The sequence below is a fragment of the Molothrus aeneus genome, chromosome 2 (assembly GCF_037042795.1).
Source record: "Molothrus aeneus isolate 106 chromosome 2, BPBGC_Maene_1.0, whole genome shotgun sequence".
Lineage (NCBI taxonomy): Eukaryota > Metazoa > Chordata > Aves > Passeriformes > Icteridae > Molothrus > Molothrus aeneus.
This window is the reverse complement of record NC_089647.1, coordinates 17829861-17974039: the sequence shown is the minus strand read 5'-3', so window position 1 is coordinate 17974039 and position 144179 is coordinate 17829861. Positions and strand designations below refer to the sequence as shown.

The window sequence follows — 144179 nt, the reverse complement described above, 5'->3', positions numbered from 1 at the left end:
TATGTTCTGTTCTCTCTCGACATGGTTAGCCACAGCACATAATAAATTTTAAACCAATTTTGTCTGTGAATGCACACAATCGATTTAAATAGCATTTACTTGCATTGGATTGTTTTAAGAGGACAGTAGCTCAGCAAGTAGGAAACTTTGTGAGCCTCCACTTGGTATCTGTTGAATGCTAGGTCAAACCAAGCTGAAACTGGTCTGGTTTTCTCATCCCAGCCTGAGTAAAATAGAACATTCAGCTATTTCAGAAGCAGATTTGGAACAAGTCTGATGTGTGAGTTGTAACCTGGAGGATGCTCCCCAGCAGCGCTTATGTACCAGATGTAGTAGGGACAGCGTGGGTTGTTTTCAGCTCTTATTTCTTCACCCAGTCACATGTGAGCTGGAAAGTGCTCTATGAGAGCCATCCATAAACACAAACAAAGCTCTCAAGTCTTTGGCAACCATTAGCATCAATATCACCTCTTCTGCAGACAGAGCTTGGACAAACTCCTATTTCTTTCTTAGTTTCTTAGTTTCTCCTATTTCTTCGTTTCACCTTTATCTGTGCTATCACTCTGCATTCTGTGTATTCTAGATCATGATAAATCCAACAGGCACAGATGAATTTACCTTTGGCTAGAAAACTATAATTTATTTATTCCTTCCCCTTTTCATTGTCCATGCTTCTCTTACCCCTGATATTCCTACCTCCCTTGCAAAAGAATAACAAAGAGATAACGATTAACCTTTCAGTGCCCTTGTGATCTTTAGGGGTTTGATTAACCATGGCCAGAGTGCACAGCCTGCAAGTCTCAGATGACACAGAATGCAAGGTTGTAACAGCAAGTACCAATCACACCTCTGAATGACTTTGAGTGACTTTGGATGTGGATAGGAAACCCCATTGCATTTAGGGTTAATACTCTCATTTAGCCTAATAAACACATTTGGCTCTAGCTACCCTATGTTATCTATTTATGGTGACTCTTTTAAGCTAATTTGCCACTAGTAAACCAGCAGAAGAAACTATGATCCTTCTTGACAGCTGGAGAATATACTTGTAATCTCTATTTCAGTGGCCACTGTGGGGAACAGCCTCATAGCTATGTCTTCTTCAATCCAGCTGGCTTCTGCTAAGCTGATGGTTGCTGTATTAAAAAACAAAATTTACTATTCTTAAATTTAGTTTTTATTGAATTTGATCATTCTATTTTTAAAGCTGCACTTCAGTTAATGGTCCAAACAGATCAATATTTATAACCGGAGTTGTGCAAATGAAATACATTAATAAGTAAAATATATACACTTGTACTTTTACATAAAACTTAATTAATCTGATGTGATTTGTAGACTTTTTAATTGAAATTATCAGCTAAGGAAAAGAAAGTCTTTTCCTCTCCTTGAAAGCAAGGAGAATTTCTGGTTATTTCCAAAGAATAGATAGCAGATTCTGATTTAGTAGTGCTTTATCATAAGTTAATTAAGCTCAATTTCTTCAAGTAATGCCTTCAATTTAATGAAGTGAAAGACCAGTACCATGCCTTTAGGAATTGGTGTCAGTAAAACTGGTCCTTCTGGTAAGGGTTGTCAAAGAGTCAGTTGAAGGTATAGTAACTTCCTCTCAAAAGTGAGATATTGTGCTGTATGTGAGAAAATAAGCCTAACCACTCAAAAGACTGAATGTAACTCGGGTCTGGAGTAAGTTAGGTCAACCCTGGCTCTGCATCCTTTGCATGGTGCTCTTCCAAGATATGTGCAAATTAATCTAGAATAAAATTGCCCTTGATATGTTTGTATAGTCACCCTCTCCATTGAGATATGTCAAGGTCCTCCACAGACATGCTAAAAGTGTCAGTATACTTTGCAGTCTAAAATAAATCCATATTTACCATATGCATTTATTTTTTTCATGTGTTTGTGGGGAGTTCTTACTCTTTCAGTTAGGCAGACAAGAATAAATTTCTGTCACCTTTCTATTCCTTCTTTATTTTGACTCCGGGAACAAATTTGTCTAATCTGTGGGGTACTTTATTAAGGCCAGGAATAACTGGATCCCAGATGCATCCCTTGCTGTCCCAGACGGTCAGACTTCTCTCTGTATCTTGGGAAAGAGAATTCAGGGACACACAGTGTCAGGTCATCAACCCTGGCTTTATACAGTCAAAAAATCTCCTATCAAATGTAGAGCTATACACACTTGTGAGGATGAGGATCTGGTCCCATAAATAGGATAAGAGTAAAATATCTCTATTGTATATAACCAGAAGTATGTAAGACCACAGCTCATTTGCTTTTGCATGTAGGGAAACAAACATGTCCTGTTTTTTTCTCCACCTGAGTTGTTAGGTCAAGAACATGACACTAGTAGCTGCCATGCTGTACCTGTCCTTATATACTAGGTGGTCAAATGGATATTCTAAATCACAAGTACAGGTCTCTTCATGAAGAGATTTAATTTCTTCCTAACTGTTTTAGGTGCTGGTTTGTCCATGTTAAGTTGGTTCCACACACAAATTAAAATTCATTTTCAGCAATAGTTGTCAGCAAGAGAATCCCTCCCTTTTCACCTGCCCTCAAAATCTGTTATTAAAAACAGCTGAACTGCTAATGAAGATGAAACAAATCTCTAAGACCACTTTTGAGAATATGTTTGTCAAGTAGAATTTTAGACAAGCTGTTTCATGAAGGAGTATGCAGGACTTGCTGCTGTAACAAAAAGTCAAAAGTACCCATGTTTGTCTCCTGTCTGTAGACTATCAGTTCCCCAAAAAGGAATATGGACAGCACCCCTTCCCTCCTTGTTTTCCTTTAGCAATAAAGCTCTGGCATTTTATTAACGAATTAAGTTTTAGATTTCCCATGTAGGAAAAAATCTGTTCTGAACTCACTCTCAAATTAATTTCTGAAAAAGCCATGTCTGTCATCCTGGTAGAAGGCTGGACAATGTAAGGCTTTTTGCAGTTTTGAATAGTGCAGCTGGCATTGTCAATTCAGTTTAGACAAATTTAAAATACCTGAGGATCTCTGGGGGAAGTTGTTTTGTGGTTCAGTAGGCTTGGCAGGGGTGGCAGTCCTGTCCAGGCTGCCAAATTCCTTTTGCTTAGTCAGGGGTAAGAGATGCCCATGTGTGAAGTGTAGCACTTGATTTAAACTAAAAGAGGGTAGGTGTAGATTAGATATTCAGAAAAAATTCTTTACTGTGAGGGTGGCGAGGCACTGGCAAAGGTTATCCAGAGAAACCTGGGATACCCTATCCCTGGGAATGTTCAAGGCCAGGTTGGCTGGCATTTTGAGCAACCTGTTCTAGTGAAACCTGTCCCTGTTCATTGCAGGGGAGGTGGAACTAGGTAATCTTCAGCCCAAATCATTCTATGATTTTTCCCATCAATGGCTAGATAAATAATAGTTACAGACCAAACTTGGCAAAGAACTTCTCCCCTTGCCAAGATTTGCTTCTAGGACCATCAGCCCTATGCATCCTTCTCTCTGCTTTGTCTCCATTTCTCAGTGAAATACAAAACCCAAAATGTCTGTTCTTGAAATCTTGCAATGTTCAAGATTTCATTTCCAGCTCTTATATTCACTTCAGGAAAGCTTCACTCTGCTGTCTCCACTTTTGATTCCTTATTTCCATTGTATTTAAATCCAGAGGAAAACTGGTTGCACATGTGGATTTCAGTGTGGCAAATGGAGAAGGGAGCAATGGCATTTGTGTGGTTGGTCCTTCATGACTGTAACTGCTTGTTCCTGGAAATGAGGAACAGGTGCAAGAAATCAAGAGGCATGCAAGGGCCAAAGTCTCCCTGTTCAGTGCAGATTTCAGTGGGAAGTTTGCAGAGAGCTGCAATGAGCTGTTCTCTGCCTGGCTGTCTGTCTTCTGGGATTCTTCATCTCCCCAGGGACATGGGAATCTGACCCTATGGCAAAATTTAGCTTCAGAAATTGAGCTTTTGTAGTTTTGCTTAAGTTTCCACCTTTTCTGTTTGCACAGTACCTGATCTTAATGCAACCCAGTGCTGTATTATCTTTCCCAGCCTACACTCTGACAGCTTTTAAAAGAGGTGTGAATTTTCTCTGTTATGTCTGTGGGATGTGTAATGCCCTACACCTAAAATTCAGCTTACTAGCTCCTGCTCATTTCAGCTAATGGAGAGAGCTAATAAGGTTCTTTTACTGTATGTTCCCAGAATATGTTACATAGCCTGTGTTAAAGTCTCTGCATAATTGTTTGATGCAGGTACTGGAAGAGTGGGAGTGAAAGAACAGGTTAGGAATTTCAGCTTATTTAATGAGCTGTTTCTACCTTTGCCTGACAAAGGAGGTAGAAGGAGAGCCTATATCACAACTCCTTCTTGAAGATCAAGCCACCTACCTTATTGGGGTTTGATTAGTCTGAAATGGACTAGTTTGAAATGGAACCAACGTTTCCATTTCTCGTTTCCAAAAATTGTTTTACCTATTTTTTCATGTGATTTTTGCACCACAATGGTGACAGAAAATAGATTGTACTAAAATCCTGAAGTTTACTCCATTTCAAAGTAAAATAAAGATAAGAGAAGTGACTAATTAGAGACACTTTCTAAAAATGTTTGTTGAAGATGCCATGGATGTCACTTTTGCACAGGATTGTCTCACAGAATTTAAGCCCAAAGGCTAAGAGACACCACCCACATTTCCCATACTGTAAGAACCTGAAGGTTTGTGTTGCCATATTAGACATTCTTGGTCTTCACTTGGACTCCTTGAGGTGTGCTAATAAGTAATATCACAAAACAATAAAAAATGAAATCATGGTTACTGCTGCCCAGAAGTACTGAGCATGTGTATACTCTTACTGCTACAACCAAAACAAATCCCAGCCAATGTTATGACTCTCTAATCTAGTTATACTTGGTGTTAATACTGGGAAAAACTCAAGACCCCACAGACTTTTTACCAATGAAGGAAGGCACAGTTTTCCTATTTTCATATCTCTTTTTTCTTCCTAAAGATACCCAACCCAAGAATCAATTGAGTTTTAGCTGACATAGGTTTCAATGTCACCACATATGTTGCAGTAGAGTTTTCTGAGATATGAAGATGTGTTCTTTCTTTTTATTTTGAACAGTTGTCCCTTTTATACAAGGAATTCTCAGATATCCTGACTGAGAAAAAGGGTTGGAGTATACTATCTACACCTACTAGGAATTTTTCACTTCCAGTCAGTGTTAAGAGCTGAAAAATTGTCTTCAGAGCTCACTTGATTCAGGTCCAGCTGACTGGTAGCCTAAGTAAATAAAGTAATTTCACTTCAAGAGATCTTAGAAGATCTAATTTCATCACAAATGTAAGGATTTCTGAGGGCAAGCAGAACTCATATTCTTTTTACATCACCTCTGATCATAATTGCTTTCCAGAAGAATGAGATTTTGTATTTCACTTCTAAGATTTTGTGTTACTTCTATCATGGTTTTGATGATTCAGAATGCAGAGCATGTCTTTGCCCTTGCCTCTTTTTGCTCAGAAATTCCCTTTGTAATCAGCTGCTTACTCTCATTGACTGAAATGGAAGGAAAACACTCCTTGACACAGAAAGGAGTAATGGGAAAGGTCAGGTGAATGAATAGATCTCTGGAGCAGAAGCTGGGTTGGAGGAACAGGATAAAGCAAGATACAAAGCCAGGACAAGGTGAGAATCCCAAGTGGATCTGGCATTGGCCTGTAGGCTGATGCTGCCCTGTTTCAATTTCCAGACAAGGCACAGTTATTTGGGAAAGAAATCCCACCAAATCCTGCTGCTGGTAGAGAGGCCTTTTGAGTCAAAGGTCTGAGAGATGGTTCTCTCATCCTAAAGGGAGGGACTCAAACCAGGAGCAATGTGCTTTCTGTTCATTCCTATAGTTCTTTCCCAACCCTAAAAAGCAAGTGAACATTTTCTAGCCAGGCTGAGCATCCTCAGGGTAACGAGCTGACTGACTCAGCCATGTATCAACTTGCAATGTGTATATCCTTGCAATACAACTCCAGAGACATTTGTTTCCTGTGTCGTAAAAGACCAAGGAAACATATCATTGTTATTACTATTACTTTTATTGTCTTGTATTTTAGGCTTCTATAGGGGGACTGTGAATTTTTTTTTTTTTTGACGAAGGAACTGGCAAAGAAGATTAAGTGATCTAATAATTTGTAATAATGAGTACTGCATTTGTGGGTACTGCAGGGTGTTATATTATGGCTTTTGGGACCATGCATGCATTTTATAGGGGAATAAATAAATAATAATTTGTGCCTTCAAAATGTAACAGTCTTCAGCAGGGAAGGACAGAGAAATGAAGGTTGATTCAGAAGGGAACTGCTGCTCCAATTTGCCATAATTTTGACAAGAAGAGATCTGTTGAGTGCTTACAGGAGAACAATGTGTAGTTAATACTCCAAGTTAAGTACTGGCTTGACTTTTTTTCCTCTTTATTCTTGGATCCAATTATGAGCAATCTGCAGAATAATGAGAAATTATTGCAAGTTTTCCAAATTTCAGACCTTTTTTAAAGTGATAAGAAGAAGCCCTACATTTTAATACATTTATATCTTTTTTCACTTTTCAAATCTATGTGAACTTCCCTATACAATTCACCTCTGAACTTACGCAGTAAAATCTGATTTATTACTACAAATTATGGCCTAGTGGATATTGATTTACACACACCAAATGATAATATATGCTAAGAGCAGTCCCATTGGGCATACTTGTACAGTAAAATGCAACTTAGATTTTCAAAGTCTGGACTTATAGCAATAAAATGGATTAATTTGAAAGGCTTTACGGAATTTAGGAATTATTAATATCCCCTATTTTGATGGAAACTAGGTTGAATTGTTCATAATGAAAATATTGTTGTAACTTTTGTTGGATATGAGAGCTTGCTATTTACTTTGGATGTTAAAAAAGATTGTGAGTATTCTACCTCCCTTTCTGAGAAGCAGTAATTCACAAGAATAGTCAGTGATACTGCTCACAAAGGGGAGCTGAATCCTCTTCTGGCCTTTAATAATGATAGGTCATATTGTGCCCCTGGCTGTAAAAGAGATCTTCTCACTTCAGGAGGTGCACTTCGGGAGCTACACTGCTGACCACTGGTGTGAAATTCAGCTTCCAGCTGGCATAGTTAGCTGTGTAAGAAGTGAGTGCAATTATAAAAATCTTCTTAGGGATTATTTGCTTTTCCTAGGCATGGAAGGCCCAACCTGTTACACAGGGAATTTCTGGACTTCCAGGATGAGTATCAGTCTTGATTCTTTGGTCCCAAACTTGCTCCTAAGGCAGAAAATTATAGCTTAATCTATGAAAATTATATTATCATGTTTCCAATTCACACTAACAAGACATTTGTCCCTCAGTGAAGTTAATAACACAGTTTGAGTAGCAAATGAGTACTCAGCTGCAGCAAGTTTTCTTCTCAGGAAAGAACCAAATTATATTCAGGTGTGGTAAAAATTTACAGTTGTAAGGTTTGGGTTGGAAGGGATCATCCAGTTTCAAACCCCCTGCCGTGGGCAGGGACACCTCCCACTAGACCAGGTTGCTCCAAGCCCTGTCCAGTCTGGCCTTGAACACTTCCAGGGATGAGGCATCCACAGCTTCTCCAGGCAACCTGTGCCAGTGCCCCACCACGGTAAAAAATGTCTTCTGGGGACAGAAGCTGATGTAAAACCGTCCCTGCAGAGGAAAAGGATCCTCTCCTGTCAAAGTCAAGACTGGAGAGGGTAAGGTGCTCTCAGAGTGTGCCTGTCCTACATTTCAGACCTGCAGAAAACCGCTGTAGCAGACATTGCATTACTTGGCTGGGGATCCATGCACTGCTGTCTGAGGGGTGCCTTTAGCAGTGTGGGTGCAACTTTTGATACTTCTCCTGATTCTGAATTTCAAGTGTATGGAAGGTGTGCCAGCAAAAGTTCTCATTAGCACTATGGAAAACCATTCCAGTTTTGAGAAAAACTATTAACAACTGAGCAGATACAAGGAGTGTCTGCCACTGGTGGCTTTGTGTGATTAATATTTACTTGCTTAACTGGTGCCTCGTTGCAGTATTTATCGGTATTTTCAAGAGTACATTGGCATATTGTGGTTAAAGATTAGTTCACTGCATGGTTGCACTTGCATGTGTCCTTCCCTTTTGAGAATTCCTTGTGGAATGTTAATTTTCCATTTCTAAAATGTTATGTCACATTTTAGGAGAGAAGTATTACATAGGAACTGGTTGATGCAGCCTCCAGGTGATGCATTTATCATTTTAAAGTGTAGAGAGCAAGGGCAATATTTGTTGAAAGTGCCAGATAAAAGCTATTGAACAAGAAAACAGCAGTGGCACTTCCAGGGGGGTAGATACACTAGAAATAAAAAGATTTTGTGGCATCTCATACAAAGAACTGAGGGTCCTAGCCATTAGCTAATGCCAGAGTCCATGACTCTTTCCAGGTGTGCAAAGCACAAGGGAGTCAATGGAAATGGATATCACAAAGCAAGAGACAAACGGCCAAACTCGACTCTTCTGTATACTCTGACTCAGAATAATTTCACTCACATCAGGGGAAATATTCCTGTCAGTATTATTAGTAGCAATATTTGACTCAAACTTTGGAAAGCAATGTAAGTCTTTGACATAGTAAACATTCAGTCTTCTGTTTGCCTTCTCCATGTTAATGTTTTAAAGTTTATGCTGTAGTAAATAATACAACAGTACATTTTTATTAAATTGAAGAGACACTTTTACATTCAGTTATTAGCTATTTAGACATTGGTAAATGGGCTGTTCTCAGAGCTGCTGATCTTTGGATATCCTTTTTCTTTCCAAATGCACATTTCAAACCACATACTATTTCCCTTCTTTAAATCTTGCTTTTTCAGCCTTTTTCACCCCCTCATTTTCTGTTTTTTCTTTTTTTTTAACTTAACAGAAGATTTTATTTGTATCTGCAGTTTTTCAGTTTGTTTGCTTTTGTTGGGCATGGTATGCATAGTTATTTTATTAATTTTCAGAAGCAGCATTTTTTATGATTCCTTATGATTCTTTCTCTCTTCCCTCAGAACACAGATCTGAATTAGTGGAAAGTAATATATAGGTAATTTTTTTTGGTGGTTTATGTGATCAGTAGAGAGCTAGCACAGAGCCTTCCAGAAACTCTTGGCAGGACCCTGAGATGATCATCACAGACGAGTGGCTGATTGCAGAGCTGAATAAATCTGTGATTACATTACAATACAAGGGCCAGTTTCTGCAACCCCTTATTCATGCAGGCAATCCTAATGGAGGCAAAGTTAAGAAGGAGAAAAAAGATGAAATCATCAGATTCCTTTCAAGCAGAAAAATCATCCTGTGGAGTGAAGGGGTTAATGCCTTGAAGGCTGCCTTTTCCCCCCATTTCCCATCAGCTGTATACAACATGAAATGAAGAGAATAAATTTAATAGTTGCTAATGGCTTAAGCAAAAGCAACCTCTGTAAAATAGGCCCCAAAAATACTGAAGGTATTGCTGACTCATTCTGCAATTCAGAGAATGTTTCTTCCAGTAATTTATTTAACTTTGAAAGGCAAGTGAAAAGTTTCTTAACCAGGAGTCACTGCTATAGATGGATATTTTAAGGCATATCAATCTGAAACATTTATTTGGGGGGGAAAAAAAGTATTCTGATGTTATGTTTTTGATGCTATAGAAAGTATAACTGCAATTAACACATTTCTATCATTACCTCTAGCCCAGCTTAAAACATGATGAGTTCAAAAGGTGGATGAATACATGTTTAAAATGTAGGCACAAGAAAATAGATTGGATTGGGCGGCATGCCTCCAACATTGCTTATTTCATTATTGAGAAAGGCATTTAAAAATCTACACTTACAGTTACACTGTGTTTTTTAATAAAGCCTATCCCTATGGAAAGCATTTAAACTTATGCTTATCTTGAAGACTCTGGTCAGGTGCACTGATATGAATAGAAAAGGTGCATCCAAACCCATCAAAATGAAAGCAAATATGGGCTGATGCAAAGTCCACTGATACCTGAAGGGATGTATTTAGAGCATTTCCCAAAAAGAGATCATTCATTAGTTCATTCCACAGCTCTCTAATATATTCCTAAACAAGGGAAGGGCAGTATTCAGGTGAAAAAATATACAGGGGATGCAGTCTATGCCCTACCTGACCTTAGATTTCTCACAGGGATTGGAAAAAGTTTTTGAAGCCCCTTCTATCAGGAGAAGTATCTGTCATTTCCCCTCAGCTTCTTGGTCCTATATTATGGACAATCTTGTTTCTCTCCAGGTTCTCTGCATTTCTGGAGACTGCCTCCAGGCAGCCTAACTGCTACCACCAACCAGCCCCACATGTGGGCTTAAGGGAGAAATTTCAGGGTTGTCTTTGGGGCCCGTAACAGGTACTGAATAATCAGGACTGTGTTTACACACTACTTTGCATTTCTGTTCAAATAAGTTCTTCAGAAGTTTTAGGCATTTCTGCAAAGCTACAGCAAAAGTGATGGAGGGAGGGTGAAGAAAGAGCAAGTTTGTTTAAAATTTCTAGCTTTTTAATGGATATAATCTGCACATACAAGTATGGAAAGGTTCCATTTCAGCTGTTAATGATTTTTATTATTTATCCAGCACACAGCGGAGTTTCCGAGTGCATTGAAGAGTATGGCTCAGTATTTCCATTGCTCTTTCATTTGAGAAGCAGGTGAGAAACAATTCCCACCAGAAATTGGTCCAAGGGTTCAAGAGGGATGAGTGTATTCAGGGATTTGTGTACTATATGTACCTAAGCCTGCATGTGTTCTCAGTATTGGTCCTGCAAACTCCTACTGAAAACAATATAAAGCTTCCAGTCTGCTTTTTGAAGAGGCTTTAAAGCAGACTTTTGAACATACACATCCTGAAGCAATAAAACAATATGAAATGCAGGGGTTCAGGGCTATGGATAGATAAAGGTTTTTTGGACCAGAGTACAAGGAGTTAAACAGCAGTGGCACACTTACAGTAGCTTCATGCTGGAATGTTGCAAATCCTGTTGTTTGTCTCAAGTTTTTGCACACAGAGAAGTTATGAGATGCAGTCTGATTCAAAGCTATGTGAGTTAGCTAAGGTCTGGCAGCCTCGGGACTGTGTTTACACACTACTTTGCATTTCTGTTCAAGTAAGTTCTCCTGAAGTTTTAGGCATCCTGCAAAGCTACAGCAAAACTGATGGTATATTTTCCATAGGCTTCCTCGCTCTGTAGAAGAACCAGCTATGCAGCCTGTCTAGTGTGAAGGAAATTCTGTCATGAATTAGAAAGGAAGAATGGGAAAATATCCCAGAAATAGTCTGTCCTTTGGGCTGGTGTAATTTTCTGTCACTGGCCAGTAATTTGGGGACATTCAAGCAAAAATAACTTAGTGCTGTGCTCGATAAAATGTAGTAATCTTGACCAAGGAAATTCATTCAAATATTAATAAAAATGGAAAACTGTGGAATCAAGGCATTTGCAGATGAGTAGGGAGGCTTCATTTTCCTTCCCACAATTTACTGTCTGTCATTGGTGAGGCTCAAATGACCATAAATGGATGCATGGATAAATTACTATTACCACAGCACCTGGCTCTATTTTTCCTGTGAGATGGTAGGAGGAAAATTAATACAGAAACAGCAACCAGGTGAAAGCCACGGTAACAACAGACATTCTTTGTGGTGTGCTGCATCCTAAGCTGATTTTTGCTAAATTACTTGTGTATCACTAGTGTATCACTGAGAGGCATTCATGCCTACTGCATGATTTTGTAAACTCCTGCAGCCTGAAGCACCACAAGGCACTCTGAACTCTGCCAGTAAAAGCAGATATATTCTCCATGTAGGGGCATTGCACAAGACCCCTTCCATCTCCCAAAAGACAGCCACCCTGAAAGCCCTCAAGACTTCTAGAGTTCCTGATGTTTCTTCTTGATTTCATCTTTGGGGGGGGGGGGGAAAGGATGTACAGTTGAATACTGCACTGGAAAGGGAGAGTTGTAAGGGGAAAATATGCTTCTAAATGTATGGAAGGATAAAAATTACCTCCTTTTTTTGTGAGCTCCATGCAACAAATTCAGTCCAGAAATTAGTTGTCCAAATTACCTCTTCCTTTTATCTAATGCAAAAACAGCAACATTCTTAACTAATGTTTCATTTTTGTTTGTAAATGCAATATCATATACTTAATTAGGCCAATAATTATTCACACGTTAGTGCGAACTTTTTGAAGTGTAATGGTAACTTGTTAAATGTGTAATTATTACTACTGATAATTAGTAACCTTTTTTTTTATGTGCATCGCTGGTCACAGAAAATATGTTTGCAGTACTGGATGGTGAAATTCAGGGGAATTTACATCTCACAAAACCTTAGCCTTCCTCAGCTAGAATTTTCCTTGTCTTGGATGCTCAGTTATAATCTACAGTTTGAATTTCTTGCTATCTTAATAACTTTCTGTTGTTTTTGAAACAGGAAAATTGCATCTTTTGTGTCATTATTATAAAAATTATTATAAACTCTCCTTTGATGCAACTAGTTACATGTGAAATCCCTTGCTTTTCTTGTCCTTGGAAGTTCAAATAGTAGGCATTTGATTCCACAGCTGAAATTCTTTATAAGGAGGTATATATTTAAAGATCCAAGTTTGATGCATATTTTCCCTTTTGCTCCAGAAATTTGAATGACAAAATACTAAAGAAAACTCGAAGATTGAATATTAATTCCTGCTAAACACTTTAGAAGTACTTCCTTAGCCTGACTTATTCATTTTATTACTGTACAAGACTGTGTTACACATAAATTTTAATGTGTGTGTGTCCATATATATAGGAAGGTACCCATCTACATATGCTCCCTATATATACAATTTATATGACCATTAAGTGCAGAACCATATGTTTTAGCAGACTATGGCTTCACTATTATTATGTTTCACTCAGAAGTGAAACATTTCAGAAGCTGAGGTGCATCATGCAATCATAGATGTGGTCTTTTAAAGACTATGGCAGTCTTTAACAAGGCAGTCATGCATTACTTCTCAAATAATACATCCACATGCAGCTTTATATTTTTAAAGATGTAGTATTTTGAACCTAGAAAATTCTCCAGATTCTCCCCCAGGAGTTTATCTTACATGAAGTCAGTAAATACATTCTTACTGATTACATGCAGAACTCCACTCCTTAAGCCTGTCCATCCTCTGTGTAAAGGAAACTTTTAATGTGGTACTTCAAATCCTGAATTGTCAAACTTTCCCTTCATTATTCCACAGGTATAGTAGTATTTACCTCAGTTTTATTTTGAACCATTTATTCCTTTTTTGAATAAAAATTACTTATGAAAAACTTTTACTGGGACTGCTGATCACTTCCTTTCTGATGTTACAGAAAACTCCTATATTTGCTCATCTTTACTCATAGAAAGGGGTCATGGTAAAAAAATTACTATCCAATTTATAGAGGAAGCTAAGTTTTTTATTATTTTTTTACATACATTTTCTAAGGACAATTTTGACTTTAATTTTTATAAAACACAGCAACAAGATTTTTCTACATAAAAATGTGTTTATTGGGTTGATTTACCTTAGTCCTTACTAGAAGTTATAATTGAACCGTTTCATATTCACAATTCTCTTTTCTGGGATTATCTTCACAGATATAATGTTATTCATATTGTATTTTCCTATAGTCTTCAATTTCACCTAAGAAGAACCTCTTGTATGCCAAAACCTGAGTATCCAGCTAGAGAGGTCCCAATATTTAAAGCTACCTAGATTCGATAAATAGTATGGACCCCTAGAAAAACACCAGTTATAAATTTTGGATAAATCTTCAAATTTGGATTGCTTATTTGAATGAAATGTAAAGGACCTTATAGGTGTCATCTAAATACAGTTGTTCCCTAACCAAATTGCAAAGAAGATGAAAGGAAATAAAACCAAGAGAATGATCAAGAAGAGCAATGAAGAGCTAAATAGTTCCCTGTTGCATTAGAGTGGCAATAACTTTTGTCGCTTTGATTTGCAGCTTTGTAAATTGGGAATATCATGGCCGTTTGTGATGTTTACACAGCACTTAACAGATAATTAAAATTGTCTACATGCTAAGTTTTTCAGCCATACGTGGTATTTTAATGGCAATACCCAGACATGCATCTCAAAGCAGCATAAGACCACAATTTTTTCTTACTTCATCTGGGCAAAGAAAGGATGGTTTTTTTTCAGTTTTCAATAACCCATTCTCTTTGCTCTGCTTTGAATGTATGAACTTGGAAGAGCTGTACCTGGAGCCATAATGGAATATTAAATACTGTATGTAACCACTGGCCTGTATTTCTGGGTTTTTTTTCTGGATATTTTATTTTGTTGTTTTTGGGGTTTTTTTTTCATAAGAGTGATATGCCAGCAAACAGATAGTAGAACTTCTTTTTAACTCTTTCAGTCTTGCCTGTTCTTTGTCTGGCTTGCTCCTCTGGATGGCATTGTGCTTTAGGAGATTACTGCCTGTGCAAACTTGGCTGGCAGCAGAGCACTCTATCACCACGCTGAGCCCAAGTTAATATAGGCTGCCTCTTAGTAAACCTTGCTAATTTGAGTTCAGCACTGTGCTAACTTTAATTAAATGGCTTCTAATTCAGAGCTGGTTCATACCTTGGCTCCTATCCCCATTCATGGGAAGAGTCAAATTTGTCTGCCCATGGTGATATGACAAATCCCCACAGTTATTACTGAATTCTTTACTGAGTTGGTTCAACTTGGCACTGTGACTATAGTGGCCTGGCTCACCAGATCAGTGGGAATGTTTATTTTCCATCAGATGTTTAGGAAGTCAGGGAAATGTACATTAAAATAGCTCATCCTTTATTCAGAAACATAAAAGAAAACATTGTATCTGTTCCACTTTTTACCTCCAGAAGTTACCAATACAACAAGACAAACTTTCTGATTAAATAATATAAACATAGGAGAAGAGCAGCCAATAGTGCCATAAAGTTAATAAGAATATATTTTTATTTGGACTGGAAATAAGGTAATTTTCCTAATTTTTTTTCCTTTCAATTATTATAATTTCTGTTTTGTAATAATGATGAAAGCAATTGATATCTGCCAAAAGCAAATGATATGCCAGCTTACCACAAATTGCTTGTCAAGTCTAGGCAAGTGTAAAAATGCTAAATGTAACATTAATTGATCATTTTAACATACCAGAAGTTCTAAATTGCTCCATACGATAAAAAATTCTCATTTTTGCCATGTTTAGAATATCCTTTTCTAGGGCAACCACTTTACCACTGTTCAATGACCATGCAATGGAAATTAATTTCAAATTCTTTCTCCATCATTGCAAATTATTTTAATTACTTCTGCAAAAGATAATTGGCACAATCATCAGAGGTTAGCAGTTAATTTGGAAATGTTTATTTTGCCAATTTATCCGTTCTTGAAATATCAATATGAAATTATTTTATTTTTTGTTACAAATATATATGAAAGAGTTGTAGTTTATGTGAGTGTTTTCTAGGAGAACCTGTGACCTCATGGTTCATGAGTTAATACATTTGTTCTGGCTATTAAATCTTAACTGAATATTAATGCAACATTTCAAATACTATAATCTGAAGGCTTTTGTAAAAACAATATTTTTTGTATTGTACCATGGGACTGTAGTTATAAAATGAGAAAGCACAATGTGTTCAAAATATTGAAGTTCTTGACCTCCTGCTGAGCATTTAATATCGAAATATACTTAGTTATAGACTTTGAAATTGATGCCCCTTTTCATTCTGGGTTGAATTTGCACCTTTGCTATAGTAATTTCACTTTGCATCTCTGCACATAATTATTTTGAGACTGATTCAACAGGGGAACAATAAAGACAGACTTCTGCCTGAACATCAGACAGTATTATTTTAATGAAACTTGAAAGTTTGAAGGACTAAAGCAATAAACACTGCAAAATGCCCAAACCAGGACTTCAGGCAGTCATTTTTTTTGGTTGTTTGTTACGCTTGCAGTATTTGGAGCTGTATTTCTGTAAAGTGAGGTATAAGTGTAAAACACAGCAAAGGTTTGGCCTCTGTGATCACTCCTGCAGCAGAGTAAGGAATCCTGTATTAAGCATCCATCACCTGCAGCCTCCAAGCACTTGGCTGCTGATAGGGACACCTGAATAAGGAAATGCAGCAAAGGTGTAAGAAAGACTTATATCTTCCTAATCCTAAACTCAGTATCAATTTCTCCTTATGTATTCGTTCTGCTGAGGACTCTTAATTAACTCCCAAGGCAAATGGACTCAAGAAGGTGACTGGCTCTTTTCACTGTGCCCTGAATCATCACTGTCATAAGCAGCTACAATCTTTTGCTCTGTGAATGTGAGTATATTTTTATTGTTCACGTCACTGCTGAAGTGCCCTCAAAACATTATTATATTGCATTGGGATAATGAGCATCTCAAGGAGACATTCACAAACTGAGCAGATCTTTAGCCCCTTGGAAAGTGTTGCAATTTGAGCACTTTGAGGACATGCCATTTTAACAACACTCTGAAATTTGGGAGGGTGGTGGTCTCCCAGAAGGCATTTCATTTGGTGGCTTTCTCATAGAGCAGTTTGCACAGACTGTGCCCACAGGACAGTCAGAATCCAAGTATAGTCCAGCTGAGAGATTTGTTGGCATCAGGCAAGTTCTTTCCATCAAGTCAAGAGCAGTGCATTTGTCATTCATGAAATTTTGGTCCCCTTGAAGCCAATAGGTCCTGCTGTCATCTTGCAGCGTGAAAGGTGTTTAAACTCTGAATCTGCAATAAGATGAGTGCTTGAATCAGAAAGAAATCTGTCAAATTTCACAAAAATTGGTAGTCCTATGGGATTAGTCTGGATTTTTTTTGGGAGGGAGGTTTTCCAAAATACTTAGAAAGTTACTCCCATTTCAGCTGAATCTAGCTACTGAATTTCTTCTTTGTATAACAGCAGATCTCTCCTAATGTCCTTATAATGGTTCTTTTAATACAAGAACAAGAAAAGTGTACACAGAGGTCCAGGTCCAGCTGCTTGGGCACTGTCAATCCATTGACCTCAAGATCTGCTGAAAATTCAAACCATGCACAGTCTTCAAACTTGATGTATAATTAAATTTAAAAATTAATAAAAAGTCTGCCAGTTCAAATCCTCATGCTGCAAACTGACATCAGTAAACTGACATGCCAGCACTGATGTTGCCAGGCTTTCATCAGTCACCAACCTGATCATCTCATGCGCTGGCCTACTGATGCCAGAAACACAAAATGCAATTCCAGAGAGTGAAGTTTTTCAGTGCAGTGAAACCAGAGCCTTTCCAATTCTCATCAGATCACTTTCTTAGGACACATCACCTTCTAAAATTTAACTTTGATTTTATGACTTGGCTCACTAAGGGGGCAGAGTGGCCAATGTGATGATGATGGATTTTTATACTTAGTCAGTATCACTTAAGCCTATTGTTAACTCTCTCTCTCCCATCCCTTTGGACATTCAGGTTTACTACAAATATTTCTCTGCAAAATATCTTCTTAAGATATTAACAGTTCTAATGATATTTCACAAAACATGTTTCTAATTTCTTTTTCTTTAGCTTCAGAAATGTTGTAATCAACTTTCTATGGAAAAATAATAGGGGCTACATTAGTTTCAGGTATATCCCAGTAACAACAGCTGTGACATGTTGTGAAAGAGGGACTGGGTTGTTCCATTCACTGCTGGCCTTCATTTGGCCTTCTGACTCATAAGGAGCTTTTGACATAGTTGTTTTCAAATTGCAGTCCTCTTCTTTTCCTTCTTTTCCTTCTTTTCCCAATGCAATTTCTGTACACTTGTCTATTGATTTGCTTCTCTTCAATACTTTTCTTTCTGCATGAATATAGAGGTTTATATTCCTGTCATATTTTCCCTGACTTTGCATTGCTGTCTTCACTGCCCTTCACTTTGTTGAACCCATTTACATCTCTGTAAGGAGTGAGAGAGAAATAGCACCCTTCAGTGCCCCACTTGCTCATCTCACTGCACAGGTGTAAAAGACAAGATATGAGATTATCAGGAATTAGGTCTGGCTCAAGCTACTCAGGCATTGAGTTATGCTTGCAGTTTGAGGTTTAGAAAACACAGAAACCATCAATTTTCATTTTAAGCAGTTGTGCAATGGTATGGAATAGCATAAAATCTTACCTTGATCCACAGTCACTACTCATTTCTGTGCTGTAAGAAACTCTGAGCAAACGTGAAATTAAATGCAAGCTTGTAAGCCCTGAATTGGGCAGTATATGGTCTTTGAGATACCAGGTTTTGCTGCAAACAATCCATGCTACTCTGTAAAGCAATTCAGTCTTCTATAGGCCCCCAGGCATAGGTTAGTACTGCTGGTATGAAAAAAGTCACCTCAGCTGGCCATTCTTCTCTCATTAGAAGGGCATTCACTTGCTCCCCTACCAGTTTTCGAGCTGTGCAATTAACAACTTGATAGAAAAGTGGGAGCCCTGTTCACTGTGATGGTTTAGAATCTGGGATCACCCAGCAACTGCCTGGAGAGCACCTGAGGTTTATGTGGACATGGAGGTTTGGAACCTGAGAGAGAAGAAAATGGACAGCTGAGGAAGGCAATCACCACAACTCTTGGCTGGTAAACCATCTTGCTTGTGCCACCAGATCCTCACATGTGTGTATATTCTGAGATCATTCATTATTTTGAATTCATGAGTTGTTCTGTCCATTTATCCAAGCTTTTATTCACAAATCCAGTGCATTTCAAAGTCTTGGTTTGATGCTGGTTTATTAATAAAGTTATTACACTGAATCACTTGAAAAATGTCGAGAACTTTGCACTCAGACTAAGCTTACACAGTGACTAAAATGGCATGCAAATGTTTTGTCCTGGTTTGAAATTTATCTGCTTTCTGTCTTTGGAGACACACTCAGACCTGGGTCCTATGGAGTTCATGACATCACACAATGGTTGTGGTTGGCAGGGGCCCCTGGAGCTCCCCTGCTTCCACCTCTCTGCTCAAGCAGAGTCATCCAGAGGCTGCTGCCCAGGACTGTGCTTCCCATCCAAGGAGGGAGACTATGCCACTCCTCTGGGTGCCAGTGCTCAGTCACCCTCACAGGAAAAAAGTATTCCCTGATGTTCAGAGAGAATGCCATGTGTCTCCATTTGTGCCCATCACCTCTTGTCCTGTCTCTGGGCACCACAGATAAGATCCTGGCTCTGTCCTTTTTGCACCCTCCCTTCAGGCATTTGTAGACATTGATGAGATTCTCCTGAGCCTTCTTTTTTTAGAGCTAGACAGTCCCAGTTCTCTCAACCTTTCCTCATAGCAGAGGTGCTCCAGTCCCTTAATCCTCTTTATGGCACTTTACTGGACTGTCTCCAACAGCTCCTAATTCGCAGTCACCTACAGATTTTTTGAGTAAAATTTAGCACTGTGGTTTTTTTTGTTTATTTATTTGTTTTAATAATTCTGGCTATTTCAGGAACACTTAAAGTGGAAAAGTAATGAAAAAATAAGAATATCTAATTTACCTCCAATTTCTTTTTTCCTGCTACATCTGCTTCCTGTGGTCTTGTTCTAAGTCATTTAAGAAATGAACAAAGGAACAACTTATCTGGGAGATTAATGAGTGTAAGGGACTTTGGTAATATGGTGGTAAGTACAATAGAAATGTTATAAATACCTAAAAAATCAGCACAGAGAAGTATGGGCAAAGCTCCAAATGGTTGTCACTGTTGTAAGATGGAAAATAAAACCCTTAATGGGCAAAACCTCTGCCTTTTATTGGTAAGAAGCACTAAAAGTAGCCATTCTTAGGAGCACTTGTGGTTGACTAGTGCTTGTTATGCTACAGGAGAGGAGTAGTAGTCCTGAGAAAGAGGTTTTTCTTTGTCATATCAGCAGTTTTAAGTAGAGCACACATACTTTATGCTTTCAGGCTTGGTTATATTAGAAGATGTACTGAGCACAGTGCAGAGGACTTTTTTAAAGTAACAGGTGTGCTAGGAATGAATAGTGTGACTAGTGAAATTTTGCTTCTTTCATTTGTAAAAAATTACAGCCACTTTTCACATTTGTAAGTTTCCAATCAAAATAGGTGCAAAGTCACCTTTTTTCCCAGAAGTCAGACAGGCCAGAGTGTATAATAGCAATTAAGTTTTGAGTGTGCATATGAGTAATTAATTAGAGCCATGGGGAAACATATGTTTTGGCTTCTTCCTGGAGCCAATTACCACATACCTGTGTTCTAAGGCAGAATGAGAAGCAGCCCCATGCTGAAATAGGAGTGTGTTGCAAAACAACATTGCAAAGAAGGAAGGAGGTATGTGCTGACCAAGCCAATGGGTACAGTGACAACAAAGGAAAAAAGTATCTAGGAAACTTCTGCACTGAAAAAAAGCTCAAGATGCCTTCAAGGGACAGCTTCAGATCATACGTGCATACCTTTTTAATTAATGCACAATGCTTAAACATATTCAGCCCATGGTGGAAACTATGTATATATACACACACACACACACACACACACACACACACGCACGCATTTTTGGAATGGAGATAAGTTTTGATGCTTCCATTTTTGCTTTGTTTGAGTTCATATTCCTGTATTTATAATGTCACTTTAATTCACTCCATGCTCACTCCTGAAATGTGCTTTACATAGTTGCCTTTGCATCCTCAAAACATCTCCTTCCTCCTGAGAAGGAATCTGAGGAAAACTGAGCAGATGTTTTATTCAGCATCAGTGTTATCATATGCAATGGGCTTTTGGCCAGGATGCTTTTAAAGAGTCAGTAAGGATGCAAGTCTGGGCTCACCAGCTGACCCAGGGGCTGGGGTTTACTCCCTTCTGCACTTCCCAAAGACAGCAGAGATTTCCCAATTCTTCCTCACTTTTAGAGGATGCAGAGGTCGTCCCTTTGCCAATCTTTATTCTGCTGGTATTTCTTTATCCTTGGAATATTGTCTCCTTGAAAGATGCTCCTTAAAAAAGAAGCAGAGTTGCAGAAGTCAGGTACAGCTATATGTCTTGGTTACATCTGCCATGTCAATTATTTTTTAAGCAGGATTAAGAGAATGTCAGGTCATTGAGAATGTGGACAGAGTTCAGCTGAAGTTTGGTAGCCAAATGCTGGCAGAAACTTCGTGCCATATTCATTGAATATTTGCACAAGCTGGGACTACGTCAGTAACAATGGCACAAATTTGTAAGTTAAATACAGGAATGCCTCCTAGCAAACGACAGAGAGAACTCTGTGATTTACTTCAAACTTAGATATAATCTTACCCAACTCCTGACAGGAAGACGTGGCAAGTGCAAAAATGTTTAAAATAAATAAATCCCTTCAGAATTCTTTATGCTTCCATTTCCACTTGCATGAAGACCTCTCACCAAAGACATTGCTGCTCTAGGATACTTCTTTCAGACCTAGCTAAACAGGATTTAAAAAAAGCTTTAACATGGCTTTATGGCAAGAATATTCATGAATACAAATCCATAGTTTGCTCACATCTAGCATAATCCAGGTACACATTTCTCCTGTGCATTCATTCATGGAAAATGTAACAAAGATGAAAATTCCATATAGAACCATGGTTTTTATATTTGACCATCTGTGCTTCTTGCTGCCAAGAAAATGTCCTTTGCCTTTGCTCCTATCATTTTACTGACACTCTTGGCAGGTGGGGCTTTTACGACCATTTTATTATTTTACCTACTTTTAGTCCTTGTCTCCCCTCTTCAGGCTGTCTTAGATGGAAGTATTTAAAGAATATGCTCCCCTATTTCCTGCTGCTTTCTTGCAACAGAGCATTCTGTTCACTCATTTTGTTTTTCACCATGACAGATGCTGTCCCCTCTGGCTTTTCTGCTTCCACCTTGTGGCTTGTTACGATTGCTGCTTTAAAAGTGAGCACTCCTCATTCCAGCCCCACTGCCTGTACATTAACTCTGGGAATCTGTTTATCCAGCAGGCAGCCTGCTGAAGCTGAGGATCTCCAGGGATCACCCTGCTGCATTAGCAGTCATCTTCGTGTTTGCTCATGGCAGCTGTGCTGGTTTCAGCCGGAATGTGGCTCTGCCCCGATCTCCCTGCCAAAAAGGGTGGAAACTTAGTTACAGCTGAAAGAGCAAACACAAAGAAGGAAAGGAGGACTGGCCATCAGTGTGGAATTGACCTTTACTTCTATTTCTGGGCTTGTTGGAGGTCTTCTTTTTTTGTGAGCACAACCGACCTGGATAACCCAGAGGAAGCCCAGCTCAGGCAATGATCCATTCTTCCCAGCAAAGTCACTCACAGTCTTTCTGGTGGAGACCTCTCTTCTCCAAAGGAGGGATCTCTGGACGTGTCCCAAGCAGCATGTCACTGTCTAACTCCCACACTGCCCTTCCAAGGACAGGCAAGGATGCCTGATGGCTTTGAGGGCTGGCTTTGCTGGTCCTCGGCCCGGGGTCAGCCCAGGTGTGGTGCTGGGCAGAGATGAGTCTGACCAAGCTGCACTGGATAGGTCAGTCCTCACCTGGAAATCTGGTCCTTAAGGTCAAGCTCTGAGCCATCTCCACCCCTTGGCTTTTCATGTGCTAAGTGCTGTTAATCATGTTCTTCAGCTTTCATTTTTACTTCCAAACTGTGTTGGCAGGGCATTGCCTTGTGCATTTTAAGATTAGCCTCAAGAAGGCATTAATATTACTACATGAAGGTGCTGAACATAATCAGGAAAGGCCTTGGCTTTCTTTCAAAGAACAAAAATTCAGTTTTGATCCAAACCTGCAGTTGGTACTTACAAAATCATCATGAAAAAAGTTGCCCAAGCTCTGATCCATATACATTCCTGTACTGTTTCTTGGTACATCTGTAATCAGAGGGACGTAACAAATGGGTAAACAATTTGTCACATCCATAATAAGCTGCACAAAAGAAAAATCAAGATCATGTTCCAAACCCATTTAACAAAAACTCATCAAATTATTTAGTGTAATTGTGGTCTCCTGGATTTTGATTTGTTGACAGACTATATTATTTAATGCACTCAGAAATGAAGAATTGGTATTCCAGTGGCACAATGTATCAGAGCAACATCAAAGACATTTATAGCTTGTGTACTGAGTTGCACATGAGTTTCAGGAAAATATTCTGTTTAAACACACTTAGTTGTGGGGTTTTTTTTTCTATTGAGCATTATCAGGGATAACAATATTTCATTGGAGGCAGATGACTATCCAGAAACATAATTAATCATGATTATTTATGCCATACCTAATTATCAGGAAATAGCCCCAGGGATACACTTCAGTTATATTTCAGAACCTTCAGAGTATAATTACTTTGCTTTGTATTAAATATTCTTTCCATACTCTCGAAGAAGTTTAGAATATATTTATTAAAAATAAGGTCAGAAGAATAGAAATAAATAATGTGCAAGCAAGTAATGAAAATATGTGCATTTGGGGAAGTTCTGAGTTATTACGAAGAAGTACAATAATTTAATTCTCTTCATAATTAGGTAAAAGAAATAGCTTTCTACTGTATTTTTTAATATGTGAGCACAGTAGCATAACAGCAAGGACTTTCAACCATAGACCTTTTAAAATTCTGTTAATGTGGTGCAAAGTGGATTAAAAGTTGAGAAAAAATACAATGCTACCTAAGGGTTTGGATGCGCAAAGACTTTTAATTTGTAAATTTTGAAACCTATTTTTCAGTGAAGACCTTTCATATACTAAGGAGTTTTATAGCTTCTGGTGTTGCTGCAAAAATATTTAGATGCATTTCTGTCTTATTATTTATAACCCATTGTGTGTAATTAAAACATTTAACAGGAGTTGTAAAATTAGGTAGGCAATGTACATGAGTGTGTATGTCTATAATTTACATTCCTGGTTGTTAACAATGTTGAATACCTTTAAAATGAAGAAAGGATAAGATTCAATATAAGACCTCAAAACATGCACACACTTGTGGACCTAAGCTATAATTTTATTGAAGGGCATACCACACAACAAAGTCATTCTTGTATAAATGAAAACCTGGACTTTTTTTTTACAAAAATAAGGTTTTTTTCCCTGTGTTTTATTTTTTTTTTATAAAAAAGTCAACAACATATTTTCAGCACCACTATAGCCAAAGGCTGTTTTTGGGAACATGGTTCTTGCGTAACAGATTTGCAGAACTATGCTGGAATGCATGTCATTATACTGTCTGGGTAAGTAGGCTGGGGAGGAGGGTTAGTTTTGGTGGGTTTTTTTTTTTGGTGGTGGTTTTTTTGGTTTTTTTTTTGTGGTTTTTTTTTTTTTTAGTTTTTTTTTTTTTACTTTTGTGCTTGTGTCATGGTTAGGAAATTATGTATGTCCAGGCAGTACATTTAGTAATTTTATTAGCTGGCAGAATATGAGCTCAGAGGAACTCATTCAGTGCAGCATTTTGGTGTGTGCTTGATGTTAACGTTGGAGCTCCTGACCACAATTCAGGTTGGTCACGGTGATGTTGGTGATTAAACCTGGCTCATACCAGCACCAAAAGCCTCAGCACAGCTCAGGCTCCCTCCAGTGAACTGTCCCAGGAGCTGCCATGGAGTGAGTGCTGATCTCTGGGGCCTGGCAGGAGTGCTTGAGGGTCTCTGCAGTTTCACTCCTCTGGCCTAATCTTACACAGGTCCCAGGACTTTGGGGCCAGGTTTCACTGAGGCTCCTGCTGATGCTTGTCTGTGATTCAGTGAACCACAAGTGAGGTGCCTTAGCAGCCACATCACTGCTGTACTTAATGGCCATAGCCTGGTTTTAATGCCCATGTGGTTTGTGACACAGTTTTAAAACCTTTTCAGGGTTTGTCTTTGCAAAAATCTAATTTCAGTGAATTTAGAGGATTATGCTCTTTGTTAAATTATTCAACCTGCTTAAATATTATGAAGAAAAATAAAAGTAGGTATTATTTTAAAATGCTAAGGAGGACTGCTTGATGTTAAAGTTGAAAGTCAGGAATATCCTTTTAACACTGGGCAGACAAATACAGAGATTCGCTAGAATTTAATGTAGAGACAGCTCTCAGATAAAGTCCATTGTAGTTTAATGGCAGCACAATGTTTATCTAAAGCAGTGATGAAAAACAATGTGTACACTTGAACTGCCACCCTATTCCTTCTGTGAATAATCTTATGGGAAACTGACTGTTATTTGGTGAAGTATTTCCTTAACAAATATCTGATTTTTTCCCATCTCTTATCCCAAATTTTTATTCTCTGTTTGCTTCCTAGCCTCAGATGGACTACTTGTTTTGTTGTTGTTTTTTTACCTATTATTTGAAACAGCATTAGCATAGAAGGCAAAGTGTTTTGGTAATTGAACATTCAGTTAATTAAACCAACTAACACTGAATGCCAGTGTTATGAATTGACCGCTTTCCCTTGGCATTTTCTCCCTGTAAATTTATCCATTTCCCTGAGATTTCTGAGCATTACTGTCGAAGTGTGCACTGCTTCTTGATGCTGATGAGCAGAAGCAACCTTCCTTTAATAAGGCACTAAGGTGGAAACAGTGATCTAGTGACTTTTTAGAGAATAGTAAAAGTTTCATTTTAATTTATTCCTCCCAGTATACCAGCCTCCAAAGGCAAACCCTAAGAAAAATGCAGCAAAACTTATTTATCTGATGTTGATTCAGTTTACACTGAGGTGAGCTCAGGTACTTGCCTGAGCAAATTCCCTGAAGCTGTGAGTGGTTAAGGTGAGAAGCTATCCATCTCCAAAAGGCTTAGGGGAGCTCAGCTGCCAGCAGCATGTGGGAAATGAAAAGGGAAAAGAAGAAAAGGAAAAAAAAAAAAAAAAGGAAGACGATTCTAGGAAAGAGAAAGTGTTTCTTCATATAATCTTAACATGTTATTTTTTCCAGATGGAGCCATCTCGTGTTTGTCTAAATACCTTCCCTACCATCACATGGCTGGTGTGATCCAAAGCTTCTGCATAAATTCCTGGGCTGGGCCAGACACCTCAGCTTTTGCCATATCTTCTTTCCCCAGTCTGAAAGATATTTCTTTCCTCAGCACCCTCCACTGATGTGAAGCATGTGCCATAGCTTCCAGAAAGCCTCAGTTCAGTTCTGGCTAGAGAGGAATGGAGGGCAAGATAGCTGTGAGGGAGAGACGTTTGCTAAGCTGAGAAAAGTGGACACTGGAGATCTGAATTTTCTCAAGTTTTGATCTGGCATGTTGGGAAAAAGGGGAGAGGTCAGGGCTGCTTTTCCCAAGGACACAATAGAAGAAGGGGATTATTGTTTTATGCATGATGCACACGAAACAATCCACAATCGAAGTTTCTTATGAGATAGACATAGAATGCTTTAGATAAATCTTTTCCTCAAAGAGAAATTCTCAATCTTGTTGTAGTGTTGCTGGTAAGAGCCTATGGCACATCCTCTAGTGTAAACAAATACACACTGCCTTCCACTGAAGATTTCAGAAGAAAACAGGCTTCCCCCCCGCCAGAAGCATTGTTTTCCTTTATGTGGAATTGTGAAAGCAGCTTCTGCATTATTAAAAGAAATTATTCCTTGACCATTTATTTTTTCTCACTTTCCATTTATTATTTTACACCTTCTCTATCTCCCAAGGTTTTTTTACTGCAGGAGGAAAGATTTGGCTTATGGTGTCCATCATGTCTAATTGATCTCTGTGGTTGTAGACCCTGGAGTGTGACTTCAATGAGAAATACACTCCAAGCATAAGTTGGGAAAATAATCTCCTTTCTTTCAAGAAACTGCAAGCTCAGTAGGGAAAGAACAACAGAATTCTGGCAATTATTCTGCTGTTTGTATACATATTGTTTCCTGGCATTTTATTTCAAATTTTTCTAGAGTGAAAGTCCATCTTTTAGCAACCAGTTCTCTCCTCCAGTCTTGCCAAGCCACAGCAGAATAGAAGAACTATTTTTAAATTGCCATCTAATGAAATTGTTTGAAAACCTATTAAAACACTACATATAAAATTTGGAGATAATTTAAAATTCTTTCTGGAACCTATTTGCAATTGCTGAGGCTCAGAAACAATCCAAGGGAAAACTGCTTTTATATGGTAACAAGTTGGCTATTTCTTACAGCCATTTTAGCCACTGTAGGTAATCTCATATTTGAATATTCAGTGCACAGTAGAGACATCAGTACAGGTATTCACTGCACATCCATCCCAAAGGAAGGAAATAGGGAAGCTTATAGAAATTAACACCTTTGTACCATTGTTCTGTTTTTCTGCCTTGTCTTAAGTTCAACCATGACCTTGGTTTATTTGCACTAGTGCATGGCAGCAATGACCTTGACCTCCAGACTCATCCCAGTTACCTCAGGTCATTTGGAACAGGAAGAACCTAAAGGTCACAGAGCTGTGCCCTTTAAAAAAGGCTAAGGTTTCTCTGTATGAATCCTCATTTAGCATGTAGATGTCCTCTGATCCTGTAGGATTTCTGTGTAATTTTAAAGACTTTTCTGTAAGGACTTAGTAATGGTGATAGACTTTCATGCTTGACCCTATTTCCACTTGCTTGCCAGGCACACCCCCAGTTATCTGGGCACTGCAGGCACCTCAGCTGTGAAGATAGAAGAGAAGAAGTAATCCCTACAAATGGCAGCTGAAAACTTCTTCAGGAAACTTGCAGATAACAGCACCATGAATATGAAGGTAATTAAGGATGTCCTCTACATCGATGCTACATGTGAGAATATGAAGACACCCATGAGTACCATGAATTTTCTCACCTGATAGCTGGCTTGACTACTTCGCTGAGGTATGGAAGAGTTTTTTTGTTTTCTTTGTAACAGGGGAGGCTCATTTTATGACATTAAAAATATGTGAAGATATTTTTTTCATTTCAATAACAAGAAACAAGCATACTGAAAAAACCTAGACATTTTTGTCTGAAATTTTTAATAAACCTTTCCCTTTAAAAAATATTTTAAAATGTTAATTTCCATTAAATATTAATTTGGAAATATTTTTCTGGTTTATGTAGAAGGAATAGAAGTCTTTTATAAAGTTCTCAAATTGGAATCTAAAAATCCTGGTTTGGGTAAAATGAAATATTGTATTAAGTGATTTTTTTGGGTTATTTTTGAACTGTTTGATTCACTACAAATTGTCATCAAACTGTCAAGAACACCAGCAGCAAGAACATCAAAGACAAAAAGCAGCAGAAGAAGTGTTATCTGCCAAAAACTGTTTAGACAGGAAGGTGTCTTTATTTCTAATGTGTCTAGGCTAGATTTTCACTTTCCTTTTTCTTACATTTTATTCACTCATTAATAGTTGCATATTTTGCAAAAGAACTCTAAATGCTGTTTTTTCTTTTTATTAGCATTAAATGCAGAACAAATCCAATCAATAATTCTGTCTGCTGTTAAATAGGTCTAGACTCTGGGTGTTGTTAACAAAATGAGCATTACAGATTAACAAGTATTTTGGTCACATTGCTTCTTAAATTCAGCTAAAATACAACAGCATTTTGTAGACTTATACAGGACTATTTTTTAAAAAGAAGAATATACATCATACATGGCTTTTGCTTTTTGTCTTCTGTCTTTTTAGTTTCATATCTTTGCAAGTGTCACACTCTTTATTTTCACATAGCCACTGCAATCATCCATTTTCTGTATTTATTCAGCATTAGATTTCTGTATTTATTAGCATTTAGATACAGGGGGTACTCAGGCAGTCACTGCAATAATTTTGAAGACCTTCATCAAAACCTATTGAAGTCAAGAGAACATCCTACATTGGCCTCAGCAAACATGTTGTTTAGAAAGAAGTTAGAGATGTCAATTGAGCATTTTGATAAAGTCTTTCAAGTGTAAATTCAGTAGCTGCATGTCCCCTTCTCTTCATGTCACTTCATTACATCTCACTGCAAAAGGTCCAAGCAACAGCGAGTAATACATTTCCTTTTATTAGGGAGCAGTGACGAGGAGCTGTGGCTTATGTTTGTTTTGTCCTGACTGTTACACTCAAAGTCACTGAAATACAGCATGGAAATTAAATATTGAAAAGCAAATACAATAACTGAATTTCTGCTCTTATTTACTGAAAAGTGAAACATTCTAGAGGCTGTGCTCCCTTTGGCTGGTGAGAAGCTCTGGTTAGATGTGAGTGAACATTAGAAATATCATTTGTTTTTAAGCTGAATCTTTATATCTGAGTAATTCTGAAATCTCAAGGGCAGGGAATTTTTCCAATCAAATATATGCATCAGAGAAAAATATTAATCCCACAAACAAGACATGAGATAGCACATCAGTCTGTTTGTACAGACTGACAGCACATCAGACTCCTTTATAACTCTGCAATAGTCTTTTCCTGACCCATAAATGTCACTCAAGAGCACAAAGTATTTTCCACTTCCTAAATCACAGAAACTTTACATCCCTATATCTGAAAGCTTTAATTTTATAATTCTATTACAATCTGCATGAAAGACCTGAAAATTCAAAATCCCCAGTGAAAAGGGGTACTTACACAAAGTTTGTTGTTAATAGGCATAGCACTATTCTTTTTTATAAAACTGAAGCACTGTGCAGGAATTTGGGCCCTTTTATTTTATCTTGTGTCACACTACTATAGCAAATGATGGTATGTAATTTCTTCTGAAATATGAACTTATTTTGAAACCCAGCCTCAAAGCATTTATTTCTGGAAAAAAATTAAACTCTCTAATTTTACTGTGTCAGGAAAAGATTTTTTTTTCCAAACTCAAAGCTCTTCTTCAGAATAAGTTTGAGACCATCATGTGTTCCCTCAGGTTAATTTCTAGTAGGTTTAGTATTTTGACTGCAAAAGTTTTGCACAGAAGTTGCCTCCATCCTGATCTGGATTTTAAATGCTGCCAGAGTGTAAGTAAGGAATAGTAATAAAGTAAAATAACTGTAAGCAGAAAAAGTAAGAAAGAAACAAGGCAAGTATGCATTTGCTTTAGTGTAGGCAGCAGCATGCCTCCACACATTCAATTCCCCCGTGGCCAGGTTCCATTTAGCACTTAGACTGCTTTCATACATATACATGTTTTTCCTGAGCTACCAAATATTTCCTCTTCTCCTTAAGGATGACTTTTAGGTGTAAATGAACATGAAGACAGTGCATGTGAAAGGTGTGACTTTGAGGGTTGCTGAGCCCTTTGAAACATTTATAAACTAGCTTAGATAAGTAGAGGTGAAAAAGCTACAACAGCAATGTGACACTGGGCAGCAGAGAAGGCTTTGAGGGCCTCCTCTCAAAAGGAAGAGTCAGCTAAAATTCCCTATTGAACTAGTGGGGAAAGAATGCTAACGAGAAAGAACAAACAAATCCTGCCTGGTTTGCCAATGTCCTGATTTATGTACTGCATCAGGACTCCCTTTTTGTTTCCCCTCATCTTTCCAGATCTATTGATGTAGATGAAGAAGAATTCTATAGAGGAAGTGAGCAGCTGGAATTAACCTTGTGCCCATGAATTAAGCAAAAAACCCCCCAAAACAAAAAACCCAAAAACAAAAACCCCAAAAACCAAAAAAACACCAAAACCCCCAAAAAACCAACCAGACAAAAACACCCCCAAAAAAAACAATCAGGAAAAAGATAAAAGAGAAAGATAGAATGCAAAAAAGACAAGTGAAACAACATATGAAGTCAATTGGTTGATTCAGGTCTTTATTAACCAGAAACCATAGTGATCATTTAGCTGTTGGTATTTGAAAAGAAACAAACTAGCTCTGTACAGATCAAAGCACCAAGGAAAAAAAAGCAGCAAGGAAAGCAAATTCTGGCATTATCCAGCCAGTTAAAAAGCCTGCCTTATCAGAACATCTACTCAAATCTTGAAACTAGCAGCATTACAAAAGTGGGAATAGGATTATTTTCACATTCAAAAAAGACATAGGTATTTCTGATTGCATGTGACTGCTCCTGCAGGCAGCTGGCAGGGAGCAGTCACCACCCAAAAATGTAGTGAGACATCAGCATGACCATGTGGTGCATCAGGCACAGCTGCCTCACGTGGTCCCACGATGTGCTCTGTCATTGTGCCAACTCCACAAGTACTTCTGAGCTGTAAATTGATTTAAAAACACTCATAATGACCTGCTTGCATCAGATCAATCAAAATTCATTACCGAGGCAATAAAGGTGTGTTAGAAACTGTCATGGATTTTCTTAATCACTCCCTTGGATTTCCAGGTCTTGGATTTCCTAGTAACTGTGTAAAGTGAGTGAGTGGAAGTGGGTCCAGAAAAACCACAAAAATATCACACACCGAATATTCAACAGGCTGCTTCTAGGTTACAGAACAGCTGGTTGAAAACAGACTTGGTGGTGCTGTGGCACATAAGAGTGAATATTTAAATGGTGTAGAAAGCCATGCTGAAAAGAGCAGGTCCCTCTGAGAGCATGCTGGTGCCAGGGAGTGCTGGTCTGACCTCAGCACATGGTGCCTGCACACGTAGCATTGACTGATATTGACACAGCAATGCATTTCCTTGCATTTTTCCTGCAGATGGTGATATAGATGCTTTCAGCCCTACCCAAGTCAGTAGAAAAGACCCCAAAACCAAATCTCCCCCACTTTGGTCAGTTTTTCCAGTTCTTCCTTTGAATCCAGTCTGGTCACCTCTCCTTGTTAGTGGCAATACCAGCAAGCTGCCCGGTTTTACTGAGGTCACAATGCTCACAGAATTAGGACAAGCTATGTTTTTCTTTTTTGGCCTAATACTGAGCTCCCTTCACTAGGCATAGCTGTTTTTAGATGTTAGAGTTAGTACAAGAAACCTGGAGGTGAGAAAAGGAGTCTAGAAATGCTGAGTGATTTTGGGGTGGCACTGAAAAATGTGAAGGAATATGGAAGAAAAGGATAAGATGTAGGGAAGAGTTACTGTAAGAGAGGGGTGTATAGGAACAAGTAGAGAAGTCTGTGTGTATTTGAGGAGTGTAGAGCTACATGTTTTTCTGAGAAAAACAGGAAAGATTATATGTGTTCAAAGGTCGGGGGTGCATGGTGAGAGCTGGGGAACGTTTCAATGGCCCAGGGTGGGAGGCTGAGAAAAGACAGCAGGGCAAAGCAGCAGAGGTAAAATCAGTTGCTGGCTCTTCTGTAGGGTCTTGGCTGTGGGAACTCAGCACATCGTTCCCGATGTCCAGAGATGCCAGGAGAACCCTTGGGGGGGTCTCGGAAATCCTGGAATGTTGCCAAGAGTGCTTGGTGGCTTGATTTTGATCCATCCACAGAAGTGACAGCAGTTTGAGGACATGAGAATCACTTTAGAGTGAAGGGTGTAAAAGGGACACATTTAGAGGGTGAAATATAGACTTTAAGGTTTTTGATACAGGGGGATTATGGAGACAAGATGGAGGGATCAGGGCGTGTCTCGTCCTTCTTCTTTCTTCTTCTTGTCTTCCATCTCCTGTGGTGATGTTGGCACTTGGAGATTGGTTTATGGTGAAGGTGCAGTTGCTAACATGGGTGAAAAGTATTGGAAAATAAAGGTAAATATCATGTACGTAGATTTTAGTATAAAAAGACAAGACCGCCTCGTGGGTGGTCAGAGTGCCCTTGGCTGCCTTGCAGGTCAGACCTCTGTTGGGCAGACAGAAAATTTTGTAGATAAGAAACAATAAACAATCTGAAGATTGAAAAGCTGAAGAGTCCAGACTCCTCCTTTGAAACGCGTGCCACCCAAGAACCACCCTACCCGTGTCCGGGCAGAGACAGACAGCCAGACCCGACACTTGGCATGGAACAAGACACATTGTTTGGTCTTCTTACTACTTTGCCTCTTCTGATGTCCTTATTTTGTGAAGTCTTTGGGCCAAGAAATATGCATCAAAGATTATGAGGCATTCAAAGGGCTTGAATGCAACAGCAACAGCAGCACAGGTAAGTCTTGTCTATGCAGAGCTCCTGTGGCATCAGGTCAGTGCCTGTCTCTGAGGAGGAGACAGAGGCCCATGGCCCTGGCTAACAGATCTGGAGCTTGTAGCCCAGGCAGCAGATGCTAAGATAATCAGAATGGAAATCTTCAGTTCTGAAGACCTCACCTGGCTATGGAATTCTATAATTAAAATAGGAGAGGATAGGGCATTTAATACCTTTTTCTATCTCTAGCCAGTAGGGAAAAGTACATGAGTCTGAGCATGACTAAATTTGGTGGAAAGGGATTTTGCAATTTTGAGTAGATTCTGGGACAAAGCAGTAATGCCTGGGAGAGAGTTTTACATGTTTAGTGAAGAAAAGGCTGCCAAGAAAGGACAGTGTGTCTGAGAGGAGGCAGGGATCAGCCTTTCTATGTCTATGAAAAGGTATCTTGTGAGAAATTTGGTAATTAAGGAGATAGGGTAAGAAAGAGAGTGAAGTGTGGTAGAAAGGGAGCAAGCACAGGGAACCACAAAACAGGAACATGAGAGCAGAAAAAGTTCTCTAAAAGGAGAGAAAAGTGTTGAAAAACACTGGGGAAAAAAAAAAAAGAGAAAGAAAAAAGGAAAGATAGGAAAAGAAAAAAAGAACAAATGGCAATTAATTCTGCATTGAATAGAAAAAAATGACCTTAAGGAGAAAATTAATTAGAAGGTATCTGCAAAGATAAAAGATGATGAGAAAAGAAAGAAGAGAATAGAATGAAGTAGCAAAGAGAAAGAGGGAGACAAAGTACATGTAAACGAAGATTTTAATTAGCACAAAGGATAAAGATATCTACAGGAAAAAAACATATGTATGAAATATTAGACACTCATTTATGTAGGTCCCTTCAGGCTCAGATTTTTATGCCTCTTTTTCACTGCTGACATTTTAAAGTTGAACACAGTTCTCTCTTGGTAGTTCTGACCATTTTATTCCCCTTGTGACTATATAATTACTGCAGTAACAGAGAATGATGTAATACACATCTTCCACATTTGTATTTATGGTTTTGCTCATTTTTTATCACTTTTTTCTACTGACACTGATTTCCTCATAAAACCATTTTTTTTGTATCTATACTGACAGTGTGTTTCTGGATGACAACTTTTCTTTTATCTGGGGAATGTATTTTGGTAGAACTGTTGGTACCCAGTCTCTGTGTCTTTGCACTGCAACTCTCAGCATCACTTACCACATGCACCTCTCAAGGAATGACATATCTTTCTAAGGAAACAGCAGTGGTGGAAACTTATTCAGACTACATTTGCCATGAGTTTCTTCATGGGCAATATGTTTTATGAATATTATTGCAGTTATTTTTCCACACAGATGACTCCTATGAATTAGCTTTTGTCAAACAGACACAGAGTCATAAGTTCCCATTTCTGTCCCTGACACTAGCACAATCTGTGAATTTGAACTCTTCATTAAAGAAATTGGATGATAAAATATATCTGTCTCAGAAAGATATTTAGTTAATGGTGGTAAAATATAATGAAAATCTGAAAGGCCTGAAAACTTTTTTTTTTCTTTTTTTGAAAAGCTTGACATGCTGTTTTGTATTGTAGCTTCCTTTGATTCCCTGCTCTTGTTAGGAAAGCTAATGTAATGAGGGAGGCAGAAAGGTGGATAATAATCCTGCCTTTAGCATCTGGATGGCACTGTAGATTTAAACATAGTTTTAAAAGGGTACCACAAGTTTGCTTTGTGGTTGTTATGCTTTTTCAGGCTTTGAATGAATTTGGTATGCACTATGAAAAAATTCTAAAGTAAACTCTGCATGGAAGGGGTGTAATGAAGGAACCATTTGTCCCCTCTCATTAAACCAAATGGGAAACTTGGGATCATAATTCTGTGAATTTTATATGTTGTAACTTAAGGAATGACCCCAGAATGGGCAGGTGCACTTGCACAGACTTTGGTCTAGCTGGAACAGGAGGAAATACAGTGGAGATGTGGTAGCACTAAATAGGTCCTGGAAACTTTGTCCAGCTCATAGCAAAGCTTGTGTCACTTTGTCTTCACTGCTTGGGCCCTGCACATAATTACATGTGGAGGAGAAGCTGTAACCAGCCATGAATAGAAGACAGGATTTCCAAATGGCCAGGGCATTTACAGTGGACTTCAGTTGTGAGAAGTGCTGAGCATGCATGCTCATGCAATTCCATGCTTTTAACTTGGGGCAGAAGGTTCTGCTCCCTTGGCAGAGTCACCCAAGATCATGGAAATACCTTGGCTGTAAAACATTCTGCCACCACCAGCAACCTTGTTATGTGATGTTGCTGGAGTTTTTTTTCATACAGGTTGAATATTTAAGCCATGCCCTCCAAACCAAGAGGAAGGAGACCCAGGACTGCAGTGAACTTGGACAAAGCTTGCAAGGAATTTTCTGTTCTGAATAGGAGGACCATGGAGTGGAGAGTAGAGATGTGAAGGAAAGTGAAAGCTCCAACCAGCCAGCTCATGGTTCAGGTTCTGAAGCATCGTCAGCCAAAAGAAAGGCCTGGGAATATAATCTTCTGTCAAAGATCTCCCACAACAACGTGGTTTCAGGCCTCCTTGCCAAACCACAGTAGATGATTGTCATGTTTGGAAGGGGATAATTTCTTTTCCTACTTGTAGTTTTGTTTTGTGTGGGACTGGTGAGGGAGTCAAATATATTAGAGGGGAAACATGAGTGTTCAGTCCTGCAGGATATGGATATTCTTTCTGTCTAGGGCTTAATTACTGACAGCAGTAAGTACTGTTAGATTTGCAAAGAAATATGGACTTGCTTATCATCACCACAGGTAAGATGACACATGAAAGCTACTTGAAGACTGAAGAAGCAATTCTGCATGTCACACAGACAAAATCCTTATACATATACATACACACATAATACCTTCCATTAGGCTAAAGTAAAAAAAAAGTACTGTTTTCCCATTCCTACTCTTCTAACTGTGCAATTATATTTCTGTATAAAGGGAACAGCAAGTAGAGTGAAAAATAAGTGTCGTTGGTTTTACATGTGCACAAACACATTTATTGTGTGTATGTGTATGTATACAAAGGGTTCTACTAAAATAAAGCCAGCCTGGCCAAACTGTTTGTCTTCTCTGGGAGATTTTGTATTAAGTCTTGTGTTCTTACTAGCCTCACAATGATCTCAGATAAGGAAACTGCACCTTTGTGAACAGAACAGAAGAAAATCTATTGTTCTGATGTTTATCTATTTGCATATTTGGAAAGAAGTGTGACCTCATTCTCCATTCGTTGCTCTGGTTTTTTCTTCAGTTATCTCTGAATATATTTTCTTTGACCATCTCTGATGGTCTAATCTTTGATGCAGATTACTTAATCTTAATGAGTGGAAACTCGGTAGTTATTATTAAAACTGTTTAGGCAATGTAAGGTTTCATTTTCTTGTGTAGGCTCCTCATATTCTTAATTGTAGTGATTTTATTCCCTTAAGTATCTGTGCTTCCATTATTAACTCCTATTAATAAATTGTATTAATAATGTACCACCCAGTCTGAGCTGAAACACTGCAAAACAAACCAAGACAGGGAGGAAACAGTCCTCATGTTTTGTTTTAAAAGGAACCAGAAGTATTTAATTTAAAAGTAAAGAAAGCCAAAGACAATATTGCACTGGATTCTCCATTTTGCTGACACCTTACTTTTCCTGTCCTACCAAGAAGCACTAAGCATGCTCTGAATATCAGCAGAGACCCTGCTTTGGAAGGCTGACACGCTTGTGGCATGAATTGAGCGTTAATGTCAGGCTGCCCTTGTGCAGAGCAATGCCAAACCTGGAATCCTGATGGTGGGATCTTCAGTTAAAAAAATTGTAATTCTGCCCTGAATTTCTCAAAGTTCACCAGTACCAACTCATAGAGCTGCAAAACATAAACAGCAATTGTATGATAAGGGTCTGCATCAAAGTGTCACTGCTGTGCTGCTGTAGACAAGCACTGCTGCAGCAAGAGGCATCACCGGGCTGGCATCCCCTCACTGCAGCTGAGGTAAAAATGTCTCTGCATGTAGGAAGCATGCTGTGGAGTCCTCATGCAGTGGGAGGAAAAGATGGGAGGGGAGAGTGGAAAGAAGCCTGGAAGCAGCTACAAACTCACTGCTGTCCAGCCATGACTTAAGCCTCCATCCAGATGTACATGACTGGACATGGAGGCAGAGCTTGCACCATGGGCAAGGAAAGAAGTGCTGGACTTTGTCCTGTGCAGACTGGGGCAGGAAAGAGGCATTGAAGTGTCTAGGTGACAGAGTGGTGGAAGGAAAGCTGTGCATAAACCTTCATCAAGTGTGGACCAAGTCTTTGCTTCACTAGGACGTAAATAATTCTGTAAATAATTGTTTCTAAAATTATTGTTATGGATATTTTTCCTATATTTGTTTCCTATATTAGTTTTCCAGTTCTAAATATGTAGGTGGACAATTTCAGCATGTTGTCTTTTTCGTAGGGCAAAATTTTTCCCCATGCTTCTTATGAGGGCTTGAGCCTGCATTTCAATTTTAAGTAGCATTTTCTCAACATTCCCTTTCAGCATTGCTGCTGGTGATGCTGGGCAGAGAGAAGCAGGGACTGATCCCATACTGAATTACTGTGGGGCAGCTGAGAGAGCCCTTGTTGAGCTCAAAGCTCTGCTGACTCCTCTTGCCAGGGAAGGGCCTCCCTGCCGTGTGTCAGGGAGCCTGGACATGTCCTGCAGGATGTGTTATCAGCACAGAGCCTCTGCTTCCACCGCTGGCAGAACACAGCGAGCACAGGGATGAGCAAATGCCAGAGTCTGTGCCTGGTGCAGAGATGATCCTCTTGGCTCTCCTACTAAATATTTCATTTGAACCTAGTTCAGGCCTCAGCCACACTGGCTCCAGAGCCCTGAACATAGCCTGCATGAATGAGATGACAAACTCAGCTCAGCTTAGATTGGCTCAGCTCATGCTTTCCAGATCAGCTCAGCTCATGCCTCCAAGAGAGCACTTGCCATACCAGCTCATTGGGAGTGAGGAATATGCAAGGGACAGCTTGCTAGCTTTAGTGGTGTCCCTAATAAGGCATTTCCTTCTTTTGTGTCAGCTGTTGCTTCTCCCTTAAGGTCTTTTCTCCCTCCCCTACAGCGTTTCTAGTTTGCTTCCTCTTGAGGCTTTAATAAGAAATGAGGTTGAGGGAGGCAGAAGTAAGAACAATTGTACAGAACGGATATCAGGAATCTAAATTCCTCTTGTGTAGAAAAGTACCTCTTAGCAAATATGGTCAAAACCATTTGATGGAAGTGGCTTCATGTTTGATAGTATCAGCTTGTTATAACTGGGACATTTTGCAGGAAATATTGATTATAATGATATTTCACTTTGGACAAAATGGAAAGTAATGAAGCCACCTTCTCACTTTCTGTAAGGCATAATTTCTCTAATGTTTTGAAATGACAAGCTGAACAGACTGGAACCCCTTGGCTCCATTTTGGAGGGTTTTCACTGCAAATTTTCCTTTTAAATGAAAAATTCTAACTGACAAATGTCAAAATAGAAAATAACATTTTAATTAAAAACATTTGTAGGGAAGATTCTGAAAATAAACATTCTGTTCTGATCTAATATGGAAAGATTCAAAATCCTGGACTGTCTGTGAGACAGAAATTCTGGCTCCTGCATAGCTCTGATAATATCCAGAGCTGAAGCAAAGCATTGATCCTGGATTCCTTGACCAGTAAAACTGCTTTTGTCTGTGTGTGTGTGTTTTCTGCAGATGGCTTCCATCCCTCTTTATTGTAGCAGTTCCTAATATCAGCCAAAAATATCTGCACAAAAGCCTCTGTTATGTCTCTGGGCTTGAATTCTGGCCAATGTTACATATATGGAGAATAGAAACCCAGTATCTTGAATGGCTATCTTTTGCATTGTACTGACAGAGCCCAAGCTGGATAAAATGCAGTGTGCAAACTGAAATTGAATGAGCCATAAAGTCTGAAATTATTCATTTGGGAAGTATGTTCTGAGCGTCACCGCCACCTTAGAGATCAGGGAAAAATAAATAAAAGCATTTTCTCTTTTGTTATTAGTTTGTATCTTTGCTTACTGAACTGTGTGCTGAGAAGCCAGAAAGGTCCAGCAAGGGGCAGAGAACATAAAATTTCCATTATGCTGTTGCTCTGTGGCAGCATTTGGTATAGGTGAAGTGCCTTCTAAAAGCAACCTCTGCACAGGGCATGCAAAATATGAAGCAGCTTGCAAACTACATGGCTTTGTCTTTCATTATTGTAGAAATAAAACTTCCTTTCAGACATTGCCACAAAAACAGTGGTTCCAGATGCAGTTTTGTATTACAGACTAGCAACAACAAAGATATGTATTTTTTAGAAGTGCCCTTTTCCATTCCAATAACCCTATTAAATTGTACAGCTATATGTGTTCCTTATTTTAGAATTAATATATCTGAGAAGAGGATTGCTTGTCTGAATCCTCTACAGTGCAAGGGAAGAAAAGGTGTGGATTTTTAGAGTAAGATGACAATTGGAGTATTTGGGCTTTTCTAAGCTACATGCATTTTTAAAAAATGTCTATCTAGTAGTCACCAATTACTTTCCATTGCCTGTTGTTCATAGGGCAGGAGAATATACAACTTGAGAAAACAAAGCTGAAACTATCTATTCATTATTCTACAGATTTTTTCTGCCTTTCCTTACAATATCAAGGGGTTTCCCATGCACATATCTCAATAACCTCTGCTCAGCCATGCAGGACTGTTCCTGGCAGGTGGGCTGCTCTCAGCAATAGGCCAGCCTGGTCAGCACACAGCTTCCTCAAATGGTTGGGTACCCCAGCAGCAGAGGATGTGGCTGTCCATCAGTGCTCCCCAGACCTCCAAAGCTGTCCTTGCAGTGCTTCTTGCTGGGATGTGGCTAAAGGGTAGACAGGGCTCAGGCATTGCACTGGTGGGCTAGTGATGATTACAGATTACAGCAAACCCTGTGGTATTTGGAGCATGTGCAAGCTCCAGTTGGGCGATTCTCATCGCTTTTACTCAGCTGAGCCCAAGGAATCCTGGATCGTGCAAAGGACTGCAGAGTTTAAAGTATTTTCATATCTCTGGATTATGTTTGGAGAGAATGGTCTCATGCTGAAAGCTTCAAACCAGCATGGAGGAGAGCAGTTTGGGCCTGGCAGCAGGAGGGGATTTGGCCTTAGAAACACAGATTTGGCCTTAGCCCCAGAGAGAGCCTTGCTCTCTGTCCAAATTGCAGTGCTGCCCTAGTGGGAGCCCACTTCCCCCCATCTGGGAGAGGCTGCAGGAAGGAATGGCACAAGACACGTTGTCAGACATAAGGTTTCCAGCACACTGTAGTGACAGGGAATTTTTCTCTGTCATGGGTTCAGGCAGCAGCCCCTGTTCCACCCACCTTTATCATTAATGAAACAATGGATGGCATATCTTGCCTGCTATTGTCTGGGTGGCAAATACACATCAGAAAGGGAATGAAAAAGCTTGACTGCTATAATTGTCTCCTATTAGCTTAAACATTTCTCCCTTTTTTCTGCACTTTGATCCAGACTAAAGATAAAGGAATGAGTAAAGATGTTATCTGGGGTTGGTTCACTTCCTTGTTTTGTGGCCTGTTTGTTGTTGAAATTTCTATTTTTTTAAATTGGAAATGCATATTTGTACTACCCAGTATCAATTGTAGTTTTAATGAAAACAAAATCCTTCAATGCTTTTACCGTCATTTTAATTTCTACCAGTCCCTAGGAAGCTCCCCTCAACAGGCTAAATGCTTAGATTTAAATGACATTTCCTTGTTCACAAAAGCAATGATTTCTTATGTGACTCATGTCACTGGGAAAAGTGACATAGTTCTTGGGAGGGATGGGATCATGTAGGTTAGGTTATATTAGTCTTGGGTTATCACATGAATCTTATTATTCTGTGTAAGTTCCTCATCTTTTTTTTATGATTCCATCATATGCCGTTGAAGACTTTGATGTGCATTCAGAAGCAGATTGAACTGTGGCAAGCAGTTTCCCTCTCTAGCTTCTGCCTTGCCCTTTTCAGGGAAACATCTGTCCCTGCAACATGGACTGTGGGGCTTCTCCTCAATCCGTGCATTTAACTGCCAGGTTTATTAAGGAAGATTTTAATCTGCTTTGATTCATGGCAACATCCAGCCCTGCACAATGTGATGGTCAAGAGGTGGCTCAAAAGCTACCCAGTCACCTCAGCCACAGGGACAGCAGCTTTCAGGAGGTGACAGAGTGGACAATGAGAAAGTAGAGATCCTTTCAGCAGCAGGATTTCAATCTGACAGTAAATGTGTGGCAGGATCCTTAAAACCTCCCAAGGAACAAAAGTTACAGGACAACAAAATATTCATATACTTGCTCTCCCATCAATGTAATGCTTCTTTCCCCCATGTGCCTGCAGAAGTCCTTGGTCTGATGACAAGGATGGTGTGGAAAGCTTAAGCCATTGTCCTAGGGTGACAGCCATCTTCAGCTCTTTCTTGAATTTTCCAATAACATTCCAGTATAAAATCCAAAGGAGGAACAGCAGCATTGTCTATCATATGCAGCTTCTGTGAAATTGTGTGACACTGAAGCATAGGAAGGAAAACAAAATCTTGAAAGCTGATAATCCCTGAACGTTGTTGGTTACAGAAAAGCCAGGTTAATCCCAAAATATTGCTGCTGTTTCTGGTCCTGACATACCATCTGCTCTTTATGCTAGACTTGACCGGGTATGAACTTTAAAGCCCTTCTTGGAGATTACACTTATTTGTGTCTTCAAACATTCTACCTTCTTGTACACACGTTTTTGCTTTTGGTTGTAGAAACCCATTTGCTTTAATGATGTGATAATTAGCAGCAGCAGACCCTAGGGGTTGGTTTTTGAATTCTTTCTGGAAGGGTTTTGGTGGTGCCTGTCGTTAGCTCTCAGGTGCAGCAGTGTGCTTTCCTGCTGGTTTGGCAGTGTGTTTGCCTTGTTCCCAAGTGGTAGACAGAACAAAGACCATTTTATTTTGGCAGCTATGAATAGGAATGGGTAAAAAGTCTTGCTGCAAACTGGCTAAAGTGCTTAGAGCAGCGGCCCCAAGAGCTGATGGGTAAATCCCCTGCAGTGGGCTGTCTTTTAACAGAAGTTGTACAAGGATAGTACAGTGCCATTTCAAACAAGAGCTAATATTAAGCCTAGCCAGACTGCAAGTAACCCAAAAATTACTCTGTTTCTATAGTAGGACACATTTTGAATGCAGCTGCCTGACCAAACTGAAATGGAAGTAAAAAAAAAAAAAAATTCTTTCGGCTTAAAGGAAGAAAAATTCCTTTCTGAGATCAGTATTGCACCTTGCTTTAGTAAGCATCCTATTTTTGAAATTTTCTATAGCAATAAAGCAATTTATTAATTTATAGCAAAACTCCTTCTAGCAACCCACAACTCAAATTTCCTTTCTCATTACAAGTGTTTATGACAAACACATCTCCCAGGATTTTTCTGTGTATGCAGACAGGAATACAGCTTCCCTAAGTAATGGGATTGCCTGTTTTATGCCACATACACATTTAACACATACATTTGTAATGCAATTATTGATGTAATGGATTAAATATGGAAACTACTAAACCCCAGAAGAAGCTAATTTTCATTCACTGATATGCTAGAAGGATTCATGCAAGCAAGGAGGAACTAGTGCAACAAATAGAAAATGTAAACTGTGACAGTATTCCTTGATTTATCAAAATTATTGGAATGAGTCTGCATCCCAAAAATAGACCAGGTCAAAGCTGTAGGAAACCACAATATTTTAAATAAACATAAATGCAAGTGTGTGCAGAAATTATGTTAAAAGAACAGTTTTAAGATTGCAGTCACTTTACCAAAAAATCAGGAAGTGTCAGAATTACAATGATTGTCAGGAGATAAATGTCCACTCGACTGCGTCTATGTATCATGGCATAGTTTTTAATGACACAGTTGCATATAGATTTTTTCCAAAGGACCATACCTCATTCATCATGCAGGATGGATGCTGCTCACTTAATCAGCAGTTATTCAGTCTCTTGTTTACTCCATATTACACAGATGAGAGGACTCAAGCCTTATTTGCTGCACACTATTCAAACCCTTCTCTAAAGACAGAATTTTCAGTTGCCTCCTGGGCTTTTCTATTGAGCTCATCCCTCATGTGGTATCTGAGCACTTTGCAATGAATGCATTTATTTATTCAAGACCCTTGTGAGAATGAGATATTATTAGCTCTATTTTACAGATTCACAGACAAAATTCTCTTTTTCAGTCTGAGGCACCTATGGCCAGATTTTCAGGTCCTATTGAGCTCAGCTGCAGCTGGAATACTCAGCATTTCAGGAAATCAAGCTCCAGAGTATGAAGTCAGATACCCAGAATATAAAACACAGACAATTTCTTTCTGCTTAGAGGAACTTTGCTTTTTGCTGTTCCTGATTTCTTGTCCAATCCTTTCCTTCCCCCTGACCCCTTCCCCTTTCCCTGACTGCTGCCCTCCGTCCTCTCAGGCACAATGAGAGGAACCAGGGTCAGGCATGGCCATGGAGATGACTGAATTCAGAAGGTGGACAGCAAGGAGGGGCTCGAAGGAAGGATTTAGAAACTTTGTCTGGGCGGGTAAGCAGTGTTAGAAAAGCAGTGCTCAGCTGGAGTTGATACTTGTGAGGGGTATCAAGGAAAACAATAGAAGCTTCTGTGCTACTTAGTGGTAAAAGGATGAACAAGAAAAACGTGGACCCATTGCTGAATGTGCAGGTGATTTAGTGAAAGGAGACAGCTATCAGGCTGGATATAAGAAAAAATGTTTTCCAGTGAGAACAGTCAGGGGATGGAGCTGGTTGTTGAGAGAGGCTGAGCAGGCTACATCCTTGGAAGTTCTGAAGGAGGTTAAATGGATACAGCCCTGATAAGCTTGATCTGACTTCTTGACTAACCCTGCTTTCAGCAGGACTTTGGACTAAGGAAATTCCTGGTGTCTTTCCCCCAGAATTACCCTGCAGTTTCATCACCACTCTGTTTCACAAGCATGTTTTTCCCAAAAAACAAGTAATCTAAGATTTTACTGTGTTCTTTTTAAAATTTGAACTAAGGTACTTTTTCAGAAACTTTACAGCAATAATCACACTTTAGTCCTGGGCTGGCTCATGTCCAGCAAGGCAGGTATTTGGCATTTACTTAAATTTTCCCTGCAGTTATGAACAGAGATATCCTTTTCCTTTTTTGCAATGGGTTACAATGAGGTGAAATTTGGGAATTTTATTTGTGGGAAGAGGAAAATTACATTCCTGACATGAAGACCACAGTTCCTTTAAAATAGGAGGATGAGGGTACTTTTCAAATTGAGGTTGGGTGAAGGTGCCACAAAACAAAAAAAAAAACAAAACTAGCCAACCAATCAACAACAACAACAACCCCACAAAAAAAAAAAAAACCAAACAAAAAACCAACAAAAACCAACAAACCCTAACAAACAAACCAAAAACAAAACCACCAAAAAACCCCCCAAAAACCCCCAAAAAACCAACCCAAAAATCAACAGGGGAAAAAATTGTTTTCCTCTAACCTCAGATAAAGACTAATCATATTAACCACAAATAAAAAAAAAACCACTAACCACCACCACCACCACTAGTGGAAGGAATACTTTCACTGCATAGTTGTAGCCTCACCAAGCTGTAAGGAATATAGGTATTAACTAGTGTTGAGAAGCATCTTAAAATATATTGTGATCTCCAAGTCACCTAGGACAAGGGGTTTTGTAAGAATCTTTCTGCACATTACTTTCCCATAATAAAGATACAGCAAGCAGGAAACACACTGCCAGAAAAGAATGACAAATCAAAACCTGCCTCAGCTGTGGTTCTCTTGAGTGCACAGCCTGAAGCATCTCCTTGTTCTCACAGAAATATTTCTGCATATTCTCTTTTTGTGTGCAGTACTGTGGATCAAATGAAAATAAGAAAACTCCTTAAGAATTTTTCCTTCTATAAATGGATTTCAGAAATTTCAAAGTGCATTGCCAATAAAGATGTAGTTTAAAGGTTTGAAAGTACAGAAGATGGCACAAGTGTAAAGTTGTGCCCTATCGATTCCTTGCTCATTTTGTCTCAACCAATAGAATGGTTTTAAGTTTCTGTGAGGGCAGAGGAGATCTTATTTCTGTGTGAGTGCAATTTACTTTAGTTATGTATAAATAAACATACACACACACACAAACACATGTGACTAAGCAGTTACACTAAACTAAGAGAAGGCACATTTACCTGAGGAACACATTAGAGCAGACAGATTTCCATCACTAACTAAGCCAATTTTAAACCCATGAAGGTTCTTCACCCTTCAGGAGATGCAGTGACATAAATATTGCTTCCTTAGTTGGTGCTGAAATCCATATTAGGCAGTTATTTCTCTTCCAGAGTGGAGGTCCCTGTACAACCAGTGTTGCTGCTGGGAAGCTGAAATCCTCCTGTAGTGCCAAAAGCCTTTACATCCCCTCTCCACTCCTCTCCTAACATTACCATTTTTTTAACATGAGCAGTACTCTCAAAATGGTTGTGCATGTGAGTCCAATGAGATCATTGGGATCTAGATGGGGCTGCTAAACTTCAGCTCCTCAGCAAACACCAAGGCATTCAAGTTGTGAGCAATATAATCTTCACCAACACCCTCAGGTTTTAACATTTACAGCTCTGGTCACCATGAGCAGTGATGATGCCCTTTCTAGCCCACAGGAAATAGGTTGGGAGGCCACTTTGTCCCTTTCTGAGATGAGCTTACAATTTCATGCTGGGCCATGCCCTGCAACATGACTGAAGTTCAGCCAGGAGATGAATGAATGAATGCCTAGATGTCACAGCAGGCTTAATCCCTGTAACTTTAATTTCCTTTACCTTTAGAGACTAGCAAAAGGAAGATGTAACTTTTTAATTTTTTTTAAAGGAATGAATCCTGTGGCTGTAGGGGATGGCCTTCATTGAAGTAACTTTTTATTTACTTTCAAAAAAAGAAAGCTTTAGGTTTATTGGAATCATTCAGTGAAAAAGCACAGAAAGAACAGGTCATCCTCTTATCTCTCATTTCCTCTGCTTCTTTTCTACCCCCTCATATGGTTTGAAGAAGACTTTTTGACATCTGGCCTTCAATTTGGGGCTGTTTTCGGCACTAATTTTTAGTTTCACTGGGAGCATTTGAACTCTTGAATAGCATTTCCCTTATCTTCACCACACCAAGTAGTTACTGCTACAAAAGGGGTGAGATAGAGAGAGTACTTCCCAGCTGAGGCAACTGCTGCTACTAACTTGCTTTTTGTCCTGAACACTGAGTCATGCATGAGGGTCAAAACAAGATTTATTTTTCTGAGTTAGAAGAAATAAATAAAAATTGAGAACAAACAGACAGTTGTCATTGACAGTCAGTTGGTACCTAGTGAATTATATTCTCTAGTTAGCAAGGATTCATATGTGCACTAAGTAACTTTTTTCCTAAGTACAATTGCTCTTGGAGACATCTATGATGGTACTATTTCTATAATTATAACCCTCTCTGTATCTTAGGTCTCTTCACTTCTTTCGTGATAATTTTGCATCTTCAGAGAAGGCCAAGGAAAAGATCTCTTTTTCACAAGAAGGAAGGATCACGTGCATCGTGAGCATCTCACTGACATGCGGCTCCTTAAACCTGTGGCCTCATAGTCAGTTTCTGATTTTGGGTGGGGCACATACAGTTTTTCAGTTTTGCTGATCACTTGGTATGGAAATTTTTCAGGGTTTTTGGTTGTCAAAGAACATTCATTTAAAAGATGAAAGCATTTAATGAACAATTATTTGTTACAATGCTGCTTGCTGTTTGTGGATCCCACTTGGCCCAAGGCAATCAAACCAGGGAGAGGGCTTGTGTGGGATGTTGCTGTGAAGATGAAGGTGCTGGAAAGTCATGTGGCTCTGTGCTCCTGGAGAGCTTATGTTGGGGAAGAGAAAGAAAAATGGCCAGGCTAAAAAGGTTTCTTCAAATGGGAGGTAGATAGCTGAGGAAAGGTTTATAGGTGGAGGCTGTGCAGCGAAGGGAAGAAAGATTCACAGTAGTTTTTCAGTGGTAATCTTTGTTCATTCAGAAGAAAAGATGAATAAGGGGCAGGATGGCAGTGAATGCTAGACAAAAGGTAAATCAGTTGTGGCTACTTACTGTAGTACAAACAGACAAGATAATAGATGTTGGAAACGTGTCTGTCAAAGCAAAGAAGCCATGGAGAAAGGCCAAGTACAAGTGAGAGTTACCTATTTTCTGAATTCAATATCCATAACAGGCATTCATGAACAAGCCTAGACTGTTATTTTTAAGGTCTGCAATACAGTTATTGCACATCACATTGATGCCAGGGCAGAGGTGACTGGGATTTGTAAAGGGACAAAAGTGGACCAGCTCAAGGTGACAACTCAATTGTCTAGATCCGTTCAAACATGCTACAAAGGCAAAGAGGATATGAGTGACATCTTTGTAATGTGGTAATCCAAGGCCCCTGTACCAGCTCTTGCAGGTACAGAGAGGCCCTTGGGCCTTTGCTTTGTGGGAAGCGTGTGCTACAAGGTGGGATGCTGTGGGAGATGGAAGCCACCCTGTACAGTCAGCAATGCCACAGGTCCCCACAAAAGGCTGTTCTTGGACAGAGAAGAAAAAAGGTCCTAACCATGCAACAGGGAGGGCAGAAATCTTGCTTGGGTTTGGGCTCTATCTCCATGCTCCCTCATGCATCAATACAGCTTTTGTGGGATGCATCCCACAGCTTCCACAAAGCCCTTGTCCAGTTTGCCAGCGACAGCTGGCAAAGGGCAGAGGGCTGTTGGGGAGTTACTGCTGCTGCAGACCCTTGATCTGAAGGGAAGTGAGTGAGATGCTGCCCAGAGGGCCTAAAAGGGACTAGCGGTTTATAGACATGACATTTCACTTTATGGGAAGCAAAAGGAAGGACATGATGTAATCACTTCTGGATATTATCTTAAAGGCTCCTGGACTCTAGTGGAATGTACAAAAACATAGACTGTCAGAAGTGAGGTAGTGGCATTTAAAGTATATAACTGCTGAATCTGGCTGGGGAGCAGACCAGCACTGGCACTTTTTTCTGAAAACCCTGATGCAAGCTTTAGGATGTTCCTGAAATGGACACTCAGAGAAATAAAGAGCTCAGAAATTATGCTGCTTGGGAGCTTTGATTGGAATAAATTACAATCAGGAACATTATCTTTCATAAAACAAGCTCTTTTTGGTTCAAACCCCTTCTGCTCCTTGTGAAGCATCAGAGAGCAGTAGAATTACTTTGGTGTAAAGTTATTTATTTCCAGACTTCTGGTAGGCTGCAGTGAATTATAGTTACTGAACCAGCTTTTATCTAAGGTTCCTGAAACTGAGCAATTAACTTTCTGACTTTTACACTGAAGCAATTCATGTAAACAGATTGTGGGTATGAAGTAAAATGTTTAGCAAGTCATAAACTGTGAATCAGTTGTTCATTTGTCCTTTTTTGTTTCTTTTATTTTCTGAGCAAAACACAAATTTTCTGTCTGTAGTGGGACTTTTTTGTTCCTAATGTATTGAAATGTGTGTATCTTTGGGGTGTAGAAGAATCCTCAGAAAGAGTCTCAACCCCTGGCAGTTTACCATAAGGGATGAGATGATGCCTCTAAGGAACAGACATTTGCAGAATTGTTACAGACAAGATTCCATTGGTTATGATGGATTATAAATTTATAAACAGGAAAATGTTACCTTGCATTTACCACAAATAAGAAAATGTGGCTGTGCACTTAATATGAGGTAGGTCAGGCGATATAAATTAATCTCCTTTCTTATCCTTCCTACTTCAGTGAGTAGCCAAGCCAAGAGGATAAGTAATGTATCTCCTTTGCATGATGATACCTCCAATCCTTTGTCCTTGCTTTGCAGAGCTCAACAGTATTGCCATATAAAGTGTCATCAATATCATAGAAGCTTGTCCCTTTTGAATAGATGGGACACCTTCAGAGTCCCTGAAGATACAGGCCTTGTTTAATTTAGACCTTGGCTCACAGCTGCCAGAGCTACCTCGATGGTAACTTCTAGAGAATAGTAATATGCCTATTGACTTCCTCTAAGACTGGTCCTTTCACCCTCCCCAGAAGATATTGCGCTATGAAGATTATGGAGCAGAACATGATAGAAAGGACTTCTCTGACTCCTTTGACTGCTTAATAATTAATTATATGACCTCTGTTTAGAAGAAAAGCCAAGCTAATTAATGCATACTTCAATAGATTGTATTGCCTATAGTACAACTATGATGTATGATTTAAATTTAGGAAATATGAAGATGGAGTGTGGATAAAATGTTCCATTGTGCACCATCACAAGGATTTTAAGAGCACTTCTTTGCAAATGTCTTCACTCATTCATTTTATGGGACTCTGCATCACTATGTAATCATGTATAATTGCTTGAAAAAACACTTAGACTTCTGGCCCCTTGGGGTGCAACTGAGTCAGAGAGAGACAAAAAAAGGTCAGTGTTTGATGCAAGGTCTGAAATTTTCTGCAGTAGTACAGCATGTTCCCTGGAAGTGGAAGTGTTTTTGCAATGCCTCCCGCAGGAGGGCTCATCCCAGTGGTTTACACCCTACGTACTTTTAATCCAAATTACGTAGCTTTAATCCAAACTTGAAACCTTTTCTGCCACCTATTGCTTTTGCATTATTTTTGTACTGTTATCTGAAAAAAAAGTGCTTCTGATCAATTAGAACTCAGAAATGTCTTTTGTCAAGTTTCTGAAAGCAATTAAAAAAAATCTTCACAATGTCAAAGGGAGTAAAGCAAATGTTCTTATTTCCATTTTCAATGTAGAGATGTGGAGGAAAAAGTGGAATTAGTTTTCTCTGGGTGCAGGGTTGTTACAGGACTGAGGATGGTCTGTTGTTGTTGAATCCTACTTTGGGTTGGACCAACAGCCATGCTCTTAAACTCTCTCGAGAGTTTATACAGTGTCTCCATGGGCAGGTTGGGCATTTTTTCCTTTAGGCACTCTTACATGCACAGAATGGACTCTCTGTGATGGTCAGGTGGAGCCTTTTGGCAATTAACTGAATGGTTAGTGTAGGAAGAGAAGATAGGGTCCTTTTTCTTTATGAACCTTTTCACAGGTGCAGACTATCTCATTAGTTAACTTTGTTATTTGACAGTTGTGAAAAGTGTCCTGAGGTCTGAATGACTGCAATTACTACTCACCTTGTTCTCTGTGCCTTGACTCAAATGCCTTTAGGTAATTTGCAAAATCCCGAGATAAAGGCTGATATGCAAACACCATTCCTGAGATAAATGGCAACAAATGTTCTGTATGACAGGCTTTATTTGTGAGGCACTCAGATAACACAGTGATTGGTGTCTGGTTAGACAGATGGGGTTTTATTATTTTTCTCTGATCCTTTAAAGTTGGATATTCTATTTTGAAAACTGAATTGACACACGGTCAGACTGCTCAAACCAGGGACTTGAGAGAGGTTGTACCATGTCAGTGTTACAAAGGTGGGCAAAATGCTCAAGAGTGATGAGGGCTAAACTGCATTAGTCTTGAGAAGTGCCAAATGACATACAAAGCCTAGACCATACGAAGTCTAGGCTCAATATGTCCTGTCTGGGTGAGTGAGTAGTTAGAGGTGTGTGTCTCTTGGCTGCAGGTCCCACCAGCCAGCAGTGATCAGGGCTCTGTGTCAGCTTTTGGGCTTTTGCCTTCATTAGGACCCCTGTGCCTGCAGCCCTGCTGAAGTGCTGACCATGGCCCTGAGACTGTGCACAGGAACCACCCTGGTAACTGCAGGCAGGGAAGAGCAAATCAACACTCACACCATCCAGCCTGACATCTGGCCAAGTTGTGCATCTGCAGTCCCAAATCAGAGCACTCCATGCAAATATGAAAACTGTTTCAAGGTCAACTCTTAGTTGTTCACAATCATACCATTCAAGTAAGAGGAGTGGTGAGAATTAGCTGTGTCTCAGATGTAACTGCCTTTTTTCTTCATCCAGCTTTGGAAGACATTTCTCAAGTAGTGTTTCTGTTGTGAATTTGGAGTGATATCCCAAAATGAGGAAGCCACCTCTTAAGTTATTCCTGGTTAATGCTTGGTTTTCTCTCTAGACTAACAGTAACCCCATATTTATCCCACTTTCCTTTCTCTGCTCCCACAGAAGAATCGTCTCTAACTTTGTAGTTGCAAATCCAAATCTGAAATCTATGACAGGATTCTTTCCCTACCAGACTGTGGTTGGCCCTGTAGTGAAGTTCCAAGTTGCATGATTTGAACAATAAAAAATTCTTTCATCCGTGAGTTTTAATGGCCTGAAGATATCCATGGTAGGCCCATGGTGATGAAAATGTTGCAGCCATCATCTGTTTTGGTTTTGGTACGACAGGCAGGGGTGTCGACCTAAATGTGTGTGGGGAAAAAATATGTTTTGCATGCTAAAATTAAAATAGGATACTAGGACTACGCTCTTCTCTTCTCTTCTCTTCTCTTCTCTTCTCTTCTCTTCTCTTCTCTTCTCTTCTCTTCTCTTCTCTTCTCTTCTCTTCTCTTCTCTTCTCTCCTCTCCTCTCCTCTCCTCCTCTCTCCTCCCCTCCCATCTCCCAAAAAAAGAAGAGTTGAACAGAGATACTTTTTCTATCTCAATGAGACAGCTCCCCCCGCCTTTTTTTTTCTATTAGCCTACAATAATTAATTTAAGCAGAGTGACACGGTTTTAGAGGTCACACCAATGAATTTCAGACAGCTGAGACATCTCTAATTTAGCTGGCCTGTCTACATGGGCCTACTGCACCATCAGTGGAAGCAGAGGTGCCTTTGCAGGGGCACCTGAAATATGAGTCACCTCCTGGAGGAGTTGTCTTTCTGGGTTAGTATGTTGAGGCTTATGAACACTCAGTGCTGGTGAGCACCCTAATTTCACCTGAACATGAGCATGTTTCTATATCTTTCATGCCAGTTATTTTTTCTTTTCTAATCCTCTTCTAACATTTTGATCAAATGAAAAAGCAAACTCTGATAGTTAAGCAATATTGATATACAATATTTCATTTTGCTGCATTTCTCTCTAGTTTTACTGGCAAAAATTATTTGATAAAACCCTGTGAAGAGTTTTTTGTTGCCTTGGAACTCTGTTTTCTAGCAAAGTTCCCAGTCTGCTGTCAAAATATTCAAGGTTAAAGCCAACTATAGAACAAAGCAGATAGCTTCTGTTTTTCCCATCATCTTGTTGGACAAACACAAATTCCAGTTTCTCAGGCTGTTAACTTGGCATCTTTTACTAGAGGGGAATTCAGAGAGCATATGAATGTCAGATAAACAGAGGAGTATCTTCCCCCTTTTAGGATGCTGACCACACCTTAGTCAATCTCCTGTGAGGGAAGAGAGCTGAGTGTACGAATGACAAAATGGCAAATGTGCAAACTCCCTCAAGGAGCACTTAAAAAGCTGCTTCATCACAGCAGTGTGACACGGACATGAACAGAGGATTGTTCTCTTACTTCAGATTCCAAGCAGCCATCAACTTTACTGCACATTTCTACCTATGTGAATTACAAATTAGTGACAAATACGTTTGAAAGCTAGTCATTACCGCAATCAGTCAATTATTCAAAAGATGTATCAGTGTGATTAGTTGCTCTCAGTTAATTACAGGAACAATAAGTAGCTAATAAAGCAATGCCATTATTCATATAATATGGATTTTCATTGTTTGGGAGATACTAATTTTATAAGTCCTTTGAATCTATATATTGAGAAAACACCAAAAAATGCTTTTAAAATAACTTTTTTCAGGTTACAGGCAGAGTTTTACTCTCTTGTAGTTCTTTCAGACAAACTTATGCTTCTGCCATCTTCTCAGCAGTGTTGAAAAATAATGAAATGATCTTCAAATGTAGTCTTAGTAGTGAATTGCGTTAAGAAGGTTGAGTGAAGGATGATTAGACCACTTGCTGCTTTTAATCACTTCACTCCCGTCCAAATCTAAACTGATGCCAAAAACTGGCAAAGAAAGATGGGTATGTCAAAGACATTGTATTTCATTCCTATAAAAACACAATTTGCTCTGAAATTACAGATGCAATACTGTAGGATATCATAATTCTCCTACCTAAAATTAGCGCCTGAGGGAGAATGCATAGTGAAGGCACTTTTTAAAACAAGATAGTGTCAGTTGGTTCCTTATATTTTGTATACTCTGTACTTCGTTCTCAGGACCTTCAGCCCAACTTGGTAGATCTTTATAGCTCAGTCATATTCCCAAGTTTGAAAAACTCTGAGAAAAGATGCAGATCCTCATGGGTCCAAAAAAGCCATTGTGACACCCCAAGAGGCATTTGCAAGTCCCACCCAGTGTCCCTGGCTTTCCTCCACAGGGTCAAGCTAAGGACAATAATCCAGCATTGGATGATGGAGCCACTAGAGGTGACCTTTTAGAAGACCTTCCCCTTCTCCCCAACTCTCCCAATATTTTAAAAACTGTATGATTATCTAAGGTTTTTTGGTTTTAATAGTTTCATTTTCATTTCACCTCTCTCTTTACTCTGAAAGTCTCTCTTGATTCCTGTTCCAGTTCTAGCTGCCCTGGGCAACATCTCCATTAACGTACCCTCCACTTATTTATTAAAAGAAAAAAAAATTGAAAAAGCCCAGGTAAATCTCAGTAGACTATGATCATCTTTAACTTGGCACAGTCTAGTGGTTAAAGCAATATAATAGAAGGCAGGAATATCTGCACTTGACAAAAATTTCCTCAGAAAATCATATAAGCTCTGTATGGCAGCTCCTTTATATGTAAGGTAAGATTTATACCTGACAAGGTGTTGTGAAACATCTATATATAGCATGCATTATTTTGCCCCTCTTCATTTCTTTATTATGGCTGCTGAATACTAATTACATGACTTAAACTCATGGTTTTGGTGAATCCCCTTTGCATGATTTCAGAACAAAAATCACCCTTCATTAACTGTTTTTCTTTCTCCATTGTACCCAATAAAAACATTAAAGGAACACAGAAGTCCTGTTGTGTTGAACTAGTGGTACCTAGTCCATTAATGCTTAATCATCAAAAACATAGTGGATATATAGTTTTCAGACTGATTTTAAAAAGGTCTTCTCCAAATAATGAGAAGAATACAATCCCTTGTACATTCAAACTGATGTTCTTCAATGCATAGATCAAACCACAGCATTGCACTGGATTCTTTGTAAAAATTTGTAAAAGTCTTCAAGTTTCATCTGCATGAAACCCTGCAGAAAAGTGAAAATTGTAGGGCTGATTTGAGCATTTTTGGTCATTTTGTCTGGATGGATGTGGCACTCTAGCAAAATTGCACTGCCTCTGATTTCACATTACTGCTGTTGTTTTTGTTCCTTCTATTTTCTTTTTTTTTATTTCATGAGGCAGGCATGGAAGGACACTGATGGGAGGTATTAGTCAAGGGAGGTGTTACTGCTGCTGTGAAGGTGAAATGTGTGTCACTGATGAAGAGAGGGACTGATAGATGTGAGTGGATACATCACCATCTCTGATACTGGGTAGATGCAGGGTAGAAGAATACAGTGTTGTAGATGATAAACTGTTGTAGACACAGCAACTACATCATTCCCCTTGTACACCAATACAAGGGAAAATGACTAAATTAATTCTTTTGGAAGCTGATGTACTCAGGATATGGACAAATTGGGGTAGTCAGAACCAAATTACACCCCTCTCGCCATTCCCTTTATACAGCACTTCAGGAATCACCACATTAATGAGACTCAACATCTTCCTCCTGGCTTTACAAAAGTCCTTTTTCAGGCCAAATTTATTATCTTCTCACACTTCTTCCTGCTGGCACACTCCTGAGGCAGAAGTACATCATTGAGTAAACACTAAACTCAGTCAGTGCAGTTGCTGCAAATGCTCATATTTGTCATGACAGTGATTCACTGGGATTTGAAATGATGGCATATTCTGAGCTCCCTGAGCATTTCTCTTCTACAGGCCCTGTGGCCTGACTGAGGCCAGTCTTACTCACTAATCTTACTTCTCTTTGCCCAGAAGGCTTTACACCTGTATGACTAAATGAAATATTAATTTCTTTTTCTGCAAAAGCATACCTTCTTATGCTGGAAAACAGAAGCAATGCAAAGTGTGATTGGATCAATTTGTTTCAATTACTTTGTGTAATCTTGGATTTAATGTCATTTAGAGAAACTTAAAAGAAATTCTGAATTATTTTTCCTTTCTCTTCCTTCCTACGCTCAGTTTCAACACTGGAAAGAACTAATTTTGTCTCTTTCACCAAACAATTGTGCAAAAATACTTAACCTATTTTAAACGCACTTACATTTATTTTATCAGGAGTTCCTCTTCTTCCAGATGCATTTACGAATACATACAAAACTCCATCCATTTAGTATGGACTAGACAAATACAACATAAACTTCATGTGTAAAAGATTCCCTAGAAATCAAATCCTTCTTGGATATTAGAATATCCACTCCAAGGAAGAGAAAAGAGAATAATGAGAGTGTGTGACATAAGAACCTGAATAAACAAAAACTCTGGCATGCTAAAAGACAGAAGAATGAGGAGAAAACAAGTCAAAGGCCTTGCTCTTGAAATCTCTCCTAACTGGCAAATCACTTCTATATCAACATGTCATTGCAGCACCATGTGGAGACAGATGCTCCCTAAAGCAGTCAGCCTCCAAACAATTCAGTATATTTCAGGCCAAAGCAAGTAACCTGGCTTCTGCTAGAAAACTACCCAAACTCCAGAACATTTCATGGTAAGCACATCATCTGCTTCCACTTCAAAGCACTATGAAACAGGCAGAAAAAGCTGGAATTTCTACCTTTTTTTCAGGCAAGAACTGTATAAAATGTGTGTAATTATTGAATCTTTTAGATTAAAAAAGACCTTTCAGATCATCAAGTACAATCATTAACCCGACACTGTCAAGTCCATCTCTAAACCATGTCCCTAGCACCACTTCTGCCCATCTTTAAAATATTTACAGGCATGGTAACTCCACCACTTTTGTAGGCAGCCTGTTCCAGTGCTTGGAAACCTTTCCTGCAAAGGATTTGTTCCTAATATCTAATCTAAAGCTTCCCCTGGTGTGACCTGTGTCTGCTTCCTCTTATGTTGTCACTTCTTACCTGGGAGAAAAGAGCAATCCCCCACCTGACTACAACCTCCTTTCTGGTACTTGTAGACAACAACAAGGTCTTCACTGAGCCTCCTTTTCTCCAGGCTAAACAGCCACAGCTCCCTTAGCTGCTCCTCATTAGATTTGTGCTCCAGACCCTTCACCAGCTCCATTGCCCTGGTCCTGCTGGTCACATTATTTTTTATACAGGTCAGGGTGCCTTCTGGCCTTCTTGCCACCTGAGCACACACTGGCTGACATTCAGCTGCTGTTGACCACTATGCCCAGGTCCTTCTCCTGTAGCCCTGCCTGGAGTTGTGACCCAACACAGCACTTGGCCTTGTTGCACCTCATACAATTGGCCTCAGCCCATGGATCCAGCCCTTCCAGATCCCTCTGCAGAGCCTTCCTGCCCTCCAGCACATCAACATTCCCACCTAGCTGGGTGTCATCTTCAAACTGAGAGAGGGTGCACTCAATCCCCTAGTCCAGATCATTGATAAAGATATTAAACAAGACTGGCCCCAATACTGATCCCTAGGGGATGCTTCTTGTGACTGTCTGGCAGCTGAAGGCAGCACATTCCCGCCCCTCTCTGAGCCCAGCCAGACAAATTTTTACCCAGAGAAGAGCATGCCCATCCAAGCCCTGAGCAGCCAGTTTCTCCAGGAGAATGGTGTGCGAGTTGGTGCCAAAAGCTTTGCTGGACCTCAAGTACACAACATCCACAGCCTTTCCCTTACCCATCAAGTGGGTCAGCGTGTCATTAAAGGAGATCAGATCAGTCAAGGAGCACCTGCCTTTCACACACCTGTGCTGGCTGGGCCTGATCCCCTGGTTGTCCCGTACATGTATGTGATGGCACTCAGGATGATCTGCTTCATGATCTTCCCCAGCACTGAGGTCATGTGGACAACCCTGTAGTTCCCCAGATTTTCCTTCCAGTTCTTCTTGTAGATGAATGCTACATTTTCTAACTTCTGGTGAACTGGGACTTCCCCAGTTAGCCAGGACTGCTGGGAAATGGCAGAAAGTGGCTTTTCAGCCAGTACCCTCAGTACTCTTGGGTGGATGCTGCCTGGTCTCAAAGATTTGTGCTTGCCTAAGTGGCATATTAAGTTGCTGACCGTTTCCTCTTGGATTAAGAAGTCTTCATTCTGCTCTCTTTCCCTCTCTTCCAGCTCACGGGGCCTGAGGAACAACTGTCTTTAATATTAAGACTGAAACAAAGGAGTCATGAAGCACCCCAGCCTGCTCCTCAGCTTTTGTCCCTATGTTTCCCATGCAGCCAATAATGGATGGTGATCATCCTTAGTTCTCCTTTTGTTGTTAATGTATTTATAGAAATTTTTAAAATTGTCTTCTACAACACTAGCCAGATTAAGTTCTACTTGGGGTTTGATCTCTCTCATTTTCTCCTGATATAATCTCATAACATCCTTGTAGTCCTCCCATATTCCCTGCCCTTTCTTTTAAAGTGAATGGGTCCCTTCTTTCAAGTGGAATTTTTTTCCTGAGTTCCAGACAAAACTTCCTGTTTAGCCAGCCTTCCCGTTTGGGACTTGGGGGCAGCCTGATCCTCTGCCTTTAAGATTTTCCTCTTGAAGAGTGTCCTGCCTTCCTGGACTCCTTCCCCCTTCAGGACTGCTTCCCAAGGGACTATGCACACTAGTTTTCTAAAGAGGCCAAAGGCTGACCTTCAGAAATCCAAGGTATTTGATAACTCCTCTCCTTACTTCTCCAAGAATCAAAATTGTGATTACTATGCCCAAGCACCAGCCCTTCCCCATTCACAGCAGGTCCAGTGGGATGCCCTCCCTAGTTGGCTTACTCACCACCTGTGTCAGCTGCATGTAGAACATTTTGCCTGCCTCTTCATCCTGGTTAGGTGGTCTATAACAGACTCCCAACTTGATTTCTGCCTTCTTGGCCTTCCCTCTGATTCCTGCACATAAACATTCAGCCCTATGGCCAACATGACTCATCTCTAACCAACCAAAACTCTGGGCTACCCTACCACCCCTCTTTCCTTGCCTATCACAAAATCACAGAATGGTTAAGGTTGGAAGGGGTCACTGAATATCATCTAGTCCAACCTCTCTGCTCAAGCAGGGTTCCCTAGAGCACACTACTCAGAAATATGTTCAGACAATTTTTGAGTATCTCCAGTGAGGGAGACTTCACAGCCTCTCTGGGCAACCTGTTCCAATGCACAGCCACCTGCACAGTGAAACAGCTCATCCTCATGTTCAGGTGGAACCTCCTGTGCTTCAGTTTCTGCCTTTTGCCTCTTGTCCCATTGCTTGGCACCACCAGATCCATCCTCCTGACACCCTGCCTTCAGATACTTAGAGACATTGATGAGGTCCTGCCTCAGTCTTCTCCAGACTAAACAATTGTCCCTCCTGAAGAGTTTATAGCCATCCATTGCAGCACTCCAGGCTTGGCCTCAAAGAAAATTACCATTTGATGGAGAGAGCAGAGCATGCTGTAAGCGCTCTTGATCCCTGCTGACTGTGATGTGCCAGATAGCAGAGGAGGAGTGCTCCTCCACATCATCATGGTGAGCACTTGCACAGCAAAGGACAGAATGGCTCCCTCAGCTGAGGGACTGGCATAACTCTAAGTTTGGTAAAACAAATGTGTACTTTTCAAACACAGGACATTTCCTAATTTGAAGCTGGTCTAGAAGAATTTCAGCAAGCTCTCTGAGTGTGAGACACTTTGGAGACAATTCAGTAGCATTCACATATCTCTCCAATCTATTTAATTTACTGCTGTCACCTAAATGCTTTAGCAATCCTGGAAATATTTCTTTATGCTGATATATTTTGGCAGCTGTAATAATTAATGTCTGTGGAATAAAAGGTGTGTGTATAAATTGCTGTATATTTTTGTGTAAGTGGCTGCACATGAATGCAACCACAGGCATTTGATAACCATAAAAAAAGTGTGAATGCTGAGTTCAGATCCAATATGCCTATTGATTAAAATGCCAATAACAGCTATGCATTGTAAAAATTAGGGACAGATTGCAAGATTATACATGGAGCACAAAAGGAGATGACTTGTTTAGATTATGTTATTATCTCTAGTGAAAGTAGTCCACATAATTGTTCTGTCAAGTAAGATTTTTACACTGCAAGTTAGAAAAGTGTGCGGGAGCCTGTTAACCCAACTTGTCTGACCTGTTCCTGTCAGAACTATCTTTAGTTGGAGCTTCAGAATGAACAAACCACATAAAGTCTGTACCCCCTTTCTAACATTATTATCCCCCCCGCTGGTTTAATTTATGTGTTTAATTTTGGTTTGCCGGTTTGCAATATGGCTAATTGCTTGAGAACTGTGCAACCTTACAAGTGAAATTTTGCTTTTATAATTTGTAGCACATCAAGTGTAATAATATTCATTTAATTTCTGAAAAGGTAATTATGCTAATCGAATTATTTGAATAAAAATTCACATAGTATGCAGGATAATGTCCTCTACCTCTTAATTTATACTAATGTAGGTCTGCAAGGAATTTTTAATAATATACCTCAACCCAGGGCCAGGAAGGGCTAGAAAGAAACAAAGGACTGACAGGTCTTAAATGGGACAAAAAGGCTGCAAAGACAGAAGTCTTTGCAGCAAAAGCTGTCAGAAATGATGCAGGTATTGAATTTGGATAGATGCTGCAAGATGCAGTAAGCAGCCCCTGGTCACATAGGGGGATGTGGTCTTGCTATGTTTAGCTAACAAAATTAAAGTAAGGGAGGAAAAACAAGACACTGCAGGTCAGCAACATGCAAGCAGGGCTTGCAAGGTGTAACCCTTGGTGCAGATAACCCAAAAAGTGTGGCACCTGAGAAGGGCCAGCACTGTGTGAGACTGACCATGCAGAAGCTGCCACCCAAAAGGATGTGGCACCCAGCTTCTTCCATCACCCTGGAGAGGCAGCTGGACGGAAAGCACAGTGGCAGGAGAGGAACAGCACCTCCCTTAGCCCCAGGGAAGTACAATCTGGTTTTAGAGCCATCCACTAGGCAACATTTAGGCATGATGGCTTGGAAATGGCTCATGGGGCACCACACATACTGCGCTCTGATGCCCAGACATCTTCCATGCTGGACAAAGTCTGTTTCAGCATTTGGATGGTGAACTCAGAAGCAGTGTTGGCCAATAAAGAAGGTTTTAGGGCTGAGAAGGGCCATTTTGAGGCGGGATTAGCCAGGGGTTCTGCTAAGATGTAGCCCAGAATAAGCCAACATCTCATCTGACCATCAGCCTGCAAGATGCACATTCAGGCCATTCCATGCCCCCAAGCCACAGCTGAAGCATCCTGAGAGATGCCTTAGGGCTTTTGCTGTTCAAGGATGGACATTAATTTAATTTTCCTGGAGTCATTAGGATTGTTGCTGCATTGGGTGACTGCTTGCAGTGGGGAAGTCATGGCTTCAGCTACAATCTCTTTGCATTCAGCCTTTAGGATCCCTATGCAAGTGAGGTGTTAATGCAGCATAGTTTGCCTTATTTTATTTTGGAGGAGATAAATTATCAGTGTGGCCAGATTTAAAAACATGTGATCCCCATCTCTTCCCAGAGTAAAATTGTGTCCCCTGGCTCTTGCACGTGTTGCTCAGTTGGAGGCTGGTGTCTGTCAACCTTAAACCACACTAAAGTCTCCTGCAGCAGTGTAGAGTTCTTGCTTTTAAAATTGTACTGCTGGGGGTTTCCAATGTTGATTACTGCATTTGTAGCAATTTCCGAGACTTGGAATGAGGAAACTGTTGCAGATCTCTGGAAATGGCTTAAACAGGGAAACATCATGTGTGAAAGTATCTAAAGGTGGTGACTTTCATACTAGGGTAATATGAAATACTGTGATTAATTCCCAGAGTGTCAGTTCATGTTTTCTCCCTGAATTATTACAGGAGGGTTTTCTTACATGCCATTACTATATTTACAGGTGATAAAAGAGCAGGATTGGCAGCCTAAAAGCTGAAGAAACTGTTTATCCGTGGAAAGGATGTTATTATGAGGGGCAAGTTTTGCACAACTCTGTGTTTCTTCCTTTTACCAGTGCTCTTGCCCTCCTCCTTCTATACTAAGTTAATCATTCACAGAATTGGTGATTTCAAGGTCACAAATAAGGAGACACTTTTTGCAGCTTCTCGTTTTTGCTGGAAAAGAGGGGGTACTGAGGTCAAGCCTATTCATTTCACAAATGCTGGCTGACATTAATATCTGAATGCTTTCTTGATTTCCTTTGTTGGGTACGGGAAATAGCTTTAAAATCTTGTATACCACAATGTGGTAGCTATTGCCTTTTAATGCTGATCCCTATAGGCCATCAATCCTAACTAGTGTGGCTACTTACTGAAATTGAGATGGTTTCACACTGATTTATAGGTAAAAGATTCCTTGTGTCATGACTAATTCTTCAAGTTGTATGGTTCTGCTTAATTTTTTAAATTTTTGAAATTCATTTGGCCATCAACCACCTCTGATATTTAGGTAGAACTCTTCACTGATTTGATTGTGGAGTACTTAAGAACATTACTGGATTATATGGCCACGTGTTTTTATGGAGTTGAGTTACTTAATGATGTCAGAACATTTGTTTATGAGATTTTTTTTTGGTTTTGTTTTCCTTTGATAGCTTTAAATACAAAGTGCCTTATAAGTGGGGAAGAACAAGTTTGTATGAAATAAAAATGACTGTGGATCTTCACTGAAAACACATAGTGAGGCTATTTTTACTTTCATTGCTGAGTTTTGCAGAATAAACAGATTACAATAAACAGAATACAGAGAGATGATAGCATTATTATTATTATTTATACAGCACCATAAATGTGCATTCTGCTTAACATACAAATAAAAGATATCTCAGGAGATCACTTCAAGTTCAACTCCAGCATAAAGCACAACTTTCTCCGGAACATTTCCTTTTTTTCACAGTTGTTAAGAACAAGTGTTTCAGACTGGAGTACATTAAACTGAGGAACTGAAATCCTTACCTAGGCTCAAAAAGAATGTGATTTGATCATATTGCTTAAGTGTATAGGCCAAACTCACCCTGTGATAAAAATCCTCCTGACTGCAGGGAAGGCCAGGGCTGACACAACATTCCCACCAAAGCTTCTGGAATCCAAGTATGCTCTGAACTTGTGAAAATTAGGAAGATTTTCAATGTTTTTAAAGGTGATGCCTTACTGTAGGGCATAACACCTCACAAAAATTATCGCAATATGTCAAACTCTGTATTAAGCACATTGCTCACAGAGATCAACCAAAACCTTAATAATTAAAAAAAAAATATTCTCTTATTTTTAAAGAGAATAAACACAGAAATTATTCAGGCCTAGAGAAGCTCTGTGAGAAAGGAAATGTTGGAGACTGAATAAATTTAGGAACCCCACTTGGAGCACTGATCCAGTGATAAGTTGTGTAAGCTCATCTCCCAAGGCGTTGAGAACATGTACATGCACTGCTGTTACCCATAGACATGAGCTGGGAGCCATAGGGGTGAAGGGAAAAGCTCACTCCAGAGGAACAAAATATTCCAAATGAACAGTTTTAAAGGAAAATCAGTGAAAATACTAACCAAGTAGCACAACAAATTAATTGAAAATGGAGCATTAAAAATACTCATTAAAATAAATGTCTATATAGTATAGTATTTACAGATTTCAAAGGGAGGAAAGAATGTTTGTTGGAAAACTTTGTAATTTGCAAGGCAATAAGAGACACTGGCAGGTGCCAGGCTCCTTGGGGATAAATCATGGCCATGCTTCACAAGTCAGGAAGGAATATAAGTTTCAGCGCATCTGCAGCTAGGATCTTTGGCAGGATGCAATGTTTTGTGTACCAAAGGGACAAATCTCCAGAACAAGTTCTTTCTTATAGAACTTAATTTTTAATGTAAAACTTCATTAATAAAATTGTGGCAGGAAGATTTATCTAACTTTAATGTCTTGAAAAACTGGGTAGTGCTTCTAAATAGCCTTTTTTTTGACATTTGTGGAAATTCACCCGATGAAAAAAAACCAACTTCATCTCTTTGAGTGAATGAATTGTGCTGCTGTTGGGGTGCTGAACATTTACTGCAGCAATAAGCAATGAGAAGTAGTGTCCCAGTAAGAATACCACCTTAATCATACAGCTTTTCATCATGACACAAAGATAAACCAATCCAAAGCCTTTCCCCTGAATACAGATATTCAGAGCAGGCTCCCAGAGCCATCTTCATCTGTTGTCCCTGTTTTCTCACACAGATGTCACAGGAATGCTGAGGCTGGGATTTTGCAGTTCCTCTAAACATGAGATAATGCTATTCTTTCTAATCATCACTGTCAAACAGCTAAGAATTCCTTAAGTGCTAGCTAAGCAGTGATGGAGAATAGACTTGGAAACATTCTAAATCTGTACTGGAGAACAGGACTACAACATTTTTCTCTGTGCAAGAGTTTGCTTTGAGCATATGCACTGTCCATATCCTGAACTCTTCATAAACTGCAGGAGTAAACAGAGAGTGCTGCATTACAGTGTTCAAAAAGTCCTCCAGATACTGTGCTTGTCTTTAAGTCATGAACAAAATTGATTTGTGAAGTCTGTATTGAATACTTTATCTTCAAGCAAGAACTGTAAGAACCTGTGGAAGCCTATTTTTTTAAGAAATGGAAGGAAAAAATGCAAAGTCCTTGCTTCTGACCAAGTAAGACCTGACACAATTTCAAGGATGTGTGAGTGGTAAAAAGACCTTCTAGCACTGCATTATACCCTCCAGTTGCAAAAGTTAGTAGGCTGGAAATGTTCATTGTTCCAAATCTGAATGGATGAAAGGGCCTTTGGTTCTCAAGGATTTGTCCATAACAATTCAGACCACGTTGAAGTTTGGGGATTTGTCCTTTTCCATTAGTTTGACCCAGGGGTAAGAAAACAACTCTACTGCAAAAAATTCTAGACTCCTGCAAATTTAGTAGAACTTTTGTAGTCGGTCATGTCTGGAGTGGGATTTTCTTGATTGTCTAAAGCAACTAGCACAGTCTGAAGAAAGTTCTGTAAAACCAAGAAGAAAATTTCTCTTCCAGATATTAGAAAACACAGAAGCCAATTCTGTTGAATTGAAGCCCATCTTTACAGTCCTTCCCAGTGTGATAATTGATTTCAAATAGCTTTTAAAAACAAGAGATGGCATCCAAAAGAAAGGCTCTCTGGTATATCTGGCTGGCATTTCTTATTACAATCCAGTTTCTGAGGAAACGTTTTTGGACATAGTCCTTTTTCTTACCTGAAAAATAAGATCAGGAAGATTATAAAGTAATTTGAATGAGGGAAATAGAAATTTGTCTGGATATTTTGTTTTAAAAGTCTCAATCACCAAATAGCCTCTAAATCAACAAATAACCCCTAAAGCTGTGAGAAAGCCTAACAAAAAATTTCTGTTTAAGAGCTAAAGGAAATTCTCTCTTGTCCAAAGGGGTTCAGCTAGTGTCTCAAGGTCTGTTCCAGGTGTTTTTAAATCTGCATGTTTTAAATCTGCTTTACCTTGATAATCCTTCCCAAGACTATCCAGGAAGAGGTTCGGGTGCTCTGAGAATTCAGAAATAAAAAGAACTCTCCAAAGTGATCTTAGTGCTAACTTCAGCTGCCTCTGGCCCTCATCCAGCAAAGCACTTAAATCTGTTATTCTCTTTGAAATTGGCTTGGCAATGTCAACAGGGCTTCTCACATATCTGCAGTTAAATACCAGCATAAATGATTATTTAGATCTAACCCCTCTCTATCAAGGCTTGAAGTACCCACAGTAGTCACTGTAAGAGAGGGCCCTGTTTCATATTTCTGTTGATCATGTTAACATGTTACTTTTCTCTTTCTACTCACTTGTTTGACTTGCCACACACTGCTCTGGTTCATGCTCCAAAGCTTCTTTGGCCCAAATTAATCCCCCTCAGTCTAAATATCCCCACTCAACCCCTTCAATCACCTCCTTGGTACCCACACATATTTACTGCAATTGCCTGTGTTCATTGCTGGGGAGTGCTGACCTTCAGTGGAGGCAGCAATGCTTTTACTAATTAAAGAACAACTCACCTTCTCTAGCTTTGCCCTTCGATTCCTCCTAGAAATCCTTTTCTCCTTAACAGAAAAACGTCTGGATGATGGAATAAAGCACAGCCGTCTGGTGACCCTTGGTTGTGTAGAAACCTAATAGCTGTCTTGCAAGCTGGAGATCCACCTTGGCTTTCTTTTCTCCTTAGAACTTTGGAAAAGCTAATTGGAAAGCAATCACAGCCCAGCACTTAGTAGACTTTCACATTTCAATAGCAAACTATTTTTTCTGTGTTCAAGAGGCACACTCTGGGCAATTTGCTCCCTTTCATAGAAGGTAGGTAGCTTGATCTTGGCTAGAGAAGAAGGCTACAGCATATCACTTTTATTACCTTCTTTATATCAGAATAAATGTTTTATAAAAGTTCAGAAAATAATTTCTTATGTCAGGGAGGAAGAAACTTAGTTCTAGTACTCAAAATGCTTTAATTAGTTTTCCCTGAGTCTGTTTTCTCTGTTATCCCACTACAGCTGAATCAGTTTTATTATCCTGAAGAAATAATTTGCTCTTATTAAGACCAAGTACTCTGTTCAATAATTTAATATGTTACATTCATCTTTAGCATTAAAAGGGCTGAGACAAAGTTCATTGAAATCAATGGAGAGTATGCTAGGGACACCAAATGGCTTTGGATCCTTTTAAGGGAGTTTTAGTCTGAAGAAGCATTTATATTGTGGTTATTATGTGCAGCATTTCTAGCTTGGATATTATTACAGGTGTAATTATGGTAGTCAAGGGCTCTGTGGGGCCAAATGGCAAGTATTTATGCAAGTCCTTTAGCAGGTGGAGCCTTTTTTAGACTGAGTTCTTTGCTGCCATGGTTACACTACTACGAATACCTGCCCTTGTTACCTTAAATTTAGTTTACTTATGGTTACACAAATTGAAGTCACTCCAGTATAGCCAAATTTACTCTCCCTAGAGGTTTCTTGTGTTATGGTGATTTCGTCCCTTAAATCAGAGATATATCTCTGTCTGGTTTTCCTTCATCACTGGCTGGATGACACTACTGCTTGTCAGCAGTCACCCATAACAGACAGTCTTCTCTAGCAGTATTGTCATTTTCACTTACAATCTATTTTCTCCTTTCATTACTCAAAAAGGTTTCAATACTCCTCCTTTTCTGATAGGTAATTTTTGTTCCTAACCACCTGTGTTTCCCTCATGGATCTGTTAATGGCAATAAATTAATCCCTAGATGCATTATAGCATGGTTGAGCACCATTGTATTGACAAGTGAGCCAGAAAAGCCCTTCTAGCTCAGTTCCTCAGAGACTGAATATAAAAAGCCATCCTAGAACATCCTACACTGATATTAGGCAGTATAAAAATTGTGGTATGTGCTGGAAATATTATTCTCCTCCAACTGATAGTGAAGCCTAATGATTATCAAAGGTATTTTGGAAGCGTCCAGTACACTTGTCAGTCTGAGAATCACAAGCAACTATTTTAATTTCAGGAGAAAAATGAAAATGCCACAATAAGCATCTTAAACATTTATTTAACAGGAGAGAAAGTCCCATATCATGTTCATTGATATTCAAGAAGGCAAAATCTGATGTCTGTAAGTAATCTTATGTACTCAACTACAGTCTGTTTTGTTATGGTCTTGTATGTCCAGTTGAAATTCCTTCTCCATAATCTACTGGGACATTATCGGCCAGATCCAAATCTGGGTCAGATCAAGATTAATGGTGGAACTCAATCTTAGAAGCCTTTTGTATTCTAAACGATCCTGTGGTTCTAAGAAGGGGCAACTTAAAATGTTTCTCTTTTTTTCTCTTTTGCCTTGTACACTATTTCAAAATGTAATGAAAATTCCTTAAGACAGGGAATTTTGTGTCCTAATTTTCCATTGCTTTAATTTTTATTTCTTTTTTTTAAGCTTGTGAGAAATTAGGCTAGAAATAAATAATTTTCTTTAAGTTTTTTCACAAGTATGAAATCCTTAAATTTTTAAGGAATGCTCTGAATCATGTGAGGGAAGCATAGAGTAATCTGGCTACAAGAACTGGTATCTTGAACCCTGTAATTAATTTTAAAGTCATGCTACTGGAGCCCTTCCACCGTCTGTGTTCTCGATGTGTGGACTTCACGAGAAGTAGTGCTACAACCTCTAAATGGAAGGAAAAATGAGGGGACAAATTGAGCAGTTATTAAGAACAGAGCTATTTTCCTGATGAAACATGACTTGTGCTGACAGTGGAGTTTTAAAGTACGCTACAGATTTAATAGTCATAAGTAATATTTCACTGGTGATAAGTGATGCTTGAGAAAGATAAATTTTGAAGAAAAGAAATTCTGCCTGAGTTTGTTCAGACATTTGTGTATCTTTTATTCTTGGATACCTTTACCACAACATCTATAAAGAACAAATGCCTAGACTCTGGGGGCAGCTGAGCTTAATTTCTAAGCCTAATGCATCTATGCCCAAATATATTGGAGTTTTGTTCCATAGTCCTTGTACCTTTTTTTTAACTTCAGAACAAAAGGAATGTAAGAATATATTGATATCCTACACAGATTAAGTGAATGACCCCGATACAACCAATTAATAATGTATATTCTCACTTGAAGGGTTAAAGAAGGCAGCTCTTGATTTATAACACTCAAAATACCTGATGGGGAGCATGAGCTCATAAGTCAGAGGAGCATAGGCAGACTTCATGTCTCACTGCCTATTCTTCTTTGGGAGGTTCTGAAATATGATTCAAAAAAGATCTTATCGTGAGTGTATGTAGGTGAAGATAGGACTTATTATGCATTAATTATAATCTACCACAAGCCCATCAGAAGGCTATTGCTGGGCCAAAGAAAAATGCCTCTTTAATGTAATCTTGATGGCATACGAATATGTATCATAGTTCCTGCTATGTATGTAAGAACAAGTGTATTACTGTATAACTGTATTAAAGTAGCTTTTGCAAAACTTCTCAGCTTTTCCACAGGGTTTTAAAAGCTAATATCAGTGTTGCTGTAATATAAAAGAAAGATTTTGTTCTTACACTTTTTAAATGTGAAGTGCACGTTTGATATTCTTCATACAATACTGGTTTTTAATGAGGTAAAATCTGTACAAAGTGTCTGTTTCTTGATTGATAGAAAAGCAAGAGAAGAAATTAGTATTGTGAGAGAATATTATTTGCTTCTCTTGGCACTATTTTTTGGTCTTCATAGCTGAATCCTTTATTATTTTCATCCTTTCTCTATTGAAATCTTAGGGCAGGGAATACTTGTGGAGCAGGATATACCTCCAAGCACACACAGGTGTACTGAAAAGCCTTATGTATGAGCTCCTGCAGTGATTCTTTAAATCCTTAAGCTAATCTATTATCCATCTTCTCTATATCCATGTGCTGTTCTTCTTTTTCTCTGTTTTTAAGTTGGACAATTCTATTTTCTGCTTCACCGAAATGAGAGTCAAAAGCCTTTGATTTATACCCCCAGTTCTCTCATTTACAGATAGCACCATTACAGGGATTTTTCACTAGCCATTCTGCTTTCAGGTAAGCTTAGAATTGCTCTGGATCTTGACAGCTGTGCAGCAGCAATAGGCTCAGGAGAGCTGCAAGAATGAGTCATGTGTTCTCCAGTGGCAAGTGGGGAAGAATTTGTATTCTCAAGATGTAAGAGGTGGTTTTCTCCTCTTTTACTTCAAAACAAGACTTATTCCTAGTTGTTCTAGCCAACTAAATTGATCAGCAAAGCCACTAGTTTTAGGTCAAGACAAAAACAAATATGTTTTGAAGTGCAAACAAATGTGTCACCTCCTTTCCAACAGGAGGACAGCCACACTTCTGTCAGTGTTTCTTGTAGGTTGCTTCTCTTTCCTTCATCTCCACGGCCTGCTGGAAGAACTTGCTGTTACCTGGGGTTCCCAGAAGAAAGTGGGTGCACTCCTTCATTCCTGTGCTCCTTGTCCATCCAACCTCTTTCCATATGCGGTCCCAGGGGTGTGGAGTGCAAGCTGTTCTCTAACAGCTGTACTTATGCTATAAATGTAATTGTAAAAATTTCTTATCCAAAGCCAAGAGCCCTTGGTGAGCCAGCCTTTATTAGCAGTGGGCAGCAGAGTGTTTGCAGAAAGGGACAAGTGTCAGGTCATGCATATGTGGAGAAAATCTCAGAGAGTTGCCCAAATGCTACTGAAAGTTGACAGGAACTAAGCACTCAACAGATCCTTTCTGCTCCAGCACACCTTGTCCTGAGATAGAGATGTACTACACATGCAGGACTCAGTGCTTCTAAGGTGTGGTTTGTTTCTGTTAAAAATGAAAGAAAGAAAGGAGAAAACTCAATGACACTGCTTTCTACTGAGTCTAATCAGATTCCTAGTTCATACCTTTTCCTAGCTAGACTCTTAAATATATTTAGAATATAAACTACAACAGAGAAAATCAAGGGGTTTTATTTCAATTCTCTGACAACCTCTGATTTAAATTCATTGCACTGATACATTTAAAAAAAATTAATGTTCCTGTATTTAAAAGGGTTAATAAATGTAGTAAAAGCATTTCTGCTTTACAGATAATGATAGCATTTAACAGCTCCACATGAGTGCCAATATTAATGCTATGCTGAGGTATATGGTGATAAGGAAAGCAAAGTTTTTACTGCTTAGATGTTTTTTACAACCAACACTCAGCCAAACTGGGAATAAGATGGCAATGCCACATTCCTTTATGTCCTGCTAGCTGCATGACACCTCTGTTTAATGCACCTACCTCCAGCACACTGAATATACACAGCTGCCAGCACTGATGTCAGGAAGGAAAGTGCAAGACCAGGCATAGGCATATCTTTAGGCTGGCAGTCAGAGAAAAAACTCTTTCTGGAATTTTTTTTAAGGACAATTTATTTTGTAGCATCTCTTTAGGGCAGCAGGAAGGGTCAGAAGTTAAATGTGAGAGCAATTTGTTGACAACATGGGGAAAATGCTGCTAGTGGACTTTGAAGTGGGAAATGTTTCTTAAAAGCAGACCAGATGGAAGTTGATCATTTTGATGCTTGCAGGACACCGAATAGACATATTGTCAATTACCTAAAAGACTGCACAATTTATCAAATATGAGTTGGACAAGAAGTGAAAGAGAAGTTGTCCATATAAGGGAGTTCAATGAACAAGTTAGCCCAGCTGAGTGAAAATCTCTAGCAAGAGATCTTACTTTAAGCATATTTTTGATCTCAGATAAAAGATTACACTACACAGTGGTGTTTTCTCTTGGTCTTGTTTTTAAGCTGGATTTCTCAACGAAATGTTGTTTAAACACTCAGATTGTCTACTTCTTTTCTGTTATCATGCCTTGCCTTTTAAATCAACTGGTGATTTTTGACAAAGGGTCAGAGGTCTCAGATATGCTCTCTCCCTACTCAACTACTGCATACAGACAGTTTGATAGAGAGCTCCCTGCTAATGTCTTCTTGTTGCAGTAGGAGCACAAACTATATCAGGCACCAGTGAGTCTGTACTGATACAGTGTGTCCTGAGAAACAAAGCCAGAGAAAGGCAGGTTTCATTCTTTGTGCTGCTGATGTTGTTTTATTTTTTCCACAATCTACTAAATTCAGTAGCCAGTTTATGCAAAAAGACTATCATATTTATAAAAGGCCATACATTAACAAACTAATTCATTATTGTTATTATTATTATTGTTAAAAGTATTTGAAAACTTATTATGGTACAGACTTACATACACATCTAAGCATCCAAGGAAGAAATGGGCTGATTAATTTTCTATATAAGTAAAACCCAGCAGTTTATTTGCCTAAAATACTGAACTACATGAGGCCATTGTACATGATACTATATGGGAAGTAAATGATAAGTGAGCTTGTAATGTTGGCCATGAACCATCAAAAAACTTGAGTCTATGTGGTTTTGACCAAAAAAAATCAAGGTAAGTATCTCAGAAAAGCCTAACAGATAATAAACAGAGCGAGGACTCCTTAAACATTAATGCATTTACACATGGAAGTGGGAAGAAATACATATGAGGGGAAAAAGGGGATAATTTTGTTGTGTCTGAGAGCCACACAATTAGAGATGCGTAAACCAGCAAGCTGAGATATTAGTGAAAGATATCAAACTTATCAATCTGACCTAGAGACAGTACAAACAAACTAGTTTAGGCAGCATTAGTGCTTAGCAAACTGACCTCTGTGTCTGTGTGTCTGTGAGTGAGTGTGATACACTCAAGAAGTGCCAGATTGGTGTTAACTGCAGGCCAGTTGTTTATAGCTTAGGAAATTCTTAGCATAAGACCAACAAGAAGCCTGTGGGATTATCCTTACAAGCACAATCCTTGGGGCATCACAAACATCTTTGCATAAAGCAAGACCAGCTGGCAGAAAGGAAGAATAATTTTCTCTAATATTTGAATTTATTAGCCATAAAGAGAGGCTGAGAAGAAATGTAAGGCATGACCGTGTACAACAGGAGGCAGAGGTCAAACAAATGCTGCATATCCTGAATTCCACAGGAAACACCCCTCCAGAGGACAGCAGTTACAATCTTCAGGGACTGTACTGATTAAAATGAAAGAAGAAAATACAAAGGCAGGAGCAGGAGCAGAAGCAGTAGCAGAGAAAGCCAACATATTCTGAGCTGGCTACTATCAATCAAGTTAGTACTTTGCCCCTTAATATCTGGAAATTCAGTTTTCCCTCAGCAGAGCTGACTATATGTACTTTCCCAGTCTACTGCAATGGAAAGTTCAATCACCTCCAGAGAGCAAGTTGCAATCCTAAACAAATTATATAATTAAGAAATAATTTTCAGAGAACTGCTCTAAGTTGTTTGAGACACAGCCCTACTGAAATTTTTGTGTCTAAGCAGCCTTAGGCTCTCAATGAGGTTTAAGGGATTATTTAAAAATATAGATATTAGAGACCATGTGAATATGCCAAATATTCCACAATATCTGTCCTAAGGCTACAAACCACCAGGCTATTCTATCTAGCAGAAAGTAATAAAAAAGCCATTAAACTCAGACCTCACTGAAGTCAAATGAAAGAGAGGAAAAACACAAACCCTCCAAATGTTGATGTGTTCAGTGATGTGTTTCAGTGAGTGAAATGACTGAATTTTGTACCCTGTACATTTGTATACTAAAGCACATGTCTAAAAAGAGAGGAAGCATAGGGAAAGAAGGAAAAAAGGGAGAGACCTGAGGGACAAAAAAAGAATAGCTTTGTCTGAGGATCTCAAAAGACACAGTGACAAGATCCAGATACACAGAGCTGAAGGAGCTCTTCAAAGTCACCGTGAGAAAACCACTTTCTACTCAAGACTATGCTGCCCACACATCCACAGTGCATTTTCTCACACACACAGCCCAGACCCTGCAAACTGAGTTAGATGTAGGGCGTGTGGGGTGGGGGCAGGTGTGGCAGACTGACAGCCTGAGCACACCAGTGATGAGCAGGAGTTCACCCACCTGCCACTGGCAATATCCTCTGCCCAGGAGGCACTTCACATGAAAGCAAATGAGGTGTTAGCTGACTCAAGCAGTGCAGAGGTCACTGCTGATGAAAGACTAGTGAGCAGGAATTCAGAGGAGCAGCTTGACAGGAATGCAATGGCATGACAGGAGCCAAAGGAGTCGAGCATGCTGCCCGCATCTATTCCTGAAAAACAGAACAGAGGAAGGTGAAGGGGCTCAGCTGCTTTGCATATAACCTAAAGAGAGAGGACTCAGTGAAGGAGGACTGAAGATATCAAAGGAAGGTTTTCCAAAAGTGATGACAGTGGCAATGTGCTTTCTGCTGAGCTTTGTCCCACCATTTGCTGAGGGCATGCAGTCCTAGGGCTGTGCCCTGCAGCTGTGGGCCCACACAGCACCTCGTGTGCTGGCATTAGGAGCTCCAAGTGTTTGCAACCACAGCTCATCACGTTATTGTGGGAAGGGAAACCGCTGCTGGAACACACGTGCTCTCTTGAAAGCAGGGAAAGCTGGTGAGAAAGAAGGGTAAGAACAGACTTTTGGGCACACTTTGAAACAAGGCAAAGCTTAGGTCTGCTCAAAACTTTTTTGTCACTTTACTGACAGAAAACAGGATTTTCAGCTAGTTTATATATTCATGAAAAGAACTGATTTCTATAAAAAAGCTTCATATTTTTAGGAAGGGGATTAGGAGAAGATGAAATTTTTCATGCAACTGAAAAGACTACAAACACTTCTTGATTGCACTTAATGTTGTCTCAGTGTAAAGAGCTGCCAAAATTTTCCCTATCACCTCCATGATTGAGTACAGAAATGAACCGCAAGCCAATGAAATCTATTTTAAACAAAGCCTTGTAGTCAGCAGTGCCAAAACACATCTTTATTTTTAAAATAATAAATAACATTGACAAAAATTGCAAAAATAGGAATGATTTTGATGTCATGGCCCAGTTCAGGGAAAATATGTGTCAAAATACCTGAATGACCTTTTGAAAATATTTTGTGCAAAAAAAAAAAACAAAGTTGAAATCATATCCTTAGTTAGTGTCAGTGTGTACAGATAAGAAACAAACCACTTGTTCTTAGGTCTGGAAATGAATGCAGGCAATAAATATCAGATCCATTATTTCTCCTTTAACAAGCAGTGCAATATTTCAGCCAAGAAATCTCCAGCCACTCTCAACTGTTGCTAGCAGCCAAATCTAATCTAAAGACTGAGGACATGGAAGAAAGTGGGATACAATTTCTGTCTTATCCTGAAGTCTATACCAAGAATAGCCTTCACTTGATCCAGAAGAACAGTTTATGGCTCCAGGACTTGAATACCTTCCCTGTTGCTCACTTACATGCTTTGCTTGCAGGAAATCAGGTTCCTGCTGCCAATTATGTTCATCATCATCACTCATCCACAGAGTCTTACTAATCTGAGAGACTTTTGTTAGTCTGAGTGTGCTACCCTGAGCTGGTATTTAACTTCATCCCTGCCAGGTCATGGTATATGGTCAAAGAGCACCCACAACTCTAGGGATGTGGAGGGGCAAAAAACTGATGGGTGAATGGGTCAGCTGGAGATGCTTCTTCCCTGCCCCACTATACTTTAGTCATGTCCGCCACAGTCAATGTCAAGGTCTTTTTTCTTGAATAGCACCTTTAATTTCCCAAAGGGTATCTAAAAATACCTAAATAGAGGATTGGTATGAACACTTCAGTTCTGAAATGGAGAGGTCTGTTTTCTATTTTATTTATCAGTTAGATACAAAGCAGTGGAGTGTAACTGCTGTTGCTGTGCTAAGTAGCTCTTACACTGCCCAGCACACACCCCTGTGCTAGAATGATGTTTACTGAGGGGTCAGAAGTAGCAGGCTTCTATAGAAAGACACTGCATTATGTGTGGTTGGAGGTCGGCTCTTGAGTCTCGGAGTTTGGCTCCTTTGAACTCCACTGTTGGGATCTCTTTTACTTTTAGACTTCTCTTTCTGATGGAAAAGTCCAACATCTTAAATCAAGGCTGTATTTCTTTCCTTGCTGAAAAAAAGAAAGTGGGGTTATAGGGGAAGTGTTGTCCTTCCTTGTTTTGAGTCACAGTGGAATAATGCCTCCAAGCAGCTTACTGTGGCTCCCAAATAATGCTGTCAGCAGGACAAGGGGGCCCCAGGAAATAAGACACAAATTTTCTCAGGTGCATGAAATAATTCTTTCATCATGCTCAGCATGTCTTAGAGGTGCTCTTTGTAAAAGTCAAATATTGATTTCTATGTAGATGGATATCTGTGTGGATGGATATCTGTGTAGGCACCCAACTCTTGCAGACAAGCTTCATGAGGTATTTGCTGTCTGATATGTGAAAGCCGCTTTCAGTTCCTTCCCCTTTCCTATTCAGATTTCCTAAAGATTTTTAGTTGGTTGATAAGTTTTTTTTTAATTTTGTGCCCTTGTGCTTAGATTTGCTAACTCCTCTCAGGCCTGGCTAAGCTGGCTTTGGTTGTACTGCCAATGAGCATTAACATACGTAAGATTACTCAGATACAAAAGTGTTTTCAGAGAAAGAGGCTCTTGCCATCTGATGGCTGCGACAATTTATAGAGACAATTTCCATGTTTTGCATGGGAGAAAATTCCTTAAAAGAATAGGAAAACACAAGAAACACAAGAAAAGGGCATTGTAGTAACACAATGAGCAGAGCTGGTCCTTGCTGAGTTAAACCAAAACTCTGTTAAGAATGAAGTTTGGCAGCTTCATTTTGGTATCTCTTCAGCTGTTTTTGGCATGCTGGCATTGCCTGCAAAGAGTGAAATTTAAGTGAAAAGCCCTGTTTTGTCCTTTTCTGTTCACAGAAGTCCAGTCACTGCCTTGTCTCCATGAAATGATATGAAAAGGAATCCAGCTCTGAGACTTCCTCAGCACAATAAATCTATTTAGCTGTCAGAATACAATGTTCAGAGTCCAGGCCCCAACTTTTGTCTCTGAAATTTCCAGTTACTAAATTAAAGTGACAAGGTCTATCTGGGTGATGATGCTAATCATCACGTAAGCTCATTATCTAAGGATGGTGATGCAACACACGGTCCCTTTTTTTCCCCTCTAAGTGGCCTTCTGAAATTTTGAGATTCTCTTTCTTTCATGTGCTTTGGATTTATTCTATAGAAAGTTAGCTTCTTTGGGGAAAAAAGTCACACTTTTCTCCAGGTGTAGAAGGTATATTTTCATATGCCTATTTCCAGCGTGAAACCTGACAGTGGTTAACTGGGTAGCACCTTGAAGGGTCTTGTGTTTTGCCACCCTCACTTTTTACTGTTACTATGATTTCATTTATGTTGCACCCATTGGCCACAAGTCTATGGTCCAGCCTGTGGAACCCAGGGTAAAATAGCTCCTAAAAATCTAGTTTTGGATTCTTCCCAGACTGCCCAGAGGTTCCTATTTGGCTTTCTGCCCTCTGTGTTACTTTTGTGTACTTTTCATTTAAGGGTAAGTATTTGCTTCTACTTTGTAGTGATTTCCAGCAGATACTTGGGTCTGTTCACTGACATTTGAATGAGAGAATCCTTTCCATCTAGAATTATTCCCATTGCTGAGTGCACTGGAATCTACTCCCTGGGTACTTTGCTTTGGCCATATAACAGTTAGTCACTGTATTTTACTCTGGCTGCCTCATTTCTGGGAGCTTGCTTCAGACTCCATTGAGTTTATTGCCTACACTGTGTTAAACCACAGTTCATTATTGTCGTCATTTTATTGAAATAGTCTCTAAGTGCACCAGATTCTGAACACTTGACTGCAATATTCCACGGACATCTACTTTATTTTTTTATTGGTCAAAGCCAACAGTAAAGCTGCCATTAACGGCCAAGCCAACGCCTTTGTGAAGTGCTTCCATGCTTTTCCAGTGCCTGGCAGTTACTTGTTGGCCCTTAAATGCTGTATCTTGGCCCTCGGTACACATTGCTTTTGCATACCAGAGGTCAAACACACTTCTATTGCACAGGAAACAGCATTAAACTAGTTGAAATCCGGTTCTATATTTAGAGCTTGATGCATTCTTTATAAGTTTTGTGTTATCTCTTCTGATCTGAAAAGGAAAGCGATGCATTTGGCCTTTGTGCCATATATTAAACTCTAGAGTGTTAAATAGAAAGGGGAAATGTGTATGAGTCGATAAGCGATCTTTAATATGTAAAACACGCTGCTTATGTTCTTCAGATCTATGGGAGAGATACTGTCTGGTTTGTGTGTAGAACAACAATTCAAAAGTGTGTGTATTTTAATGCCAAGCTCATAGGGATTCAATACTGAAATGCAGACTCCTGAGAAGTTTACAGCAAAGTAGGAAAAAGTCTAAGAGAAACAGCATTTGTGAAGTGGAGGCAAAATACAGAGCATTCTTTTAGCATTTGTGTTCTGTTGATATTTTATTTTTTCATACAGACTGAGTAATAAAACCGTGGAGCATTTGAGACCCTGTCATGCCTTTAAGTTGAGCTTTTCCAGGTAAAGTGGGAAAACATGTGTACAGTAATGTTTATCTTGTGTGTGAATAACTGTTCATGAAGTATAGTCATATTGAAGAATCTTGTTTTAGTGCAAGTGAAGCTCTTTAGTTAATCATGTCTGGATATTTTTAATAGCTCTTGGTAATATCTTATCCCCTTCCACTCTAAGTGCCTTTGAAAACCCTCCAAGTGCTCCAGGAAAATGCTTTAGAGTAGAGCTATATGTGTAACAACTTCAGGTATTATCAGGAAAAACTTGGATAAGAAAAGACATTCAAACCTTATACTTCACAGTCTTCTACAAATAAGATCCAATGGTTTAACTGCAAAAGTTAGATGGAGGACTAAAAATATGCAACCTCTTTACCAAACCCACTATAAAGGAATTAATTCCATTAGGTTTTTGAGACAAAGTACAACAGCTTAATCATTGGGTATGGCTGGTGAGCTGAGTGTGAGGAAACAAAATCATGGCCTCAATCACACAAACACCATCCAAGTGAATAAACTGGCAAAATCTAGTATTTGAGGCCCTGGCCTAAGCAAACACAATCAAACTCCTAATGTAAACAAGAAAGTGAAATTTCTTTAATAGGTCAGCAATTAGTTTAATCAAAGAACAGAACCTTATAAGCCTAATTTTGCTTCCATATCTTGTAAAAAAAATTACAGTCATAATAATAGATTCCTTTCCCTGAGACTGATTTTACAGCAGCTCTGAGTAATTACATACATCTGGTGATAACTTTAAAAACTGCAGTTATAAAAGGAGCTAAACTAAAGACTTCAGATTCCCTGAGCTATAATAGATCAGGTTTTGGAGCCATATCCATTGTGACACTCTTTAAAGGACAAATGCTTCTGCAAATTTGGAAAGACTCAAAAATTAATTTATTTATAACATTGTTATTATTCACATCTTAATTTCGAAAATGGTGGAAAAGCAACATGAAACTTTTTGCTGCACACCTCTAATGATGTTCAACCCAAGCGCCACCAGTATTGTACAGTAGAAATTTCACATCACAGTGAACTTGGCTGGACTGATATTTGACCACCACAGATGAATATTTACAGAAGTTTTCAAAAGTCCCCTCCCCATATATATTTGTATGAAAAGCTAATAAAAAATGTGTAAAGTATACATTTTTCATCATATAGTTCACAAATCTGTCAAGCACTGTTAGCTGGCTCGTCAAACCCTGACCAATAATCCATCTTCCCTACTCAACTCAAATATTCCTGACATCTTGGTAGTGTCATATAGCTGTCATTTTTCAAGCTATCCATCAAAGAAGAGTTTCCTTCCTTTCCCAAAACAGACATCCCCTCTCCCTCCACCACCCTAAATTTCCAGACAACTTTAGGTACTGGATTAGTGTTTGATAAAGAAATGGGGACCTCAGGAGCCGTGTGCTTCCACCATATCATGAGGGTTTGGCAGTGCTTATGTTGATTCCTTGCTATTTATCTTGCCATTGTGCTCTAATCTGAATGGCTCACAATATTTTGGGTACTCAGAACTACTCTGTGAGATAAAGGACAATTCCTCTGTCCCTCCTTTGGTAACTAGATCCGAAATTTGGAAAGGCATTTCATACATTTTATGCTGGGTTAGAGGCAACCCGGGAGAAATGGAAGGAGGAGGGATGTTACCAATTTTAAGTGCTCTGACAGTTCTAATGCAACACTACGTGTGACCTCATTATATTATGAAGCCATGGGACTTGTAGAATCATAGTAGATTCATTAAGGTTGGAAAAGACCTCTAAGGTTATCGAGTTTAACTATTAACCTAACACTGCTGGGTTCACTCCCAGTAGTGGATGCTGCTTAATCTGTATACCTGACAGAGAGAGGAAAAGAGTGATCAGAGGCTCCCAAGGGAGCCATCATCAGCTTGCCCAGGCACTCAGTGCTACAGTTTTGAACCATTTCCATCCTCTCTTGGAGAGCTGGGTCCCTGAGGAGACAACAATCTCAGTGTACTGCTAGACCTCCTCCTCTCTTGGCTCACCAAATTATGTTGTACATGTCTTGTGCCTCTCAGCTGTAGGAAATGCATGTGGAGTTGTAAGAGCTGGCATCTCATGGCTAATTAGTCAGACCCCTCATCCGAGAGAGCTGAAACCCAGGTGATAAACCAGGGGCTCCCAGACGAACGTTTCTATTTCTGCTTCAGTTTCCTGTACAACAGTGCTTTGCTGCCAGTGCCCATGATACTAGGGCATTGGCATTGGATACTAGACTTCCCCTGCCACACCCTGCATGTTTAGGAAAAGGAGAGGAGAATTGCAGGGAAAGAGCACTTCAGAGCTTAATTTCAGCCCTTGGTACTACTGAGGTATAGGCAGCTTCATGCCAAGCAACACTGGGGATCTCCAGCGGCAGGATTTTCCCCACCAGAGCAACTTGACCCTCAAAAGTATCTTCAGCAGCCTTTGGGAAGCATGGAAATCCTGCAGATGATTTTGGGGAAAAAATGATTTGTTTAGGAAAAATACCTCTTGTGGCTCATGGATGTAGAGTCACACAAAAGCATAATACCATAGCAGAGTGCCTGAGAGCTCAGGCTAGACAGGCCTCTATTTTCTGGCTTGTTTGTATTTTTCTCACTTGAGTACAGATGTGACTGGTTATTTTATATAACTAATTACAGGGCCTTTTTGTTTTTTGTATTTCAAAAAAGTATCAGAAATCATTTGAGGAGGGGAACAGAAAGAAAATCTATATGCCTTTGGCTCTGTTCACTGAATTCAATAGGAGGGACTAGATTTTGCATGTAGAGACAGATTAGCAGGGCAGAATATCTCCCTTAAGATGCACATACACATGCATATGGTACATGCAGTACAGAAAATAAACTTGTCTATATGTCTCTGGTTTTGTATGTTTGGTGATCAAGCATTCAAAAGATCTGTATAAAAATTCAGTCTTTGCCCTTTAACTAACAAGTAATAAACCCATTGTCAAGCCAGGACAAAATTCTTTTGCCATACACTCAACCCCTTCATAGGGTCATGGCTGTGGGTAATAGAATATAATTAAAAACACATTCTAAAATTATTGTTAGGATTTTTCTTCTGAAGTACTTTCCTGAAAAGCCAGTCACCTCACTAGCATCAGTCCAATTACAGGACCCAGAGGGAAGGAAAATTATAAGTAATAATTTTAGAAATAGCCCCAGGATGCATTTTGTGTGCTTCTGAGCCAGGAAAACCCCAAAGGGCATAAGTCTGGAATACAGTAGCTGGCTCATCCCCAGGCAGAGCTGCAGTCTCACTGAAAGCCTGACAGACACACTGCAATGCATATATCACAAAAGTATCACCAGTAACACTTAGCCATTCAGATCTGGTTCTCAAAAATAACTTGATTTCAGGAGAGAAAAACTGGAAGATATTTTTGGGGATAAATACTTTATGTAATTGAGGCTCTGGTTCCATATCTCCTTGGAATGATTTCTTCGTGATTATTGTTCAATATAATGACCTTAACCCTGTTCCTTCAGTGGCCTAAAGAGAAATATAAGTTTGTAGAATGAGTAGTCATGGTCACAACCAGACTTGCAGAGGCCACAAGATCACAGCTATACATACATTTTTGTAGCTGTGGCTGCTGGAACAGCACTCATTAGTAAGGACTGTAGTGACTTTCATTATGAAAGAGGATATTGTTTAGTGAATGTTTTCTTGATGCTACCAGGCAGGACAAAGCATGTTTGTCCGTTTATGCTTATGCTTTCAGCTCTATTTGACAAGTCAATACGGGAAGAGTTATCTTCCTCCATTTTAATTCTTAACTTTCCTTGCTCCAGTGTGAAGTAGGATGGAGAGGAGAGAAAGAGGCACTTAGCATTTGAGTTTTGGAACCAGCTCTTGCAAATCTCAGCAGCCAGCCGGCAGCTGACATCTCCTAATGAGAATGATCCTTTGCTGTGAACAGCCAAGTTCCTTCTTCTGGGCTCTGTTGCTGCCAGCATTCTGCTACAGAGACTCTCAGGGGCAAAAGATATGTTAGAAAATAGTAGCAGAAAGGGAAATTTTATTGGCTGCAAAGCTGTCAGCCCAAATCAGATGTTAACTTCCCTCCTTGCTTTCAATTTATTGGAAATAAGCTAAGGATTTGAAAATGTGACTTTTCAAATCAAATATGATCCTATTTTTTCACTCCCTGTGTTAAAATGTGCCATTATATTAATGCTGTCTTGCTTTTAAGTTTCTGAAGTGAAAGAAAAAGATTTTATTTTTAATAGACTGGAAATGTAAAAACACAAGAGTCATTTGCACCTGCACCTGAAACTTCCTTCTTCTCACTTCCCTCAACACACTCCATTCAAATCCACAAAGGTGTTTTTAACCTTTAGCACGAGCGTTTTTTGTGTGGTTAAATTGTTTTTTCCATGGCAGTAATAATTCTGCCTGCTGTTAAGCTTTCAACATGATAAAGCAGGACATATTCTTTATATGCCTTTTTTTTTTGTTGGTTGGTTGGTTGTTTTTTTTTTAATTTTAGATTAAAGAACTAAATTCAGAGCTGCACAGGGGGCAAGGGGAGAAGTTGTCTGTATAGATACATGCCTCTTGCTTCTTCCATGTGTGGGGCTTCCTTCAGCACTGCAGATCTGGAAGCATGCAGCATGACTTCCCAGAATTTCCATGATGTTTGGAGTTCTCCTTAGGCTTCAGTTGTGGGAAGGAGGTAACTTTCCTGGCAAATTCAGCTTACCTCCTTTTTTTTTCCCAGCAAATTCCAAGTACTGCAGATCTCTGCAGAGAGCAGCCTCTGCCATGGGTGCACATCTCTCAGCTGGAGACTGAAGGTCGATAGATAGTATAATTTATAAACCCTTGTGACCTTTAACCTAATATCTTGGTTGTCTTTATGGGGAGTGTGTGAACCAAAAGGAGTCCACAAATTTTATTTAAGTGCTTGGGTTTGGCAGTCCTGAGCAGACAGGTAGGCAGACATCTGATATTTAAAATACATTATACATAAGAGACAGCCTCAGCTCTGTACACACTGCATAGAGGGAGAAGCTGGCTGGAGGCCCTGTTCTCTCTATAAATTGCCAAAGGGAATGAAATTCAGAGTAAATGTTCAGACTTTTTGATTAAATCAATCCATTGCCACTACCCAATTAATCTTGTGTTCTCTTTTATTGTAGCATGTTACACAGCAATAGTGGATACTATAAATGATCTCTATAATCTTCTGGACCTCTAGGTGAAGCAAGGATATCATTATCTTCAAATTTTCCTACTTTTTTTTTTTTATTTCAATCAGGTCTTTAATATCTTCTTAAATGTCTTTTATTTTCTATTTACTGTATGAGAAAGTACAGGAACTCATTCTAGAGATGCTTGTATATTTGTGAATGATGTAGGTGTGTAGTCAAGGTGAAGTGGATGCCTTGTTAAAATAAAATTGCTGTACAGGGGACCTACCTGTGACAGAAGAAATAGCAAAGAGTAGAGAGTAAGATTCCTATGTACTTTTACTCTTTTACTTCTGTGCCCTTTTCTCTATTAATCAATTTTCCTGCTGGGGAACAGGCCATTGTTTAATTCAGTGATGCAATCTACTAGTCTTGTTGTCAGAACCTGTGGACAACATTATAAATTAAAATTTCTGTTTGGGGAAATGGTGCAACCGGCCATGGGGTTGCTTCAGGCTCTTCAGGCACGGAAGGAAAATTGAGAAACTAAGTCGTACTCAATCTTTCCCCCTATCTGAGGAGCATAGAAATGTTCTTAAAATTGCCCTCATAAGTTTGTCACACTGAAGAACTAGTAATCAATCCTATATATATTTGGCCTGCAAATAGCATGTACAGGCACTCAGAGCTGCCCAAGTCATCACTTCTTTGGAGGTCTCTGGAGTTGCACAGCCTGTCCACTTTCCTCATCCCCAAAGCATCAGTGAGAAATGCCTGATAAAGTTATAAGCCCATTTAGGTTGGAGGCAGACAGTCATCCTGGCCTAGTGCCCATCACAAAAGTAAATAAGAAAGTCTGCAGAAAATTCCTGGCCATAAAATACACACACAGACACACACACACACACACACTCACTCTTGGAAGAGACAGTCAGACCTTTCAGCCTGTCTATATCAGTTCAGTAGTTTGCAAGAAAATCAGGCAAGGCTCAGAATCAATGGCTGAACACCCAGCTCTGAGACCTTGTGCAGCACTTGCACTTTGCACCTTATGTGAATGGATGTGCTGGGAAAAAAATATCTGCACATGGATCATATGTCCACAGCGTGGCCTTTCCTGGAGGCGCTTCCTGAACGTCCAGCCAGTCACACTGGTAGACAATTTCCACTGCTACTTCTCAAGAGTTAAGGCTTGTATCAAACCAAGTGTGAATTTTCCTCCTAAGAAGGGCTTGGTTTTGCCAAGAGGAGCACTGTGCCATGGCTGCCCAGGTGGGGCACAGCTCCTAGCTGAGCACACTTGGATGTGGCTGTGAGCACAGCTCCTTGAGGAGAGTTCAGGTCAGCTGCAATGGGACAGCTCAGGCCAGCATCATCTAAAGTGACAGTGACAGCCAAATGGGATTGTGGCAGCAGCGTAGACCGAATCATAAACAACATTTACAAAAAACTAAATAAAGTGGTTGGGCCCACAGGCGATGTGTAAGACAGCATTTGGCAATTGCTCTTTTTAAGGAGGTATATTTTAATGGTATTTTTATATCATGCAGATATTGCAAATATGAATTGCTCACCAGTGAACACTCATCTTGCAAAGATTCCAGCACTAACTTGATCTTACTTTTTCACATAAAAGGAATACATCACTGAAAAAATAGGACTTTCTCACCACATGGTCAGGTTTTAGCAGAAATTAAAATCTTAAATATCTCCTATTTATTGCTCTCTTAACTGATGAAAGAAAAAAACCCTGGAAATATGCCAGTTAGCAACTGGTGTGCAGGAGAGTCTTTTTTAGTTGGTTTCTAAGACAGATCTCTTTAGCCTGGTAACTGTGCTCATGCAGGGTTATCTTGAACAGGAGAGAAAAAAAAATTCATTATATCTTTATCATATTATAACTTAAAATTTGTGAGTTTTGGGGTCTCAGCCAGACTGGGGCTTTATTGCATAAGGCCCAGTGCAGACAGGGATTTATGAGCAGTCACAGGCTTTGCACTTTTAGTCTGAACATTTTTTTCTGAAAACTATAGCTGCCTCACAGAGATTACTGCCTGAAAATCTCACTTTATTTTTAAAGGAGTATGTTTCTCACCCACAGTGCCTGGAAATGAAAGTTCTAAATGCTCCAGCACCAGAACACACATAAAAAGACTGTAAAATGAAATTGTCTGCTTTCATGGTGTTAAGTCAGTCCTGTGATTGATTGAGAAAGGAGAGGGTGTCAGGAAGGGAAGGTGTTATTCAAGGTTTCTGAATGCTGGAGTTGGGCAGAATGGCAGGTCATCCTGCTTCTTCCCCATTACAAAATTTAGCAATTTTAAGCAAACACCATTTTAATCAGACCATCTACAGCCAGAATATTGGCCAGTTCTCTGACACCAGCATGACTGCTCTGTCATTACATAACAGAATACTGGAACTCAGGGATATTCAGGTATGTTTCATATGCTAAAAATGCTATTCACATACCCACATAATTGTCTTTTTCTGTTTCTGGTCTTTGTGGGAGCTCTTTCTTCAAGGTCCATCCTAGGTTACTTTAGCTTGTGATGCAGTTTTTTGAATTGCCACTCACTCAGAATTCACAACAGATCTAGGAAAAACAATTGCAGTTCACCATGAATGAGGAACACTAACGTTTCCATCATAATAAAGACACAAATTAGCTTTCATTCACTCATAGTCACCTTCATTTCAGCAGCTTGGTCTTTTGAGTGGACCAGCCTGATGCCAATGAATCACAAAGTTCCTGATGCTTGTTCTCTGCATAATTGCTACCACAGCATTTCTCAGGCATGATGAGACACTATTCCTTTCCTGCTTTGAAGATGAGCCATATTGCTGTTTGCTGGACCTCTTCCTTCAGTATTCAGGCCCCACAGTTCAGAGAAAAACAGCTTACATATGTTTTGCTTTCTGACAGACTCCTTTGGCCACTGCTCAGAAACCTCTGAGTTATAGCCAGGCACCAAGCCAGGATGGCTTTCGGGTCAGCTGGTATGGACTCTCCATGACTAAGTCAGAGCTGGAGGAGGCTCTGGAGGTTGAAAAGTTATTTTTCACATAAATCCCCTTGTGAGGCTTATCTTGGAGTTAAACTTTGCTATCTGAGCCACAAGGTTAATCCTCTAAATTGGGCTTGAAAAGACAAGATTTGGGCAAATGAAAGGACATAGAAAGCTACAGTTAACAAATGAAATGAAAAAGAGAGAAAACACATGATACATTCTTTTTCTACAGGTAATTTTTTTTTAATGAGGGAAATTTTTGAAAGTTTTAAAGATTTTGCTTACTTTCTTTTTTAAAAAAACAGAATCATGGTTTATATCTCTAACAAGATCACTTTTGGAGCTTTTCGGATTTCAGACACCTTCTTCTGTGTTTTTGTTGCTCTTTGTTTGTCTGTTGTGTGGGTGGGTTGTTTGGTTGGTTGGGTTTTTTCCCCCCTCTTTGTCTTTGTGCTGTATTTATTTGATTTTTCACTCATCTTCCTATATTTCCTTCTGAGCTGGAAAGCTAGTACTGCCTGTTGACATCATCAGCCACTTTCTCAAATGTTCACCCCAGACTGTTTTTCAGGGCTCTTTTAGAGTTCTTCATAGGAGCAGGATACTGCAAAGGGCATGAGGCAATTGTGGAGCTGGAGGTGGGAACCCTTCTGTTTGCATGTCAGAATGAAAACTGGGAACACCTAAGACCTGTACAGACAAAGATGGACTGGAAAATATTCTATTCATGTCCATTTGTCCTGAGTTTCTGTTTGTTCTTCAGCATTACATTAGCCATGTTTTTCCTTATTGTCTTTTTGGATCAGCAAAGTAAATATTGATCACTGGACTTGATTTTTCACTTTGTCTCCTTCTGCTGGTGGAGCCAGAGTTACAGTGGCCAAGAGGACTATTCTATCACCTAATTCTTGTAGTTTGGTTTAATGAACTTTAGGAATGGCATACTAGATCCTGCCCTGTGTCATGTCATTGATGTTGGATCAGTTTAATGAAAGCACATGAGAAGGGCACAACAGAGCATTCCTTCCTCTGGTATTCACTTCTCTCTGCTGCCATTGAGCAGTTTAGGAACCTCCTGCACTGGAGACTGTGCTCAGTTTAATAGCCACTGCTGAAAGGAAGCTAGATCAGTGCTGGGATCTAAGCAGAAGCCCCCTGGGTTTCAACACACTTAGGTGCATGCTCAGCTCACAGCAAGGGTGGAACCTGCTCTGCTTGTTTGTGAAATGACCTAGGGATCTACAAAGGTCCTCTCTCTTAAATCCATCACCCAGTGTCAAAGTGGGATTACACCCCCTCTGCCACAGCACACCCAGGACAGCTGGTGAGTCATTCCTGTTTGCTCTCACACGACCACAGGCTGCTCCAGCAGCCTTTTCCCCTTTCATGGGGCAGGGAGTGGCTGTTTGCTCTCCTAGCAGCACGGTCCGGTAGAAAGGGGAGCTGCATGTAAAGAAAGGCATTTATTGTAGCTTGTGTTTGCACTGAAAATTTTGAAAGCAATGCAAACTGGGACATCAAATATGAGCCATATCTCAAATATGGTCTCAAGTCTGACAAGTGTGAGAGAGAGATGACCTCTACTTTGCTAGATGTTGGTGTTGCTAATAGGACTAACAAAACATCTGCATTTGTGCAGAGACATCATTTGACCACTCACAAAGTTATTTTTTTCTTTTTTTCAATTTGAAACGGTGCATCATTTAATCCCTGATTATATCCAGTGTTTGTCCACAGCATGCCAAACTATACATCATGGATGCTTTTTCTTTTGCCTAAAGAAACCATAAAAGATATATGAGAAGCAAGCAAGAACATAAATAATCCAAAATTTAGAAGGCAAAGCCCTTCACTCTGAAGACATGACTGGTAAATGTTAGAAATAGGCTATATAACTATATACCATGTAACTTCCACAGAAGCAGAACAACAGAAAAACTGAATCATGGTGAAGTTAGAGTGGGACAGGACAAATAATCAAAATGTTAGCAGGAAAATTAATCTCTGTAAAACTCTAGATGTAAACTCTCTGTAAAACTAAGAATCAAAGAAAATATCAGGAGAGAGATCATCTGTAAAAGATATAAGAAATGAAAAATGGAATAATCTCAAAAGGATGGTGGTCTGAGTTTACATGATTTGTATTTGTTTGCTTCAGTGACTATAATATTGGTCACAGGGCTCTTCAGTCATGTAGTGAAGCAGATGCTTTCAAAACACACAGCAAATATACATGAAGACCTGCTGTTGTGGCTGTCCTAAATAAGTGAAAGACTTGAGAAAGCAGGCTTTGGCTAAATTTTCTCTGTCCCTCATATGTTCTGCCAAGCAGAGCCTCTGTTTCCTTGTGTCAGGACCCTTGAAGGATGCTGCTCATTTTCTTGGCAGGATTAAGGTGCTGTGCATTGCCTGGCATTATTTTCTTCAGAGGACTATGATCCTACACACTGTACATCTCATGATTTTAAAGGAGGAGCATCTGAAATGAGTAACTACTTGGGAATGGGTCTCAGACCTCTTCACTCACAAGACAATCTTCTATGTCAACAAAGTAATTAAGTTTAAAAAAAGAGTGAGTTAAATAGCAAGGGGGCTAAAAGCAATACAGAGAATCTGTTCAATTGAAGATAAAGAGATCAAAGAGAAAGGTACTTTTTGAACTAGAGAAACTTTTGAAAATTATATAGATATTCAAATCTTCTGATATTTCCTTAATTCTTCTTGTAGAACTGATCTGCTTTCAGACAACACTGAAATGCTGCATACATCCTTTTTGGTTTTGGTGGAAATCTTAATTTTGCAACTTCTGTGTTTAGGTGACCAGATATAGAGAGGCACAAAGAAAAGCATCCTTTGAAAACTTCTCAGTTTTACTTAAGATTAACAGATACAGCTGTGTCCAAATTCTCAGTATAATTTGTACTTTTCTCTACTTTCTACAGGAAATTCCTTGAAAATTTTGAACACTGACGTTATCTAACTGCAAAGAGAAACTCTCCTTGGCTACAGGCAGGATTTTAGGAGTCTGCTGCATTTTTCCAAACCTTAACCAAAACTCCACTCATATTCAAATCATGATCAATGAGCAAAGCCAGATCTTTAAAGCAGACAAATGAAGTTTTCTCATCCTAGTTCTCCTTTGCCTCAGTCCTAGTAGGATGCTTGGTCAGCTGTTCCTGAGTTACAGGAAATGCCTTGGCAATTCAGACGTGTCTGTCACAGACTAAGAAGAAATTCTGACATATGCAGGCTGCCACTTAAATGTAGAAGAGAGCTGCATCATTGCTGACATCGCATGGGAAAAACAGGGTGAATCTGCAAGCCACCATTCTCTTTTGGGACATTCTAGGAGCACTCCCCTATGTCTCAAAATGAAGAGATATGCACTGCAGCCATGGGGCTGCTCACAACCTGCAAGCAATGCACCTCCTCCAGGCACATGCAGGACTGCAGCAAATGCAGCAGATGTGTCTGAGCTTGTTTTTTGTTACAGCCAAGTGCTGTGGGGTCAGAGAAGGAGTTGGCAAACTTCAGAGACATTAAAATCTGTTTTGGGTCTTGTGTTTGTTCATGTTTTACTTGGGCATGCTCAAAGAGTTCTCCCCTCTTTTTGTAGCAAGGGCCTCGATTTATAACAACATGGAAAGGCAATCATTTAGACTTGCCCCAGTTGGATTGCACACTGTAGAAAATGTGTTTAATTATGAAAAATTAAAGACAAGGAGGATGTGTTTAGACTAAGAATGTAGACATTTTCTTGGCTAAAGCAAAGCTGAACAAAATGGGTAAGAATTCTAGATCAGTTGTGAAGGATTTATTTACATTTTTTAAAAAGCTACACATGTTTTCACTTAAAGCTCTTGGGAGGGTCATTTCAAAGACTAGGACTCCTGGCTCTTTGCCTTCATCTCCTCCTCCATTACCCCTGCTTGCAACTTGAACAATAATGCAGAGACCGTGTAAAAGAAAATGCATGTCAGGTGTGACATATCAAGTGACACAGAAGTTCAGTCCCAAGAAAAAGATTTTAAATTGATCAAGTACTGTGAGGCCTTTTAGTGACCCTTTTTGGTGTCTTTTGCAAAGTTCAGGCCACAGGCACTTTCCAGAGAGTTTCTAGACTTGCTGCCAATGAGTATTAAAATGTATAACCTTTAGGTGTATTCTTTCTAAGCACTCCAGAATCAAAAAATGAAAAGAAATATTCCAACCTTTTTTTCACCATAATTTTTCTTTAAGGCTTTTGTTTTTGGTTTTTTGGTTTTTGTTTGTTGTTGTTGTTGTTGTTGTTTGTTTGTTTGTTTGGTATTTTGTTGGGGTTTTTTTCTCTTTTTCTTCTGTTTTCTTTACTATATCTTCAACGTGGGTCACACCTAATCTCCTCTGTAAAGCCTCAATAATCCTAACCCTACCTTCCTGGAACACCAAAACCCAGCAGTATAGCTGATCTGCAGGGCCATTAGAGCTATTCATCACAAATGACTCAGCACAGTTTAAACAAGAAGAGAGAACAGATATACATGCCATCCTCAGTCAGATTAAATGCCTGCCCTAACGTTCTGTCTCAGCAATGTAGGCCCCATGACCAATTTTCATGATAACACACGAAAAAAGTCAGTAGAGGAGAAAACTACAGCAAGTGAAGGGCAGGCTCTGGAATTCTTCAGCCAAATCTTCCTCCTTTAGGAGGGATGATGCTTGTGTCACAGAGCTCTCACTCAGGCTGCAGCTTACCTGTGGAGCAGAGGAAGGGATTACCCTACCTACAGTTTACCTTCCCTAAAGAGCTGTTGTTACTACAGACTCTCCTTAGCCTCTGACTGTAAAGGTCAGAGCTCTTATCCATAGCTGGGAGTCTGGACTGCAAGACAAGGTAGCTGGAAGCTGATTATTGTCTGAGAGCTCTGTGACAGCCAGTGGAAGAATGACCAGGAGGAGGGGGAAGGAGTCACTTTCACATATGTAATTTTGCTAGCGTGACCTTCAGAAAAAAAGTGCAAAATACTCAAAAAAGGCTTTAAAGTCCTTTTTGAGTGTTATGAAATTTCTGTGCTAATATAATGCTATCAAAAATAAATTCCAACTTTCCTGAGCACCCCTTTGTGCTTCCCTGAGCTGCTTGGCATGTGATGTGTGCAGACTCAAGACGGCCAAAGAGAATTTCACTTGAATTTCAAATAAAATAGCAGGATTCTCAAAGACAAAAACAGGTAAAAAACAGACATTTTGAGCTTGTAATCTTTATGAGATCTCAGAAGATTTGGGGCATCTTTTTAAGCAGCAGACCTTCACCTCTGTACTCATGCACCTGTAGGTGAGGCAGGGAACAGCAGTAAGCAGAAGTAGGACAGTGGTTTTGCTGATGATCATAGTAAATAGAGGTGTCTTTGATAACTAAATTCTACACTTCAAGCCCCATGGAGTCAGGTAGCTCAGCCACCCTCAGCCCAAGGATGACTTTTACTAGCAGTGGATTTAGCACTGCTACTGTACCACATAGTGTCATTGGAATTTCCCCTTTAGGAACACAGGGAGGGTCACAGCTTCAATTGCTAAGGAGAAATAATGGCAGTATGAAGGACCATCATAGCATTGGTTTTGTCAATCCCCTGGATAATCCCAACCTGTGAACTTCCTGTTGCACCTTCAGGAATGTGTAGCTGAGACAGAAAGCAGGCAGTGAATTCCAAAACAGGCAGGTAATCACTTGGCAGGAACTTCTTTGGCTTAAGTTTTGAGCCAGAAAATGGAGATTTTCATGATAGTGGCATACAGACAGAAGATTTCTTGAGGGAAATAAAACTTGTTCTCAATCTCTTCACAGGTGACAACCCCATCTGCTTTTTGCTTTGTACACCACATGCTTATATCAATTATATCTTCAGAAACTAAAAATTTAACATAAAAATGGTTTCCTAGATAGGAGTGGAGAAAAAAGCAATAACTCCACCATTAAATAATGAATAAACTGATTATAAACTGTATCTCAGCAAACATTAATGCTCATTATTTGATGCCACATCAAAAATGGAAATATAAAGAATATTTTTAATTTTGAGAACTGAAGAAAAGAAGCAGGAATGATTCCACTGGAAAAATGTAGTATTATTGTTTTCATCCTTGCTTGCTTTGTACTCGACAGGAATCCATTAACATCAAGTAAGGCCTATTTCTAATCCCCTTGCTAAGCCCCAACTCTCGACCCAGGAGAATTGGTATTGAAGCAGAAACATGTCAATCATTTTGGCCAATTAAGCACAATAATAAACATGAAGCAAGGAAAGAAATGTGGGCGGTATTGCCAGGATAAGGAGAGAAGTGCCTACACATTTTGAAAGCTTGTCTCGATTATGAGGTTAGCTCAATGAAAAATCATCTACAGCTTGTCTCCTAGGTCCAGGGGATATTCCTGATCTATAGCGTATTCATTTCCTGTGCTGATGACACATGCATTCAGTATGCGGCAAATGGTAACAGGATTACATTTCACACATATTTCCCTGAGTTTTTGTTTCCTGAGTACTCCCCGTGCTTCTGTAGTATGCTTCAGGCTAACAGCAATTCAAATGATCACTGGGTTTATCTGGGAGCTTGTGAAATAAATCAAGTGCTATTTGCATGCAGCAAGCTTACTAGATATGCTGGTAACAAGGTCTTGGTGATGCTCTCAGCTGACAAGGAGAAAGAAATTTCTGTTTGATTTTTAGCTGTTCTCTAAGCTTATCTTGTAAATGGTAACACATTTTTGTTTGACATCTAAAAGAACAATGTCACTGATTTGCAGAGGGCTTCAAAAGTTATGCTGAATTTTTATTGTTTTTATTGATGACCAACTTTTCCTGCTTCTGCCTGCTCAGTGACCCTTCCACAATAATTGAGTGGACCTGCAGCAGGGATTTATACCAAGCTCTACAGGTAAAGCAAATGACAAGAAACAGAGGCTGTGCGAATCGCCTCTGAAGGCGATGTACATAACCCCCTAAAATGTACAGGCTTACGTTGCCATGCAATTAGGAAAGGAAAAGTGAATTCTGAATAAATTTAGTAGCCATAAAATGTAAAAGCATCCAGGGATTAGCTGAAAACCTAGGCTCTCTCTCTCTAGCAGTAGCCCAGCTCTGAGATGATCAGAATTCTGGGTGGAAAAGCCCACGTGCAGTGTGTGTACACATCCGTGATGTCTCTCGGGGGTCAGAAAGAAAGCAAGAGAAGACAGGGGAAGTCTGGCTTGCTGCCAGCTCACATTTTCATTTTGAACAAATGTGTGTAAAGAGTTTAGACAGAGTCCCTAAAGACACTGTTTATCTGCTCAGCTTCAAAGAAAGCTGCCACAGGACTGTGATGAAATCTGGTGCAATTATCCCTTTCAAAGACAAAAAAACCCCCAAAACTCCAAAAAACCTGAAAAAAAACAACAAGAAAACCCCCAAAATCCATACATATGTGTATGTGTATGTGTGTGTGTGTGTGTATGTGTGTGTGTGTGTGTATGTGTGTGTGTGTGTATAATGTATATGTATATGTATATGTATATGTATATGTATATGTATATGTATATGTATATGTATATGTATATGTATATGTATAAAACACCTCTTCCTGCTGGAAAAGACTAGGTAGGTGAGTATAGGCTTTTTATTGTATATAAAGGATAGGTGAGTATGGGTTTTTTATTGTGGCATGATAAAGCATTTATAATTTCCATTTAGGGGGACTCTGATCTCTCCTTTGCTTTCTAACCATGATTGGTAGGTGGAGGAGCCATTTCATTTGAGGAGCTGATCTGTACTCCCCCAGCCACAGGTCTTGACATGTGTTTATGCAGGCTGGTGTTAGATTAGCTCCCATCCATGAATTATGTTTTTATTTTCCTTTTTGTCATTCCCTTTGGTTGAAACAGTGTCCGTAAGCACCATATAACCCAAACACTGAGATGGTGAAAAACAGGTTAGGAAAACTATATTCAGGCAAATTCCTGCCACTCTCTCCCTGTCTTCCTAGAAAAATAGCCCATTTCTGGTTATCAATCCTATAATCACCAATGTTTAAGCTAGTGGCTGGCAGGTACTAAATAATCAGAGGAACAAGAAAGACTTTTGGGGACCCCAAGTCCCTCCTGCAGGCTGAAAAGTAATATTGTGCTTTGTGATGGTCACAAGAATATCTGGGGTTTTTCGAGCTCTGCAAGAGGTGATCTTCATAGCTCACACAATACCAAATGAAGCTCAGAAAGGATTTATTTATTTTTAACCTCTCTAGCTGTACCACCACTGATGCTGACATTATGCCATTAACTTACTCTTTTGCCTTCCAACCATGTGCCCTGAACATGTATAGACTGAAAAAGCAATTGAAAATGGCTCAGAAATTAGATAATGCAAGCTTTGGGTAAAAAATATAGAGGATAAACAACTGAGGATATATTCTTGTCATTATCTCTCATAATTTAAACAAGATAAAAATGCCTGTTAGAGACATTTTGCTTCATACACTGGATACCATTCACTATCACCCAGTACCATTATTGAGTACCCAAGATACTGTCACCCAGTATCCATATCCTCTCAAGGGGATGGATTTATGAAAGCATGGTAAAATGGTTCTTATCTGAGAGCAGGAAACCAGTTGTGCTCCTACTGATATACAGCATTATTCTCAAGGCTGTACTTACTAGATTGACAAATTCAAGTTTTTCAGTCGTAGCTGCCTGATACTTTGCCTACAGCCCCACATCCACCCATTTTCCTATTTTCCTTTTGTTGCAGAGTAGAGCAGAGGGGATTTAGAGAAACAGAGGCTGGGGGTGCCTAGTTCTGGTGTTCACAGCTCAACATTTAGTGCAGCTCTCGATGACTCGGGACCACCCAAATTTCCCTAAACACAACACATCCACCCATAAACACAGATTAGATTTCCTTAAAGGGTAATCTTTTTTTGACCAGAACATCATGAACTGGTACTTGTTAACATAAGTTCTCCTAGCTTCCCAGACCAATACCAGCAATCAGGCCCATTTCCCACTGCATAGGGCCCACCCTTTTCCCCTCCTCCAATACTCTCACCTCCTTCCTTACAGTAAAATTGAGATGTCCCAATCCTCAGAATATGCCCATGTTTTCATTGATGCACAGCCTCTCTCTGTGACTCCATCATGAACTAGAAGTGCACCCACTTGGTAATCCAGTGTAACCTTTCAGCATTCCTGAGCTCAAGAAAAGGCAGCTGCCTTCTTCCACCTCATTACAGGAGTCTCAAATACAAGCAATAATTATCCTCTGGAAATGCCTGCATTTTTTTCCTTGATAAGCATGAGCTATGTGCCATGTTGCTGGATTCCTGAAGCTCGAGGAAGTAGACTGCATCCTTTGATATTATGATTTAAACATTAAATGTAAGGGCACTGACTATTGTTAGTCTGTAAAAATGTCCAAGAATCCTTCAGTTTGTTCTTAAGATATCTGAAAGCTCAATGTTATTTTGCTCTTTTATGTCCAATTATGCATAAATCAATGTCATTGTTGCCTTAGAACATAACTTTTTCCTAGTAGATTAACGTAGATTTCTTTAATAATTGAAAAATATTTAATTTAATGAATACTTTATTTGCAGTGATAACTTCCTTTGTCTATTCTCTAATTCATCCAAATAAGCTCTTTTGTTATAGGGCAATTTTTTTTAAAATAAGATTCATATGAATTTTGATTTGTGCCCCATCTGCCTCTGGAAGCAATCCACAGACAGATATTCATATTTGGAAACTAGTTTGAGCTGTCTAGTGAATATTTCATGGCACCCACAAGACAATGGCTTCTAAAAGTCATTGGTGTTGGTAGACACTGAGTGTATGACTTTTCTTGGTGAGAGACAGATGAGTAAATGGTTATTGAGAAAGCTCAGAGAAATTTAAAAACAAAACTTGGAAGAAAAATACTTAGCTTCTAGAAGGATCAGTCTGGGACAGTATTAATGGATATATTATCTTTGCAGAATGTTTTTAATAATATATTCCAGCTGGGGGTTCTCTAAGATTTTCGAAGTAATTTTTTTTTCTAAAAATGTCATACTTCAGAGGAATGGACAAATGCTGCAGCTGAGGGTGTGTCTTTCAAAATATACTCGCAGAACATGCAAGTATTTCATGCTGACAATGCATGAAAGCCATGGCTGGGTGTCAGCCAGTTAAAGGGACAACTCTTTCCTACACCTCTAGAAATGAATTACAATCTAAATAGACCTTCTTCAGACACGATACTGATAAAGTTCTTCTAGCAACATCCAAATAAATCAATACAGAGCAAGAAACTCATTGAGCTTCTTCCAGTTGATGGCCATGTTCCACCAGAATCACATTTTACATGTAATAATCACATTAAATTTGACTGATATTTGACTTTACAGCAACAAAAAAGAAATATTTTTAAATAGGTATTTTTTAGCCCTTGCAGCCATGCAGATAGGAGTGTACAAAATACTGGATGGCTCTACAAAGGTCAGAAGCTCCCTTTTTTTGTTTTATATTGTGATAGAAGAACTAGGAGGAAATAAAAAAGGTAATAACTGTCAGACTGATAAAAGGGAAAATTCCTATATTGCTGACCTCAGCAAAACTGAGGGAAAAAAAAGGTACTGAAAGGATTTATTAATATCTAAAAATAGAAATATCAATTTATAACAAAAATATTTATTATAGAAAAAAAAGTCATATTACTCATGGGAAGATTTTCTAAAGAAAATCCTTGTTCCTGCATTAGGCCATTAGCAACTTCCAGTTTTCCTGGGTTACAGACAGATTTCTCTCAAAATCAAAGAGATTGTGTATTTATTTGTAAGTGTTGTAACCTTCAGCGAACACTCTGATGCTGGCTGCTATTGAGCACCCCAAAAGGATACTCATTGCTTTGAAAAAAATATGAAAATATTTGGAGTCTTTGACATGCTTACTGTATAGACCTTTATGTCTGAGTCAGATCTGTAAGCATTCTTGACAAAATGTTCACTGGAAAAAAGAAAAAGTGCCTGATTTGCTGCATGTTTATTGAACACATTTACACATGAACAGGCTCTCATTCTGGAGTCTGCAGTAGATGGCATATTGGTAGATGTTAATGGTGGTTGTTAATAAGCCAACATGCAAGAAACATTTTCTTCTGCTCTTTGGATCCAGAATCACAATTGCCACTACTTTTGTCAGAAATGGTAGAAAAGGGCCTCGATGGGCTGACAGGATTTTCAGTTCCATATCATTTTAGTTTTTTACAGCTGGTGAAGACAGCCTGAAAGAAAAATCTGTAGGAGGCTTATTTTGTCACTGACTGTGTTGTGTCTCCTTCTTCCAAAAATTGGAAAACTTCACTTTGCAGCATCTTTCACTAGAAGTAACTTAATGCCAGAGTTTAAACAACATGGAAACGTTTTACTGGGATCCTTATTCATATTCCTATCTATGACTCTCGGCTGGCAGTTCCTAGCTACATGGATACTTGCATTTTTCATGTATTACTCAGACTTCATACCTTATGAATATGAACAAGAAATTGGCAAAACTTCACATCTCCTAAGACAAAATTCAAGTGTTCTCTTAAAGAAAAAAAACCCTGCATTCCAACTTTTAAGTCTAAAATTTCTTTGTGTACTTCCAACGAACTATTTATTTTACTGTCATATGGATAACAAGTGAAGCAGAAAAGATCCCCCAGCTAGGAAATGTTGACAAAATTTTGAAGGTATTAAAGTATGCTGAAACACACATTATTGTGGTAAGACTGAAAAACTAGTCTATGCCTTCAATCCCAGAGCAGTATGGACTTGTACAGGCTCATACTACACACAAGGATATATAGTATTAATGGCACAATAAATGCTTTGTGTTCAGAAACTGGGAAAAGCAGCACCCATGTTGTTAATCATACCCAGTCCCCTCCAGCGCCTGTGGGCTCTGTGATGTCTAAACTAGGAACCTTGTATGTGTACAGGGAGAATTCCACACCACAGAACAGGGTCTGAGATGCGCAGAAGATTGAGCAGGAAACCTTTTAAGAAAGACAACAGGAAAAGGGAAAGCTAAGGTGCATCTTAAATCTTCCTGCTTCCTAAGATTTATGTGAGGTTTCATTCATGATTTACAGCTCTTAACTCTCAGTTGTGAAGATCATAATTTTTCTCTCTTGTGTTCAAGGAGGGTAGACAGGATGGCCTGTAGTGAAGAACTTATTGTGCTGGGAGTTTAAAGAGCGGTTCCCACATTACAGGCTGGCAGAAGGGTTAAACAGAGGAGCATCTCACACATATATCTACCAGGGCACAGCTGTAGGGTAGGTGACAAACTCTGCAGCACTGTCAAAAGAAGTGTCCTTGTACCTGTGGCCAGAAGCGAAACACCAGCGCCACATTAATGTCAGGTAATTCTGGGGCTTTGTTGTAGAGAAAGCCCTCAGTCTCTCAGCTGATGCCACCCTTCACACAGGTGGTTCTGGCAGAAAGCCCTTTGACATGCAAGAAGCCTTCAAAGCTGTCAACTAAGAGAAATACCCTACTGCCTCACTGAAAATTCAATGGTCTGGCTCCTGCTAATGGTTATTCAGAGGTTAGGTAACAGAGAGAGCTACAAGGGCAAAGGTGGGGAAAAGGTCCCTTAGAAACAGAGTGCTGAGCATGGACTCTGCTTGGCAGTGTGCTGACCCCCCCTGCACAGACCCATGCAGGAACACAATCACAGCTGTGCACTCTCCATTTCTGGGCTTCTCAGGTAGGCTAGGCAAAAAGTACAAATCAAGCTGTAGGCAGAAGATGTCAATTAAAATCTTCCACATGGAAGAATCATAATTGCCTTTTACACACATGAGCAGGGCCTTGGAGAGACAGGAGCTTTCTCTCAAGGCTTTCAGTTTAACAAAGGATGTGTCTGGAGGATAGTGAGTAAATGATAAAAACTGAGAAGGGAGAAACTTATACTCCTTGTTGGGAAGTTATCAAACCTGTAGAGCCTAGGGGCTCTCTTCAGATGCATGAGCAGCTCCTGCTGAAGACAAGGGAATTGGTGTGCCAGTGACTGTGAACAGAAGTTGATCCTGGCCCCAGGTACTTTAGAAAGAAGTGTTTTCTTGCCTCTCTCCAAAGAGAAGGTACTTCATTCCTCTTTCAAAAGCAAAAAGTAAACATCATCAAACATGTTATTACAGAGAGCCTTGGTACGGTCCCCCCACCCTCTAGCTTTCTTCTCCCTATGTCCTGGTTATTTAAAGAGTAAGTTAGATGTAGTACACAACTTTAAAGTAACCTTATATGGCATTTTTGCAGCAACAGTAAAAAGCGATCACTTTCTCTGTCAGACAGCCAAGCAACACTTCTGCAATACTTTTTGTGCTGACTTCCAATCCTACAAACATTTGGTCAAAAAGCATGTTTCTGTTACAGTCCTCTTCTCAGCTATGATGTCTGCAGCTTACAACACTCTTTTTCAGTGAAAAACAGACAAAAGCCATCCCTGATTAAGAAAGGAGCAATGAGAAAATCCCAGGAAAGGAATTCAAGCCAATTTTTGCAGCATGTCAAGGCTAATTCAGGTCCTGCAGATTCGAAGTAGGCAATGTGTGCTCTACATGCTTAGTACAGAAACAAGGTGAGTGGGAATAAACTGGCTAGGCCCAAAATGCTCACAAAGGTTCCACTGACACCTTCATGTACTCTGGCATGGAAATATGGCCTTCCTCTATTGCCTTGGCTCTGGCATGATGCCATGATGGGAGAAGGAGGGCAATGACACCACTGGTAGGAAAGGAACCCAGCACAAAACAAAGCAATTACAGAGGATGCCAGTCCACTGAGGGACATTACATAAGGGCAAAAATAGTTTTTTTAACTCAGATGCTTCTCACCTTCGTGAAAAGAACATTTTAGTCACAAAACCCTCCTGCCAAGCAGTTGCAGGTGTTCTCCCTTTTGCATGCACCAGAGAAATGAGAGATAGCAGAACTATACCCCGGACCTTGGAGTGCAGCCCTAAACAGGCAGCTTTTATTCATGGACTTCATTTTCGTCCTAAAGAAAGGTTACACGTCAATTACTGTACACAGTGCACTTCATTGAGAGATTGCTGAGCACTATCAATGAGGCTGTAATAGAAGTCTGTACTGCAACAGGAAAATCCAGCAGTTTGACTTAGCTGATGGATGCGTCATCCGTTCCCAATATCCTGACTGCTATTAGAAATTAAAATGTCTCTTCCTTTAACTGCTTTGGACTTCTCATCCATTCTTCTGGGTGAATGTACCATTAAATGTCAGTCTGTAGACATCATTTTGGGGAGGGTGAGTAATAAGCTAAATTGTTCCTATCTGAGTGAGACACATAAATCTGAACATAGGCACATCAATAAATGGCTCAGAAGTCATAAAGACCAAGCAGCTGTAATGCCTCTTGACATTGCAGGGGGCAGTTCTTCCAAAATCTCTGAGGGGGTTAACTGTTCAGGGATGGAGCACACCTTGGTATGGGATTGTCGGCAGAAGGATTGAAAGTGGCCCTGATTTTCTGAAGTAAATGTTGGTAAAGGGAGTTTGCTCTATGTGTTTCACAATAGGCCCTCCTGGACTCTTATACCTTCAAATCCCTGCAAACTGCAGACAGTTTGAGGAGTTTTGGGGAGTTCTGGCAGGGGATCCTGTCAGAACAGGAAGAAAAAATAAATTAAGGGCACAAAGACTTCTTGTCTGACTGCTCTGCACAAGGTGTCTGGAGTGGGAAGAACTACAATATTTTTCTCCTTACACAACTGATACAAAAGTGAGGAGGGTACATTAGGATTCCTGGGGCATTTTTAATGATATCAGAAGAAATTGTTTAACCTCAAGAGGTTAACATTTAATAACTAGGTTAGAACCTGCTGTTATCAGACTTGTCAGTCTTCTACCACCAAAGAAATATTAAACATCTGTAGAGGCCACCAACTGGGGGGGAAAAAAGTCATGCCTCAAACATTGGGTAAAAAAAGTATAAGGAAAACATTTTCAGAAGTATCCTGGGATCATTTAAAACTGAAGAGTTTATAAATGAAGGTTGATACAAAAAAATGAATGTCTAGTGGGATTAAAAATATCTATTGGAAATTTTGTAGGTAATGTAAGGTATGGGTTTAAAAAACTCTTTTTCAGTCTAGTCTAAAGTTATTTACAGATCTTGAAGATTTTTGGCCTTAAGCAGCTGACTCCCTTTTCTCATCTAAATTCACTCAAGTCTCTGGGCATCTAAGGGAGGCTTAGTCTTCTATATAACTAAGGTGCCTTAAAAATTTGCAGGAATTGCTTTTCCTCTGACATGGTTTGAAAGCAAATGGAAATTCGCTATACACTGACATTAAACTAACAGAAAGGAAAGCAGCAGCATGCAGGAAAATGGTGTGGTAAGAGAGTTTGCAGGAGTCTCCAGTTTATGTACAGAACAGTCATCGGTAAATTAAGGGTTAAAACAGAAACTAGTGTATAAAAATCACAGAACTGGATGAAGAAGCACTTGAAAAATAGACACAAAAATAAAGCTTGCACCACAGCTCAGACCAAATTAAAGCAGACCCGCAGAGCATCTGGTCTGGAGATGGTGTGCTAGCAGCTGAGTGGCAGCATGTCTCACAGCCTGACAGGCAGGCAGGAGCAGATTTGTCTCGGGCTGGTTTGGAGGCTCTCCTGCTCAGCCTGGCTGGCTGGGGGATACCTGCTCTGCTTGCAGCCTGCAGTGGGGCTGTGCTGCATGCCTGTGATCTCAGACAAGGCTGCCCGCGAACAGGAGGCAGGAGAGGCTGTGACAAAGGCTGCAGGGCAGTGGGGAGACAGGTCTGCAGCAGCAGAGCACACAGAGGTGTACCACAGGGGACAGGATGGCAGCAGAGAAGGAGGTGGGTAACACAGGAAACACAGGGGATAGTGCAGGTGTGTAAAGGGGCAGAAAAGTGAGTTCCAAAGCTGGTATGCAAAGTCTCATCTGCCACCGAGCTGGGCAGCCATGAAGTAAACCAGTGCATTATGGTCAATTGCTTACACACCTCCAGGCCAAAAGAGGATGATGTGTCCACCCTTCACACAGTGCTCAGGCCAAGCTGCACCACGTCCCAAGAGAGGGCAGCAGCTGTTTGGACAAAATGAGCACGGATCAATGAACACTCAAACACAGCCAGCAGCCGTGGCAAGGCTAACGGGGTGGTGAATGGCCCCGTGTGTTTGCCAGGAAGGATTGGATCCCCCAACGATGGAGTCACAGTCAGCCATGCAGGCCTGACCCTTCAGTGCTGAAGGCAGCAGTAACTTCACCACTGACACCTCTGAGACAGGCACAGGCCAGGCGCCCAGCTCCACTCTCCTCAAGCCCATGGAGCTGAGGCAGCCAGCTACCCTTTCTCAAACTCAGCCCAGATCAACAGGAAGCAAATTGCCACCACTTGTTTGTTTTCCTTTATTTCAACTACCAAGATTGCTGAAAAGCCTTTGATTTTGAAATGTCACAAATGTGTAAGAAAGAAAAATGCATTTATTTATTATTTTTCTCTGTTTCAGAGATGTGACTGTTCTGAATGTCAGCTCCAAAATGCTCAGTGGCTTATGAGAAATGGAGCTTGCTCTTCTCTGAGTGCCTCATGATGCTGAAAGAGGACAAGCTTACTTTAAACAACTGAAAAAAAGGGAATATAAACAGCAACATAAGTACAGACTGCATTCACTAATTTGTGAAATCACTTTATCTAGTGCCCCATCTTTATGCTGAATTTCTTCCATGTGGTCTTGCATCATCTCCCTTTCTTATCACCTTGTAAAGGTTCCAGTCCTGCACAGATCTCCACATGTGTCTGTGAAACATGCAGCAGTTGCTTTGGTCTGTCAATGTGATTTAAGTTGTAGTCTTCTAATGTTGGGGCTCTGCTGTTGCTAACACTCCCATGCTTAACTACCTCACATAGCAGAGTTTAGCACATGTGCAAGAGTTGGCAAGACTGGCTATTTGCTTGAGACACATTATATGAGAGCTATAAATATTTGAAATGTAGCCAAGAACAAGTTTTGAAACTATAAAAGTAACATTAGGGGTGAAATGACAATTTTCATTGTCAAAAGAGCAGTGCTTTATTACAATTTACTGGATTTTTTATTTCCTCCCTAGAAATTAGTGAACTCTTGGAAGCAAAATATTGCAGAACGTTGTCTTTAATGTAGAGTCTACATTTTCCTGGAAACAATCATTGTCTTGTTTCAGACACTGAAAGAACCAAACTATACCAGAACACTCAGAAAGTCTTAGCTATGCTTGAGCATAATCTGGAAGTATTATGCTTGTGGCTTAAAAGATAATTATTTTTAAATGCTTCTGTTTCAGCCAGTGTATAAAAATATCAGGAAAATCAGAATGATCCTGGCAAATCAGCTTTATGATGCCTTCTCCATTAAGGTTACTTACTCAAAACCATGCAGAAATTGAAACAAAAATTGAAATTCAAAACAGAACATGCTCCAAGTCATACAACATCTCTGCTTGTCTATACACAACAAATCACACCTTCTGACAAAAGATGATGTATAGGAACTCACAAAAGAGATTGCAGAAAGGAACAATTCACAGAAAACAACATATGCAAATGACAGGAGAAAGGCAAACAAAGCATCTAACACTATAGAAAGGGAAGGAAGGAAAATTATTGAAACAAAGAAGCCCACAACCTATCTGTAAATACATGAAAGAAAACAAGAAGATGAGTCAACAGCCACTGAGTATTTGTTAGAGAGACACCATACCAAACAACTCCTTCATTTCAGGAAGATGATAACATGCTTTTCCTTTGTGGTTAGGGAAAATATACACATCATATAATTTAAAAATTTTTTTTGTGGGGTATCTCAGGAAGACCACATGAACAAGCAAGGGAAGTATAGATTGGATGAACATATCACAGGGGAGTAATAAAGCTGGTAGGAAAGCTGTATTTGGAGAGAAAACATGAGTGTTTTTTGGACAGGTTATGCTGTGATTCTGGAGTTTTAAAAGTGTTTGTCTGTGATGCAGTGATACTTAATATTTTCATCAATGACTACTAGGATGGAGATTATTAAAATCTGGCATGGTGACCAAACTAAGTGGACCTGCAAGTGTGTCAGAAAACAAGATAAATCTGGAATGCCCTAGAAGGGGGATAGAACTGGAGTTATAAAAAGAGACTGTAATTCAGTAGGGCCAAGTAGATAGTACATAGAGAGGAATCATCACCATGAATAAACTCAGGCTCAAAAATAACACTATAGATAGCATTTCCACAGAACAGATCTGGGAGTCTAAACACTCAACAAGAGTCAGTATTTTCATGCTGTTTTGTAAAAGTTCAATGATCTATCAGAAGGTATAGCTGGGAATAAGTGAAATAGACTTTGACTTCTATTCAAAATTCCATAGAGCTTCAGCTGAATATTAGAACAACTGTACAGTTTTGGGCAGAGCACCTCAAGAAATGTAGGGATAATGAAAAGGAATGCAATGGAGATCATGAAAAAAAACTATAGAAAAGCACATTCTCTAGCAGCAGATTGAATGAGTTCTGATTGTAGCAGAGAGCAAAAGCATGGCCGACTCTTCAAAGTCCCCAGCAAGGCAGAAAAGCAGTGACAGGCTTACATTACATCCAGAAATATTCAGGTTATCTGTAATTTAAAAAAAGTTTTAAAATTGAGAGTACTAAAATGACAAAATAGATTTCCTGGAGATGAGTTTTGTTGGAGGTCTTTAGGGACATGTTAAAAAATATGTGTGATGAAGGAAAAAAATACCACTGGTCTTTCATTCAAGACAAGAAGTAGAATTCTTAAGGGGATATAGAGGCGATAATATTAATTTATTCTCGAAAATGTTTTTAGAAAGCTTATATAAAGAACTGAGTTTGAACCTGTTACTGATGTTTTACTCCTGGAAGAATGTTCAATATATCCATTCAGGAACTAGATCCTCATTTTAACTGGGACTGTGAAGTGAAATATTCCCTTGTGTATCAAAAACTCCAGACAAAGTCATAGAGTCTGGATGAGCTTGCAAGATCAGGTCACAACTGGCTCTGCTAATACTTACCAGAAACTGCTGTTTTTGTAAGAGCTTTTGTTGGAATTGCATATAAACAGATCTGTTACCTTGCTCAGTCCAAAATTATGACCTTGGCTGAAGTGATGTTTGCTTGAATCCATTACTGGAAAAGTACATTACAAGAAAAATTGCATGCAGCAATGGCTTGAAAGCAGAGAAGGAGCCAATATGAGGATCACTTTCCTATTCTGGAAATTCTGCCCCAAAAATGAGAGCTTTCAATCATGCAGCTAAAGTATTGAAACCCAAGAAAGACTGAGACAAGATCAGCAGAGTTGTATCAGGAAGAGTTATTATGGAACAAATTCAGTACCAGACTCGTATTATGATTTAGTGACATGGCCTCTATGCTGAGCTATGGCCACAAGTGCCAGTCCTGAAGGATGAACCCAAACCAAGCACACTCAGCATTTCAATGGTGTGGGCCCAGAAGCTGAGCTAACCTCAGATAATCAAACTTGCAGAGGAGAGCTTGGATGGGAAGAGGTGGATCTGACTGCAGGCACTCTCCCCAGAGACTTGGTATAACTCCTCATGGTCAAGGGACTGCTATGACAGATAACTGGACATTTGTGTGTAGGAGATGTGAAGCCATTTGCTGAATAATTTATGAAATCATTGTTACTGCTGGCTGAGTGGCATGTCTGAGTAAAAAAAAAATCTGAAAAAGCAAAAGGAAAGGATAATTGTAACAGCAGACATTGTGAAGTGATGTGCTGAGTCAATGAAATTAGAAAGAGAAAACATTATTAAATCTCTCTCCCTGATTATGTAGGGCTTTTCCCTTATGATACAGCCCCCAGTGTATTACCAAAGCTTGTTTAAAATAATCCAGCGGCTTCTCGTGGGATGCAACTCTGCTACTCTGCAACTCTGCATTTGTTTTTCTTTTTTTCCTGATATTTCTATCCATTACTTTACGTCCTACTATCTTAGCCCTTGGATGACCTGCACACAAATTCCTTTCCATAAATGAACCTTGCACCTTTCATAAACCCCATACATTGTTGTCACATCGACCTCCCATTTCATTCTGGGTTGGTCAAAGCTTCAATATAATGTTCATTTTTATTTCTGGCAATTTCCTTCCGTAAATCAGTCCCTCCAGTGCCTTAAACACATCTGTTACTTTTCTCTGAACATCTTCCAACCTATCAATATCTTTCTGGAATAGAAGAACCTAGGATTATATCCAGTATTTTAGGAGAATCATTACTTCAGAAGGACTTTTCATTATTAAATCCTGTAAGTAATTGCAAAAGATAAAAAAAAGCTACATTCTAGTAACCCTGAGCCATAAGATATTGGTAGTCTGTTCTGTATGGCATGTATAATAACACTGTGTACCTCACACAGGACAGAGGTAGGGAGAAAAACCCCTGATGCTCAAAGCAAACTGGACCTGCTTCATGGTCCTCTGCAGCCTTTTTAACCTGTGAAAATTATAAACACTTCATCTATATTTTCTAGTCCAATTTTTAAATCAGATACTGAATATTGTGGAGACTCTGGGGGGCATTCCCTGGTTTAGGGAGACACAAGAAGCTTCCCTCAAAAAGCTGTTAAGACCCCATTGGCTCCTTCCCCTGTTCCAATGTCCCTCAGCCACTCCTCTCCCAATTTCCCTGTTGTCAATCCTCTTTGCCTGAGAGCACCATTGAACCAGTACCTGGGGGGACACAGAGAAACCTGGACCCTCCACATAAGTGTGCTTGGGACCCTGGACATCTTACGGGGCAGCTGAATTAATCATCTGTGGATATTATGCAAAGGCCTTTTTGCTTCTTTACCTGGGACTTCACAAGCAGCAATGTAGGCTGTAAGAGAATATATATGGTGGTGAGATTCACTTCTGTGCAGATAACCTGCATGATACTTAAATTTCATTTTGAGACTTGTTTTGAGGTGGCAGATGTTCTAAGAATGGATTGCATGCTTTACACTCACAGTATGTTTACCCCTAATATTAAAAAAAAGTTAGTCACCTCTGTGCAAGCAGACCACAGCATATAATAAAGCTGATTTTTAAATTCAATTTTATGGTTCTTTTCTTCCCTCTTTTGTAGCATGTTTCCTGTGGGGTATGGGTTATGTCAGGCACTAGGAAGGAGCAAGCCAGGATGTTGTAATGGGAAGAATATTATACAAGCATCATTCCAGGCCCTTCCTTTTCTATATCACCTTGAACTCATCCTGACCTGGCTCTGGGACCTGTGTTTGGCAGAGCACTTCTGTTTATACACTTCCTTTGGTTAGTCAGTCTCATCTACTAGTGATTCTGCCTGAGGTTCCTACTAAACATAGGCAGATACAGAGCATCAGCATACAGCAGTTCTACCTTTGGGTGCACAGGCCAAGACTTCAGCTAACACTGTTCCCTTCTTTCTCAACCTGATCAAGGATGAAGCAGTGCCCCACTTTGCACCCAACTCTAAAAGCAAGTGGCTGATTCTCCAGGAACATTGCCAGGGTGGTTATCTCCTTGTAGGATTTTACTTTCAAGGAAGCAGTGATCAAGCTACTGTTATACAGCTCCTTTGATATGTTGCTGTTCCTTGCTGACAATCAAATTTGAATTCCTGGAAAGAGGAAACTCCACATGCCACCACATGAACATGCACCATCACATGGTAATTTAAAATGTGCCTATTCCTTTCTCTTCATGCTGCTGGTGATTTTTCCCTTTCTTCCTAGGAACAAGAATTAGGATAAGGCACAAGCCTGATAACTCCTAAGTGATAAATGGCCCAGTCAAAACCCATGACAATGCCTGAGGATCTGGAGGACTCTTGTTTGGAACTATAAGCAGAGACCTTCTGCTGCCTAAGAATCTGTAAAGCAGATTTAGTTGCTTTAAAAAGACAGCTGGACTCTTATCACCTGCTGTGCCTGCATTCTTCCAATCACTGTTGATATAACTTAGATTGGAATCCGAGTCTCTAATAAAACATTTGAGTGTTTTATTTTGCATTTTATTTTGTTGTGGTTTTTTAAGCACATCAAAGTCATTCATAATTCCCAGAATTTTCTACACTGAACTGTTTGGTTAAGCAAAGACGTTGGTGATGGTGTGAATTATTTATTTATACAGTGTACTTTTAAGTTGGGGCCAACATTAATTTGGCTGGGTCACTGGCATTGTGGATTTAATTGCCATGTAAATATCTACGGCGTCTATGTCTTTAATTAGTGTGCTAAATTCTACACAATTTATGAATAAAATATACTCATTTTGACATTTTAAAACAGTTATTTTATTAATGAAAAATTTAACAGCGTTATGCCAATTCCCTTGCCTTTTGTTAATTATATGCCTCTCTTGCATTTTCTGATATGTTAATTTTGTTTGGTATAAATATTTGTCCTCATTAAGAAGAATACATTGTCAATGTTGACTCATTTTTTTCCTCCGAACAGATAACTTAAATGGGACTTCATTTTTTTCATCTTGTTACTCTTACTGATTTGTAAGAATCATCTAGCTCTGTTCCATAAAATCCTGTTCACCCAAGGAATGAATGGCCTAGCTTTCTCTACGTGGTATGCATGCCATGTTGAAAAGGATATTGGATAGGATTTAGCTAGCTATGCTTCTTACAAGAGGGAATAAAGAGAGAAGTTTTGCTAAGATACACTGTCCCTTCTGTGAACTTCTGCTGCTAGATTGGCAATTCACACACGATGCGTGCTGAAAGGTCTAAAGTATGTAGATATGGAACAAGGGGCATGAACGGGAGAAGGCTGTGGTGCCAGAGTGCTTCTAGGGCCATGGCAAAGCCATAAACTATACAGGAATAGCTATGTCCCTCTGAAAAGCAAGTGCTTTTTTAACCCCACATTCCTGGCTAGGGTAACTCTGACTCCCTTTCCCTCTTGAAGAATAGGAAAGCAAACAACAAAATAAAATTGACATACAGCCACGAGTCTCTTCTGTCACACAGCTTGCTTATTTTTACTTGCACAAGAGCTGATATCGTGCCAAGACCACCAGGGAGGTACAAGGGATGTACTGATGGGGAAGGAGAGAGCTGGGCCAACAGGTGTGAAACGTTCAGAGAAGGCAACAGCAAGTCTGCCTCTGCAAAATGGGAGGGGTGGGAATGGCAGCTACAAATACTTGTTTTAAGAACTAGCTTCATTTTAAAAACATGAAGTCCCCTGTTTTTGTCAGGTGTCTACACAGGTGTTTGACATGAAAGCTGAAAAGGGAGGCCAGGCTGAATGCTGAAGGTAAAGCTTGCTGATGAGAAGGAGACAAAATATTGACCGCTGGCATGATTTGGGATAAGAGTTCAAGAAAAGAGACAGGGGGTCATAGAATAGAATCATAGAAACACTAAGGTTCAAAAAGACCTCCAAGAACATTGAGTTTCAGACTGAACACCGTGTTGGCAAAAAAAACTGTGGCACTTTTTGCTCTTTTCCAGTAATTTCTTGAATGTTTCCATGAATGTTAACTGCATCACTTCCCTAGGTAGTCTGTTTGAATGCTTGACAATCCTTTCAGTGGAGAAATTCTTCCTGAAAAAAGAAGAAGAAAACTACTTTTAAAAGCAAATGTAAAAGAAATAACTATGTAATCATAACTCTGTAATGATTGACTCAATTAATATAGCAAAAAGATGAAAAAGAACAATGAACAATTTTTATGGCCAACAGAAAACCCTGAAGTTGTGAAGTTGTGTAACTTTTAAGATGCTAGGAAACATTGACAGCTGGGTGAGCACTTATAAACAAATATTGCTTAAATTCCAAATACTACATTGCTAAGGAGTCATGCTCTTGTTGCATCAGGGGGTAGAAAAGCTGGCATGTGCCTCAGCTCAATGCTGAACAAACAACACCTTAGAGCAGAATCTTTTTTTTTATGAGCCAGTCACATATAAAATCCACATTAATAGTGACAATGAAAAGCAGATGCTCTGAGTTTATTATACTGCTTTGAATAGACTCCATCAAATATTAAGCCAAATTCAGCTGAGGTTACATGATCTTGTACCTCTTGGCCTCATATAGCTGTTATGAAGGATTCGGTACTTCCACCACTCCTTGTCAGTACATGCAAGGTTTTTGTTTAATTATGCCTTTCCTGTTACAGCTTCTAACCTATGCTAGGTCACAGAAAAATGTCAGGACAAGACAAATCAAAAGAAGCAGTCACAGCTGAGGGTCAGAACACAACAGCCACACTGCTAAGGACGCAAAAAAAGTCTGTGGATGTAAAGCTTGACATGATTCCAAGGACACATAAGAGAAAAGCCACTGGAGATTAGAGCTGCTGGGAGTTACAGGCCAACAGCATCAGGATCAGGAAATCCCCTGAGGTAAATATATTTGGAGGCCTGCACAATGCTCAGGGAGTGTCATGCTTACTTGTCCAGAAGCAGGGAAGGGAGAAAGGAGTGGCCTGAGTCTAGCTCAGGGAGGCTCTGCTCAGGCAGAGTGGTGTGGTGTGCAGGGCACATTCTGCAGGAGTCACCAAGCCAACAGCCACCAGCTGTCCTGTGTGCTTCATGGCTGATGCACCACAGCCCTCACAGCACCCCTGTCACTTGGGTTGGTCAAGATAATGCACCCAGAAAATGGCACCATCTCCCTGGGAGAGGGCGAGTCTCATCCTGATGAAATAGTGAGGTGAAATGGAAATATACTTGGCTGAAAAAGATGTATCACTTCTTGAAATGAGCTGTAAGCTCTAAGATATCTCTGCCTGTGAGCAGTGTGGATGCCAGTGCAGTTCCAATGGGAATAGCCCCAGGGCTGGGCTGAAATGTATCCCATAACATGCACTGGGCCTCCCATGTGTGATCCCTGCCTAGCCACAGCAGCAGCTCCACTTGGCAGGCTGGATGTGCATCCATCTCAGAGATGAGGAGCTCTTAACCCACAGTTGCTCTGAAAGTCTGGAGACTCTGTATCCAAGGATAGGTGTGTGTATGCATTCTCTTCATGCTTCACTGACACAGCAGCCATTCTGACCTGAGGAACTGCATGTAAATATCACATCTTGGATCACCCTTTAAATCTGAAATTCAACATCCTCACAGACTCTGTATTGTTGTCTAAGTTATGTGAAAATATTTTTCAGTTTCTACATACCTTTTTCTCCCACAGATATGCTGTAAGTAAGTAAAAATTGTCAGTTTGCCTTTCTACAGAGGTGAGATTATATATCAAAAGACAGATGAAGAATCTGACCTGCATGTGGATATAGATCCTGGCTGCTGTAAGTCACCTAGAAACATGAAGAACCTCTTCTGACTCCTGAAGTCTTTAGCACATGGATTACTTTCCATTGCAGACAAATTTCACATCATCGGTTGCTTATTTCAGTTGCAGTAAAAATGAGGATTTGAACATAGATTTAAAAGTAATCCGAGAATAATCCACTGAGCTCCTTGCTGAGCCCTCTGCACCTGTTTATACTATTTGAATTTTGCCATTTTTGGACTGTGACCGCGTTCACATTTTCCTTTCTACTTTCATTGTATATTTTTCTATTATGCTCCTAATTTAGCATTTTTAGAGGTGCTTGCAGGCTTCCTCTGAAATTATTTGATCACATACATTTGTGGAGTGCTTTAATGTTATCTGCTACTTACTTTTGTAACATGCATTTTATACAACACTCTGATTTGTTTGAACATTAATTTCTTTTGTGGATGGAAGCCAGCATACTGTTTTCACAACACAGATCTGCACTCAATTGTGTAACATTTGGATCAGGAACATTTAGGATTAAATATGTTTTCTAAATGTCTTGAGAAAGCTTAACTTAGGCTCTGCTGCAGCATTCACACTTTTCAGGTAACTTATCTCAGTGCTCTGAACAGCAGGACTTTGAAGACTTCAGCCAGGAGATGGTATGACTAGTTAATCATGCCTCTTTTCTGTGTTTCTTATAATCTACTCTATTTTATTACATTTGAAAATTAAAGCAGATTCTGCCAAGAGCAAGTACGTTTGCACATTGCCCTTTGTTTGCACTGACATTTATATATTTGCATACGATTGCCATTCCTTCTTATGTTAAAATCAACTCTGCTTTATTGTGACACTACAGTTTAAGTAAGGGACATCCAACTGCGACTTCAGCACAATAAAGACTGATTGAAGTGCCAGTGATTTCAGCTGTGTTTTGCATTGCAGTTACACTGCTCTACTCAATTGAAGCAAAACAATCCTAAGAAACAGAGATGACAGCATAAAGGTCAATAGTCAAAAGATGTGAGCTCTTTAGTGAAATTTACTGCAATAGAAAAAATTACTGATTATATTTGTACATTATATGTGCTTCTCTTTCATTTACTTATTTTTTTAAATGAAGTGAATGATATCCTGGCACAAAGAAATTTCTTTAAAACATTGCATTCTGTTTCCCAAATATTCCTGTAACTGGTTAGGAGACTTGGTTTACGAGGACAGAGATGAACAACACACAGGTATACAGAGAAGGATGCTCTAGGAAATTACAAGCACCCACATTATAGGAAGTCCATTAGCTTTCACCTTCTAAATAATTAAACAGTACACTCATTCACTTTACCTCAAGAAGTGAAAATGGATCTTTTGCAAAGGGCATCCTCATTTACTGGAGAAAACATGTTGTTTCTCCACCAAAAAGCAGAACATTGTTTGAAATGTGCAGTAGAAATTCTAAAGAACCTGTAGAAATCAATCAAATATCATTTAAAATGCACATTCAAAACTAGAATTTTTCATTACACTGACAGTCAATATTTATGCAAGTCAACAAAGTTGTTATCTATAGTTATTTATGGATCGACATCACTCATCAGAGTTTATAATATATTTTTCAATACAATTTCAATGTTTTCTTTAAGGAAAACAATGGCACTTGAAAGTAAAATGTTTGCAGAAATAGCTCCATTTCACTTAGCTGATGAGGGTTTAGAAAGCCAGTTATCTCAGGGCTCTGCCAAATCACACCAAGCAATATTGCAAAGAAATTTCTTTGTTCCAGGACATTTTACTTCATTTAAAAAATGAATAAATGAAAGAGAAGCATGGAGATATAACCAGTAATTTTTCCTTTTGCAGTAAATTTCACTAAACAGCTCACATCTTTGACCATTGACCTTTATCCTGTCATCTCCATTTCTTGGGATTTTTTTGCTTAAATGGAATAAAGCATGTGTAACTTTGTAATACAAAACACAGCTGAAATCAGTGACACTTCAATCAGTCTTTATTCAGCCAAAGCTTTCAGAAACTCTGGTTTTTTTGACTTTGTGGAAGGAATTTTGGAAGCCTTGAAAACTGCAGTCATGTCTCAGATTTCCAGATCACTTAGCCACTTCACTTTATTTTGCAGGCTTTTCAGGCTGTTCTTTAATCTTTCAGTATGGCCAAGGTTACAACACAAGTAAAGAAGTGCTGATTATTCATTTTCATAATTAACAGTTCTCAGATGAGATATTTTGTGTTAGCTCTTCATTCAGCAGTTGTAAATATTTTGATTTTCATTCCAAAATAAGAACAAACCTTTCACTCTTTCTCAACTTCCTACAACATAAATTCAGAATTTTGAGCTGCTATAATCACAGTACTTTAGAGTTTCTAAGTTTCTAATATTTTTTCTGGAAATGTTTGTAAAACCTTTGAAATGTCCATATTATGGACATTTATGGTGATTAGCCTGAAAATTCAGACCAAACACACAAAGTTTTTTAGGTATCCAATAAGGAAGCAAAAAGAGTACCATGTGATTTTGATGCATGTACTTCGTAAAAAATATTAGCAAGCAGTGAGTAATCAAAATCAAATTACACAGAATGATATTTCTTTGCATAAATTATTGTATTATTATTATTATTATTATTATTATTATTATTATTATTATTATTATTATTATTATTATTATTGTTTTCAAAGTATTATACAAGTGGAGTATGAGATATAATTACAAAATATTGGGTAATTTCCTGCCTGGGTAACTGATAGAGACTAATAATTTGACCAGCCTTAGGAAAATCAGCTACAAATTCTGATCTTTATGCACAGGGCTACACATTCTGAGCATTTAAAGACACAAGGCAACTCAGCTTCAGAAAAGTAAACCCCAAGCTCTGAATGCACAGCACCGAGTCAGCCAGACACTTTATGGATTTGTGTCCCTTTCTCAAGCATGAATGACTGCCAGAGCACGTGTACAAAACTAAAGGGGCAATAATTTCCTCTGTTACTGCTAGAAAAACATTGATGGAAAGGGTATACAGCAAATAACATTGGTGATGATTAGTTGTAATCAATTGTACAAACATTGGCTCTATTGGGTGTTCCTGACCACCTCTTGCTGACAAGTGAGACCAGCAGAGCCCTCCTGTAGCACCATCTTAGCTCTGAGCTGAACCGCACAGCTCAGAACCAAACAATTCAATCTATCAAACAGTTCTCTCCCAACGACCAAGGTCTCCCTATCCTACCTGCCAACCTGCTTCACCACCACATTGCTATTTTTTGTTGTTCTGCTTTGTTTTTCCACTGCTTTCCTTGTGACTTAAGAGCTGTGAACAAAACCTGAGTACTCAATCCCTACTAAATTTAAGACTGAAAAAATGTGATGCATGAAAACATGGTGTCTCTTTTTGATCATTCCTGATACATTTATAATAATTTCTTTATTCAAGGGGTTTAATCAAGGCAAAAACTGTCTTAAAAGTGATAGCACCAGGAAAATTTTAAGATGGCAATATCTAGGAAGTCTCTGAAGATAAATATAGCTGAATAAATTGTTCTGTCTGTAGCTGTCTCTCACCTGTTTCAGTTTGTAGCTGTAGCTGTAGTGGGGAAAGCCCTGATACTCCACACCGTCCATTTGGAGACTCCCTAAAAATCCCTACTGATGGAGCTCCAGTTTTGGAAACTGTTAAGAAGCTACCACCCATCTGAAAATCAGTCTGCTCAAAGGTGTTGTTAGACTGACAAAACCTGTGACCTACAAAGCCATTTATGAGCCATGCACACTAATGGTGGCCTACAAACAGTCTTCAGGCTGTCATAATTGCAAATCATTGTGTTGCAAAGAGTGAACAAATAAAGAAACCAGGTTATATTAAGTTATAGCTTTGTTTCTACTCAGAGAAGTAGAGGATGAAGAAGTTATTTATGCATTTACCAATCTATGACCCTGAAACATTATCAATCCTCTTTAAAAATACATCTCAGTACTAGATTAATTTAGTTTTAATTGTTGTTGTTTCTCTTAAACAGGTATTTATGGGTGTTTTTTTTGGTTTTTTTTTTCTTTGTTAACAGGGAAAGAAAAGTTTGATAATTAGCAGTCAAAGTTTCACAGGTCAGATTTTACAGGTTTCTGGACCAGATTCTGTAGTGAAAGTCATCTCAGTGCTTCATTTAAAGAATTCTGTACTTCCACTGAACACAGTAAGACTGCTCATGTGCAAAAAAAAAAAATCAAGCATGTCCTGAAAATGAGCTGGGACAATGTTTCTCTATCTTACCATATTTTGCTCAAAATAGACACCCAGAGAGATTTGCAAATGTGCACAAGCAGAGTGCAGTGATAATTCTTATAAACCTGTCTCTTCTTATTGAATTCTGGAAGGAAAAAAAAGCAAGTAATTTACTCCAGATGAACGAACATCCCTAGGTGTCATTAATACACCTTGTTTCCCCTGGAGCACAGATGGAGAAGCACAGGACCTCTGGCATGGATAGGCTGCCCTTACCACTTCTGGCAGAGGGGTGTTCCATTCTGCCCCTTCTTGTAGGGCTGAACAAATCACAGACCCCACCTCTGATGACAGCTGAAGGTGTCACTTTCTAAGCTGATGTGTCTGCAGCTGCCTGTTGCATCTCAGACCACACAGGCACCTTATTACCTTAATGATGCACTTTCTCAGTCAGGGAAAAACAAACCTATCTAATAGGCTGAGAAAGCTGAGGGTGTTCAGCCTGGTGAGGAGAAGGTTCTGTGAAGATCTTGCAGTAATCTTCCAGTGTTTGAAAGGGGCCTGCAAGGAAGATGGAGAGGAACTCTTCATCAAAAACTGTAGTGATAGTGCAAGGAGTAATGAGTTCAAGCTAAAAGAGGGGAGATTTAGGTTTATACAGAAGAAATTCTTTACTATGAGAGTGGTGAGGCACTGGAAGTGGTTGCCCAAAAGAGTTGTGGATGCCACATCCCTGGATGTTCAAGGCCAGGTTGGATGGGGTTCTGAGCAACCTGGGATAGTGAAAGGTGTCCCAGCCCATGGCAGGGGGTTGGAATGAGTTGATCTTTAAGGTCCTTTCCGTTCTAAGGTCTATTTCCATTTTATTATCCCATGACTCTATGAAACTAAAAAGTGCAGCGTGTTTTATCTGAATCCTAGAGCAGGACACCTTCAGGACAAAGTCAGCTAGATATCTTCAAACATCAACCACTGTCACATTTTTTGTGGCCTCCGAGGAAAACGGGTATGTAGAAAAGCTTTTGAGGACAGTTGTAGGAGGCCTATGAAGAACCACACACAATATCTGTAACTTTTTCCTTGTAAATGAGTGGGGCAGAGCATTTTCAAGGGCCATATCTTTCCATTTCAGCATTACTCCTAAAGAAAATGATGGAGAACAAATTCTGAGCAAGACTGGTAGACTCTCCATTTTTAATACAAAAAATTTCTTATGAAAGCATTCTCTAGATAATACATCCAAAGAAAGCCCTGAAAATCCTCTGCTACAGAAGTATATCAATAAGAACCAAAAACATACGAGTTAAAAACCAGCCTTACAATGGGAAAGTAGTTCAAATATCTATGCTTTTAGGTAATAATTAAAAGACTCTATTTCTAGTAACAGGGTTATGTAGGCGAAGCAAGTGCTGATTGATGGTGCCAGAAGATCACTTTCATAACAATGTGCAGACTGCAAATGCTGTGTGGAAAACAGTAATTGTTCCAGTACCCAGTTGGTTATGTGCATATTGATATCTAGGTTGCCTGAGTAACCTTAAGACTAAGGTAATTCATTATTCACAACTTCTTCAAATATATTACCTCATTCACACGTGTATTTTGAGACTCAGCACTGAACTGTGCTATCCAAAATGTCTATTAGGTCTTGAAACAAGCAACAGACACTCCTGGTGGCTCTAGGAGAGTCTGAGAGCTTGGCAGAGTGGGAATGTGTGTAGCATGCCTCCCTCCACTGCCCTCCCCTTTGTTTCAGTTCTCTTGGGAGCTGGTGTCACCAGGGAGCTCCAGCATTATCTGAGGAGAGGCTTCAGTTCTGACAGATGCAAGGACACACAGCATGGGGGGAAGCAATTTGTATGCAGTTGTATTTATTGACTACAGATCTCAGGTTTGAGGTGGTGACTGCTTTTTTGCTAGATTGTTTTCATGAGAAAGCTGTAGATTGACTGAGAGGAACACAGTCATGCCCCCTTGGAGATCAGTGAGGAAGGTGAGCCTAAGCCCCTGAGGCTGTGAGCTTCTGGAGAAAAAGCTGAGATCTGAACCTCATGCCTGCTTAGCAGGCAGTTTTTTGCCTGTATTCTGTCCCCATCCCATTAAATTCTGAAAGAGCCACACCGAAATCCTGAAGTGATTTTGCAAGGCAAGTTCAGCTTCGGTTGTATGATAGACAATGTTGGTAGCTCAAGGTTGCCCCTGATTTTTACCACACTTGTCCTGAAGAGGCCTTCGTTGTACAAAGAAGAAAGATGCTTACTCCAGTTTTAGGGCATAAACTGATTAGGAATCTCTCTTAAAATCAAGGGCTTGACCTGAAACAGCCAAACCCTCCTTGTACTCTGCTCTCAAAAGCATTCTCTGATCTAATGCCTTTCACTGTAGCATTGCTGTTCACAGCAATCAGTATTCTGGGGCACAGGCTCTTTCCTTTCTTAATGCTAAGACTTACTTACTACTTCATTTAGTAGGCTGCATGCTAATGAGAACTGTTTGCAACCTTCACTGTCTGTGAGAAGTCCCAGGGTAGCTCTCCCTAATTCCTGGCTGGTTGGGTGCACTGCACATGGAACTCTTTGATTGGGGAAAAAACTCAAATGATGCCTTCCCAATGTGCAGTTAAACTGAACTAAATTAACACAATGGATGCTTCATTTTTCACATGAAGTTGTCATTCCTCAGGGACCTTTTCTGCTGGTCTTTAACAAAGATTCAATGTAATCATCAACTTTGCTGTACTTCAGAATCTGGAGGCTGAAAAGCTGAAGCAGCACATACATGGGTACACAGCACCCAGAGTTATACACAGCAGCAGTTTGATGTGTGGCAGTGCCATATGGCTCAATGTGGCCTTTTATTTAAGAGATGTGGCTGCTGTTACTTAGATTACAGCATCACTGTGGTGTGAGAGGGGAGATCAGAGTTCCCCTGAATTAGTCACAGTATCTCCAAGGATTTAACCTCTGAGGAGATAAAAATGTCCAGTGCCCTCTGCAAGGTGACATAAAACAGCAAGAGCCCAGAACAGAAACTAACTGCCTTCAGGGGCCTGTTGGATGTAGTCAAAGCAGTATACTCTGTTTTGTACATGGTGCTCTGAGCATTTATACACAGCCCAGTACACATTCTTTGACAAAACTCGGTCTGGAAATGGTTAATATTTTCAATTAAAATTATTGAAATAGGTTAGTGTTCTTCCAGAACTTCACCTGTACATATATTTCCTCCTGAGAAATGTTGAAGCTTCAGGCTATGTGGATGTGAAACATAACTTAGTATGCACTAGGGAGAGAAATCCTGCATTAGGTTCAGCTCCTGTCTCAACTATGTCTGATTATGTTCCCCAGTTTAAGGCTTGTTACTTGATTTGAAAGCCTGTTACGTCTCAGGAAACTTATACATGTAACTTGTAGCTGCTTTCATAGTTTAAAAGCTGTCATTTCACCTTCTGCACAAAGAAATGCTTTTCCTGTCTATGTCAAAGCGATCCACACAGCTCTCCCACGGAGTTTTGAAAGCGTCTTCTGGTACAGCAACACAGCTTTTATTCTGTGAGAGCAATTTGCTCTGCCATTATATTGTCTGCAGGTATGCAGCTGTATTGTTTTACTGTGTTGATCTAGAAAGGAGCTGGAAAGCTCATAAAACTGGGAAGCAATTGGTTTCCAGCTGAGGCTTTACTTCTACCTAGCCCACTGTGCTCTCCAGGTGAATCTGTGTGGGATTTTGTTAGAGAGGAAAAAGAAAATGCAGTTGTGTCCATACTGGAGCAAATCCAGTATCACTCCAAATCAAGGGTTATATCCTTCTCTGTTTCTTACTGCCTCCTTCTTCCTGGCTCACACTGTTTATAGGCACAACTCATCCTGTGTCCACATCAGCTGCCTGCAACTCCCATCAGCAGTCCCACATTTCTCTCTATTTACTGTGTTCTCAGAGATACCTCAAAGGTAAATGTGGGCTACTCTTGAAACATGTGTGATGAACATGTGCTGGACAGAGAAAACATCACCTGCAGAGGGCACAGAATCACATAAGTGGTGCCAACTCACAGTTCTGACATGCAAAGCAGTTTTTCTTAGATGTACCACCAGTGGCAATGTCTCCTCAGGCTTCCCAGTAACATTCATAAATGGGAAGGAGACCAAGGCCACAGGCTGCAAGAGAAAGAGAGCTGAAGGGGAAACTCCTTGCCCAAGAGAGGGTGCAGAGCTGCCCTGCAAACAGAGGTGGCACATCTGCAAGCTGCTCATAGCTTGCAAGTACTGAATGAAATGTGTGGAGTTCATGGGGAATTTCTATGGAGTTCCATGCAGTTACAGAGGCATTCTTCCTTAAATCTAAGGGAGTTAATTAGAATAATATATGTCACTTCAGCATGATGACTGATGATCATGCTGTGGAGAAAGGAAAGTTTGCTTGAGAGAAAATGCCATTATCTACCCAAAGCAAATAAAAATGTGGAACTTGGTGTATACTTTTTCAGAGATGTAACAAACATCAATCACAAAAGAGCACAGATTTGTAGTGGCATGCAGTCAGCTGTTCAGCACATTGCCCCACTGCTAAGTATGAAGCCAGAAAATAAGTAGGCAGGTCAGTTCCCGCCTCATTAACACAGTGGGAGGGGGATGGTCCGAAAAATAAGATTGTAAAAACAGCCATAAAAGCTTGTTGGAATCTAAACAATACCCAAGACCCAGCTATGATTCCCTTTCTTTCCCTTATTTCTTTTTGTCTCTTTCAATGCTTCATTTTCAGTTGTTTCTAACTGCTGGTGAGTTCTGCTTTTCCCAACCTTTAAGAATCCCAAAGCACAGAAACAATTTTTTCATTTACTTGAGCTACAGGAGCTTTTTATTTAATCCCCTTCTGGAAAAGTGGGAATTATCTCAGGGTGACTACCTTTTGTATCACTGTGCAGCTCACCTGTGTGAAAGTGGGTGTGCTGGGGTTCAGGTGAGGCAGGCGGATACAGTCAGAGCACTGCCAGCACTCAACCTAAACTGCTTTGCTTTTATCATACTGCAAAGTGATTATCACCCTTGCAGCCACCATGTTTCTTGGGACTGATGTCTTAGGAGACATTCTTCTAGGATTTCATAAAACCACCATCCCTCAGCCCCAGTAAAATGTGACTAAATGTGGCTATGTTAAGGTGGGGGTTTTTGTTGTTTTCTTTGCCTTTCTCTAATGCATTGATTTAAAAAAAATCCTTCAATAAAAAAAGCTTTAAACAGAAGGCTAAATATGTGGGGAAGGAAAGGTAGTTAAAATGTTTGATGAAAGAGAAAAAAGAAAATGACAATGAAAAATGAAAAAGTCTCTGTTTCATTCAGAATTTGAGCAGAATTTTTCTCTCCTAGAGATCCATCTATAGCTGCTTTTTACTGTTGGGTTGGGGACAGAATTTAGTATGTGTTGCTTAGATTTTTTTTAGTTTTCTAATTCAAAAGCAAAAGAAAAGGATTCTGCCCCTCCCTTATACTCACACCATGACTTCTAAATAAGTATTGTTGAAAGGCTTTTCAGGAGGACAGCCCTTTCACACTGCAAACCCTGCATAACCTGCTATGCCATGGTTAGCAATTATACCATGACAAATGAGACAGCAGGTATTTTGTTGCTTGCCTGGGGATGCATCAAAAAACACACACTACAAGGTCCTGCAAAAAAATCTACTTGTAAAATCCAGGTTTTACCATGGAAAGCAGGCCTGGGTTAAGACAGAGGTAGTCTGGTCTCACTCAAATAGTCACTTAAAAATCTATGGAAATCCTCCTCAAGGGATGCTGACTGGTGTGACAGGCCTGCTTGATATAGCTTGGGCAAGTTTCCTCCCAGCTGTTTCCAAATGAACTTTCTGATATGATATGTTGCAATTTCTCAATAGTGTTTCAACTTGAAGTAAAGTTTTGCTTGGACCAAATCCAATTAATGTTTTTTGAGGGCACCACCTATAAAGCCACCTTTGTGCCACATGGTGCTGGCAAGGGGCTGGGGGCCACTAAGGGACTGTAAGGGCATTAGAGGTCTGTATATATCCATGTATAGCAGAGCACAAGAAAAGACAGACATTATTAGGTTTCACTCCACTCATCTTAAAAGGCAGGGCAGGCTTTTAACTTATTAACAAAATTTTGTTGATAGCTGAAATAACTTAGTGTTTGAGCTTGGAAGCTGTGGTGCATATAGCTCCATGAAATTAAATGCTATTAAAGACACCTAAACACCTCTACAGGCAGAATACTGTAAACAGTTCTGCAAAGCTCCCCACAAAGACCTAGAGGGTTTCTCACAAACCACCCTGAAGATAAAAGAGCAGCTGTGGCTTCCTGGTACGTGCCTGGGAGGCTCACCTGCACCACTACCCCTCGAGGAGGAGCCTGTTGTGCTGATACCGATTTTTGTGTGCACAGGGTGGGGACCTTGACACCCACCCAAAGACAGACTGCCCTACCCAGCCCCAGGGTCCTGCCCTACTTGTGTCCAGCCCGGCCAGTCCCTCCCTCTGGGGCAATGCTGGCAGCTGGATTAGCTGCTCTCCTTGCTGACATGTCTATTTGGGACACTCACTTCCCCTCAACAGGATGGCAGCCCACCACAAGGCTTACAGCATGCGGCGAGGTAAAAATAGCATTCCAGGAGGTGAACACAGCAAAGCCTCAGCCTTCCTGTGCTGTAGCCTCTTCTGATTATTCACTTTCCTCTCCTATATAGCTATAATGACAGCCCATCACATGCCTTTTTTTTTTTGTTTGGTTTTGGTAGGGAGGTTTAAAGAAAGGTTTTTCACTATAGTTTCAGGTGAGAAAAAATGCCATTTTTTCTCAATACTTTATTTTTAATCACAACAAGCAGAATGACTCTGTAACAATTTCAAATCCCACTGTGGTTAAAACTAATGAAATGGTACAGATGCTTTTTTTTCAAAACATGAGACCATTCTTTATCAAGGCAGATGGAAACAACTCCAAAGATTACTTATGAAAGGATGCTTCCCTCCTTTAAAAAGCCTTCATTTGCACCAGGGAGTGTAAAACTCATTTCAGAAAAGTGCTGTCCTTCCACAGATGACCCTCTGAGGGGCTAGTACAGCACTGAGTGTAACAAGATGCTGCTTTTCAGTTAGGAACTTCAGATGGTTATTGAAACTGTTAATAAACCCACTAATACCAATTTTGGCAATTTTCAGTCACCACCCAATTTCACACATGATGTCCTAAATGGTATGGCAAATCATGTAATCTTATACAACCTTTATCTCCAGTAATCAGTAATCCCATGTTTTTGTCAGTGTGACCTGTCCAAGGGATCTGAAAGGCTCTCTCCTTTCACCAGGGGTCTGAAAGGCTTTCTCCTCTCACCAAGGAAAAGAATTACAGCTGTTTGTGGAAATCAGTGGTATTTGGTTGAATAAAAGTGCCACGTGTAACTTACCTGTATGCTGCATATGAGACATTGTTAAGGTCTGAAAATTAACAGGGGTAAATTGCTTTTACCTAAATTAATTCTCAGCTACACTAATAGGTTAAATAATTTAACAAGGTCCTAAGTCTGCATGACAGCTTTAATTTAGTGCATAACTTTCCCTCTGTGCTGAAGTAGTTTCGAGGTCAGTTGTATTAAACAAATGCTAGCCTAAAGACAGAGTTAAGCTGTGCAAATAGTTCCCTGAACTGGGAAGCACGTAACCAGTAGATAACTCAGTTATACTTAAACTTTTTATAGATGTTATTTCTTTCATCTCCTGGGCTTTGGAAATTAAAGCCTCACTGTAGCAATCACAATGACATATGTGCAACCCCCATTAGGAGAAAATATTTTCTATGCTGGGATCTGAGATTGAACTTGCATAAATCAAGGCTTAGGCATTTTTTATCGCCTGCTAATACACGTGCGGGAACACTGTTTTTTAGATTTTGTTCCCTCCATTTCTTCTGAATATATTATTTCTGTGGGAAAGTTGAATTAAGTTTCTTGTCTTTGGCTTTTCTGTTTTCCCTTCAGCTCTATATTGTCATACCTTGCCAGCTAATCTCGCTTTCCTTGTGAATAGCATACCCTACCATTTAGGTAAAAATGGTTTTCAGAAAAAATATGTCCTATGAGATGTTATGACATTTTGTAAAACAACATAATGCAATGTGACTGATGCAGATGGATATGCCCCATAAAGCTGAGAGATTTAGATATGTAGTTTCCCCCCCAAAAAATCACTTTATAACGCAGTTTTATTTAAAATATAACATTGAAATCCTATTTAAACTCCTTCAAATAGATAGAAAATTTATTTAAACTTTTATACAGAAGGGTTTTTACCTGAATGCTTAGAGGCGTTTTACATTCAATGCTTTTTACACCTCAGTATGAAGGGGAAAAAAAACATATACAATATATACGAAAGAACCTGGCTAATGTTTCCTTCCTAACACCCATCCCTGAAGGAAGAGAAATGCTTTAGTGGGATCAATAGTCATAAATCATTACAAGGTATTTGAGGTTTTATTTCATCTACTTTTATTATAATGTCCATGCCATCTGCTGTACATATTGAGCTTATTACTCTAATTCATTTTGCAAGCACCAACCTCTGAGTGAGAGGTGTCAGAGGGCAATTGATTAAGGGATATTTGTTCTGGTACAGCTTTTTCTTTAATTTCTTTCCATAAGGGTTTCAGGTTGAGCAAGTGAGCTGACATGATAGTGGGGCCTCAGGAGATAAATGGGACATGTGACTTTGTACATTCATAAATATGAGAACATCTTTTACCCTGGTGGTGCTGGGCGGGGCAGTGTGTGTCAGCTGTGGGTTAGTACAAGGCTAAACACGTGACGTTCTTTCTCTTCTTAAAAGCTGAAAGAGGATGGATGTTTGACATAAAAATGATGGCTCAATCTAGGACTCTATCTCCCATTCACTCCTATTATCTCTAGTTAAATGGATTTTGTGTGATAACATAGGACAAAGAGGAAAAAAGGAGCCAAGAAAATCTTGAAAGGTCCTGTATTACAGCATGAGATATCAACCCTGTAGTGAGTGAGTATTCACACTGTGTGAACTATGTGTATCTCTACCACTAAGTAAGAGTTGGTTGGTTCTAAACCTTGTAGCCTTAAAGTAGATGTCCTCAAATTCTTGCTTCCCATGTTTGCAACATACCAACATTAAGATACAAGGGTAATAGGTGCTTGAAGAAATCCATTACATGGTCTTCATCAGTTCATCTCCATAGTGTCAAGAAGAAGAAGTGTGAACAGACATGTCATCAATATTAGACTTGCTTTGTCACCTTAGAGCAATTAGTCCAAGTATGAGACTAGTCTGAATATTTAAAAACTAATGCAAAATTTACAACTGCAACTTGAGCTTCATCAATATTTTGATCTATTTATAATGAACTTGTCCATCATGTCTGAGGTCCTTACACTATATGTACAACTGAGTAACATTTACACACTTGAACAGTTCAACTGAATTCAATGGAAAACCACGAAAAATCTTATTTAGTGGATACTGGTGCTGTATCCTTTAAATGCAGACAGCCATGCATGAATATATCAGTCTGAGATCCTCTCTAAAGGTCTGAGATCCTCTCTAAAGGTCAGCATTTTAGCACAAGCTTCCTCGTCTTCACCAAAGTGAATTTTCTGCATGTGTTTTTGAAGGTCTGGATTTCTGACACATGCTATTAGTATCATTCATGTTCAACTTACCTCTAGCTTGTGGCCCCTTTAAGTTCCAGCTACTGCAGGCTTCAAAAGCAAGCCTAGTCACTGTCAAATTGCATTCTGTGTGATCTCTCACATTATTTCCATTGTGCCAACAAAGTGCCCAGATTGCCATATTTCACTGGGAGAAAGACTGAACATTTCCATTTATTTTGAAAAAAAGTCCTTGGACAGTCTTGGTTTTATGTAAAGTTTTATTTTAGCCAATGACCACTTTGAACACCAATTCTGCTGATTCTCAAGCACATTACACTGAAGTAAAAAGGCACTCCCTGAAAAGTCTATGTTAAGTTTACTATCAGTGGTACTTCTCAGCTACTTACAGAATCATCTGGCTGAGACCTTTAATGTTATAATACTTTCAAATACCTTGAAGCTGCAATGACTACGTTCTGCTTTTTTTTCATGAAGAAAATGCAACATGACACCCTCCAGCCTGGTTGTGCATCTAGTTTCCTCAGCCTCACAGGCTCCTGTTTTCCCTGTTATTAGGCACTTTACAGTTCCAGTGCTAATTGCACAAATGGATTCATTTACAGCAGCACAACAGAAAACAGGGTGACAATGGAGACAGAGAGATTGCAGTAAGGCATTGCAACTGGTGTACTGGTGGACACTGAATAGAAGTGCCAGCTGTGTCTTGTAAAAAGAGGCGACAGAAAAAGAAAATCCCAACAAGGACTTTGTGAGTTCAGCTACATTTTGGGGTCTGCAGGGAAGCAAACAGCTAAAAGGATTACTGAGAGCTTCCTACCTACTAGGTCATGCCACTGCCCTGTGTAGAGATATGAGACGCTGTTATTGCTACTGCAGTTTGTACAATGAGGGATTTACTGCTGCATTAAGAACAAAAAAATTTCTTCCCCGTCTTTGACAGAGCCTCAGTATGCCTTTCTGTACCCATATCTTTCCAGTGAGATTGCTCTGCAGCTTACTAAACTTGCAGCTCCAAATCGGCAGCACTAAGAGCACAGCTGAGTCAGGAATCTTGACTGCTGGGTAACTCTTCTGCTGGAGAGTAAACAAACTCCTTTATAAAATGCAGTCTCAGGAGAGTTCTTCTCCAGTTGGCACAAACTGTGAAGCATATCCTTTTCTTGTAACACAGGGAGAAAAAGTAATACACTTTTGCTTTAATCTCCTCTTCAGCAATCTAATATATTCTTACAGGCACAGGCAAAGCCACTGTCTACCAGCTGGATCTATCCTGAAGGTTTGCAGGACTGGTGCAGAGATGATGAATGCAGGGCACATGGGAGACAAACCATTTCCTTTCTGGCAGTCTCCACAAATGAGGTCCCACAAAGAGTTTAAAGCCCTCTTCCTCTGGCTGAAGCTAAAGATGCGTGTAACTTTGTCACCATCATGTTCTCTGCCCCTTGTGCAGCTGCCTGCTGTGGGGCCCTTGTCTCTTGTGTAGCCTCCTGGACAGACCTATGGGGCTTACTTTGACTGACACAGATAAATCTTTCTCAGTATTTAAAACTCTGATCTAAAGCTCCATCCCATGGGTCAGCTCCTAGAGCTATAGAGGATTGTATAGGACAGAGACAAATATTCCAAAGTCTCAGCCCAGGGGTTTCAGTAATTTAATAAGGACAAATAAAGCATAGAAAAAATGATTATCAGTAGCATTTTACCAGATTAGCACCTCACATATTGAAAGAATTACAGAGTCTAAATGTTGCAGCATGAACATCTTGCTTGTCTATGAGCATGGGCGATACTGCAAACCACGTAGGAGTTAGATTTTAGATGGCTGGGATGCACAGTTAGCTTAAAGAGCCACGGTCATTATTTTTAGACACGGCTGATTAATTTGCTTTACCAAGACTGAAATGTAACATAATGTATATAATGCAATTAGAAAGCTGTGTCTCTATTAATGTTGTGGGCAAAATGCAGAGATAAGCTTCTGAGAAGCAGTAGGAGTCTAATAACTATTTACACCTTTATCCTGTCCTGGGAGTTCGTGGACTATAACCTGGAAGTTCGAGCATTTGAGAGGCTTGTGCTCTAATCACTGCATAATTGATTTTCCCTCAAATTCCACACCTGAAAGTGTCTTGCTCAGTTTACATGACAGCCTAAAGTGGAACAAGACATGGCTATATGCTGAGGAGCTCAAAGAAGAGGACAAAAAACATAGTAATTGCGTGCCACAGCTGGAAAGAAAATGAAAATTACATTTTCTTCCACATGAGTTTATCTTCTCCCAGAGGAATGGCATGCAAGGCATCCAAGAAGTGTGATGCAGAGGAAGCTGTTTCTGCTCTGGGTTCATCCAAAATGTGATAATTATATCCTATGTAGCTCAGAGAAGTCATTCTTTCCCATTCAGCACCCCTCTATCAAGACCACAGGGTTAACTTCTCATCTTCGTTATGGGCTCTAGCAACAGACACAAAAAATACTTATATTTCTGCAGACTGGTAGCTAGATGTTGTCAGTTCCACACTAGGGTTAAAATTTTGGCCAATTTCTAGTCCTGTACATTGTGTAGAAAAAGTCATGTTACAAATACAACCACAAAAATATCCAACCCAACCCTCCCAAAAAGCCACCCCAACAAAAAACCCCTCCAGACGGAGCTTGTTCATAGTTCTCTTTAATAAATTGCATGTGTCTTGTTTTCTTCCTTCAACAGTTTAATTCTCCTTGCTTGTTCCTCATTCACCAAGGGGCAAGCAAGAAGAAACCATATTGGGAAGTTGAGTGTCAAAGTGTGTCAGCTTGCCAATGGATATGTTCAACAGGAGGTAAGAGTATAAGGATCAGAAAACACCAGATTTGGAAAACACCCTACAGACAAATGAAGTAAACCAGCTGAAGAGGCTTAACTATGGTCTAATTGTAGTAGCTATTTATAGAATTGAAGATAAGATTTTCTTTCACATGCTTAGCAAATTACAACTAATGGGTCTCTAAAACTTAGGCTCTATTTTATTTTTTGGAACAGTCCTGGAGAGCTGATTAGTGTGTGTGCTTACACAGAAATGCATCAGATAATCTCATTATAGTAATGCAATGTGACTGAGGGGTGATTTCTGCCCAGACTACGTCCTGTGTTTCATTGTAAGTGATCATTTAATAAACAAACAGGAAATAGTGCAAACAAGCAGCAGTGGAGCAGCCACTCATTCATCTACTAAAAACCTATAAATGGCACATGAGCACCCTTATTCTAGAGGATTTTCTAAAGGAGAAATAGAGCCCCTCAGTCTCCATGATCCATTCCACCCTCGCCTCCCTTCTGTGCTAAACCCCAGAAATATCTGGTATCATGATAAAGTTTTCAATAATTGACACAGATGTGTTTGTGTCCTGCACCATTTCAGTTAATGGAGAGCTCCAGGGAGCCAAGATTTTGCTTGTTGTGTATTCATTTATTATTCATTTAAAGAACATGGCCATTTGCCAGTAGGAACTGAAATGAAATCACCACCTTCACGCAGGCAATCCAACAACCCTCCAGTCGCAGTGACATTCAGTTACTAATGGGTTAGTTCAGTTTTAATCCGCTGCCTAGAGATGAATAACATTAATTATTGTAATTGGTAGTGACAGTAATGGGTGCAACATTTCCAGGGCTAATTTACTCTACTTTTGTATCATGCTAATGTGGCTATTCTGCTTCAGCACCTGAGATAACTAAAACCAGTTCAAATGTCTGTCTACTGTACAATGTGGTGTACAGCCTGCACACCCTGAGACTTGCAATGTATGGAGTGGTATAGAGCTGCTGTGCTTAGGCAATTGATGGGACAAACTGGTACTGCAGCATCATGAAATATTCCATGTGAACTCACCACACATCAGCAGGAAATGTTTGGTTTGGCAGTTGAGCCAGGAAAAAAATATTGGTTTGATTAAATAATAATAAAATAAAATTTATTAAAAATAATAAATAATATCCATTTTCAACAGGTGAAAATAGGGACCAGATTAAAGTAGGTAATTTTATTATTATTTTGCACTTTACAGATTCAAAGCAATGGTTTGACCCAAGGTTTCTTACCTTTCAACTAGGTCTCTCAGCTGCTAAGTTATTAGTGCGCACTGAAGATGGCCTCCCTCAGGCTGGTTTGCTCAAACTGCTCCACTTTGGAAAGCATACTTAAATATTTGGTGAGGGAGCACAGGCGATTCTGCAGCTGCTGGTCAGAATGCTAAAACATCAGGGACCCAGCTGTTTATCCAAAATGGAATAACACCAACTTGAAGGGTTGAGAACAGCTCTCCAGCCCCAGCCTTTTGAACAGGGTGCAAATCTAAGCCTTGGGACATGTTACTGGAAAAAAAGGTGCTGGGGTGTTAAGATGCCCTCGGGCAGACAGGGACTTAATCTGTACCTACATCCTAAATGTTCTAAACAGAGGGTTACTGAATAAAACTGGGACTTGATGACCTTAAGAAAGTGCTGAAATCTGAATTGGTTTTTGGTATCTTTTGCTGATAGTTGAAAATTTGAAACACAGTTGAGAACAAATTTGTGTCTCCTTGAAAGCATTCAGAAAAAGATTAACACATAAAATAAAATCTAACTAAATGTATGGACACACATATATGTACACATAAGCAGTAACAAACTTGTGGTTATAAGCAGGAAAGACTATCAAAGAAGCAAAACAGAGGTAAGAAAATTCCAGGTATTTTGCCTGAGTACTATATGCCATCTCAAATATCAGAAGATTAGAAGGTGCTTCCATACACAAAAATTGGATTTAAGTCTGTTCTCATGAGGTTCATCAAATTAGATTATGTTTTCATATACTGACTGGAAAGAAAAAATGCAAGGTCATGAAACAAACAATCAAAAATAATCCAAAAATATTTTTGTAGTTCATCTGACTGCTTCCAAAGAGGCTTTTATGAAAACAAATCAGTTGCAGAATTACATCGAATTCTTCATCAGTTTTTCAAACTTCTGACTTTTTCCACTGCTTTTTTACTTCAATTTGAAGAAAATTGATACCATTTAAAAAGGCATCCTATTTGAAAAAATATATATACATTCACAGGGTAAGTTGAATTCCTGACTTACAGAGAATATCTGAAAGACAGCACAGTTCCTACCCAAAGCAAGCATGCCTCACACCTGAAGATTACTGACATTCCCAGTGAAAGACAGCAGTGCATGGGCTAGGACTCTGAACAGACAAAGGGGTTAAGCTGAGGGGTAGATCCCTCCATCTGCTGATGACTCAGAAGGGGCAGGGAGAGGATGGAAAGTGATGATTTGGGTTACCAGGTCCAGCTCACAGCTGGCACATGTCTTCTGTGACATGTTAGTATGCTGTCTCCAAAAGATTCAAGCTCCAACTTGTCCCCTCTGGCTGTCCCAGAGTCTCCCTCTTCCAATGCTCAGAAACTTTGCTCTATTACACAGCTAAAAATTATTCATTGCCCGTTTAGACCCTTTTGTTCCTGTGCCAGCATTGTCCTTTGGCTTAAATTTCTCTCCTCCCACACTGGTGTTTACCCTTGTAATGTATTTATAGGTAGCAATCAGATCCCATCTCAGGTTTCATTTTGCTAGGCTAAAGAGTCCAAGCTTTTCCCAGTTTGCTCTCGTAAGACAGGCACTCTATTCCCCCTGTTCTACTCGCAGTCCTCCTCCCCACCTGTTCCTGTATCAGTTGTTGTCTCATGGTATGAAGAGACACCCACTTGATGGCTGAGGTCTCCCTCCTTCAGGTGCCACTCTTACAGGAGGTAGGAATGAAGATCCTCATCCCATGGACTGGTGGGGGCCCTTGCTGGCCAGGAGTAGGGTGCAGAACAGGGAGCTGCGCCCAGCAGGTTCAGGCGCCCTGCCCTGCTGTCCACAGTGTGTCTGTGGGTTAGCCTGCAGCTGCACTCCATGGGACACACATTATGGGATGTGCCTGGCACATCCATCATGGCATAAAATGACCCCCACTATGTCAGGCCGGGAGCAATGAGATAGATGTATGCTCCTTGGGAATAACTAAATTAAAAGGATGCATTAATAGGGCTACTGTTCACATTTTCTGACAACATATTTCCTCTGTACTATTTATAAATCTTACATGAAGAATTACTTTTTAGATTCTCATCTGGCATACACTGATGAAGCTTCATTAGTTACAATGAAGCCTATCACTGCACCAGCCAATCAGTGGACTATTTATTAATTAAGTTGTAGAACATGCTTTTGAAGGGGACTTTTTTTTCCCTCTACATAATCCATCCAACCATATTTCTTCCTTCACTTTCCCATGGAAAAAAATATACTCTTCAGGTTGTTGCCAAAACCTTCATGATTCACTATATTGAAATAAATCTAAGTTTCTGGAATTTATAGGCAGGGACGCTAAGCTGAGTCTGATTAATCTAAGATTTGAAGGGCTGCAGCCCAGCTATAACTTTCAGTAAGGATCTGTAATTACAGGTTAAGTATGGCAAATCCAGACTGCTCAACATTGCTGTATTGATTCTTTTAAACCATTAAATATAGAAGTTCAAATTCATGCACAAAGGCGACATTTTTGAAATCCCAGCAATTTAGGAGGATTATGTTTCTGGAAGTGGTGTGGATGGGAGAACACTTGTCTAACTAATGGCTTCTTTCTGCTGAAGAAACTCAAGACCAGGATGCAAAACCAAGAGTTTTATTTTATTTTAAGAGGGATAATGTTGGGGTTTTTTTTAACTTCCTCCACTGTTTTTAGTCATATTCTGACAAAGGCAGAGAATTATGAGGGGAAGATGATAAGGTAAAAAAACTCTCACCACAGCCATGAACCCAGTGATGTTCCCAGCTGCCATTCTGCTCAACATTATGATTGCACTGTCAAAAAATCAAGGACTCAAAGACTCAAAAAATCACTTCAATAATTTTCCTTTCTGTGCTTCTCCAGGAGCAGGGAACCTCTCCCTCCTACCATGGAAGCTAAGTAACAGATAGAGGGACTATGATGGGTTGCTGTTTAGCTGAGGTCCCAACCACACTGGAGTATGTAATATAAAAACATGTAATTGGTAAGACCTGGAAGTGTTGTTCCTCAAGCAAAATTAGACCTCCCTCAGGATGCTTTCATCTGCTTTGGCTACGTCTTTCTGTCTCATCTCATGCTGGCAGGACCATGGCTTGCATCAGCTGTACATGACCTCCCATGCTGAGGAGGGAGATGTCACAGTTTTGAGTTTCTAAGGGGAGGCATGTTGGGCAAAGTGGGGTTGTTTTCAGTGCCCATCTGAGCAAAAATGTGACAAAAAATGCAGCAGGGAACTGGATCAAAGGAGCTGATTTTAGCTTTTTTTTCTCCTTTAATTCAGTGACAATTTTGATATTTATTTGAAAAGATTCTCTAAGATCAGGGTTGTTGTGTCTTTGTGCCTGTAATTGTATTAAAAGTGCCATGCGGCCTTTTCTATAAGCTAGAATACTGGCATTATGTGTCATCTGTGCAAAACACTTATGAGATCTGGTCCATAATTACAGCTTTCCAACATCACAGGAGAACATTTCTCAGACCTACTAATTGTGTTGCCCTTTATGGTCCATCTTATTGATTAAACATCTGTTAGTGTTTTGTTGAAATGAGGATTCACTTGCAATGCAATGTGTCTGGTATATTAAATTCTGTTTAAATCAGTCCTAACTACAAGTTTGAGATACATGTATTGTAGGTCCTTAATTGTATCATAGTATTTTTTGCCTCTGTTTTTTGTTTGTACTGTTTGCTGGAGAGCAGGAAATTGTTCTAATGTTTTCTTTACAGCAAAGTCAAATTATATTCCCTTAATTCTTTTGCCACGCTTGAACCATTTCAGGTGGACAAATACTTGGGAAGATTGGAAAATAATAACTTAATATAGACCACTACCTTTTTTTTCCTATGCCACAATCCAATTACACAGTACATTTTATCTTTTGTGGCAATGCCAGGGAAACTGATGTATGAAGTGAATAAGGGAAAGGAAAAAAAAAACAACAGACACAAACATACACACCAAAAAGGACTTTTTAATTTGACATTCCTAATTGTAAAGAATTTTCTTTTCAAGGAGCAAAATAAAAGGATTTTTGAATTTTTGAACAAGATCCCTCTGCTTCTACTCTTCATAATACAAATTAAAATACAAAAAAAAAAAAATTAGTATGCTGGTAACCTCTGGGAAATTAAAAGAGCAGCTCTTGGCTAAGGGATTCCAGAGAAGCAATTCAGAGTCCTTCTCTCTTTCTATTCCATGTGCTTACTAAAATACTAGGACTTCTTTACAAAAGAAATCCAAAATCTGACACAAATTGAGAGGAGAGAGTCTGCTTCACTGCTGTCCAATGTAATTTCAAATTGACTTATGCCTTCTAATCTCATTTGCTGACTGATAAAATCTTGACAGTATTAAAAAATAATCCAAGTCCTATTGCATGAGTTTTTTTCCTTCTGCATGTTTTACATATATTGATTGGAGAAATGAAAAAATGCTAATACCCATATGTTGTCACATCAAGCAAATGTGGACCACTTATTTTCCCAAATCACATTATGTCTGGAAGATTTTGCAAAGATCTGTGAGCTCAGCTTGTATTCAGTTTCAAGATGAAATGAACTGACCCAGCAAAGAAGGAAAATTAAATTACTTCTACCCATATTTTATCCCTTTGACATTTACTTTCAGTACCCCTCCTTCCATCATCTCCTTCAGTCTGACAGTTCCAGTATCAACACTGAAATGCTGCCTAGCAAGGAAAATACCCTCTTCATTTTTCTTTGATCCACATCTGGGTGAAGTCAAAGAGAGTCTTTCTGCTGAATCAAGGAGATTTGGCCAGGTCCTTTGCCATTTATGTACAAGAATGGAAACCCTACTGCAGCGTTTTAGAGTCTGACTTGAAGGGTAAGAACAGCCTCTTCAGCTTCAGACAGAAACCCCACTTGGATCAAAGAACAAAAATGACCGGTGTCTTGAAGCTTTATCTAAACCCAGTCTCAAGAAAACTGCTGGGAAGATGTGCACTACTGTTACTGACTGCCAAAAAGCAAAATGAACAAGCCAAGGGAAGACAATGAGAATAACAACAACAAAAAGTCACTCTTGGATTCCCATAACCAACACAATTTTAAAAGAAATGATAGAAAAATTAAGTTACCAGAGCTTGTGACTGTCTGAAGACCAAAGTCTTAGACACGATACTGTTCAGAGTATTTTCTATTCCCAAAAAAATAGAGAAAACAAACTCTTCTAATAACATCTATGCCTTTATACCTTTGCAAGGATCTGAACATACTTGTTCCTGACATAACTTTATTACACAAAAAAGTATAGGAGCAGCAAACCTGCTCTACAAGTGTTATTATGACTTAATGGAGAGTAGATAGCACATTAATATCAATACTGGAAACTTCATCTTTCTTCTGCTGCAAAGCTTTAATCTCACAGTCACTAAGTCAATGATTAAACATCGGTGATTTCAAAACTGCAAGGTCAGAGACATGCAGAGCCATTTCTACATCTAAAAATTAAATCAGACACCTAAACATCATTAAAATAATGTTCTGCAAATGCCTCAAGCCCACTCTATGGGCTTGAGATCATAGATCATCTCCTCAAGACAAGGAAGAAATTCTGTCTCAACTGAACTGGTGACCATACTTCTATCAGTGAGAATTTCATCATCACCTTCATTGCTTGAGAGTGCCCCCTTGGTGTTTCTCAGAGGTTTCTCTTGCCATTCAGATTTGCGAAGACTCCCACTACTGCCTTGTTTTGCTTTCAAACAGTATAATCCCATGAGGCAAAAAAGTATGATCTTTTAATTATCTGTTACACTGGGTGCCTTATATTGCATCCAGTGAAGGCTGTGTAGAGGGACTTCTTGGGGCAGACACAGGCTCCATGCTCAGGAAACAGTCAGAGGCAGCTCCCTGTAGCTTCTGCTATATTATTGTTCCCTGCTTTATGCAATAATGCATTTAGACACTGATCTGGGCAATTATACTCTGTAGAAATCTAAGGGAATGTTTCCAAATAGTTGGGGAAAAGAACCCAGCTAAATATATATGCATATATATATATATATATATATATATATATATATATATATATACTATACACACATACACACACACATGCATACTCGTACCATCACATGATCAGTAGCAGGCAGAAAAGAATGGAAATATATAAGTGTAAACTCTTTTGAATCAATTTGATTTTTAATAAAACAACTATCTTATTATTCTAGTAAACAGATTTTTTCCTGTTGGAATCTGTGTTCTTAATTACAGATGGTGTAAAAATTAGGAAGAACCTGTTTTTAATACTGAGTCAGTTCTGAGTCCAAAGATGTGGAATAGCAAGAAGGATGCATGTGCATTTCATATGCACTGTGAAGTGCTCCAGCATAGAGGTACATATTTATATATGTACTTATATGTACATATATAAATACATATATGTATTTATATATGAAACTATATTTATATCCAGAAGCCAGCTGATTTATTGTTGCTTTGATTTATCCTGCTGAAAAGTTTGTTAAATTTTCCCTTGTGACTCATCTGGTATACAAAGTGTCCAGGGGATGGCTTATGGCTTAAATGCAACCCCACTGAAAAACTTACAACTGCTCTTATGATTAACTGAACAGCTTTAGCTTTAAATATGAATGTCCCCAGCTTCAGAAAGCATTTAAAATTTGCTTCGGTGTAAGGAACTGAGGGACATCCTCACTCCATCTTTGAGAAAAAAACCCAAAATCCTTGCAATTTTACATGGTGTAATGGAAGGGTTCCTTGGTCAAGCCTTTTGGAAATCTACCTTTACCATCTTCAGGAAATATCCAATCAAGACATGGTATGAGAGACAGGGAATAAAGACAGAAACCAAGGGTTTCATTAAAGGTTTCTGCTGGTCTTGAATGTAGGAAGCAGAAGAAATTGCATAAGTGGCCATTATAGTGCTGTGCCTCACTCTCTCAGCTTCCTGTGGGCTGTAAAAACACAGTTGTGATTTATTTTGTTGTTAGAAGGAATATCCTCCACAGTGTGAGTTAAGCACGTCCTGCATGGCTGTCTGCTGGCCCCTGAGTACAAGAAAGTGTCAGCATGGGACACTTCCTGCTGGCTCGAGTGGCAGCTTTCCCGCCCTTTCCTGTGTCCCAGCTGCCCAGAGAAAAGGCTGGGCATCTGCTGGGATTTGATTTCCGTCCCTCACAGTTCTGCAGAGCTCCTCCCAGAGTTGCCCCAGTGTGTGCTGTTGTGAGTCTCTGTAAACACAGCCTGTGGGTCCTTGGCCAGTTTTGTTTGGGCAGAGCCAGCTATCTCCTGCAACTCTGGGAAAGGATCTGCACAAGGAAGGGTTGAATCTCTTTTCACAGTGAAAGATCTGACACGCCAGAAAAATCGTAAAATTTTGCTACAAAAAGTTGCATGCTTGTTTCATGGTTGTAGAGACAGATTTAACAGACTGAGGACTACAGCTCTAGACTGGAAATGTAACTCAGGCAGCAAAAATGCATTTTGTAATCCTTTTGTTTGAGAATTCTTTTCTTCTGTTTGTTTTGGGTAGCATGTGCTGGATACATGATGCACAATACTTAGGTTAAGTCATGCACAAATTTGTAGAAATTGGATACATTATCTGAAAGAGCAGTCACAAAAGAGAATTATCACAGCACAAGTGAGCATTTGCTCTGACAGGCAGCTCCTGCAGAAGCTGTATTCAAGATACTTCCCTCCACTTCTGAAACAAATGTCAGTGTATTGGGTAGTGCTCAGTCCTCACCTTTGTACCAGTACAGGTCTCAGAGTAAAACCTTGAGTTTGCTTTCTTAGGCTGAAGCCATGTATTGTTGCCTCAGCAAGCAGTTGAGTCTAATTTCACTTTACATCAAGCAGACCAAAAATTCCATTTGAAAGGTGACAGGCCAGTGCATTAAGCAATTGCACCAGTGCTGGGGTTAAAGTGGATAAATAATATAAGACTAAAGCCTGACACTAAAAACCACCAGCTGGATCAAGGACATTTCTATCCATTCTGGCTCATTAGACTTAGGACAACAAGGTCAGCTATGTTAAATTTAATCACAGGCCTTCCTAGAGGGTATGGTAAATGTATTGGCTAATTTTTCATACCGTATCCGAGATAATCTGTCATCCACAGCTTGAGAGGTAGCTTGCTTGTGTTTAAAGTATCCACTCTACTTATGGCCAGTTAAGACAAATCTTTATTGTTTTTCAACCAGGATGAGCCAAATTAATCACAAGCATTTACCTCCTTCCTCCCCTATTAAAAACAAAAGGGTTGTAGTTCATGTATGTTAGTACTCAGCTTGGCATCATCTTTTTAATGGAAAAATAAACTGAGCTGTCTATTCTAAATTGAATCAAGCAAAATAAATAAGCAAACAAGATTTTTCTTTGCTGTAGGTACAGACACTGTGTCCGGAATGAAGAAGGATAATTAATTTGAAACTCTTTCGGGAAAACAGTGTCTTTTTATACTCTGTTTTTAAGGTCCCTAACACAGTGGGAGTCTGTTCTATTACTATAACTTCCATGCACTACAGTAATAAAAATAATAATGCTCTGAGAGTTATTTATTGTTAAGTCTTCTTGGGTGAACTGCATCTCTCCTCCAGAAGGTCCAGTGGCCCTTCTGGAACAGAACAGTGTCATACATGAAGAATGGCATGATCAACTTCTGGGCTACTGATGCAGCTCTTGGGATGCATTTGACAATAATAAAGTATAAAAGCTAATATGATAAAGTGAAGGTAGTAACTTTCCTCCCTTCTGCTGCCAAACATTGGCAGGATTGCATTTGCAGATTTTCCATTTTTTGGAACAACTGTTTTCCCATTTTTGCTTGTTTGGAAGCAGCCCTTGTGAGACAGTGTTCTGGTTCTAATCACCAAAGGGCATATAAAAGAGGCCCTACCATGGGAAGCACCCACTGCAGCTGTTGCTGCACATGCTGCCTTGATAACAGGATCAGTGATTTAAAGTGAGCCAACTCATTATCCTGGGAAATGCTAAGATGATATTGCTGATATTACTTATGATTAATTTAACTGTAAATTCCTGTCTAGAATCTAGAGGCAAACATTAGTCCATTATCTTACTGATTTAAATGGCTGTGTCTGAATCTGCTTCCTTAGAAGAAGGGACCCCAGGGTTCCAACAAACTCAAGAGAAAAGGAATAGATTAAGCACACATAAACCTATAACATGTATATGCTTGAGAAAGGGTCATCTCCCTTGGTGCTGTGAAGCAGGTCTAAGCTAGGCTGTAGGAAATGCCTCTAAGTTGCTTTTTCCCTTTGGAAGTGCTGGAAAAACTCTCTAGGAACTTCTGCACTGGCAGACAATTCTAGATGACACCACACTGCTGGAACATCAGAAGGCAATACTTTTAATGCTAAGTTATGGTTTAGCACCAAATTACATGCAGGTGGCTTTATCTTCAGATGGTTCTCAGCGGTGTAGTTGGGCATCACCTCATCAGAGATGTACCAGCTTTTGAAAAGTTGAGCTCAGTTATCAGGAATAGTGCCTGAGATACTGTCTATAATTATTACCGTGAAATAACCCATACATCCTAAATACTCCAGCATAATATCCAGCACTTAGGTAGCTCCTTATGAGTAACAATTTTTCAGTAGCAGTAAGTAAGCCTGGCTATGGATTGCACTGCAATTTTTTGAATTATATACACCAGGATAACTGAGTAGTACAATGCCCAACATTGTGATTTTGTAAAACTTGACATTCACTTCAGGCCTCTATTTTCCTGCTGGTGCATAAAGGAAAACAACTTGCTTTAAGTTTGGGTGATTATACCTTTGTATTTGTATCACTTTTTTCCTGTGCATGTTCCTACACCATAAAGAAAATGGGAGATAACTTGACCACAAGGAATAAGGAGGCATTTAAAATATACACTCCTTGATTCCCATCATCCATAAATGCAGACACTGGAAGCTGCTTTCTGTTTTCAGCAGAGGAGGGGAGAAGAAATAACATATCCAATTAAAAGAACAGGGCACTCTTTAGGCAGCCAGGGCCAGGAAATCTTTTGATGAACATCTCTGATGATTTACCAAAGCCACAGCAACAATCCTGATTTATACTGACTGATGAATATAAGACATAAGTTAGAATTTTTTACCCAGACCATCTGTTACAAGGTCTTTATGCCTAAAGTTTCCTGGGGTTCTTTAATGACCAATAGTCAATGTGTTCATGGATTTTATGCCTGCTCCAAAGGATAACACACTACATGCTTTGTAGAATATGGATATTCCTAATCTCATGCTGAGGTGTTGATTCTTTACAGATTTGGCAGAGTATTGATGCATTTCACTGAATACTCAAGTATTCTTTAAGCACTTTAACATCCACTGTACAAAATCTTATTTTATTATGAAATCTCTGATCCATTTATGAGTTCTGCAGATGAAGACACACCAATTTTAATTTATGAACAAAAAGCCATACATAAACAACTCAGTTTTAAACACTAAAAAGTGGATTAAAACCTTTTTCTTTAGACTTATTGAAAGGCTGTTGAATGGGTACCATAATTTTATACTAATGAAGGCATTTTACTATTCAGGATAGTTTCCACGTCAAGTTCTATGACAGATTTGAGCTGATGCACAAGAAGAATTTGAAGTATACTTAATTTCATATAAAGTGTCATTATGGCTCTGGGGTATTGTGTCTTGCACACAGCACAACCATAATATTCTGGTTAAGGCTCTTAAAAGTATCTATGATGAAGTGGACAGATAATCTGTCTTTCTCTCTGGAATGCCTGTTTTAATTTGCAAATCTGAGGAACTAATAAATTACTATAGCATTACTTGCAAGTAATTAGCACATATGCCCCTTGTTTATTTTGGATTGAGGGCACTAAGTTCATAACTACGTATTTGTTACTTTACAAGTTCTTGTGGTCCAGATTAGTCATCAGCTGGTTGGAATTGGAGAGTAGGGCTCCTAAATGCTCTGTCACCTGATTCTGTTCAGTCCATAGTGAAACATCCCTGCAATCTGAAGACTTGTTCATGACTCACACAAAATGGATCGATGGTGTCAGTTCACTGCTTGGTAGGAATGTGTCCAGATCCACTGTCACGATCATTATGGTCCATCTGATGAGTGAATTTCACTCCAGCCTGAAGAGAATCTGTGTGTCTGCAGATGTGGCACCTCCTTCATACTCAGTCACAGGCAGCCATTGCACAGGTATCTTATGGACCTTTTCCTTTTCTCTCAAAATCAAACATGTACAATAGATATTTTTAATGGAACAGAGCCAAATCTAGTCTAACAAGTCTTTTTAAAAAGGCATGGATGGGAGGCACCAGATAATATGATGGAAAGAATGCACTTTCTCCCCTTTACCTCCCCATTGTGGGACCTGACATGGAGGCTGAGACAAGTGGTTTATATGCCTTCCATCATTCTGTGCAACCCTTTGAAAATGCGTGAATGCTTTTCATGGAAGCTTGAGAGAAAATATTTAAGAAGAGAACTGTATCCAGAAGAAAAACCCAGTACAAGGTTGTGTTCAAAAACTTCAGGGCACTGGGACAAGCTTCATTACGTGAGGATTATCATGGCCAATCCAATTATCTGGTCACTGACATAACATCTGAATTGTCAACATTGGGTAAACTCATGGACTATCTCAAAAGGGAAGGTTGTGACCCAGCAAACACAAAGGTGGTCCATTTTCTCACACACAGCAAGACATTTAAGGCATATTAGCAATGCCTTGTTGTTGATAAGTCAGTACAATTCCTATTAATATTCTGTCTACTTTTAGAATAAGAATAACTTTCCAGGTCTATCATTCCACAGCTTTGTGTTTAGGACATACAGATCCTCTGGCCTGTAAAGGAAAGACTCATGTCCTTTGTACCTTACTAATGAATTCTCACTGAGTTTAATGGGGCAGAGCCTCACTGGTGTTAAATCAACACAGCAAGATTATTCTTTACTAAATAAAGTGCTCTGACATGTAGGACAATGAGGATCAGCTGGGAGGAGGGAGAAGAACACAGATAGAGTAACCCCAAGAGCATAGGAAAAATACCCCAAAAAACTAATGAATATAATTTTTTCAGAATAATGACTGGTGCATGTTCCTCTCCCTAATGTTTTCTTAACTTTCTTGATGCCTTTCAAGGAGACAGAAAGGGAAATAGAAAGCACTCCCACATCCATCTCTGTATGTAAAGAGCAGTTTTCTGGAAGGCCATTAGGATGGCCCATGGCAGTGTGAACATCCTGTGTTAATTTAAAAGCTCAGTTGGTGATCTGAAGGCAAACTTAAGGCCACTCCAAATAAACTCTGAGCATGTGTATTTGTACAGTGAAAATAGTCAGGGGTTGGTGTCAACAGCATTTTGCTTGATAGATCCTACACAACCTAAGCACTATGACTAGTCCTTATTATGCCTTAAATTTCCTTGCTTTCTGTTTTCTTAGGAGAATTTTTCCTTTATGGAATATTATTTTTGAGTTCTAATTTTCAAAGGCCCTCACTGTGAGGAGTTTGTCTCTGCTAACACAATTGTGGGGGGCCTTTGGCTTTTATTTAATATTCCAGATGGATTTCTGGGGCATCACTTTAAGGGTAGAATCCCCCCAGGAAAAACAAATAATCCTTTTTTTCCCTTTAACATTTGTTATGTGCTTTTTACTTCCAACCAAGTAGACACATTTAGCAACCATCACTGGCTACCTCTGTCAGCAACTCCTCCACTCCCCCACTTCCAAACAGAGAAAGTACAAAAAACAGACTTAACTTCAGAGGTGGCAGTGGAGGGGGAGAACAGCACAAGGAGTGAAGAACGGTCATGACTGTTATTGCCAAAACACAAGAATTCAAACCAGTGCTCAATGAAAATAAACAGACTGTTGAAAAAGAAGGTGAAAAGTGAATCAAAGTTGCTGCTGCAGGGAAAATAATCTCACCATTTCCTTCATCATCCCATGCTCTCCTCAGGACAGCACTGAGGCAGGTATGTTTGTCCTTACTGAGAACATCTAAACATGTGCTTAGAGATCAGCAGGCGTGCAACTTAACTAAAGGCATTCCTTTGAACTGCAGCCCATACGTAAATGTCTTTAAAATTCTTTTACTGTTTCATCTTTTTTTTTCATTAGCCGTTTTAGGAGACAATGTCCTCTTTGACACTTAATCCCTCCTATTTTCTGTTTATCCTGGTTACCTGTGGAAAACTCACCTGTGTACCTGACTGTCCTCCCCTGACCACACAAACACGGCTCAGATGTCTGACCTGCTAATGTAATTCCACTGTCTGACTGTGACTTTCCCTTACTGTGCACCAAGGGCCACCCAGCTGCATTTACTGAAGGGTGAGGGACTGTAAAAACAATAAAAAAAAGCCACATAAACCAAGTGCAAATACAAGCTCCAGCCTCTCTTTACCACTTGCACCCTGCATAATTACTTGCACCACCACCTCATTAAATGCACAGAATTAACACTGTTTCTGCGAGCTTTACTCTGAATCACTTTGCAGAGATGCAAGTGACAAAGTAAGCTATAAGGCTGTGAAAATACAATAATCATGAAGCCTTGGTCTATTCCTGTTGCCTGCTGCACATTACTCTTCTTTGACAGAACCACTCTGATTTGCAGCGGGGTGAGCAAGATGCTGGCTGGAAAAGCAGCAGGTATGACTGGCAGGCAGGTGGGCACCTCTCTGCAGCTGGCAGTGCTGCCCCCTCCCCAAACTGCTGCAGGAGCAGAAATCTGTGCTCCAAGGATGGCAGAGTGGTCTTCGTTACCTGGAGCTGAAGTAAGACTTAAAGATGAATTAGTTAGTGGACAGCAGACCCCCAACAGATGCTTCAAGAGCATTGCATTTATTTGCAGAGTGGTAACAGGGTTTGGGCAGGATCACCAGTGTTTTTTTCTCTGGTGTCTTTGGACATGCAGCCACACTCTGGTTACGTGTGACACAACTCTGGCAAGTCTGATCAGAAGTTTCCTTTTCACAGACAGCAGAAGGGTGCAGTAGGACGAGGTACTATTCTACCACATTTCCCCTGCTATGTCTTGTTTTCCACCTTGAAATTCTGAGGTAAAGCAGATGGGGCCCTTTTTTTTGGTTTCTGGACACTCAGTGATGTTTGCTAAACATCAGGAAACATGGATCTCTCTTAACTTATGCATCTAGGCAGATCAGCTCAGCTCTAAAGGCATATGCAGTCAGAACAACACAGCCATGTTCAGTGAGCTGTACCCAGTGGGCCCAGAAGTTCACCAGTAGTGTGGGAAGGGAGGAGAGTCTTGTAGTTCTCTTCAGGAAAGTCCAGAATAAACAGAATATTTAGGCTGTGGCACTACAAGGGCCACTGTGCTTGCAAACCCTGTGCCAAAGTGGTGCAGCAGGGCAGCCCCTGCAAGCTGGGAATACTGTGGGAATGCTGCTCCTCTTGCTTTGGAGAGCCATGTTCTGGAAGCTTTGCTTCCTGGCAGTCTGCAGCATCCCTTAAGAAGAGCCTTCTGCTACTTTGCAATCACACTATACACAGAAATGTGGTTTATTTGAGATCAGTTGAATTACAGCTTATATTGGCTGTACATCCTTGTGTGGGTGTTTGACCTGAAAACAATAAAACTATAAAAAAACTCAAACCAAAAAAAACCTACCTGCATCATCAAGTTGTAGAAAAATGAAGCCAGCAGGTAAAGAACATTGCTCATGGGGGAGCATCATGGGGGATGATCACAGAATCTGCCAGCATCAAGCACTGCATTGTGCTGACACCCCTGCATCAAACTTGCTCTCAGTGGACTCAGCCAAAGAACTGCAATTGCTCAGATGTCCTTAAACTTTGGCTTGCACTACCAAGAAAAAGTAGAACCTTCATTGAGTGTAGGGTATATTTGGGTCTGAAAATCCTGCCTTGTAGGTCAGCCTCCAACTGAAGGAAAACCATAAATACTCTAACTCCATTTCATCTCATGGAGCCTAAACGCCTTCAAGGATCTATTCGATATTTGTAGCATTTAGCAGAGAAGTGGTGTAAACAAATACTCAAATCAAGATGAGGCAATTTTAAATGAAATGTGTCACTAATCACCACCCCCTGACAAAGTCATTGGATGTGCAACCCATTTTACAAAACTTTACCCAAAATTATTTGAAAATTTCACACATGCATCCAAGGACAGCTAGTCAGAAACTGTGGTCAGGACCTTCACATCCTGTCTTCAGGGCCAAGCATAGAGAATTTGATAAACTAGGATACAGGCAGTGATAATAGTTGGCTTAAAATATCATGTGAGTTGGTCTTTGGAGGCTTTCATAATTTTTTAATCAGGTTGGTTTTATTTCCCTGTTTTCCCTTTAAAGCCCTGGCTTTGTTGCTTTCTGAGCTGGAAATCCATAAAGTTTGCTCATCAACACTATATTTCAGAAAGTAAGTACATTTTCAGAAAGTCTTTCTGCTTTCACGACATAAAGCCTTTAAGTTTTTCCCTGGGAACCATATTTGTAGCAGATAACTTGGCAACAGACACTGTCTTGGTCTGATCCTTATAAGGCTTTAATCAGAATGATTTTTGAAAACATGGATTA

General features: G+C 39.6%; 1 long non-coding RNA gene across 1 annotated transcript; it reads left to right on the top strand.

The window, feature by feature from the left end:
* The first annotated feature begins 27534 nt into the window (after positions 1-27534).
* Positions 27535-88867, top strand: LOC136568657 (uncharacterized). Its single transcript, XR_010785270.1, has 2 exons — positions 27535-27786; positions 88253-88867. It is a non-coding gene; the product is annotated as an uncharacterized lncRNA (long non-coding RNA).
* The last annotated feature ends 55312 nt before the right edge of the window (positions 88868-144179 follow it).